Source organism: Petaurus breviceps, unplaced genomic scaffold (assembly GCF_028583685.1).
Source record: "Petaurus breviceps papuanus isolate PSGF00001 unplaced genomic scaffold, PetGlider_PUasm1.0 90407, whole genome shotgun sequence".
Taxonomy (NCBI): Eukaryota; Metazoa; Chordata; class Mammalia; order Diprotodontia; family Petauridae; genus Petaurus; species Petaurus breviceps.
In genome coordinates, this window is record NW_027187241.1 from 1,319,118 (window position 1) to 1,458,203 (window position 139,086).

General features: G+C 38.4%; 1 protein-coding gene and 1 long non-coding RNA gene across 6 annotated transcripts; both read right to left on the reverse strand.

Annotated features, from left to right (window-relative positions):
• Positions 1-19,346: 19,346 nt before the first annotated feature.
• Positions 19,347-110,772, reverse strand: ATL2 (atlastin GTPase 2). 5 transcript variants are annotated; one of them, XM_069108598.1, is made up of 14 exons: positions 110,482-110,772; positions 69,109-69,257; positions 53,527-53,771; positions 44,255-44,389; positions 43,182-43,286; positions 35,849-35,899; positions 35,461-35,517; positions 33,820-33,912; positions 28,980-29,118; positions 27,909-28,036; positions 26,347-26,403; positions 24,844-24,915; positions 23,562-23,993; positions 19,347-21,276 (listed from the first exon to the last, which is right to left on the reverse strand). In XM_069108598.1, exons 3-14 carry the CDS (start codon positions 53,725-53,727, stop codon positions 21,157-21,159), a joined length of 1,590 nt encoding a protein of 529 aa, XP_068964699.1. In that variant the 5' UTR covers positions 53,728-53,771; positions 69,109-69,257; positions 110,482-110,772; the 3' UTR covers positions 19,347-21,156. The 5 variants fall into 5 exon arrangements, with proteins under 5 accessions (XP_068964699.1, XP_068964697.1, XP_068964698.1 ...); XM_069108596.1 differs by lacking the exon at positions 69,109-69,257 and adding an exon at positions 108,219-108,243 and having other exon boundaries at positions 110,482-110,770; XM_069108599.1 differs by lacking the exons at positions 19,347-21,276; positions 69,109-69,257; positions 110,482-110,772 and adding exons at positions 21,290-21,789; positions 21,888-21,902; positions 96,235-96,412.
• Positions 102,077-102,388, reverse strand: LOC138177413 (uncharacterized). The gene is made up of 2 exons (XR_011172494.1): positions 102,297-102,388; positions 102,077-102,219 (listed from the first exon to the last, which is right to left on the reverse strand). It is a non-coding gene; the product is annotated as an uncharacterized lncRNA (long non-coding RNA).
• Positions 110,773-139,086: the final 28,314 nt, after the last annotated feature.

Sequence of the window (139,086 nt, forward strand, 5' to 3'; positions counted from 1 at the left end):
ATTGAGGGCATCCTCAATGAGATTTCATTAAAGAAAAAACAGACTTTTGTAAATGAAATTCAACAATGGACCACATTCTTCCTGTCTCAAAGTTGACTGAAAAATATAGAGAATAGAAGAACTCAATGTGTTTACTGACAATATAGGACTTAAATCAGAAGAGAATTAGCACTGAATGTATAGATCTGAGGGTCTCAAAATAAGCACTTAGCTCTAGAAAAAAATACAGTTTTTTGCAACAAAATGTCTATGATCTGCATATCAAGGTTATTTAAGATTCCTTGGAAGATTCAAAAACAGAAATAAACTTGTTCAATGACCCTCTGATAATAAACATGAGCCAAGTCATAAAACATTGGAAATGCCTGCTCAACAAAGGTATTCACCTCCATGATGGGGGAGATCTAGCACAGAGTCCAGAACAAGAAGGAATTCTTTGTGGATGGTTAGGTCTTCCCAATGCTTCTGTTTGCAGATGACATTATACTGATTGCATCTAACCCCAAGACTTTTCAGAACCTCCTGGAAAAGATCTGTAATCTCTCAGAGGAATATGACCTGTCTGTCTACACCAGAAAAACAAAATAGATGAAGGATATTACCCATATTTCAATATGCATTTGAATGGACACACTGTAGAATTTTCCAATAATGTGTGTATCTGGGACAGATGATACAGGATAGGCAATGTGTTGGGAGACATGAATTGCAAAGGAGGAGAGCAGACTTAAATACTTCTGAGGAAATGCAAAGCTCTTTGACTAACCCCAGTTTCCTATGCAAGTAAAAGTCCGTCTTTTTAATATCTAACATCTTGCCAGTTGTGTTGTATAGCATAGACTCTTGGAAAACCATTGTCTCTAAATAACTAAGAACAAGTGTCACACAGAGCATGTGCGCAGCTTGCAGTGTATAACCAATGAAGAAGTCCAAAAGAGAACAGGAATAAAAGATGTCATCCAAAAATTGAATAACAGTAAGAGTATGGGTTTGGTATATGTTGAGAAACAAGGGACAACAGGTGGCTGCTTCATTGGTCCTTGATGATGTAGAAAAAATCAAGGAAAGCCTCCATCACATTGGGTAGACTCCAGGAATGAACATATAGAGGATAAAAGTTGTGCAGAAAGGGTAGGGGTGAATGAAACTCTATCTGCTTCATTGGTGGCAGTTCCCAAATCAATGTGATCAGAGATCAATGATTACTTGAGTAGGATTGCATTGGCTTTATTTTGTTTTCTTTAGCCACCATGTCACAGCCTTGACTCCAACTTTGAACAAACTTCTATCTACTCATATGCCTATTTTACATTTATTAAATTAATTTTTAAAACCCAAGTAGAAGACTTAACATTTAGCCTTATCAGGCTGACATCCTAGACAATATGTGTTTTTTAATCTGTGCTATTATGTCAAAGTTGGAAGGGACTTTAATGGCCATCTAGTTCAACCCATACCCAAAAACACAATTTCCTCTCACACTTTGCTTGAAGACTTCCAATAAAAAGAGAAATCAAAACACCCTGAGGCAGTTCTATCAACTTTGGTTTATCTTTGAATGACTTAATCCCTCTAATTGCTCTCTCACTCTCTTCTTAAATTCTTGCAATCAGGCTTCCTAATTCTTCTCAAATATTCAATGGATCTATACTTTCAATTATTTTAGAGCTCCTTAAAATGATACAAATCAAAACCCACCATTGCCTGCCCATCCTGTGTGATCTACCACGTTCTCCCAATCATTCAACACAACGAATTTACCCAACATGCTGGAGGTCCTCTGTGATTCCTACCAACATTGTGAAAGTACCAGGGGAGCACACTGACTGTTCATCTATTACCCTTCACTTGCCACACAAGCAGTTCAGCTTTCTTTTCTGTCGTACAATGATAACATCCTTTATTCTTATTCTTTCAGAGTTCCTCTTTGGCTCCATTAAGGCAAATCCTCTATTCTCAAATTGATTCTATATTCCATTCATCATAGCAGTTGCTTTGAACATTCTTGTCTTCCCTCAAGACTCCCATGGTATCCCCTTCCCCCATCCTCTCTGCTTAAGAGCTCATCTCATATTTCACAGAAAAATAAATAAATAAATAAATGCACCATCTGGTGAGAGCTCCCTCTTGTCCTTCCTTCCCCTCATCTCACATCTCTGACATCATTCCCTCCACCTCCTCCACTCCAGTCACAGATGAAACAACCCTTCTTCTTACCAAAGCTAACATGCAACCTTGATCTCAAACTTTCGTATCTTCTCCAGCAGATAGACCCCACCATCACCCCACTCTCCCTATAGTATTTAATCTCTTCCTATCAAATGTTCAAACCCCTATCAAATATTTGCAATGTACTTAGCACAAAATTAAGCTCTCTTCCCCTCCCCCCATCCCCTATCTACTAGATCTTTCCCCTCTGCCTTCACATGCGCCCACATCTCTCCTGTCTTAACAAAGAAAGAAAAATATATCCTTACTCTATCCAGCCTTCTCTGATAGCTATTGTCCTATATGTTGAAAGGAAAGTTCTTCATTTGAGCTTCTTTCCTGATTAATGAGACAAAACTCTGGGTAGTGTTAAAAGGATTTTATTATAAGTACATTAAGGTAACAACACCTTGACAGGCTGCTCACTGAAGACCAGCAATGGCTTCAAAGTATGGACAGCATATATAGGTAACTTTAAGACAATTCAGATAGGTCCACCTCAGCAGAAAATGTTGGGTCCTTGCATCTCAGTTCATCCCCAAGGTAGCAAGAACATGACAACTTGCAGGTAGGGATATGTGACAAAGGACAGGTAATACAAAAAGCTGCAGACTTGGTGTCCCCTTTCCCACCAGAGCCTCTTCCGACACTGATTAAGAAGCAGGGCTTTGGGACGGTTAGGTGTGCAGTGAATAGAGTGCCCGCCCTGGAGTCAGGAGGACCCAGGATCAGTTCCGGCCTCAGACACTTAACACCCACACAAAAAACTGGCCTTGTCACCTTGAGCAAGTTACTTAACCCCAATTGCTTAATAAAAAAAAAAAAAGTAGGGTTTGGAACAATGTGTGACGGAGTCAACATAACCTTCAACATTTATCTCCCCTCCTCTTCTCAATTAAATTGCCTGGAAAAAAACAAAAGCAATGCTTGATGCCTCTACTCCTCCCCTCGCTCTTTTTCCTTGGGAGTTCATTGATGGCTTGTTCAATTTCTTTTTCTAAGATGGGGTTATTTAACTATTTTATTTCCTCTTCTGTTAATCTGAACAATTTATATTTTTTGTAAATATTCATCCATTTCACTGAGTGTCAAATTTATGGGCATACAGTTGAGTAAAATAGTTTCTAATTATTATTTTAATTTCTTCTTCATTGGTGGTAAATTCACCCTTTTCATTTTTGATACTGGTAATTTGGTTTTCTTCTTTCTTTTTTTAAATAAAATTAACCAAAAGTTTATCTATTTTATTGGTTGTTTTTCCCCCCATAAAACCAGCTCCTAGTTTTATGTATTAGTTCAATAGTTTTCTTAATTTCAATTTTATTAATCTCTCCTTTGGTTTTCAGCATTTCTAATTTGATATTTAATTGGGGATTTTTAATTTGTTCTTTTTCTAGCTTTTTTTAGTTGCATGCTCACTTTATTGATCTCCTTTATTTTATTCATGTAAGCATTTAGAGAGATATAACTTCCCATAAGAACTATCTTACTCTTTTTTTCTAAACCACTTGACTTCTGACTTCACCTGAAACTACTCTCTCCAAAGTTGTCAATGATATCTTTTATTACCCCAGGATGTTATTCACCTAAACCAGATGATATGGACTCATCCAGAGAGCCTAGGACCTTTTCTTACTATTTCCTTAGTTACCTTGGGTATGGACTCTCAGTTGGCCATTTTTGTTCTAAAGATTATTCTCTTAAGCAGAGAAAGCAAAAATATGAATTGCACAATTCTGCTTTATCCATGTCATAAGATGCCATAATGCCAAATGACAGTCCTTTCCCTTCTTTGATCCTCCAATTAATACATTTTGGGGGAAAAATGTATTCTCCTTAATTTTCCTCACTAGCCTCACCCAAATCTAGGATTTAGCACATCTAGCACTTATTGTTATAGGACTATGCCATATTTATAAATTCATACTTCATTGTTACCCCTCTAAGAAAAGAGACCAAATAGGTAACCAGGTATATTCATGGTTAATGACACAACAGGTTTTTGATGTAAGCTTTATTGACTATGTAAGGTAATTTAAGGCACCTAGGTGGCACAATGGATAGAGTGCCAGACCTGGAGTCAGGCAGACTCAGCTTCCTGAGTTCAAATCTGGCCTTGGACCCTTACTAGCTGTGTGACCCTGAACAAGTCACTTGACCTGTTTGCTTCAGTTTCCTCATCTGTAAAATGAGCTGGAAAAGGTAAAGGCAAACCGATCCAGTATCTTTGCCAAGAAAACCCCAAATGGGGTCAAGAGTCTGACACAATTGAAACGACTAGGCAACAACAACCGAAGGGTAATTTTATTGAGAAATAGCTAAATGGGAGCAATGGGTAAGGAACTTGCCAGAACTTGTGTTTTGTTGGCCTAGCCTTCAAGAGCCCAGGACCACATGTACATTATGAAGTGTCAGTACAAAACATGTACAACTTTTAAACTGCTAAATCTGATGGCATTTTCTAAATCTTTGTTCTTTTCAACCTCTCTAAAGATTTTAACACAAATTACCTCCCTCACCACACCTATTAAATTCCCAAGCACTTCTCTCAGTCTTCTATCTGTCTGAGCATGCCTTTTCACTCTCTTTTACTGGATCATCACACACCTGTCCATTAAATATGGATATCTCCCTGGGTCTTCTTTATAGAATCTAGCCTGGTGGTTATACTTAGGCAATTTTCTCTATACCTACATTCATTTTCACTTTAAAGTCTTTAAATTAGATTTGTAATGCTCCAAGCAAACATGTCTTACCAACACCTTATTAAGACTGCTGGCCAGGAATGGAATGTAACTATCATGTTTATACTTGGTATATTTAAGCAACTGTTGAGAAAGTTAAATCCTGTCCTCAGGCACCACCTTCTTAATTGGCTGCCCATTTTCCAAATCTGCCTCTTTCTGAACCCTTTGCTTTCAAAAGGTCAGGAGTGATGAAATCCCACAGGTGCTTCTAAGGTCTTTCTCTTCTTGCCCAAGACTTTGCAATCTTCACAGGGGCACTTCACTTCATACTTAAATCTAGAAGACCTGCCATCACCAAGAAAGAGGGGAGAGTAGACTGGAGAATTACAGAATTTCAGAGTTGGAGGGGATCTCAGACATTATCTATTGCCTCCATGCCTGGAGAAACAATTCCCCCTACAACATGCTTTACAAGTGGTCATAAAGCCTCAGCTAGATGATCCCTAAAGAGGAAAAATCCACTACTTGCTAAGGCAGTCCATTTCACTTAAGGATTGCTGTAACTTTCTTTTTGTTTTTCCTTTTTATTTATACTTAACATTCATCTTTAAAACTTTCAGTTCCAGATTCTCTTTTCCCTCCCATCCCTCCCCTACCCACTAAGACAAGCAATATGATGTCCATTTTATACATGTGAAGTCATGCAAAACAAACAACTATATTAGCCATGTTACCAAAAAAAAGCAAGAAAAATAAAGAAAGTGAACACAGTATGCTTAAATCTGCATTCAGAGTTCAGTTCTCTCCCTAGAGGTTGATAGCATTTTTTATCACACATCCTTTGGAATTATCTTGGTTCATTGTCTTGATTAGATTAGCTAAGTCTTTCACAGTTGAGCATCATTAACAATAGCTATTACTGTATATAATGTTCTCCTGGTTCTGCTCATTTCATTTTGCATCAGTTCATTTAAATCTTCCCAGGTTTTTCCGAAGCCATCCTGATTGCTATTTCTTGTACCACAAGAGTATTCCACCACTATCATATACCACAACTTATTCAGTAATTTCTTAATTAATGGGCATCCCTTCAATTTCCAATTTTTGCCACCACAGAAAGAGCTGCTATAAATGTTTTTCAGCTATTTAGTCATGTCTGACTCTTTGTGACCTCATGGACCATAGCATGCCAAGCCCTTCTATCTTCCACTCTCTCTCAAAGTCTGTCCAATTTCACATTCATTTTTTCCATAGCACTATCTACCTATCTCATCCTTTGCTATCCCCTCTTCTTTTTTGCTTTCAGTCTTTTCCAACATTAGGGTCTTTGCAATGAATCCTATCTTTTCATTATGTGGCCAAAATATTTAAGTTTAAACTTCAGTATTTGACCTTCCATTGAATAGCCTGAATTAATTCTTTAAGGAATTATTTTCTTCAGTGAGCTTTTGGACTTCCTTTTCCATTTAGCCAATTCTGCTTTTAAAGGCATTCTCCTCATTAGCTTTTTGGACGTCTTTCACCATTTGGCCTAGTCTATTTTTTAAGGTGTTATTTTCTTCATTATTTTTAGGGGGTTTCCTTTACCAAACTGTTGGCTCAGTTTTCATGATTTTCTTGCATCACTCATTTCTCTTCCCAATTTTTCCTCTACTTATTTTACTTGATTTTCAAAATTCTTTTTAAGCTCTTCCATGGCCTAAAATCAATTTACATTTTTCTTGGAGGCTTTGGGTATAGGAGCTTTGACTTTGTCATCTTCTTCTGAGTGTATGTTTTGATCTCCCTTGTCACCTTGTAAGTTTCTATAGTCTGAGATTTTTTTTCCCATTGTTTGCTCATTTCCCCAGCCTATTACTTGACTTTTTAACTCTTTATTAAGGCAGGGCTCTGCTTCCAGTGTGGAGGACATACTGTCCAAAGCTCCAGGGATTTTGTGCACCTGTTTTCAGAGATACTTTTAGACACTGATAAGTTCTCAGTTCTTTCAAGGTGGTATGACCTAAGGAGAAGTGTTTACTTCTCTCCTAGCCTGTGCTCTGGTCTGTGACTGATCACAAGCACTCTTTTCTGTCCTGGAACTATGAGGAGGGTTACCTCTCCACTGCTGCCACAAGCTTTGCTATGCCAGTATTCTTCCTTGACACAGGTCTACTCTACAGGACTGTGAACCAGATCCAAGAATGGGCAAAGTAACAGAGTCCTGCCTTGATGCCAGCAAAGAGACCCCTGTAATCTCCTTCTGACCAGTTGTTCAATCATGTTCTGCCTGCTCATATCCTTTGACCAATTATCTATTGGGAATGTCTTGTATTTTTACAAATTTGACTCAGGTCTCTATATATTTGAGAAATGAGGTCTTTGTCAGAGAAACTCGCTGTAAACATTTCCCCATTTTCCTGTTTGCCTTCTAATTTTGGCTGCAATTTTATTTATGCAAACCCTTTTTAATTTCTTGTGATCAAAATTACACATTTTTACTTCCCATGATCCTCTTTCTCTTGCTCAGTCATAAACTCTTCCCTTACTTATAGATCTGACAAGTAAAATTTTCCATACTACCCTCATTACCTTTTATATCTAAATCACCTTTTATTTATCACCTAAATCATTTGCCCATTTTGACCTTATCTTGATGTGAGATGTTGCTCCATGTCCAGTTTCTGCCAAGCTGTTTTCCAATTTTCCTAGCAATTTTTGTAAAGTGATGAATTCTTGACCCAAAACCTTGGATCTTTGGGTTTATCAAAAACTATGTTACTATGGTCATTTACAACTGTGTATTGTGTACCTAATCTATTTCACTGATCTACCACTCTATTTCTTCACTAATACCAGATTATTTTCATGATTACTGTTTTGTAATGTTTGATTAAATCTGGTTCTGCTAGATTGCCTTTGCTTTTTTTTTTTTTTGCCTCCCTTGATATTCTTGACCTTTGTTCTTCTAGATGAATTATGTTACTATTTTTCCTAGCTCAATAAAGTAATTCTTAGGTAGTTTGATTGGTATGGCACTGATTAAGTAAATTTATTTAGGTAGAATTGCCATTTTTATTGTATTGGCTCAATCCATCCATGAGTAATGAATATTTCTCCAGTTGTTTAAATGTTTTTATTTTTGTGAAAAATGTTTTGTAATTATATTCATGTAGTCCCTGGGTTTGTCTTGGCAGGTAGACCCCTCCCAAGTATTTTATACTGTCTGAAATCATTTTGAATAGAATTTCTCTATCTCTTCCTGCAGGGTTTTATTAGTAACATATAAAAATGATGGTGATTTGTATGTGTTTTTTTTCTATCCTGCAATTTTGCTAAAGTTGTTGGTTGTTTCAACTGGATGTTTAGTTGATTCTCTAGGGCTCTTTATGCCATCATATCATTTGCAAAGAGTGATAGTTTTGTTACCTAATTGCCTAATTTTATTCTTTCAATTACTTTTTCTTGTTTACTGCTATATTAGATATATTAGCTATAGCTAATATTTCTAATGAAAGATTGAATAAAAGGATTGATAATGCACATCCTTGCTTCTTCCTTGAGTTTATTGGGAAGGTTTCTAGTTTATCTCCATTACAGATAATGCTTGCTCTTATAAATTTGAGAAAGGCTCTATTTATATCTATGCTTTCTAGTGTTTTAAATAGGAATGGGTGTTATATTTTGTCAAAAGTTTTTTTTCTGCATCTATTGAGATAATCTTATGATTTTGAGTTTTGTTATTGATATCATTAATTATGATTATAATTTTCCTGATATTGAACCACCTGGTGTATGACCTTTATGACATATTACTATGATCTCTTTGGCAGTTTTTTATTTAAAAATTTTACATCAATATCCATTGGGGAAATTGTCCTGCAGTTTTATTTCTCTTGTTTTTTGCTCTCTCTGGTATAGGTATCAGCACCATATTTGGGCCATTAAAGGAATTTGGTAGGCTACTTCTTTACCAGTTTTTTCTTTCAGTTAATCTATACAGTATTGGAATTGTTACTTGAATTTTTGGTAGAATTCACTTGTAAATCCCTCTGGTCCTAGAGATTTTTTTTCTTAGGGAGCTAATTTATGGCTTGTTCAATTTTCTTTTCTAAGATAGGCCTAAATATTCTATTTTCTCTACTGTTAATCTGGGCAATTATGTTTTTGTAAATATTCATCCATTTCACTTAGATTGTCAGTTTTATTAACATAGGGCAAAATAACTCTTAACAGGGCAGCTAGGTGGCACAGTGAATAGAGTACTGGCCCTGAAGTCAGGAGGACCTGAGTTCAAATCTGGCCTCAGACACTTGACACTTAACGAGCTGTGTGACCTTGGGCAAGTCACTTAACCCCAGTTGCCTTGCCTTCTCCCCTCAAAAAAAAAAACTCAACAATTGTTTTAATTTTGTTTTCATTAGTGGTGCATTCAATCTTTTCATTTCTGGTACTAGTAATTTGGTTTTCTCTTTTCTTATTTAAAAAAAAATCAAAACAACCAATGGATTATCTATTTTTTAGAGATCCCCCCCATAAAAACCAGTTCCTAGTTTTATTTTTTAGTTCAATGCTCTTTTTTTTTATTTTAAATTTTACTAATATCTCCTTTGATTCTTTTAGGATTTCCATTTAATTAGATATTTTAAAATTTTTTTCCTAGGTTTTTCTTGGTTGTATGCCTCATTTTATTGATCTACTTTTTCTCTCTTTTTTTTGGAGGGCAATTGAGGTTAAGTGACTTGACCAAGTCACACAGCTAGTTTTTGTATTAAGTGTCTGAGGCCAAATTTGAACTCAGGTTCTCCTGACTCCAGGGCTAGTGCTCAATTATTCACTGCACCACCTAGCCGCCCCACTTTTTCTCTCTTTTATTAATGTACATATTTAGAGATACAAATTTTCCCCCAAGTACTGCTTTGGCTGCATCCCACAAATTTGGATATGTTGTCTCATTGTTGTCATTATCTTTAATGAAATTATTGTTTCCATGGTCTGTTCTTTGACCTACTCATTCTTTAGTATAAGATTATTTCCTTTCCAAATAATTTTTAATCTTTACTTCCACAGTCCTTTAATGGATGTAAATTTTATTACATTATGATTTGAAAAAAGGTGCATTTAATATTTCTGCATTTATTTATGAAGTTTTTATGTTCTAATACATGGTCAGTTTTTGGAAAAGTGTCATGTACACCTGAGGAAAAGGAATACTCTTTTTGATTTCCATTTAATTTTCTCCCATGGTGTACTGCATGTAACTTTTCTAAAATTCTATTGAGCTTCTTGACTTCCTTTGTTATTTTTTTATAGTTAGATTTATTTACCTCTGAGAGGGGAAAGTTGAGGCCCCTCATTCAAATAGTTCCACTGTATATTTCCTCCTGTAACTCATTTAACTTTTCCTTTAAAAATTTGCATGCTATGTCATTTGAGGCATATGTTTAGCATTGATATTACTTCATTTTCTATGGTACTTTTTTAGTAAAAAAGTACTTTCTCTCTTTTAATAGGGTCTATTTTTGCTTTTGCTTAGTCTGAGATGAATGCTAACCCTGCCTTTTTTACTCCAGTGGAAGCATAATAGATTTTGCTCTAGCTCCTCATTTGAACTCTGTGTGTATGTGTTTCGAGTATGTTTTTTGTAAACAATATTGCTGGATTCTGATTTCTAATTCATTCTGCTTTCTGCTTCTGTTTTATGGGTGAATTGATCTCATTCACAGATATTACTAGTTGTGCATTTCCTTCCATCCTATTTTCTTCTATTTATCCCCCTCTCTCTTTTGTCCCACTTCAAGTCTGTTTTGCTTCTGACCACAGATTCCCTTCATCTGTCCTCCATTTTATCATATTCCCACCCCCTTCTTTTATGCCCTTCCTCTTTTCTTTCCCTGTTGGGTAAAATAGATTTCTATACTCAATTAAATGTATACACACACCTATTCTTCCATATTTGAATGAATTCAGAAATAAATGAGCTTTAAGCATTGCCCATCCCCAACCCCATCATTTTTCCCTCCATAAAACCTCTTGCTTTCATGCCTCTTATATGTGAAACAATTTTCCTCATTCTTCCTCTCCCTTCCCCATTCTCAGTTCATCCTTCTCGTCCATTTTTTTTAGATCATCCCAACATTGCTGATTCACTTCTATGTCCTCTGTTCTTTAAACTGCCTAATAATGATAAAGTTCTTAGGAGTTACACGTATCATCTTCCCACACAGAAATGTAAAAGTTTAACTTTATTGAGTACCTTATGATTTCTCTTTCATGTTTACCTTTATATAACTCTCTTGAATATTCTATTTGAAAGTTTAGTTTTCTATTCAGCTCTGGGGGATGCTTGAAAGTCCTCTATTTTTCCTCTGAATGGATATTCATTCTTGCTGGGTAGGTTACTCTTGGTTGTCATCCCAGCTCCTTTGCCTTCCAAAATATCATATTCCAAGTACTCTGATTCTTTAACATAGTAGCTGCTAAGTCTTGTGTAATTCTGTGACTCCACAATATTTTATTTCTTTCTGGGTGTTTGAAGTATTTTCTCTTTGACCTAGGAATTCTGGAATTTGGCTATGATATTCCTGGAAGTTTTAATTTTGGGATCTCTTTCAGGAAGTGATCAGTGGATTCTTTCAACTTCCAGGTTATGATCTGGTCCTGGGATATCCTTTATAATTCTTTGAAATATGATGTATAGGTTCTTTCTCTGATCATGAGTCCAATAATTCTTAAATTATCTCTTTTTATCTATTTTCCAGGTCAATGGTTTTCCCAACAAGATAATTCACAATTTCTTCTATTTTCGTTATTCATTCTATATCTTTCGATTTTGTTTTGTTTTTGATGTCTTGTGGAGTCATTAACTTTTTTTTGCCCAATTCTAATTTTTAAGGCACTTCCATCAGTGAAGTTTTTTTACGTCTTTTTCCATTTGTCCAATTCTGTTTTTTTAAGGTATTATTTTCTCTAGTACTGTAGTATTTTTATGTACCAAGCTGTTAATTCTCTTTTCATAATTTTCTTGCATCACTCTCACTTCTTTTCCCAATTTTTGTTCTACTACTCTTATTTGATTTTTGAAGTCATTTTTTAGCTCTTTCAGGAATTCTTGTGGGGTTTGTATTCAGTTCACATTTTTCTTTAAGGCTTTGCTTGTGGATATTTTGGTATCATTGTCTCCTTCTGAATTTGTGTCTTGATTTTCCTCATCACCACAGTAATTCATGTTCAGGTTCTGTTTCCTTGTGTTTTGTTTTTTTTTTTAAGGCTATTTCTTGACTTTGAACTTTCTTAAAATTGGGCTCTTTCCAGCATCAGGGGTGGGGTGGGGGCACTGTCCCAAGCATCAGATTTTTTTTTTTGCACTGCTATTTTCAAGCTACTTCTCAAGTTTTAAAAGTTTTCAGTGCTTCTGGGGTGTAGTTATCTGGCTAAGAGGAGTAGTCACTGCTCTCCTGGTTTGTTCTCTGGTCTTAGTCAGGAAGGGCCCCTGCTCCTTTGTTCTCCTTCCAACCTCCTAAATTGTCTTGGGCTGAAAAAAGGTCTCATCCCAAACTTTTCTTGGCTCTACTGTTTCAAAATTCAACTTGAGGCATTATTTTAGAGTTTTTGGAGGAGAATGTTGAGAGAGCTTGGCTATAGTGCTTCTTCTATGTCACCATCTTGGTTCCTATCTCCACCCCACTGCTGCAACTATCAGTAAGTTTTCTAGAGAGATTAGTGTAGTAATTTAAAGGGTCTTCAACATTTCAGCAATTTGTTACCCAGAGGGGAAAAAAAAGTGACGCTGTTCTTTAGGGTCTCTGATCCCTTATGACCAAAAGCATTTCTCTCTGTTCTGAATTGTGACTCAGAAGTTGGTATAGACAATGGAGTTGCCAAACAGCATCCAGTCCCACACCCAGTTCTAGCACAAACATCCCCTATAATTTTTTTCTAGCCATATGACCAATCTCTTTGTTGTTTCCAGCTTGAAAGTTTTTGAAACTGCTGCTGCTGCCTCAAAGCCTATAGCTGGTGTTACTACCATGTGAGTTCCAGGTTAGTCCCCAACCCAGTGTCGCAGACCTCTTCTTCCAACTTCCTAAGTTGTCTTGGGCTGGAAAAAAGTCCTCACCCTAATCTTTTCTTGACACTGGCTGTTCCATAATTCAACTTGGTGTTACTTTAAAGATGTTTGGAGGGGAATGCTGGGAGTTTGGCAGTAGTGCTTCCCCTACTCCACCATCTTGGCTTCCACTCTTCCCCACCCCATTGCTACAACTTTCATCATTGTCTACAGAGATTCCTGTAGAAATTGAAATGGTCTTTAACATTGCAGTAGTTTATCCAAAGAAAGAATGCCTTGATCATACAATACAAAGGCATAAACAGTAAGAGAACAGGAGCCTCTCAGGCACTTTCTTAACCTGATAGATTTCAGAGAACAATTTATCATTTGATCGTTGAATGACAGATTTAGAGTGGAAAATTACCTTAGAAGTTATCTAACCATTATGAATGAGGAAACTGAGGTTCACAGAGGTTGAGTGTTCAAACTCCCACAGGTAAGTGACAGTTGACATTTGGACCTAGAGTGATTCTAAATCTAAATGTTCTTTCCACTGTTATGCAATTTATTGTGAATACTCATAGTAATATCATCAGGCAAATAGGAATATTAAAAAACTGAAAGTCAACATTCAAATTATGGCATAAATCAACTGACTTACCTTCCAAAAAGGCCTTCTTTCCCCCATTTTCCCTCTCCTGAATTCAAATTTCTACTTAAATTAGGTCTCTCCTTTTTTCATTTCCTTAGCTTTGAATTGGTTAATAATGTAACATTGATTATTTGAGGCAGGGTCAAAATAAGTAATTTGAAATAAGACATTGAAAAGTGATAGGTGCCAAACTGGCTGCTTTTTCTGTTGATTTGTCCCCGAAGCCAAGCTTATAGATGCAAATTTCTGGAAATAGCTGTATGGCTTTCTTTAGATCAATTCACTTAAACAACTTACATGTACTTCAGGCATTTGCCATTTCATTGTCATGGGTCATCAATGCAACATCAAGGTGTTCGGACTATTCCTATTGCATCATAACCAGCACTTTAAGAGGCATGCTTTCTAGAATATCATTTTTCTCATGAGCCACGTAAAACAGGTCATTTACCAGTCCTCCAAAGGAGGTTGCATATCTCTTAGACATCCTTGTGGCATTTCCCATCAGCAGCTCTGCTTGGCTTCAACTCCATGGAACATCCTTCCTCTCCCTCACCCCCCATCCCCATACACTGACCATCTGAAATTTCATCACCACAGAGACTGACTTGGGTTTTGATATTCTACACTTTCTCAACTCTCCCTGTTACCTCTCACCTTTGAGTGGAAGAGCACTAAAGTCTTCCTCTATTAGAGGGTTCAGAACCTTCCTAGTAATTCCATTGTCCATTAGCAGTGTGACTTCGTTTTAACTCAATGAACACCACACCCGTGCGCTAGGCACCCCCCTGATGGCACCCTACCTCCTGCTCCTCAGCTCCCCTTTGTACGTTATCTTCCCCCATTAGATTATAAACTCCTTGGGGCAGGGAACTTGTCTTTTCCTTATTTGTATCCCCAGCACTTAACACAATGCCCAGCACATAGCAGGAACTTTGTGGTTATAGAACAGGCAGACATTATAGGTGACACAATGTTGCAAACGGTAGACACTCGAGATAAATAAAATTTATTTTATTGGAGATTAGGCAAAGACAGGTTGCAGATCTGTTTGGAAGAAATAATTACTGAATTAGAAGTAGTACTGAATTAGTAGTAATTACTGAATTAGTAGTAGAAAACAACTCCACTCTTAAAAGCAGAGCACTTCCTAAAAGGATTGGGCCTTCCTAGTGGTTACAGAAGCAAAATTCTGAAACTCAAGTCTGAAGGGAACCTCAGAGGTCGCTTTGTCCAACCCGAACATGAACAATCTTTTACAACATACCCAACAAGGAAGACCTGAAGGAAAGAGAAATGTACTACCATTCGAAGCAGCCAATCCTGTTTACAAATACTACACATTGCTAGGATGGTTTTCCCCACATCAAATCTATATTTTCTCCTTTGTAACTTCTACCGTGTCTACTTTTGCCCTTCAGGGCCAAATCTGACCAAGGTAAGGCCTTGTCCATCTAATAGATGGAATGTCTTAAATACTTAAGACAATTATCATGCCACATGTTGACTCTTCTCGACTACACAGCCCCCGTTGCTCTGAGCAAATCTCATGTGACATGAACTCCGCCTTACCAGCTGTGCCCCTCTCAACACTCTCCATTTTATCAATGTTGCTTCTAAAATGCTCAAAAGTGAACACAATATTCCAGGTGTGTGGGGACCAGGGCAGAGCACAGTATTGTCACCTCCCTCAGCCCAGACATTGTGCTTGCTTTGATGTGGCCCAAGATCACCTTAATGCCTTTGATTGACATATTAAGCTGTTGACTGAGTTAGTCTATATCCTCAGTGCCTCTCCTCTCTTTTTTTTTTTTTTTAAGCAATTGGGATTAAGTAACTTGCTCAAGGTTACACGGCCAGTTATTTCTGGGTGTGGTGCTGAGTGTCTGAGCCCGGGATTCGATCTCCAGGTCTTCTCAACACTGGAGCCGGTGCTCTTACTTGCTGTGCTACCTGGCCGCCCCCTCTCCTCTCTTCTTAACCTTCTGCAATCTAGCTTCCAATCTCACCATTCAATAAAAACTGTTCCCTCCGAGGTCACCATCCTTCTAGACACTCTTTAATATGACACCACTGACCACACTTTTCTCCTTGGGTTTTCCTGACACCACTCTCTTCTGGTTCTCCTCCTGACAGATCTTCAGTGTTCATTACTGGCCACCACAAGGCTCACTCTGTCCTAGGCTGTTTTCTCTCTATACTTCCCATAGGTTTTCATGCAAAAGACCCCCAGATCTTTCTTGTGCTCCACCTCATATGAACTTCCCAGTAAGAAATTTTAACTGTTCTGTAGCCATCTCCAGTTCAACATATCTAAAACAAAGCTTGGTATCTTTACCCCAAAACCTGCTCCCCTTCGAAACTGAGAATACCACCATTTTTCTGGCTGTCCAAGTTCATAACCTTAGGGTCAACCTTATCTCACTCACACAACCCCACATATCTAATCATTTGCCAAAAAACCTCTCAAACGTTCCCCTCTCTACTCAGCACAGCCACCCCACCCCTCCCCCCAGCTCTACACCCATCACCTTTAGCCTATTATTTGGCCTCCCTATTCCGAGCTATACTCTACATAACTTCCAAACTGACTTTCCTAAAGCCTATGTCTAATCATGACACAACCCCAACTTAAAGCCTACACTCCCTATTACCTGTAGGATTCCCTATCCTTCCCAGTTTACTTGCATACCACCCCCCATCCATATGATGGTCCAGCTATGCTGTCCTACGGTTCTTCATACTCAACACTCCATCTCCTATCTCTGGTCTGTTGTCTTGGCAGTCCCCCACTTCCAGAATGGACTCCCTATATACCTACCTCCTAGAACACTTCAGTTTCCTTCAATCAGACCAAGCACTACCTACTGTGGGAGGCCTTTCCTGGCACACCCAGGACCAGGACCAATTACTACTAGTGCCTTCTCCTAACTTGAATTTAATTGGTGTATATATGTACGTTTGCCTTCCGCATCAGAATGTAAGCCTCTGAGAGGGCAGACTTTTCCTTTTGTCCAAGTATTGCCAGCGCTTAACACAATATTTGGCACTCAGTAAACACAATAAATGCTCATTGATTGAAGTCCATTAAGACATCAAGAATGACTCAAAGACACAACCTGTTGCAAGGGCAATGGTTTTCTACTTAAGGTCATGCCAAGCTGTTCCATTTTCCCTTAAAATTAAAAACTTAAATTTAAGTGGATAATTTCCTTTTGAAATGTGGGGGTGGGAGGGAGGGGAGACTCCCTTCTCATTATTCTTGCAGTTACCAACAGTGCTCAAAGACCACAATTTGAAAGAGGAGAAATCGTATACCTGACAGGCTTCAGAGACCCCAGCAAAGAGGGACCCATTTGCTGCTAGACCTTGTTGCAGAGAAATCCTCTTGAGCTAATGTGGTACAGCATCAAGACAGTGCAAATAAAAGCTATTCATACTTAATAAAAGTTAACCAAGGCAAGAATGAATTTCATGGCATGGTTCAATATTAGGGAAAATAATCATTAAAAAAACGTTTTCCTGGTGTGTGTGTCACACACATACACAAAATCAACCCCTATAATCTCTGAAAACATGCAAGAGAAAGCTCTCTAACAGGTGGCACCCAAGTCATAAAGTATCAACCTTTAGAATAGATTTGGATGTAAGCTAGAAAGAACTGTTTTTTCAAGTCTAACAAAATTTATCAGTGGAATAGAACTGGGAGGATATTCATGTATAAATATACAGGTCTCAGTACAATGTACCACTGCAAAAGCCACACTTGTCCCACGAGTCCTGTGAGCTGAGGGCAGCAGAGCAGCATTCATCTCCACCTCCAAAGAGCAGGATAATCAACTTGTTCCAGAGAGATGTTAAAGAGACAGACAGAGATGGGGGGCGGGGAAGAGGAGAAAAGATACAGAATGTTCATAGGATAAGTAAAAGAAATTCTAGGCAAACATTTTATTCTTGAAGTATTTCTGGATAATTTTATCAAAAATGAAACAAAAAACAGTAGTTGTGAATTCCTACATCTGAAAGATATTATAACAAAGTAAACACTGTCATCACACATTCAGGAGACAATCCAAGGTAAGGTTCTGGTCCACCTTCTTATAAAGTATCTCCAGTCCTGAATAATCTCACATCTGAATATTGAATCAAGTCTAAGGTCCAGTCAAGTGTTCTGTAAGGATTTGGGTTTCAACCTCTCAGAGGACTGTTAGTAAGCAGCGTATCAACTCTCTCATCTAATGTCCCACAGAAAATAAGAGTAAAATTATTCAAAAGATCTGATGACTCTACTTTGCTTTGCTCCAAACCTTTTAAGCTATGAGACACCGTCCCAAAGCAGATTTCTGACATGTGAAAGGATTGCACATTTGACTGGTGACGATCACTCATTATTTTTGAAATATTTAGTCATTACTACCCTTGGGAGGTTAGCCCACCCAGATTCACCCATTTTCTTCAGTTGAGAGGGACCTTTTGAGATTAGGTGCATGGTGGTACAGAAAGAATACTAAAAAAATTCAGGTTCTATTCCCTAGCTCTGCCACTTATAAGGTGTAGGAGTCAAATTCTGAGCCCATTTCCTCATCTACAAAATGGAGATTATATTACCTACCTCAAAGGGTTGTTTTAAAGCTCACAGCAAGTAAATGAGTGCAAAGCACATTGTAAACCTCAAAAGAGTTGATGATTGATACCTAACTACTTTAGTGGGAGACCTACAAATGTGACCTAGATTTCTTATTTCTCGGGCCAAGGCTCTTCTCCCCCGAGATGGAGGCCCACTGGTACTTACTATCTACCCGGTCCCCTCTCACTGCCTATTAATTTGCCCATGCACCCTACAGACTCCTGGCTATTCACTCTACAATGCAATCAGGCTCTTTTATCCATACAATAGTGGAAGCATCTTGTATGCGGTTTCCCTCAACTAGAGAAGTCTCTCCTTGAGACCAGGGAAAATCTTTTATATGCCCAGTACTTAGTACAGTGTTTGGCACATGTTTTCTCATCCATTTATTCCCAGTACCAGACTTCCTTCTCTGGGGGGAAAGGAAAAAAAAAAGTTACACTTCCTTTTGAGCCCCAGGACTAGAGACAAGTATCAGTTGCAAACAAGTTGGATTACCTGAAATCCTCCCATCTGCAACCTAATCTGGCCCACCTTAGGCCCAGATATATTCCTTTAAACTGCCTTAGTGACTCAGAAGTGAGTCTGATACTGATAGTGAAGAAAACTGCTTAATTCCTTAAACAAACCTCTGCAAATAAAGCCTTTAAAAAATTGATGGATACTAAACCAAGAATTTTGACAGTAAACTCATCTGATTCTATAGTTCTGTTACACTCTGTGTTCCTACCATTTACTTACTTAACAAGGGTCAGAGTTTTGCTGTTCAAAGGAAAAGATTTCTTTAGATGACTTTTATAGAATCAAATTACTCTCAATTCGGTAACAGATTCTAGCTAAGCAGTTTACATAATTTGATCCTCATAAGGCTTCTGAGGTAGGTTGGTGGTAGTTCTAATTTTACAGATGAGGAAATCAAAGCTCAGACGAGGTATATATCCCTGTCCAAGGTCACACAGCTATAAAGTATGGGAGGCAGGGCTTTGAACCAAGGTCTGACTCCAAATTAAACATTCTTTCTACAATACCACGTTTCCAGTCAGGAAATGCTAAAAGCATGAACTACTTTAATGAAGTGGTCTGGGTTTCATCACCCTCTTAGTTAGAAACATGTGAAATGCAATCTTCAATTTCAAAAGCTTTGCTATGACACAGCCAACTTTTTATTTTTCTATTCATAAACAATCCACAGCATTATTAAACAGGGTGATAAAAGAAAACATACAAACTTCAGGTGGATTCTTTTTGCTTAAAAATAGGTGAGCTGGTATCAATTTAATGTGGATAGAAATAAATACAACCCATAATAAAAACAAAATTCCAAGAAGGGAAAATAAAAGATACAAAATCAAAGTGTGTTTCCAAACTCTCAAAATGGAGTGAGACGTCTGACTTCTTTTTCACTTAGAGAACAAGGTGTGTGTTTTCACAAGTGCAGGTCACTGTAGATTATCAGCCCTAACTTATACCCCCAAATGAAAACAAACAAACATCAATAGAAACAAAACCCCACAATTACACCTAGACTCAGACAATTTTTTCTTCTTCTAACAGAGACAGACAAAAAAGAGTAACTATATTCTTTCACAAATTTAGCTTCATTACTAAGGCATAGTACCTCAGGAGCTGTCATTTGGGCATTTCCTGCTCATGCTCATTTTAGGATAAACAAACATGATTTGTGTTGTGGAATATATATTTGAAGAGTTCCTTAAAAAAGAATCAAAACTTTCATTTCATATACACATATATATGAAATATATATATATATATGAAATACATATATATATATATATATACACACACACAACCAATTTTTAATTATGTACTGAAAATAAATTACAGGAAATAACTTTTAAAATGCAACAGAAGACAAAGTTTCACAACAAACATTCCCACTGAATTCCCGGGGGAGGGGGAGGGGGAAGGGGTGAAAAATGCCGTGCTCAAGGCAGGTAAATATCACAAATATATCAAAAACTTCAAATTGTTTATGCATTCACACATTTACATGAGCCACAAACATTCCTTTACATAAATCGTACTTAGCCTACTACAGAACCAGATTTTGCCATAAACTACAAAACTTTTAATACAAAATCGTATTTATATATTTATAATTCATATACATGCCCTGTGATTTCAGAAAATAAAAGCTACACACTGTACAGACAATCCTAACTCATAGCTGTAGGCAACATTTTTGGCTGGAATTTCTCCCCCAGTAAAATTAATGGCATATTTTATGTACACAAAGGCTAAATTGCAGAAGACAGTTCCATTTCCCAGTTATGCATCTCCTTTTAGGGCAAGTCTATGGAAATTAAGAAGGCAAGACAAACGTACACTCCAAAATCACCTCTTTAGTGACAAAGGTGAGGTCCTGTCATTTCTGTGAAGATCTGATGATACATGCACTTTGTGTAACACTGGTACTGACGGCAGTAAAGCAATCTACATTTGTAATGTCATGGCTCAATAAAGACATCCCTGGTGCCAGTTGTCACTACCATCTCACAATGACTCTGATTCACAGCTACTCCAGAAATTAAAATCTCAATGGGACACTGTATGTTTACATTCTGTTAAAAGATTTCACTTTAATAGATTTCTCAAAATATTTCCCTGATACATCCTTTTCAGACGACGAATTTTTCTAACAAGCCAGAGACTGCAGATTAAATTAAGAATTAAACATGGCACAAATGTGCGTGATAAAAGAATGCTCCTCTCTCAGTCTCCATGGCACTAACTTGTGTCTTGGAAGCAAGTGAAGAAGAGAATGCTTAAAACCAACAACCAATTTTCACACTCTGTGGCAACAATCTGTGGAGCCAGTTATACTAAACTACTTCTATAGTGGATTGTAAACTTTGGTTTATTTTGAGTTCTCATTGTACAGCAAGCATGAAAAAGGACGGGAGAGCAGAGTTGAAGAGGAGATGAACTGTCAGTCTGTCTTTAATCGGGCATGATGAGACACCTGGTCAGTCAGGCCTGCTTTGATAGAGTTTGTTACAGACTGCCTTATGTTTTCCTCCATCAATTTATCACCCAGGGGCTTCAATACCTGTGGTATGAGAAATGTGCAAAACAAAACAAAAAGCCATAAGGTAAAAAAAAATTACATATAAAAATATTTTAAAATTCAATTCAAAGTAATGAGCAAAGTAACCAAGAATATGGAAAACTAAACTAAAAAGTTTCAAAAGAATAAGCAATACTGCTGGAAATAATGTATTTAGTCACTTTACAAAGAAAAATAGAAATTATTTTCTTCCTATATGGTATGCCACTGAATTCAAACCATTTTATAGTTCCTATGAGACTTATGTGCAATTCCATACCCTCTCTGCAGCATCAATCTGGTATGTTTACAGCATTTTATGCAGACCGACCGGCCCAGACGGTCCTGCTTAGTGTCCTACATGTGTAAGTGTGAACACTTCATATACAGAAAAGTTAAAAATACTGTCTAATTTTTCTTCTTGTTATTGTTGGATGACAGTCTCTGTCGCTGTGCTGATGAAAGAGCACGATGAACCATTCGGCGTCTAATAACTTCAAACAGTTTGGAAAACACCTAAAACATGGAGTGATTGGTTAGGAAAATGACGTCAGATTGACTTGAAGTTGACAGAGTATAAGACTAAGAAATTTGAGACTTGGTAGGTTTCTCACCTTCCTGGGACTCCTCTGAGGCAAAAGAAAAGAAAAAGGCAAAGAAATTTAGACAAACTTAATAACAACAGAGAGATTTTGTCCTCTGAATAGTAATCAATGGAATTCAAACTAACAGAAAATAATTTTATGTACTGTTTTCACCTGGCTGACTGTTTTAATGACACTCAAAATTCTAGAATTAATGCTGCACAGGAGATTATTTTAAAGCAAGAACCCGAATAATTAAAATATACTCTAAAATAATAAAAAGAAACTAGGATGGGGGGGTTATAAACTCATTACAAAAACAATCAAGTAACAAATTGAAGATTTTATCTTTAAATCAATCCTTTAGTAAGATACCAAAAATGCTATGAAATAATTAGAGAATTTTCAGGATAGGGAGGGATTTAAGTCCATACATACGTGATTTCTTGTCAACTATGAATAAATAATATTATTTCAAAAATTAAGTGTATAAGTCATCATTCTTATGGGTGGATTACAGTGTGTAGAAGAAGGAAAGAAGCATTTTTATGAGATAAACTGGAGAGGGAAAGAATTAAGATAATAATTTTCCCCAAAATTTTTTTACTTAAAAAAATATTTTTTAAAGCATAAGAACCATGAATTATAGCTTCCTGATCAATTATCTGACTAGGCTACAGGAATGCAAACTGAAAATAACTACTATACTGTTCACAAATGACAGCAGCTTTATTTTTGGTCTGAATAGTGTTCAAATATTCCAAGATGATAATTTTTCATATCTGTGTACTACATGCAAAATCAGCATATAAATGCCAGCTTCAGACATAGCCGCTCCAATTGAGTAACTGCTTAGTATTAGTGAAGTTTGACTTCGACCATACCATAAAGCAAAATCCATAAACAAGTCCTCCTGACTTCCAGTGTATTTGTCTTCCCATGTCATGAGTTAATAAGTTAAGAGCTTCTCGGGTCCAATACACAATGAATTCTAGGCTTTTTTCTTCACAGTGCTTCAGTCTGTCAACCTTATCTTCCTGGTAAGCAACTTTGTCACTTGGCTGTAGATATGTCCACTACTCAATATTTACTATGGAACACGGCCGTGCACTGCTTCTTCCTCATAATGGTGAGTAGCACTTTTCAAAAATATTAGTTCTGCTTGTGAAACTTATTTGTCTTCCCTCTTTAAGTCTTCACTGATTATATTACTATTGAGGACTTTTTCAAATTCCAAAGAAAACTCATCAAAAACTTCACAGTAAACACTCTCATTTGTTTAAACTGAACTCAACATTTTTTGTTGAACTGACTATATCTCTATGACAATCAAACTTAAGAAAAGGCATTAGGTGTCTATTCCAAAGATGTCGATTTTGGTATAGCCAAGCTTGTGTAATCATCGTGATTTTGAAAATAAATCTTTCAACCCATACAACACACTGACATCTTGATTATAAATCCACTCAACAGAGAGCACATAAATACAATCACCAGTTCGTGGGATTTAAAGATGGAAGAAACCCTAGACATCTAATTCTAATCATCTAATTCAACCCCCTTATTTTACAGACAGGGAAAACCAAGATCCAGAGAGGATAACATCTGGTACGAGAGAGAATAGTTATTCAAACAATGGAGAAGAAAACATCAAGATGGGGGGAGACAGAATAGTCAATAAAAAACTAAAAGATATATACCAACCTGTTCCCATAGTGTTTCAGCAATTTGATCAATCATTGTTCCAATTTCTCTGAACTCCCCAGAGTATTTAACATATGCCCAAGTACAAAGGGATGTCAGTGCTAAACCCATTATCAGGTTACACAAGACGGCTATTGAGGTCAGGCCAATGAAGCCAGTCAGTCCTGAGATTATATACATGGCAAACATGACCGCAAACAGTGTGGCAGGGGTACGAGCAGCATAGAAGATGTTTTTGCCATCATTGTGCTTTACAAAATTTGCATAGGTTTCTTCGATCTCAGCTTCAAGCTGGTCCTGATAACGACGGCAGAATTCATCTCCTCCCATTTTTTTCACAGAACAAAACTGTTTGACAGCCATCTCCTTGAAATCCAAATGTTTTTTTTCTAAATCCGAAGGTGCAATGTAAGGCTTATCTCCACCACATACCTATGTAAGTAAAATGGGAGTACAATGAGCTACCTTCTAGAAATAACATTCTTTTTAAAAAAAAAAAAACTGCCTAGTTTTAATTCTTACAATGACAGAACTACGCAAGGCCCAAGGTCTTAATAGCTCAGAGTAGAAATCAAGTAAATTGAATGATGTGCTTCATCAAAAAGGTTTAAGCCTCATAACACAGGCACACTAAATCATTTCCCTTCTAAACAGAAGTGTAAAGAGATCATTTAAAACAGACCCAAAACTTCCAAGTATTACAGTATCATCTTTACACAAACAACAGAACTAAAGTGTGGAAGATAAATTACTTCCATTATTCTGGGTCACCTTTATTCTGCCTGCGCCTACATTCATCCTCCCTGATGAAATGTCATTATCTTTGGGGGCAGTGACAGTTTCATTTTTATCTCTGAATTCCCAGTACCTGGAATGTAGTAGGCACTTAATAAAGATTGAGTGACATACCTGAATGGGATATAGTGAAAATTGCTAGGAAGGTACATGGTGAAAGTATAACAAATACACTACCCAATTTATCTTAAATTTAGAGTTGATTTTAGAAACTACTATGGGCCTTAAGCTTGATTATTATATCAGAGACTACTAACGGCATTATAAATTACTTAATAAAAAAATTTTTATCCATATGGCTTATGGTCTGCTCTGAGGCCTCTTTTCCTTCTTATACGGTACATAATCTTTGTAAAAAAATTTATTTCCAAGAAATGAGCCTGAGGAAGGCAACAAGGATGTGCCTGTGAGGATGACAATGAACTAGGATGCAAACGCAAGACTGTATTTTATATCACAAACAACTGCAAAATTATAAATCACCAACCTGCTCCATGTTTTTGCTATAGCTGTCCCTTGCTCCTGCTACCGCGGCAAGATTGTTAGCTTCAGCGGTTGCCTTTAAAGAAAAACAAACTTTCCATTAAATAAGAACACTTTTGATGTCTAATGTTAATCTTCAAACATAAGCTATGAAAAATCATATACAACCATTCTTTCAAGAAGAGGAGCAATAATAGTAAGAAGTCCAAAGATTCATCTGACTCAACGATAAGTTCTATTTGATTTATGAAAATATTATTTTGGGAGTGGAGGGGAATGGGAAGAGAGTGACTATGTTCTTTCCTAATTACATTTCCCTTATGTTAAGGTAAAAGCATGGAATAATGTAAAAGAAAGAACAGAAAATCTGTGCCCAAAGCCCACCTCTGCTACTTGCTACCTGTGAATTCTTGAAGAGTAACTTTATGGACCTCAAACTTCCTTGTAAAATGAGGGGGTTGGACTAGAAAACTGATGTTTTTTTAGATCTAAATCCGATGATATTAATATTTAAAATTACCTAGGTATACACCAAATAATTACAGCTACGAATCATCCAAAAATAAGTTAGGTGGTGGGGCAGCTAGGTGGCGCAGTGAATAGAGCACCGGCCCTGGAGTCAGGAGGACCTGAATTCAAATCCAGCCTCAGACACTTAACACAAAAAACTACCTGTGTGATCGTGGGCAAGTCACTTAACTCCAACTGTTCCACCTTCCCCTCTCCAAAAATGGGGAAAAAAAAAGTTAGGTGGTCAGAATAGGTTTAAAAATGAAACATCTCCTTTCAAAGAATAATTAATATTTCTTTCTCACATAGTCCATGCAAAAGTAAAAACATAGACACATAATCCATATAAAGGTAAGACATACTCCAATCCATAAAGATAAATTTTATATTTTGGGGGAAAATGTGCCTCCTATGCTGTAAAATTGATAGGCTGTCCAACGAAGCAAATCCTAAGAGCTCTTTAATCAAAATTTTCCTAAGAAAATAATACAATACATTCTTACTCCTACAAACCAAGTCCCAAATCATCACATTTTCAGAAAACAAATTTCATTCTAAAAGATAAATTACTGACAAATAAAAGTAACTAAAATGTAGTATTTTTTTTTCTGCCTCAAGAAAAGGGAAGTTTAGTTCAGGTATCTATATTAAGTCATCATCCTTAACAAACTTATGAAAAACCTTGATAATTCAAGTCCCTAAAAGGAAGGTCTTATAACACAAGATAGTTTCTAGTTTCTAGTACAGTGCTTTACCCATACACAACCAGTATATGATAAGGAATAAAATCAGCCTTTTAAACTAAATTATTCTATGCCAAGACAAACCAGCTGGTCAAAACACTTGTCAAATTCCCCAATCCAAGGTATGACTTTAGATTATCTTCAAAACTGCAGTCACATAGTTTGAAAATCATGTAAAATTTGTTCATAACCTCAGTATAACTTTCCATGTTAAGCCCATTTCTCCCTCAAGTATACAAAATAAGATAAAGTACCTGAAGCATAGATTTAGGATGTGGAAGCTCCTCTCCTTGATATATTTTAATATAAGCCTAAAAACAATTAAATCTTCATTAGTTGGTTACTCTTAAAATCTTGTTCAAAAATGCCAAGACAAAATTTAAAACAATAGGGAGAAAGTAAAGCATACTGATTAAGTGTCACAAAAAGAGATCATATATTGGTTTCACAAGGCTATCAACCTGCCCCCTTTTTAAAAAGCTATTAAATAAAAGGTAAATTAAACCTAAAAGACTATAGGATATATTTGAACTGAAACATTTCCACATGTCTTAAATTAGATCTGCTTTATAGAACCTGAAAAACAATATGTAGAATAACTACAAAACATAAATGGGGGGAAAAAAGTAGAAAGCCTTCAAAATGGAATGCACTGAAATTACAATGCTCAAGCTTAGCCCCAAAGAAGATATGCCTCTACAATGAAGAATACTACATGTGACAGCTTTTTCAATATGTTAGTTAATTTTACTAAACTTTCAAAAATTGTTTATCAAAAGAAATAGCTCTCAGAGACAAGGCAGGGGAAGAAAAAGAAATACAGATAATACAGAGAGAAAAAAAAGATCAATAAATTTTAAAAATTTTATCTGCTTTCAACTATAGGTAACTCAGACCCCCACAATTCTATGCAAAATACAGTCAATGCAAAAATTTTAAAATTCAAGGTTATATGATGGCCAGCATCTTTCATCATATTCCATTCTTAAGGGAAAGTTTTTGGCTAGAAAGAGAAAAGGATCAGGTTTGGAGCATTTCACCTTCCTTCCACCTACACACACATGCACACACACACAATTTTCCATATAAATGACTATCAAAATTATATTACTTCGCCATATATAATTATTCAGAAATACAAGTTTTAAAATTATATTACACATAAAGCAAAAGTTTTCAGAAAATGAGCTGGAGCTAGAAGAGAAAATATTAACTTTCATTTCCCCCAAGCCCTACTCCAAATTTTGAATAATTAATGCAGAACTGATTTTCCACTACATTATTTACTCTAACCCTTCTCAGCGGTAGTAACCCTAACACTCTGGATAGAAAACAACTGAAGAGGAGTGAAGTTTGCTTAACGTGCTGGCCATAAAGGTACTTTGCCATTGATTATACTTCACCTGCTCTTAACAGTCCCACCTCCAAAACAGACTTTTCCTGATCACCAGAGACAGGGAATCAATGATTCTCAATTCTAACAGGTTTCATAAATGCTAGTTACAATATCATGAATGTCACTGTTCTTGTTATCTCCCACACCCACCAACTCCATTTCAAACCTCAGAATAAAGGCAAAAAAATTATGAAAATAAGTAAAATCTTGCAGGAAATGAAGCCAATTCATCCCAATTACAAGTTCTATTCATCAAAAGCAAAGGAGAACAGACTTAAAATATTCCTTTGTCATTGCTTTAAGAACCAGTTCTCTCTTAACACATTTCCATGTAATAATGTCATACCCCATGAGCTAGCTATCACTTCTAATTTAGGAAATTATATTTTAGTGGTTTTAAATATAACAGAGTTTGCCTACCTTAAAGTATTCTACAAGATCTCTACAAGTCACTTTGGATCCACTTATCTCTTTTTCTACCAAATTTTCAGGGGCAAGCAGTAACGGAACCAGATTGCGAAGTTCTTTTTTAAAGTCTTCATCAATATCTAGTAGAGATGGAATTAGTCAATACTAAATTAGTCACAAAAGAAATAGAGATTCAGTCCCCAGTGGTATAAAATTACAATAGGTTTCTATTACGAAAAATCAGTACAGAAACCATGTTTCATTTACACAGCTTCATTGAGAAGCTATGATAATTATTTTTCTTTTTTAGGTCACATAATTCAAAAAATTTACATCACTTTTACTGAGCTAATTATACACAGTATATAAATTGATACAGCAAGTACCTGACCCAACATTATAAACAGTTTCCCTATACCCTTGTTGAAAATTATGTCTTATTTACAACATTAATTCATAGAAAACAGGAAATGTTTTATGTATGAAACTTTGTCTCTAGAATCATACTTGGCAAACAGAAGGGGTTTAATAAATGAGTACTGTATGAATAGAATGAGAATAACCCATGAGTCAAAAGTCTCATTCCAGTCAGTGGTTCATAGGTAAGAAATTGCTGGTGTTTTTTTTTTTTATTTAAATGTTTGTGTTTTGTTTTTCCTCAGTCCTGAATTTCTTCAATCCTCAACCCTTCTCCATTTATTTCCACAAACCTACATAAAAAGGTACTACACTATCTTCTCAAACAAAAAGAGAAGACCCAAATCTATATCTGTTAGTACATTAGAATTTCTTAGTATACTGCTATATGTCATAAAAATGAGTATACACAGTCTTCAAGCTCAACCTTTCAAAACTTTGCCACTAGCAATAAGCAGGGACAAAATTCTGCTTAGATAGAATTTGTGACAAAACTCAGCTTTAAAAACCTTGAAACAAGGAGCACAGTAACCACTTTTTTTTAATGCTTCAAAACAGAAAAGCAGAGCAGCAAAGCATTTATATCCCAACAAAATCCAACTAATACTCGCTTTAAAAAGTGGGAATAACCAGTATTTCACATAAACGAGAATGAGAAATTCCTACCAGTCAATCTCCCATCAAAACTTGGATTGGTTGCGACTTTAAGACCAGGATGTGGCAACAGGAAACAACCAAGGTTAGAGAAACAACTGTGAATATGCTTCCTTACATTCTGCAGCTCTTCATGTTGGTTTTGCTTTACCTGTAATGAGGTAAGAAGAAAACAAGATAAAGATATAAATGTAAGGGAATTATTTTTAAACAAACATGATTAAATGCCACCAGTAAACACTGGGGAAGTATAAGAAAATCAGCAAAGGCACTTTTCAGATTCCACTCAACACAGCCATTCACAGTGTTTCATAAGCCTGAGTACCAAAATTCAAAGGGTGAGAGAGAAGGAAGAAAAGAATACTAGATGTGAGGGTCAATTCTAGCTTGGCGACTTACCACCTGGGTGACCCAGGTCACATTAAAGTTTGTGCATAGGCAAAAGGAGAGGGTTGGACTCAACCTCTCAGGTTCCTTTTAAACCTAAGTCTATAATTCTATGACAAGTTCTATCCTGTCCCCCTCTGACTTGGGGTTCCCTGAAAGGCTCTCCAATTGGGGAAAGTCTCCCCCCACATTGGTCCCTTTTCTCCAACTACAAAAGTGATGGCTCCAGGTCTTTCCTGTTTCCAGGCTCTGCAACCCAGAGTTGATGCTCTGCAACCCCAGATCCCAACTAGCTGTGCTAGTAGAGACAAAACGGTCTGGATGAGTATCACCAAAGTGCCTCTGCCCCTCAGAGATGCCATCGGGCAGATGGACTGCCTCTTACGACGTCTTGCTCCCAGCTCTCAGATGCTACCCTCCCCCCCTCACCCCTGAAAAGGCTGCCACCTTCTCCTCCAGTCTTACTGTTTTATCATTCCCTACATCGCTCTCAGGTGGGAGTCTGTGGGTATCTGTGATAGTAATGGAATACAAAGATCCCCCTGTATTGGCTTGGTTTTCAAACTGATTGCGTTAAAACCCAGAGCTTGTTAATCCCACCTGTGGGATGGACTTATTGATGTGAAAAGAGAGTCCTGAACTGGGAGGAGCTGGTGACCTAGATTTGGAGAGACAAGAGAGAGGCAGAAGAACTTTTTGGAAGCAGCACCCTAGTGGAGGCGGAGAGAGACTGAATGGATTGCTGAGGGCCACTTTGAATTGCCCTGGACTTTTGAGACCTGCCCCCTGAGCTGCCAAGGACTGAGGAGACATGGCTGTTTTGCTGGTACTTTGGCTGTCTGTTTTGATGTTGTTTTGCCAGATTTGTCCACTGGTGAAAGACAGTCCTGTTGCTGAAGAAGTCCTGGAACCTGGCTTTTGGTTAAGAAGCCCTGAGACTGTCCTGCCAGACAGAGAGTGAATACTGTCCACTGGTGAAGGACAGTGCTGTTGTTGCAGGGGTCTGGGAACCTTTCTGTTGGTTCAGAAGCCTTGAAGAAGGATTTTCTTGTATGTTTACAGAAATCCTGGGAGAGGGTTTTGCTAATGTTTTCAGGGGTTCTAGGACTGTTCTACAGACAGAGGATGAATTAATGAAGAGACTGGCAATGTATCTTGTGGCCTTGCTGGGCCTTGTCTCCCCAGGAACTAAGATTGCTGAGAACTTGCCTCTGTGTCAAGATGAAGAAAAGACCTCCATTTGGGTATTAAGTGCTGTGCTTAAACTTGATGTTATCTGGGGTAGATTCAATTGTGATCCAGGGGTGGGGAACTTTTGACCTTTTTGTGTTCTATGGTTGAACAAACGAATATACTTTACTTAGATTGGAAACTAATCTCCATTTGAGAAGAGGGGCTTTGTGGTGGACTAAATGAAGGTACAGCCTAGGGGTGGAGTAGTATTTAGAACAGGGACTTTGTAATTGATTGAATGAATGGAAGGTCCTGGGGTGGGGTAATACTTGGAGATTATTTAATAGTAAATGCTGTGTTTTGAATGATGTCATGTTTTGATCTTCTCTGTTCTTGGTTTGTTACTGAGTAAAATGGAGAGCACCTATGCTGGTATTTTGAACCTTGGGAAGTTGCCTTTCCTTGGCATTACATTACAGTATCTTAGGGGTGTTTCAGGGTAGATTCTGGAAAAACTTGTACTGCAGAGACACTTATGTATTAAATTAATTTCATATTTTAATGGGATCTGGTGGAGGTCTATAAGTTGCGTAGTGAAAAAGAACATCACACCGGGAATCAAGAGACCTGAACTCTAGTTTAGAGAATCAAAGAATCTGAGAGTTGGAAGGGACCTCTCCAGCCACATAGTCAAACTCAGAGCTTCTGTTTGAAGACTTCAAAGAAGAAGAATCCACCCTTCAAATACTTGGAAGAAAGGTGTCACCTCCCCCTCACTTCCCCATTCCCAGCTAAACAAGTTTTGTTCTTTAATCAATTTTCATATAACACGGACTCAAGACTGAAATTCTGTTTCAGTGAACTAGAATTCTGGTCTCTTCACTTCTGGTACAACACTATTGTTAGTTCCAACTGAAAAACTACAGTGGACAAGTGGTCCTCAGTTTTTTCAAGTGTAAAATGAGGACTGATTAGATCATCACTGAGGCCCCCTTCTAGCTTTAAGAGTCAATGTGTGTAAAACAATGGTTTTCTTGATAAGATACCACTGCGTTCCTTTCTCTATTTTTAAAAATAAAATCCCATAGTTATTTTTTAAAATAGATTTTTATTGTTCTTTTTTGTTTTTCTTGAACTTGTTTTTACCCTGTATCCCTTCCCCTCCCCTAGCCACTGCAAGATAATCACCTAGAACAAAGACTGCTGAGATAGTCAGGACAGAGAGAGAGAGAAATGTAGTAAAACCAATCAAAAAAGATGAAATGAAACTTTACAAAGCAACAGACCCCAACCTCTGAAAGGGAGGATAAAAGAAGGGTATTTTCTACTATCTCTTCTTTGGGAGCAAATAGAGTCTATAATTTCACAACTTTCAGTTCTGACTCTTTTGTGGTAGTTGCTTTTCTATTTATATTGTAACATCATGGGTACTGTTTTCCTCTGGTCACTTCATCTTGGATCTATTCATGTAAGTCTTTCCAGGTTTTTCTGTATTTATCATAAAATTTCTATACTTATCATAATTTTTACACAGTAACAGTCCATTAGATTCATGTACCTAAATTTGTTTAGCCATTCCCTAAATGAATGGACATCTACTTTACTTTCCATTTTTGTTACCACAAAAGTGCTGCCATAAATATTTCAGTGTATATGAAACGTTTCTACACAGTGGTCAATTACCTCCCCGAGGGTATATTAGCATTTTAGTAGATTAGGAAATTAGTATATTAGTAAAATCTTTGGGTCAGAGGATAAGGACATTTGAATCATAATTCCAAACTTTTCCAGAATGGTTATATCAACCTACAACTAGGCCAACAACACCTTAGTGTGTGCTCATCTTTCTTGTCACCTTGGACAATTTTCTGGGGGTGAGAGGGGACACATCATGGTTGTTTTGATTGGCATCTCTCTTATTATCAGTGATGTAGCATATACTTTCATAAAATGGCTAATAGTTGGGGATGCTTCTTTTGAGAACTGTGTGCTTCAACCACCTATCTGTCAGAACATGGCTTTTTTTTTTTTTTTTTGATAAACAACATGTTCCAAAAGTCTTAATGATGTTTTAAGTTTTAGTAGCTTACACTGAAGCTTTTAAGAGCTCTGATAGCTTAAAACTGCACTAAGACTTCGGAAACATCCTGTGTTTCTATTAATTGTCTAAAATCAAAGATATCTGATAAAAAGATTTTCCCCAGTTAAATGCTTCCCTTCTTATCCTGTATATATTAATTTGCACTTTTCAATTTCATGCGATCTAAATTTATACTCATCCCTTGTTTGATTAAGAATTCATCTCTTACCCAAAGCAGTGAATGGTGTATGATCTGTTTCTCTTCCAATTATTTTGTGCTAAAAGCTATCCATTTTTAATTTATTATGGCATACAGTACAAGATGATTTCAGTCTTATTTCTGCCAGACTGTTATCCAGTTTTCCTGGCAGTTCTTATCAAATATGGAGTTCTTTCCGGGGTAATTTATATTTTTGAAGTATATAAAACACTGAGTTAATGAGTTCCATTATTTCTGCTTCTCCCTAATCTAGTCTATGGATATACTTTTCTGTTTTTTAACTAGTTCCAAATGGTTCTGATAGCTACCTCATAAAATACAGTTTGACAGGGCAGCTAGGTGGCACAGTGAGTAAGAGCACCAGCCCCAGAGTCAGGAGGACCCGCGATCAGTTCCGGCCTCTTAACACCCACACAAAAATAACTGGCCATGTAACCTCGGGCAAGTTACTTAACCCCAATTGCTTTAAAAATACATACATACATATATATATAGTTTGGGGTCTGGACATGCTATTTCTCCTTCATGCCTACTTTTTTCATTATTTTCCTTGATATTCTAAATCTCTGATTCATCTCAATGAATTTTATTGCTTTATTTTATTCTCTAGCAAGAATCTTTTGGGTAGTCTGATTGGTAAAGAATTAAATCCACAAATTAACTTTTGTAGTAATATTATTTTAATTTTATTGGTATAGCTCTACCACAAGCACTGAATATTTATTTATTCTCCCAGCTATTTAAGTTGTTCTTTATTTCTGTAAGAAGCATTATGTATTTTAATCTATATAATATTGAGTGTGTTTGGGCAGAATGACTCTCAAGTATTTTATGCATTTTGTAGTTATTTTCAATAGGACTACCCTTTTTCTAAGTACCTACTGCATTTTATTGCCATGGCTATTTTACTATTTCTGGTTAATACACACAAATACTACTTACTGGATTATTTGTACTACGTACATATTCATTCTTCATTCTCTTTGGCTCACCTGTAATCTTTTTTCAAGGAACTGTCTTCCTCCTTCCAAGCCATATGAATGCTCATATGGATAACTCCAATCTCGAATCAAGAACATTAAGGTCTACACAAAAAGAAAAAGTGATCACCTTACCAGCACACAAAGATGACTGCATTTACTGCTATCACCATCCAAGTTTCCCTTAATCCTCTAAACAATCTTTACCAGAAACAACAGTACAGGCTCTAGTTCTGACTCTATCATCTGTTCCCTCTCCTCTCCATATTATACACCCACAAACCACACATAAATACACACACACGTATGTGCATGTGTATACACATGTATATGATCCAGTAATACCTGCTTCACACTTCCATCACACAGAGCCATTATCTAATTGAAAGTTTAAATGTTATCAAAGAAAATAAATTGGGTCTTACTGCCATTTAAAAGTATATTGGCAACTTAATTTTTTAAAACCACAAAGGGATTAAACAAATAATTTGATCATAATAAAGTAAATTAGCTGAGTCTTCATTCCAGAATAACATAAACCAATTGTATTAAGTCTGTGGTGAGTAAAACTACTGACTTCTGGAGCTGAAAGCCATTTTGGAAGATTATTTAGTCCAACATATTCATTTTACAGGTGAGAAACTAGAGAGGCAAAGTGGTTTGTGCTCAAGGTTATCAATCAGTACATGGCATGGCTGGGGACACGACTTTAAAAAACTCAAGCCCAGTGCCCTTTTAACCTCACATGGTATAAATAGAGGCCAATATATTTGACATAAGTTCAATTCAATGATATTACCTCTACCCATACACACGGGAGACTTTAACCTTTACCCTAATCAGTTTCCAAAAGGTAGTCAGCAAAAATCCAGTAAAACAATACATCAATAGGATCATTGTCATTATCAAAAAAGTATAACATCAACGAACAAAATTTGGTGCAACATGAAGAACAATCTTATTGTCTACAAATGTCTCCAAGCAAAGAGTAAAATTAAACTGGCAAGTCAACTGAACGAATCTTTTTCCTTATCTAAAAAATAGGGGTGGACTAGATGATCTCCAGCAGTAGCAGATTTAATATTCTATGATTTCAAAATATTCAGTTACTATTACATACTGAACACATGAAAAAGAAAGCATAGCTGAAATTATAGCATTTGTATTCCCATCATTACTAAGGGCTCCTCCTGAGAAAGCAAAATATATTAAAAACCACTTAAATCTAATTTTCACCTCACAAATTCTGAATCCTGCTACAAGGATAAGTAGTAACCAAAGGAAAAAGTGATAAAATTGACTCAAAGCTACATAAGGTGTACACACAAAAAATTAGTTCAGAGTTGAAATAAGTGAGGGCTTTCTTCACATAAAGATCAAGTGGGGAAAGGAAGTGATAATAGAGGGCTGAAACAGAGCCAAAGCCCTACATTAAAATCAAGTCAATTATACTGAAAAGTAGAAGAACCTTCAGAAAATCTGAAAAAATTACTGATAACAAACAGCCCAGATTAACTCCTTCCTTACATACCTTCCTGGCAATCTTGTGACCAACCTAAGTGATATTTGCTAAAGATTCAACTGTTTCTCCAGAAGATAGAAGCTAACTTGAAAACTTTTCATGATAAAGCAAAATAACTTTTAAAAATTTACCTGAAACGGCTTCTGGTAGATTTCTTCCATTGCAAGTCTTCCATACTCTGTAAACAACTATTAAATCAGGCTATTAAAATTAATGACTCAGGAAGATATGAAGAGTGTGTGATGCGACACTGATTAAATGGTATTTTTTTAAATCAGGAATTAAATATGGCTCAAAGAAAACATTAAAAGAAATCAAACATTTTAAGTTTTTCTAATAGTGTTTAATATAACAAAGATTATCCTGATAAAGAACCAAACTAGTTTATAATGTCACAGCACACAATGTTGTTATAGTTAGATTGTACAAAGGGGGTGGAGAGTTAAGGTTTTCCAAGTAGATATGAAGATGAAATATTTTACCAAAAGTCACTGAACATGAATTTCCTAATATACATACTTGTAAATGCTGAAGATCATCTTCTTGAATATTCTGAGATAAATTATATACCTGTTAAGAAAAGCAATCAATCTTTATACAGCACTATAAGATATACCATTTTAACATTAACATTTTAAATGGTTATAATTTTTACACCACAGCATAAATGAAGCTTTCATCTACTGTTATAACCAACAAAATAAAGATATCAAGGTCTTTTCTATAATAATCCTCATTTTCTGATTTTAATTCAAATTTTTCTATGATACAAACTTAAAAAAAAAAAAAAAATTTGAAGCACAGCAATGCCCAGTCTTAGCAGGAGTTTTTACCCTTATCCCTCCTTTAAGCTGAGCTCTTCAATCTGGATTACTTATAACATACTCTGCTTCCCTAATAATCAAGAATCTTGGTTTCCTGACTCTTTAGCAGCCAGATGCAGTAGTTTGTATGCTTATATCCCTCTCCAATGCTTTGAAAAGTTTTCTGTTAGCAGAGCACCCAGAGGACATTACAATGTGGGAAGGGCCAAGCTCCCAGGTGGTCCTTTCTCCAGTTTCCTTAGATAGGTGAAGCAGCATGTTGTTACAACAGTATCTACACTAACTAGCATTCATTAACCAGTAAGAAGTAAAAGGTTTTAAGGTATTATTGATGGGAAGGACCTTAAAAGAAGCAACTAGGATTCCTCAGCCTAAGTGCCCCGGAGCCTTCCAACTGACTTCCAGTTGCAGTAATTATCTCCCGTCAGAAGGTGACCTCCTGGAGGGCAGAAGCTCTTTCCACTTTCTATTTGTATTCCCAGCATTTCACACATTTTAAGAGTTTAATAAATGCTTCTTCGGTTACTCAGAGGGAATCTAAACAATGGCAAGAAGATACTGGTACACAAAACCTAGTTTAACAGCAACTGGAAATTTAAACAGAGAATGCATCTCAGTAGTGGATGCAACAGGTGGCTACCTGGTGGGGTGGTTCCTCAGAGCTGGATGGAAAGACTTACGAAGTGCTTTCCCCAAACGACCATACTAGGCATGGACAGGCAAAACACTACAATGTAAAGTAGATAGCATCATTATGCCTACATGTAATAAACATTTGTAGAATTTAATTATGATTTGAGAGGGGGAAGTCAGTTGGGCAAGGAGCATTTATTTATTAAGAATTTACTATGTGCTAAGCCATTCTGAAATTAAGCACTGGGGATACAAATAAGGCAAAAAAAAAAATTTAGAGCAAAATGCTCTAGGGTGGAAGGAAATGTAGGGGGCAGAGTCAAGATGGCGGAGTAGAAGCAGGACCTCCGAGCGGCTCCGGCTTCCACCTTCCCCAATCCACGTAAAAGGGGTCTCTGAAAAACTTTGGAGCCACAAAACCCACAAAATGACACAGAGAAGCTAACCTTCTGCCGAGGACAGCCCAGTGCTCTGGGAGTGGAGCCCAGGCCCGAGTGAGCCGGAGGTTTTAGCCCCAGGGCGGGCCTGACCAGCTGGAGGGACTCCAGGTCACCAGCAGCTGTGGCCAGCTCCAGAATTATCAACACATGGATGAGAAGGTCAAAGTGAGAGGTCAGTGCAGTGTGGACTTTGGTACCTAGTAGTTGGGAGTGCATTGGCTTTTGCCCCCGGGGCGAGTAGCTGCTCAGGGCTGCAGCACAGCCCCTGCCCCTCAGCTCCTGGGCTGCAGAGTGTAGGGGGACCAAGCGACCAGTATGAGGGGTAATCGCTCTTGCTTTAACCTGCTTGGACCTGCATTGTGGTCTAGGGTGGAGGTCCTGGGGTGTGTGTCCAGCTTGCCAGAGCATGTGGAGACCTCAGAGAGGGCACCGAACTAATACCTCCAGCAGCTGAAAAAACCCCAGCATTTGGGATGGAAGCTCCCCTGTCTGGTGGCAGAGTCCTACTGTGGCAAAAAGCCCAGGGGTCAAGTGACTGAGAGGCAACATGACCAGGCAAAGGAAACAAAGCAGACAGAAGATTCCAACATTAGACTCCTATTTTGGGGGACAAAAAGGAGCAAAGCATGGAACAGGAGGAAGACAGTGAAGTCAGAACTCCTGCACCAAAAGCTTCAAAAGAAAATATGAGCTCATTACAGGCCATAGAGGACCTTAAGAAGCAGATAAGAAAAGTGGAGGAAAAATTGGGAAGAGAAATGAGAATGATGCAAGAAAATTAAGAAATGAGTCAACAGCCTGACTAAAGAAAATAACACCTTAAATAGACTAACTCAAATGGCAAAAGAGGCTCAAAAAGGCAATGAGGAGAGGAATGCCTTGAAAAGCCAAATTTGCCAGATGGAAAAAGAATCTCAAAAGCTCAATGAGGAGAATCATTGCTTCAGAATTAGACTGGAGAAAATGAAAGCTAATGACTTTATGAGAAATCAACATGCTGTTAAACAGATCCAAACAAATGAAAGAACAGAAGGCAATGTGAAATATCTCATGGGAAAAACCACTGACCTGGAAAATAGATCCACGAGAGACAATTTTAAAATTATTGGACTACCTGAAAGCCATGATCAAAGAAAGAAGCTAGAAATCATCCTCCAAGAAATTCTCAAGGAAAATTGCCCTGATGTTTTAGAACCAGAGGGCAAAACAGAGGTTGAAAGAATCCACCGATGACCTCCTGAAAAAGATCCCACAAAGAAAACTCCTAGGAATATTATAGCCAGATCGCGAAATTCCCAGTTCAAGGAGAGAATATTACAAGCAGCCAGGAAGAAACAATTTGAATACTGTGTTTCCACAATCAGGATAATCCAGGATCTGACAGCTTCTACACTGAGGGATCGAAGGGCTTGGAATGTGATATCCCGGAGGTCAAAGGAGCTGGGATTAAGACCAAGAAATCACCTACCCAGCAAAACTTAGCATATGTTTCAGGGGAAAATATGGTCATTCAGTGGAATAGAGGACTTTCAAGCATTCTTGATGAAAAAACCAGAGTTGAATAGAAAATCTGACATTCAGATATAAGAAGCAAGAGAAGCATGAGAAGGTAAACAGGGATAAGAAATCATAAGGAACTTATCAAAGTTGAACTATTAACATTCCTACATGGAAAAACAATAATTGTAACTGATGAAACTTTTCTCAGTATGAAAAGAGTTGAAAAGAATATATATATATGTATATATGAGGATATATGGGCATATGAATACATATGTGAATGTGTGTATATATGTTTACAGGTATACATAGATAGAGGGCACAGGACCAATTTAATAGGAAGGGATGATACTTAAAAGGTGAAATTAAAAGGTGAGAGAGGAATATAATGAGAAGAGATAGGGAGAGACAGAATGGGGTAAACTATCCCATATAGAAGAGGCAAAGGGAAATGGTTACAATGGAGGTAAAGAATAGGAAGGCAAAAGGGAATGGGTCAACCTTATTCTCATTGAATTTGGCTTGGGGAGGGAATGAAATACACACTAAATAGGGTATCTCACCCTACCGGAGAGTAGGGGGGAAGGGGATGAAAGGGGGGAATGATGGAAGGGAGAGCAGGAAGGGAGGAGGGAAGTTGGAAGCACTCATTTTTGAAAAGGGACGGGATCAAAGTAGAGAACAGTACAAGTGGGAGGTGGGATAGGAGGGAGGGAAATATAGTCAGTCTTTTACAATATATCTACTATGTTAATGTTTTGCATTAGCTACACATGTACAACCTATACTGAACTGCTTATCTTCCCAGTAAGGGTGGGTGACAAGGGAGGAAGGGAATGAAACTGGAATTCAAAGTTTTAAAATCAAATGTTTAAAAATAAAAAATAAAATGCTCTAGGGTAGGGAACTTGCAGCCTTAAGGCCACATGTGGCCTCCTAGGTCTTTGGGGGTGGCCTTTTGACTGAGTCCAAATTTTATAAAATAAATCCTTTTATTAAGGTGATCTGTTCTGTGAAGTTCAGATTCAGTCAAAGGGCCACACGCCACACCTGAGGACCTAGAGGGCCACATGTGGCCTCAAGGCTGAAGGTTCCCCACCTCTGCTCTAAGTAGTTGTAGGATGAGGAAAAGCTTCCTGTACAAGGTGTCTTTAAGCTAAGCCTTGAAAGAATCCAGGGATTCCATTCCAAGAGATGTAGCAAAAAGGGAGAGCACTCCAGGAGTGGGAAACAGGTACAGAGATAAGAAATGCCACATGAGATACAAAGAAGAGTGAATAGGCCAGAACAGCCGGATGGATCGTAGTGCTTAGAAAGGAATAAAGTGTAAAGAGTCTTAAAGGGTAAACAGAAGAATTTTTCTTTAATACTGGAAATAACAGGGAGATACTGGAGTTTACTGAGGTCTGTGTGAAGGAATTAGGTCTCAGCTTTAGGACGTTCCCTCTGGGAGTTGAGGAGAGCATGGAATGGAGTAGAAAGACCAAACTGGCAACTGCAGTGATCCAGAAAGAGGTGATGAGGGCCTACAGTAGGCTAGTGGCTCTAGGAATAGAGAAGAGGATAAATGCGAGAGACGGTGTGAAGAGGTTAGATGTGGGAAGTAAGTCCAAGCGAGGAGTCCAGGACAACAGCAAAGCTGTGAATCTGAGTGACAAGGATGATGTGCCCAGAACAGTACAGTGAGGACTGGACATGTTGAATCTGAGATGCTTGAGACAGATACACAAATTAACTAGAGAACAGATGAAAATATAATGAGTGTCATGATAGGCATGGACATGCAGAATGCTATAAAGAACAGAGAGAAGTTACTTCCAAGACTGCTACGTAAGTCAGAGAAACTTTAGTGGAAAGACTGGGGCCTAGGACAGTTATGATTTTAAAATCCCTTAATATCAAATTATATTTTAAATTCTACAAATATTTGTTACATGTAAGAATAATGATACTATCTATTTTACAAAGTTTTTTGGGGGAAAGCACTTTATAAATCTTAAACTGTTTTATAAATGTGACACTATTTATGGTAGAAATGCCAAGTACTTCCCCATCTGCTGACATATCTTGGTTAGAGTGCTAACTTCCATTTGGACCTCATTTCTGCTGTGCTCTTTCATTTCCAGAATTGTTGAGTAGTTTACTTTGTCAAGAGTGTAAACCACAGGTGACAGAACAGTTAATAAAACTGGAAAGGCATGGCGGCACCAGATACTAGAGGGCATAAAATGACAAGCTAAGGAAGTTGAACTCATTGTCTATACCATTCATGTGGTAAATATAGTAATGATCTCCAGCTTTATGACATGTCTTGGTAATTCAGTTCTTATATTCTTAGTTGATTTTGTCTAGGGGAAGGATGGAAGGGCAGACCAACCAGGCAACTTACCTACAGATTCAGACGAGGGAATCAATCAGTCAACAAACATTTTTTAGCATCTACTATGCAGCAGGCACCAAGACAACCTAGCAAATTCCTAGCTGGAGAGGGCACAACTTGTCCAATACTGAGTTTACTACACCATGCTGCCTCCACTGTTAGCTACAAGAACCATGTAAAGGCACGGTTACAGCCACTGGGAGACGGTGCCTTAGAAAATTCCAGATAAAAAGAAAAGAAATAATAGAACCAAAGGTAGCATCCTAGCAGTGGTGATGAAAGGTTCTATTTCAACACTTAGCTATAGTACAGATGGTCAAAGCCTCCTCTTCATCTTCTTACTCCGCACCCCCCCTCCACCTCCACTTTATTTTATTTATTTATTTTTTAAAGCAATTGGGGTTAAGTAACTTGCTCAAGGTTACATGGCCAGTTATTTTGTGTGGGTGCCAAGTATCTGAGGCCGGAACCAATCCCGGGTCTCCTGATGCCAGGGCCGGCGCTCTTACTCACTGTGCCACCTGGCCGCCCCTTCACCTCCACCTTAGATATGGAGCACAGGTTGCTCTGGGAAGAGGGAAAGAGGTTTATGTTTGTGTATGTCATGGACTCTACCCTTGGCAGTATGGTGAAGCCTATACACACATCCTCAGAATGTTTTTAAATACATAGGATTACTAATGAAATGTAGTTATCAGAATATTTTTTAAAAACAAATTCAATGACCCCAGGTCAAGAATTCCCAGTTGAAGGGAATGCTTCCTCACCCCATACTATGTACTTAACTTCACATTTAATCAGTAAATGTCTTAATACAGGCCACTGGAAAAGAGGAAATAGAGAGGGGAATGGAAAGGAAACCAATAAGACTGAGGCACAGGAAGGACCCCTTCCCAATTTGGTAAAATAGTTAGGGCTCTCCCCCACCAAGGGTGTACACATTCCTAACATATGAACTTTTCATACAACTTCCATAAAACCTCCAGAATACGAGTATTACCAACTGCAATAGCTGCCAAGGACAATTTTTATCCTTAGAGAGTCCTCTTTTCTTAAAAAGATGTCAGTATAATATCCTTCAAAAGTTTCAAGGAGTGAAGTGTCCTAGAGATTCCCTTTTCCCCAACATCCATCTTTCAACCATTTATCTGCTTGGATTAATACCTATTCCTCCATAAAGAAAATGAGAAGAATAAATGCAGGACATTTGATGGATGTGTGCTAAATGCAAAGCTGGGGAAAAGACAGATTGTCATGCTTAAGACCTTGTGATATAGAATTAACAATTATGTTTATTATTAACAAAACTGATAATAACAAGACTCTTCTTAATAAAGGAATCAAGGATTAAAGTTCTACAGTAAAAATAAAGGAGACGAAGGCAAAAATAACCTAAGCAAAATTTGGAATTTTCTAGGTTTTTATTTATCTATACTTTTACCATTAGCTCAGACAATAACCAAGCCCTAGCTTTACCAAAAAGACTGAAAAAGCTTCCCAATGTTAAAATGTCTTATCCCTGATACCTCAACACACACACACACATACACACACACACACACACTCTCTCTCTCTCTCTCTCTCTCTCTCTCTCTCTCTCTCTCTCTCCATTGTATGCCTTATAACACAATCTCTATTTTCTTTTTATAAAAACTGGTACCATGGGGGCAGCTAGGTGGCACAGTGAATAGAGCATCAGCCCTAGAGTCAGGAGGACCTGAGTTCAAATCCAGCCTCAGACACTTTACACTTACTAGCAGTGTGACCTTGGGCAAATCACTTAACCCCAACTGCCCTACCCTCCAAAAATCAAAAAGAAAACCCAAAAAACAAAACAAAGAAAAAACAGGTACCATGGGAAAAGGATGAGAATTTAGGATGAATAGCTTCCTCTGTGAAGGTAATGAAAATATGGTATGACTTTAGAACAACAGAAAACAGAATAGAAGAAGAGAGGTAGAAACATAAGCTTTAAGATTTCTCTAATATCACTCAGTTTTTAAAATATGTAGAAAATAATTAAAATGCGTTAGGGTTTTCTAGTTTGAGCATACTACATAATTTCCATGTCTCACCTGAACAGAACTTGTCATAGTGCTCAAAGCAAATACAGTTGCACAGTCTTTGATAGTTGATTGGCTATCAAAGGCACCCTGGGTGTCCATTAACAGTACAGCAACCTAGAAATTACAACAACAAATAGCATGTTAAGGAAATGAACTGGCCATCAACCATATATTCCACAAGACTTACATAACTAACTATATGCCAGTAGAGTTACATTCAGGGTTCTTCTCAACTATTTTGTTTGTCAATTCATTAGCCCAATACTTTTTTGCACTTAAACAACAAAGCAATTACAAAGCAGCAAACAGCCTGAGCCAAGAAGCAGAGTTTCTGAAGTTATTGTGTAACAGTTAACAGACTCTTGTGGGCACTGTGAAATTTGTGGGCTACCTGCCATAATTCAGAATACCCAGCATTCAGCGTAACCATTCCCAAATGTATGCCTCAGCCAATAATTCTGCTGCTTGTCTGGCAAAGGGAAATAACAGTATGACCCAGGTTACTAGGGAAAAGGAGAGGCATGCCAGTGTCAGAGTTCCCTGCAGATTTCATTACTAACAAAAAAGAAAGTCTTCCTGTCTTAACATGGGTAGTCCCAACTTCCCCTCTCCTTTCCACAACCTGTGACTGCTTATAGGACTCTACACAATCTCTTTCCCTCCTGACTGCCAAGAATTTCTCATTTTATCTTTACTATAAGGGTTTGGTAGGTGCTCTTCAAGGGATAAGAGAATCAGAAGTAAGGAAAAAAACAGACAGAAAAAAAAAGAAAAATGACTAAGAAAATGCCTCCTGTTTTAGGATAAAATGTCCTCCAGTTACAATCTTGTTTGAAAAAGCAGGGAGATTACAAAGGACAGCAAGATAGTCTAGACTAGTCAATCTCACACACCTGAACTTTACGCTTCAGACAAGGTATCAGAAATATTAAAACAGATTAGATGTCACAAAGAAAACTTCATTTATAGTTTAACCTCAAATAAAAGATATTTAAAAAAAAAAAAATTGGGGAAGGGAATGGGGGGGGAAGGGGAGCAGAAGGAGAGAAAAGAGAAAGGGAACATTTGTTGTAAAAATTTACCTTTGTTCCATCTGGCCTATCAATTACAAACACTTCATTCCAGACCTGTATGCCTGTTGTTTCTCTCTCACATCCACCTCTCCATGTAAAGCCAGTCAATGGTTCATTATTTCCACCAATCCAACTAGAGGAATTCTGTTGAAGTCAAGCATAAGTTTATATATTAAAACAAACATTCTAAAGACCACTGTTTTTCAGGAAAATCCTATTCTAGAACAGCTTCACAAACTTAACTTTCTTTAAAATAGGGTCCATTTAACAAAACAATTGCTGGGCTATCCAAAATGCTAGAAATCAAACAAGAAAACAAAAATAATGCTTCACTTATCCAGATCCTCAGCTAAAATGAAACCAAAAATGGGGGGGGTGGGGGGTAGGGGCAGGGAGGTGTTAGAACCAACCCTGTGATGTTATTCTCCCTCCTGCTGGCCCTTAGATGTCCAAATTCATGCATGGAGATAATCATACAAAAATGTCTTAGGTACTCATCCAAAGCTTATTTATTTTCACTTCAGAAAAAATTCTAATGAGTTATCTGGTCTCCTAATCCATAGAGGTCTTTAGGAAAAAGGGAGGGGGAAGGGTTGCTAGAGACAAGCATACACATCAATAAATGACAGCCAAAATAAATGACAGAAAAACTAGAAAAAAAGCTGACAAATTCAAAGCACAGAAGACCAGGACTACACACAGTAGGTCAGCCACCAATCACACAAGGTCATCCTTGCCCTATTATAGAATGAATACAAGTGATATTCATAATGAAAAATAAATGATCAAGAAGGCTCAAAAAAAGAACCTAAACATGTTTTTAAAGGATTTACATGTTTTCCAATTGTCATTTGAATGCATGAGCACCAGTTATCTGGACGTTTCACCTCCTCTGACTTCCCCAAGCAAACAAATGCTGTCTCTCCTACTGGCCTTTAAAGTCACTAAGGACAGGGGCAACTTTAGTCAGTCATTTTTGTATCTGTCTGTTTAACTCACTGACTTCCAGACACAATTTCAAAAGTTTTTGTTGAATAAACAGCAAAACGAGGGCAAGAATTTTAAAGACCAAACATACAGATGGAGAGATGAAATGAAAAGCACACTGGCTTTACACTCAGAGGACCCAGGCTTCAATGCCACCACCTGACATATGCTATCTGTGTGATCTTGCCAAGATACTTCATCTCTCATCCTCAGATCTTCTGTAAAATGAGGGTGTCAGACTAGCTGGCCTCTGAGGTCCCTTCTAGCTCTGATTGAGTCTATGACATACCCATTTGTTACAAAATGTCCACTGCATAAGGTTATATTCTTGATTAATAAGGTTATTAAGTATTCTTCCTTTAAAAGTGGGAGTGGGATGGGAAGAGAGAAAGTCATCTTTGTTGTTTTGAGACACAACCAACTTAATTTCAAAGACCAGACTGTTTTAAAAATGATTAGAAAATAAGAATCAGAGGCGTAAGAGACCCTTAAACAGGATCAGATCCAACTCCCTTATATTATAGAGAAGGAAACTGAGACCTAGAACAGTCACATAATCTGCCGGTTTTCAGCTTTCCGCACCAGAAAGAGTTCCAATATGAAAAAATGTAACGAACAGTATTTCATCTCTGATATTCAATGTGAGGCTTTGGTGGAGATCCTAAAAAGTCGTCAAAGGAAACTAACAAGATAGTCATACAAAATTATCAAGAGTAAAAGGTAGCTCCAAGAATAGTTTCTTATTCCCTCCTCTAACATGTATAAATATCACTGTCAAACCTCCCACATAATCTAATTTTGTTTAAATTAACATGTTTTTGGCTGCAATTATAATCTTAGAAATCACAAAATTGTCTAATAACACTTTTTTTAATTCAGCCAAATCACCTTGAAACTAATCTCCACTGAAAAAAACATAGAACATCTATGAAAACAAAATACAGGCCCTACATAGGCCCACAAAACAAATATAGGTGCCAAAGATCAGTATAAAACCAAAGATACTTATGTCAAGCAAAAAATATTACTGATCTTCAAGAAAGGATAAAATACCCTGGCTGCCTCAAAAAACAGCTGAATTCTCCTTAATACCAAGAAGGGGGTCTCAAGTTGGCTAAGGACCATCAGTATAGGCCTAGAACTAACAGTACATGCCAGATGAGTAGTATTCACTAATACCAGTCTTTTGTGACTTTTAAAACTATAAATAGCCTTGGTGCTGCAGGTAGAGAGAAAAAGGAACTGCTAAAAGGATGGTGGAAATAATTATGGAAATGGCTCTTCATATATTTTTCCGTCTCCTCATACTCCACTCTGGACTGAAAGATCAGAAACTATAACCTCTCATCATGGTTTATTGATCTAAATTAATCAGCAGATAATTCAATACTCTTCCCCCTACTCCTCTTTCAGTTGCTGGGGATTCCTGCTCAAAAGCTATTTGGGTTTAGTCGTGTGTGACTCTTCATGATTCTGTGGACCATATTATGCATGGGGTCTTCTTGGCAAAAATACTGGAATGGTTTGCCATTTCCCTCTCCAGTGGATTAAGGCAAACAGAGGTTAAGTGATTTAACCAGGGTCACACAGCTAGTAAATGTCTGAGGCCAGATTTCACTTCAGATCTTCCTGATTCCAGGTCCAGTGCTCTATCCACTGTGCTATCCAGCTACCTCCTAGACAAACAGAAGTTAAGTGATTTAACCAGGGTCACACAGCTAGTAAATGTCTGAGGCCAGATTTCACTTCAGATCTTCCTGATTCCAGGTCCAGTGCTCTATCCACTGTGCTATCCAGCTACCTCCTAGACAAACAGAGGTTAAGTGATTTGCCCAAGGTCATACAGCTAGTAAGTGTCTGAGGCTGGATTTGAACTCACTCAGGTCTTCCTGACTACAGGCCCATCCATCTACCCACTGGAGCTACCTACCTGACCCACATAGCTCAAAAGCTACAGACAGTTTTAAATGAAAACAGATGTGAATTCAATTTTTCAATGCGTATTCTTCCGAGTTGGCATTAGATGATTTGTCTCTCAAACAGTCACAGAAATGTTGTAGCAGCAGTGGCAAACACAAAATTCAAATGAATATAATCCAAAGACTTTTGAATGTATTTTAATGTTTCTTACTTGAGTGTGGGTAATAGTTTGGATAGTCTGAAGACCTGAGTGGGGAGGAGCTGGTGGCCTGCCTAGTATATTATCTCCAATGCCACAATGCAATCAAAGGCATCTTCATTTACACTGCTGCTGATAATAGCAAATAACTTTTATTATTGTATTCATTCCAGCCTATTTAAAAACACCAAACTAAAAGAGGCCTTGCTAAGTAACAAGTATACTAAAGGTATCCTTTAAGCTGAAATTGCTCAAGCATGTCTCCTTCCCTTCTAGTCCTTTCCCACAAATACAGTTAACATTTCCTTCTAATCAGAGAAAGAAAGCAGTCAAACAATACAATTTATATAATAGTCCCCTGGATGATAAAGGGTCAATTATCATTTCAATTAACCATTAGCCAAGCCATTTATAAGAATTTAAGTTTCTATAACCCAAGTTTAGATATGCACTGAAATTCAGAGATAAATGATATGGAATTTTCTAAGAGGATATAACTACATTTATTCTAGTCCAGCTCTCACCTTCATTTAATTCAAAGTAATAATACTGTTCACATATTTGCTTCTGCAAATTGGAAGACATTTTACATGAGATATCAGATCCTAAATAATAAGAATTTTGGAGTTTTGTCCAGGCTCCCTCATAGATTAGCTCCATTTAGTGTGGAATACCACATATCACACAGAAACAGCCATGTAGCACTTCAGCAATATGAACCCCAACTTTAAGCTTGCCATTTTAACTTAAAAGCAAGATAGAGAAAAATCATGCATTTTCATGGCAGGAGTCCCCCTAGCTAGCACAAGCCCAACCCCAAATCACTGAACCTGTGAAAACATTCTAGTATTTCTTCTCTATCAGACTTGCCTCCCACTTGATCAAAGTCAGTACTGGCACATCTGAAATGGGGAGGGAAGAGAAGGAGAGCCCCCGAGGAACCAAGGTTAATCAGAACTTAAATATTCAAGAGTTGAAGAGGAGAGAGGGTTGTTCAGGATTTGTGATTTCTTTTTTATAGAGAACTCCTCTACCAATACAGATGGACTAATCTTCTGCAATTTATAGTCTTGAGTTGCCTGGGGCACTGAAAAGTTGGTTAAGTGACTCCCAGAGTCAGAGCAGAAAATATCTTATATAGATACAGATATATGCACATACAATACACATAGGTATGCACATATACCTATTCTATTATCCATATAGTATTCTATATGTCATATGTTGTAACTCATGTTATGTATATGTACATATATTTATAGGCATTATTTTACTTATGCATACCTCCCCAGTAGTATAGTGGATATAGGGTGGGCCTCAGAAAACCTGGGTTCAAGTTCAGTTCATCTATAAAGACATGTAAAATTTTGGTGGGTGGAGATGCAGACCCATGATTTCATAGTTTGAGAACACTTCCAATGGAGCTGATGGCCTGTTATGTAACCTAAATCTTAAGAGAGCTGCCTGGGGGCACTGGGAGATCGCGAGATTTGCTTGCAGCAATGCCACATAGCTTACCTATATGTCAGAAACAGGCCTTGAAACTGGGTCTTTCTAAGACAAGACTTTACTCATCCCACCACACTTCCCCTCAGATACTGTAACACTTACATTATGACTTAACAGGCAGCAACCCTGTCGGAGAGTCAACATAACATTGCTATGTTACTTTTTATAAACTTGGGCACCTTATAGAAAAGTATGGACAGAAGCAATGTGGCAATGTGGCATAAATAACTGGCCTGGGAATTAGTAAGGCCTGGGTTCAAGTTCTGTCTGTGATCTCTGATGGCCATGACGGCACCTGGGCAAATCGCTTAAACCACTCAACTGCCATGGGAGGTCTAGGTTGCAGAACAGTTCCGTGTGCATCAGGAGGAGTTTCTTCACCTTCAGGCACTAATGGTGAAACATGTCAGACCCAAATAAACCATCAAGCCATTTCCCTGCTCCAGTACTAGTTCATGTTTACAGATTCCAGTATTCAAAGATGTCAGTCCCAGACCCCTTGTAAATGGTTCGACTTGCCACAGCACATCCTTTCAAGGTTCAGGTACAATTTCCAGTGCGAATAAAAAGCTACTTGGTCACCCTATAAAGGGAGGTATTTTGCTGCCCTTCTACCAAAAAATTAAGTTAACCAATCTCTGCAGACACTGGGAAGAGAACTCCTTGGGGCACAGCAGGTCAGCCCTGTGTCTAACACAACCTTAAGGATAAAGACCCTACACTGATGTTACGCGCTGAAGAAAAAGTCTCCAAGAACTGACAGCTTGGAAAGCAAAAGACCTCCTGAACTGCTCGTCTATCAAGAACTAAATGATGCAACAGGAAGAGCACCAGACTTGGAAGACATGAATTCAAATCCCTGCCTCAGACACTTCCTAGCTGTGACATCATCTCTCTGCCTCAGTTTCCTCATCTGTAAAGCAGTGCTAAAGACAGCCCTTCAGAGCTGTGGTGAGAAACAAAAGAGAGGACATGTAAAGCACACAGAAAATTTTAAAGTACTACATAAATGCTAGATATTAGGAATTAGGGTAACTGCTAAATCAACAGAGGAAATAAAGTACTTCAGTGAAATAACTCATCCCCATTTCAGTAAGACTCCTCCCTGAAAATACTCAAAACTGGATTTTTCAACTTTAATAATTAAAAAGGGTGCGATATCAGAGATTTTGTGTAAGAAATTTTTTAAGCTAAGAAGTCAAAATAGATCTCCCTAAGGCCATATGGCAACTTGACACTGGAAATAAATCAGTAAAATATCATCCTCATCCCCAAAACTGGACAGGGGCTCATTCTTCTACCTGAATTCTACTTATGGCTTACATCTCAGGTGATTGCAAGCAAGAGAATTTTGTCTGATTTTAACATATGTACTATGCTTGAAAAAAGTTTTTAAGGTCATATCTTGTTCTCTGAATTCTTATTCCCTTTTCAAGGAAAATGCCTATGTTACTAGTTCTAAAGAAAAAAAGAAAAGCAACTCTGTCCATTACTGATGTCTTTCCGTTGCCTTTTTTTTTTTTTTTGGGGGGGGGGGGGTAGACCTTGAAAAGGTTTACTTGTATTCATTTCCTTCATATTGTCTTGAGAAACTGAATTCAAATGCCAATAAAATTGTGTCATAACTACATTTTTTTCTGCACATATCTGAAGCTATCCTTCTGGATTTCATGTTCTCAAGAGCCATTGTAGCTTCCTCCCACAGCACTTACATAAAACATTGAGAAGGGTAGATCCCAAATGTGGTGTTTTTTCTTATAACATGAATAGCTGTTCACATAATTTTTCAAAAATTCTAGATGTACAACAAAACCTATCCTTACCTACTGCTTTTTTCTTCACTCCAAGTAAAGCCTGTAAACAGTTCTTTTATTTAACTGTTTTCAATAGTTAGGTACTACTAACTGGTAACTTGTGCCTTTCAATTCCATTCATAGTGAGAATATGGGTATGTATATAGTTCAGTGTTTCCAGTGGTATATCAACAGGTGGTAGAACAAGATTACACATTAAGTTGTTGTTGCTGATGTTTGTCCTTCATTCTCCAAGAGGACCATGACATCTGGGAGGTGATGCCATGACATCCAAGTGAATTGGCTTTAAGTGAGGGAGGGCTGTAAAAAGTCACCAGCCTCACTTTTCCTCCAAAGTCATATGGGTCCAGTGGTGAGATATAAATCAAGACAACTGGAGATGGCTTTCACTCATTACTGTAGAAGCTAAGGGTTACTCAGGACTGAGAAATTTTCTACTTATCTATCAGCCAAGGTCAAAAGACGTATCCAGTATTAGCTATCCTAGTGAGAAACTTACAAGGCCTGGGGTCGGGAAGACCTGAGTTCAAATCTAGTCCCAGACATTTACAAGCTGTGTGACCCTGAGTAACTCAGTTCGCTCACCTGCAAAATGGGAGTAATAACAACCCCTGCCTTCCAGGGCTGTTGTTAGAATAAAATGAGATATTTTTAAAGTACTTTTCAAACCTTAAAGTACTATATAAATGTTAGATATTATTATTATTGAAATGCTTACCTTTACACCTAAGGGTTTCCAAGGGTTTTTTTTTTTTAACACCCTTATGTAATCTCTATGCTTAAAAGTCAGGGAATCTAATTCAACTCACTACAGGAGTTAAAAAGTCAAAATGATCTTATTTCTTTCAGATTCCCTAAACTGCCACCCTAATTAGCATCACATTTTCTTGACCAACAAATTCTACCATGAACATCTACAATTACGTATTAACTTTCACCTACATAAAACATATAGTGATATATACCATAAAACTAGTTCCATATAACCTCTTTAATTCCATTTCTGATTAATAAACAAAGTTATTGATATGCATCAAGGACTCTTATTCATAATTATCAAATATGATAATGAAGAGATCAGATCAAAAAAGCACTGTGCAGGAGTCAGGAAAACTCTTTTTAATCTTAGTATTCTCCAAGCTACTTAAAGAGCTACCTCTTGAAAAGGTCCAAAAAAATTTATTGACTTTTTTATTAGGCAAAAAGCAGCTTTTTATAATAAAGACTATTTTAAATGGAAAGCACAAATCCATCCTATGATTTTATTCAGAGAGAAGGGGAAGAAAGGAAGCATTTATTAAGCTTACTTAAAGCAAATATTTATTAAGACTGCCTACCATATGTCAGGCCCTATTCTAAATGATCTCATTTGATCCTAACAACCCTGCTTATCATCCTTTTTTACAGATGAGCAAACAGAGAGAAGGATAAATGACCTGCGCAGGGTGACAGAGCTTGTGGTAGTCTTAGGCCACATCTGGACTCAGGTCTTCCCAGTTGCTGACCCAGAGTTCTCTCCACCAAACCACCTAGCTGCCTGTTCAGTAGAAATGACTTTTTTTAAGTCAGCATCTTGTCAGTACAATTACAATTACCTCAAATTACTATTACAGTTACATTAGATAATACATTCTGACTTGTAGTACTCTTCAAAAGAGTACCAATTTTGATGACTATACACTTTCCCTATACAAGTGACAGATTCTACATCAAACGTCCTCAATCATTCAGAAGGATGGGGAGAGCAGGGGAGTGGGAGCCTATTAATCTGTGTAAATGCATAGCCACACATGGCAGAATAACCTTAAAGCCAGCTAAATCACTGCTGGTAGATTTGGTCCAACTCTTCTGGAAAACCATTTGAAGTCAGGCAAGAAATATGAAATTGTTCTGCTCCTCTGACCTAGTGATTCCACCACTAAGTACAATTTCTACCCCAAAACAGTTAATGACAGCAAGAAAAGACCAATGCACAAAAATATTCATAGTAGTACTATTTGTAATAAATTTCAGATTTACTTTAGTTCCCTCAGCTTCCAGCATCAACCACAAAAATATTTAGTTTAGGGGTGGCTAGGTGGTGCAGTGAATAGAGCACAGGCCATGGAGTCAGGAGGACCTCAGTTCAAATCCGGCCTCAGACACTTAACACAAAAACTAGCTGTGTGACTTTGGGCAAGTCACTTAATCCCAATTGCCCTCCAAAAAGAAAAAAAAATACTTAGTTTAGCTATAAGCGGCATTAATTATAATCTATTACTTCAACTGCTTACCAGTTAGCCTTTAATATAAAATAATGATCAAGCTCAAAATTTAGAAACATAAAATTTTAGAGGTGAGAAATAAATCTTAAGAGATTCAGTCCAGTTTGACCCAAGCCAAAGCTATATTACAGACCAATAAAATATTTATGTTACTCTTCTACCATAGATTATCTACTGTAAAACTGCAGTGGTCTAGAAGAAACTGGACTTATAGGGAAAGGAGCTGTTTAAATTTAAAAAACTTTTATTTAAAAGTAAAAATTTTAGTTAATAAACTATCTAGTTTAGTAAAAAATTTTCTACCAACTGAAGGTTTAGAAACATTGTCTCTGATATTACAAACAAAAAACCTAGGACTCCCACTCCTAATTTGAAAGTTTCCAGTTCCAGTAAACAATAATGTCCTATATTTTCAGGCCATAAAGATACTGTGTGCTTAAGAAAAAAAGTAGCTGATAAAATTAAGGAAAGGGAGAAGAAAAGGAGAAATAAGCAGAGCTAGTTACAGCCTACAAAAATCATTATTTCTATATCCTATTTTATAAAGTTTGGGGAAATTTTTTTAAAAAGCAAAAAGACACTATTCACCCTGTTATACATGTATCTCAGCATGAAGTCCAATAAGAATGATTTCCCTTTACGGAAAGCTCCTGCCACAGACACCACTACGATATTAAGATCACGTATATGCTCTTGTAACAAAATTTGCTCCAATGCCTCTTCATCAAGCTCAAAGTTGTGATCATCTTCATGGGCAAGAACAATCTGCACTGGACAGGGTTTCTTCATAGCCTCATCTGAGTTCACCAGCTCATCATCTTCGTAATCTTCACCTAAGAGAAAGAGAAAGATGACACTTTTTACACTCCTACCTTAATAAATAAATCATCCACAGTCTCATTATTAAAGTACAGACACAATGTAGGCTATAATTCCTTGAAACAAGTTTTGAGGTGTAAATAACTTAGCATCTTGCACTGTTCTATGGAAGGCATCAAGGTAGGAGCTGGAGTTCAAGGAACAAAAATGAAATAATCCCTGTCCTCAAAGAGCTTACATTCTACTGGGGGCATACAACACACACAAATGAGGAAATATGTACAAAGTTAACACAAAGTAGAATGGTCAAAAGAGAACCAGGAAAGAAAAGACCCTGTGAGCATTAAAGAAAAGCTGGGGATTCCAAACTAAGGTGGGATGAAGGTGGAATGATTCCTGGAATAGCAATCTCTCTGCAGACAGGCAGAGATCAAGAGATGAAATGTCATTAACAAAGAAAAACAAATAAAGCAATCTGGCTAAAATTTACCATCTGACTGAAATACAGAATGCATAAGGGAGAGTAATAGTAATCTGAAATTTGTCCAAAAGACAGCTTATAGCCAGAAGACTTTGATATTCTATAACAGAGGTTCTTAACCCAAGATCCCCTGCCATGGCAGGAATTCACAGACAGACTTCAGTGCATGTGTGAATTTAGATGGGAAAATTTTACTTCTTTATCTTCATTAACCTCAAATGGGAAAATTTTACTTTTTTATTTTCATTAACCTCTAAATGAAATTTAGCATTTCCTTCAATAATTTACAAATATTCTGCAAAATGTTCCATAGTCTTCATAAAATAGCCAAAGAGGGTTTGTGACAAAGGTGAAGAACTCCTAAGCTAGAAGAATATGTATTTTTATTCTAGGGACAAGAGAGAATTCTTAAAGCTTCTTTCTTAAGCAAGAGTGACAAGGTCAAACCATGCTTTAGAAATAGTTCTTTGGCAGCTCTGTGGAATATGGGTTGGAAAGAAGAACGACTTACTTAGGGGAGAGAGACAAACTAGGAGACTATTTAAATGGTCCAGACAACAGGTAGTCAAGGCCTGGAAGAAAGTGGTCACTATGCTGGTGTGGAGAAGCCTACAGATGTGAGAAATGCTATGGTGGTAGAACCAACACCACAAGGCAACTGACAGATTAAATGGGGGGGGGGGAGGGAATGGAAGTAGGTTTCAAGGGCATGATAGAGCTTATGAGTATAGTATTACCTGAGATCAACTAAGTTATTCATCATCATGGTTGCCTAATTCAGAAGACAGAGTAAATAAATAATTTCATTTATTGAAAAAATTAGTAAGTACTTGAATTAAGAGAATAATGTACAGAATTCACAAAAACTCATTTAAATATTTCATTAATATTTAATAATCAGATCTCTACATATGGAAACACTGAAGTATACTTACAACAAAGTGTTTCATAATCTAATAACATTACATTATCCTAAACCACTACTACAAGTATACCCATATGTACAAATATATTTATAGCCATACTTTTTGTTATAAGAAAAGATCTAAACACAAAGTGAGTACACAAAGTAGGGTTCAACAATCAACCAATAAACATTTGTTAAGTGCGTATTATGTGCCAGACACTGTGCTAAGCTCACAGACTGCCTTTTCTGTGCTAGGAAACAAACATGAAGAATCCCTGCTCACAATAAGCTTATATTTTACTGAGAAACAAATACAGTGCTAAGTATAAATTTAATAAGCACAAAGAGATACAAATAGTGTGGGAGAGAGAATGCTAATAATGTTTGGGAAAATTGGAAAAGGCTTTATCACGTGGTCCTTGAGTTTCATATTAAAGGAAAAAGACTCTGAGATGAAAATAAGGAAGGCACGCATTCAAGACATGTGAGGTGAACCTAAGAGAGTAACAATACACTGTGCAAGGTGAAAAACTGTGAGGGGGATAGAAATTTAGACAAGGCAGGGATGGCTTGTAGGAATGAAAGCAGAGGAAAGGTAATAGGACCAGGGGAACAATTTCCATGATGATCTCAGTCATGTAAAAGAAAACAATAGGAAAGATTTCAACATTACAACAACAGTAACCAATAATAACCTCAAAATTTTACAAAAGAGGAAAGTAAGGTCCAATTTTGTTTCAGCATAAGTATAGTAAGATAATAAATAATTATTGTTGATATTTTAAAAGCATCATCTGAATATATTCAAAAAATTCAATATATTCAGTATATAATATTCTTACAAAAATAATGTTATGTTTTCATGACCCTGTGGCTTTCTACAATAAGTCAAACACCAGCACAAAAGGAGCAGGAGACAGGACCATTCAGAGAGGTGCACAGTTAAGGTATAAAGGTACCATGAAAACTTGTAGCTAGAGAGTTATGTGATTAAACAAATAAGGTTTGCTGTTTTCTTTTTCTGCTATATCTTTTATAAATTCAAAGTGCATGAATCTGCTAAGCCAGTTCTAACCATTAAACTATGATCAAGGAAACTTAAGGTTAGTATTAGCACAATGATGATAATTAAAAATCATATTCCACTAAAGAAAGGAGTCAACCTTTGAAAGTACTACAAAGCACTTGACAATTTCTAAACTAAATTTTTAAAATCAGATTTTTTTATAAATGTATGAATGAATGCATGAATAAATAAATATATAAATAACTGTCAGAGAACTGTTACCTGAACCATGTCCATATTTCATCAGAATGGTAACTACTGATTCATCAAAATCAAATACTCAATATTGAGTAAACTTGGAGTTCTATTTCTTAACCTGACAGATTAAGTCATACACTATTTTTTTATAACACATCTTTACACAATTAGCCCTTTTACTTTATTTGAGCTTCTAAATCAGTATGCCAGAAACACCTGGGAGACAGAATACTCCATACAGGTTAAAAAGAAACTTACTCCATAAAAACTACCCAGGCAAACATGGTAAAGTAAGTAACTTAAATAAACCATGGGAAAGTAGACAAAAAGTAATTTTACATGTGTAAATATATGAATATATAAAATATTCCCAAAGCATATTTTACATGCAGAAATCAAGATTTGTACACCATGCTTTTTTGTACCTATTTCTCAAAAAGAACAAGCTCAGACCCAGAAAAGAAAAAGAGTTGGAATCTTTGCAGAGGAAGAAACAAGGAGGAATCAAGTACTGTATATACACTGTAGGACAGACACAGCTGGATGTTCTGGTTGGTTTTTTTTAGCATGCTGAAAGGAAGGATAGTAACAGTAGCATCATAAAAATAAGATTAAAAAAAAATTAAGCATCCTTCAAATCTAGATCTCTTCACTACTACTGAATCAATGATAATCCTACAGAGGAGGGAGACATTGATAAGCTGGGGACCCACTATAGCAATGCGGCTTCAAATCTTTTTAATGCATACCCTTTTTGAAAGCATACGTGAAAAATCTGAGCACACTTTAAATAAAGGTGTATTTATAAAATAGGAAGATATTCTAATGTATTATGAACATTATAAAATACACAAAAATAAATATTAAAAGGGCATGAAAAGATGAAAAATATTTTAGAATTATGCTTTATTTTATTTTATAGCACAAAAGACCTTTTTACTATTACTAAAATGAAGTATTAATATTTTTAGAAAAAAATACAACTATATATGCCTCTTTTAAAATCATGGTTTAGCAGTGTGTGATACAGTGACTTGAAGGTCTAGTTCTACATTCATTTTATTTCAATACTTGATTTCAATGGCTGTCTTAACTGGAAAAATCTCATAAAAACTAAGTAGACCAAAATGGAACAACTACATCACTCGCTACAACTTAGTAAACCACATCTGCTTTTGAAATTTAGCTAGTAAATTTCTGCCTTCACTGATATCCCATCAGTTGTTCTTGCAATTTAATCAGAAGTTTCTGCATTTTTATATTTTTAACAAATAGGTTCAAATCCACTGAAACTCTCCATTTCAAATATTGTCATAGAAACCTGGAAAAACATGAATCTGATGCTGAGTGAAATGATCCAGGAGTAAAATTTATATGACAACCACACTGTTAAAATAAACAACTTAAGAATCCTGTCCTCCCTAAGGACATGATGTTTGGAGATGACAGCTGGCTGCAGATCCAGGATTTGGCAGATACTGTACAACAAAGACTGTTGTGCTGGAGACAAGTCCCACCAATGACTACTCAGGGAGGGTTGACTACAACCAGTCTCTCCACCTTCTGCTTTGTTAGCTCTTCCTCAGAGCAAATGCCCTTGCCCACTGTATATCTTCAGCGCCGTCTTTTGATACCACTACTCCAGAGGAGGGCAGCCAGATTGATAAAGGGCTTAATATTAATAAGTCATAGGAGAATTGTTGAAGGAACTTTAATGTTTAGCTCGGAAAACAGAATAGTGGTCTTTAAGTACATCTTTAGAGCAAGGATTAGATTTATTCTCCTTTTTCCAGAAAGGAAGGGATAAGGAATAATGGGTAGAAATAACAAAAGGAAAATATGGCTTCATATTTAGGCTGAAGCAGAGGAAAGGGGTGGGCGAGGAGGGAAGGGGGCCCTGGAGAGGAAGGGGAGAGGAGAAAAGCTATATTCATAAGAAAAAGAATGGTCGACTACTTTAGTTCCACAACATCTATAGAAGATCTTTCAATAATTTAAAGTAAAAGTTAAGACCTACTGGATCTTTACAATGTTTTAGAACTTCCCCTCTGAAAGGTCTTGAAAAGCAATCCCTAGGGGCCTTTAAAATTTGTCAAATACAGCATAGATTTTATCTCTATCGATTTGGTCATGTTCAGCCACTTGTAATCAGCTTTACTTTCCTGAATGCTGTTCCTACTTCATAAATATAGCACATCAGGTACTAAGATTGCAAAAGTCCAAATGGCGTGTGGTTCTCCAGTGCAAAGAGCAATAAACTTGATAATCAGGAGATTCAGCTCCAAATCTCTGCTATTTCCTAATGAGATTGTTGAGAAGTCACGTCCTCACTCCAAGCCTAATTTTATCACCTATAAAATGGATATAAAACTTGCATTACCTAACTCCCAAGAAGAGTGTTTTACAAACTTTAAAGCACTATAGCATGTGCTATAAGAAACGAGCAGCAGATGGACTTCATATTTACCTGGAGAGGCTTATAGGATCTGATACTGAGTGAGAAGAGTAGAGCCAGGAGGAAGTTGTACACAATTACAGACACAATGCATGTGTGATGACCAGCTTTGATAGACTGGACTCTTCTCAGCAATCCAGCATCATAAGTCAACCCCAAAAGACTCATGATGGAGAGAGATGTTTACATCCAGAGAAAGAACTGAGTTTGAACCCAAACTGAAGCAAACTACCTGCTCTTTTTCTTGTTTGGTTTTGTTTCCTCTTTCCCATTGTTCATTCCATCTGATACAATTCTTTATAACCTGACTAATGCCTAATGTGAAAGTATTTGCAGATATTATACTTGATTGTATGCCGCCATGGGGGGGGGGGGGGAAAAATTTAAAAACTAAGGAATTGGGGCAAAGAATTTTTTAAACAAAAAAAAAAATATTTAAAAAAACCCAAAAAAAAAAAAAAAGCACTATAGCAAAGCTAGACCTAGTGCCAGGAAGACTCCATCTGCCCAAGTTCAAATTCGGCCTCAGAAACTTACTAGCTCTGTGACTGTTTGCCTCAGTTTCCTCACCTGTAAAATGAGCTAGGAAAGGAAAAGGCAGTTAATTTTTGCCAAGAAAACTCGACATGGGGTCAAAAAGAGCAGGACATGACTAAAAATGACTGAAAACAACAACAAAAAAGAACTGATAGAAACTGATTGTTCCATTTCGGATTATAAGCTAATATTTTAAATTTCGATTTGATGGGCTTATATTGCTTATAGTTATCTTCTTTGATATGTCTTTACAAATTAGTTTGTTACTCTTAGGCCATTTCTCTCTTATTGGCAAGGAGATAAAGACATTTGCTGACATGGTAGTTTCTTGACCTTCTGGTCTCCTTGTTGTAATGACTACTTTAAATTGGCTTAAATTTCCATAGGAATAATAGGTCTGTTCTTTTATACACTTCCCATTTTTCTGCATCACTTTTGCAGCAGACTGGCACACTGGTTGCAATGCTTTCCATGGAAGTCTTTTTACTTATACTCATGGATATCACAAAATAAGATAACCAGGGGTGGGGGTGGCTAGGTGGCGCAGCCCTGGAGTCAGGAGGACCTGAGTTCAAATATGACCTCAGACACTTAACACAAAAAGTAGCTATGTGACGTTGGGTAATTCACTTAACCCCAACTGCCCTCCAAAAAGCAAAAAAATGAAAATAATAATAATAAGATAACTAAGTACTTCCATGAAATGTTTCATTATCATCTTTTACTGAAAAGATAAAATTTAACTCTTCCTATTTCCGTCTCCAAGGAGGATCCATAATGAGCCACCCTTCCATTCAATTACAATTTCTTTGTCTTCTGATTTTACTTCTGAAGAGGATTGATTTGATTCTGTTCCTCAAGTGCTATGCCCATGTGGTTACTGGATTAGAATTTCATATTAAAGTACCAACCATTAAATTAATGTCAAACTAAATACATTAATTCCTAGCACCGTCTGCCTTCTGTTCACTGTAGCCCAGCAAATTTCTGTACAGGATTGGGGACAAATTTTCTTTTTTCTTTTGTTTTCATGGCTTGACACAGCCCAAGATTTCCTCACTTAGTGTTCACCTTACTGGAGATGAACCTCTCTGTACTTAGCTAGGTGGTCTATCAATGTAAATATACTTTAAGCTTTTTTTCTATAGTAAAATTTAGTACAGCTTGTATCCGTTGGCAAAGACATTAAGAATTAAGGGTCACTTCCATGCCATAATCAGACAGTAGAGGAGTGACTGGGAATTAAGTATGTGAGATCAGAATAACCTAAAAACTCAAGGAGGTATGGAACACTTCTACTTAAGGGAGATTGGGAAAAGTATTCTGGTAAAAGACAGCACCTGAGTTAAGTCTTAAACGAAAGGGCTTCAGCAAGCAGAAATGGAATGATATTAAGAAAAAATGAGGGGCGGCCACAGTGAGTAAGAGCACCGGCCCCAGAGTCAGGATGACCTGGGATAGAATCCAGGCCCAGATACTTAGCACCACACCCAGAAATAACTGGTCATGTAACCTTAAGCAAGTTACTTAACCCCAATTGCTTTAAAAAAAAAAATGACTGAGTATAGAACAAAACTTGGGAACAATCAGTAATCCAGTTTGGCTAGAATGCAGAATTCACAAAGAAAAATACCATATAAAACAGGGCTAGAATGTTATTCATGGACCAGACCATGGAGGTTTTTGTATGCCTGGCTAGTAAGTAAGAGGATACTATTTCATAAGTAATGGGGACCTATGGAAAGGTTTTGAACTGAGTCAGGTGATCAGATATATACATTAGGAAGATTCCTTTGGAAGGTGCATGACAATATATGAGACATGGTGGTCTGGAAGGAAAATAGATTATTATTCATAGACAAATGGTAAGTAAAAATCATCATCATTACAATTATTAATATTACTAGAAGTTCCCATTTATATCACCCTTTAATATTTACAAAGTACTCATAAAGAAGAGGCAAGGGTAAAGGGCTACAATGGAGGAGAAGAATAGGAAGGCAAAAGGGAATGGGTCAGCCTTATTCTCACTGAATTTGGCTTGGGGAGGGAATGAAATACACACTAAATAGGAGAGTAGGGGGAAGGGGATGGGGGGGGATGATGGAAGGGAGGGCAGGCTGGGGGGGAAGGGAAGTTGGAAGCACTCAGTTTTGAAAAGGGACAGGATCAAAGTAGAGAATAGAACAAGTGGGTGGTGGGATAGGAGGGAGGGAAATGTAGTCAGTCTTTTACCATATATCTACTATGTTAATGTTTTGCATTAGCTACACATGTACAATCTATACTGAACTGCTTATCTTCCCAGTAAGGGTGGGTGACAAGGGAGGAAGGGAATGAATCTGGAATTCAAAGTTTTAAAATCAAATGTTTAAAATTATATGTACATATATACTATTATTAATACTATCTTCCATGTAATTGGGAAAGAAGATATACAGGCACTGGGGCATAGAATTCCACCATGCCCTACTGGGAAAGTCTAAGGGGGTATGGGAGAAGATATGGGAGAGAGCAGATTGGAGGAGGGGATATCCTGTGGGACTGCTATTCTGGGGTGGTGGGTTGGGGAAAAACGGGGAGAAAATTTGTAACACAAAATCTGGTGAAAATTAATGATGTAAATCAGAAGTTAATAAAGCATTTGAAAAATGAAAAATTGTTTTCCAGAATAGTTGGACCTATGGGTTCATTCACCAATAATAGTACATTAATATGCTTGTTTTCCAACAGCCATTACAGCAGCTATCATCTTTCTTTTTTGTCTTTTTGACCAATAGGATAGGTTTAAAGCAGAACCTCAGTTATTTAAATTTGCATTTCTTTTTTGTGATGTGGATCTTTTTTTTTTTTTCATATAGTTGCTAATAGTCTGGGTTTCTTCCACTGAGAACTGCTTGTTCATAGTCTTTGACCATGATTCTATTAAAAAATTGCTTGTTCTAAGATAAAAAAAAAATTTACAAAGCACTTTACACGTATTCTCTTATTTGATCCTCAGAACAATCCTGAGAGGTAGGTGCTATTATCTCCATTTTACAAGTGGGAAAACTCAGCCTGTGAAAGGTTACAGGACTTGTCCAGTGTCACTCAGTTACTAAGCATCTGAGTAGGTTTTTGAAACCCAGGATCTTCCTGAATCCAGATCTAGTATTCTCTCCACTACACCAAGAGTGTCAAACTCAGGGCCACTTCACCAGCAATAAAGATCCCTGCAGGCCATATATCAATTTAGAAAGAACATATTAACATTATCTATATTTTATCCACTTTTTAGTTATTTTGTTAAATCTTTTAAATATTAAGTATTTTATTTATTTTTAAATATTTTAAATACTAAATTTTGCTAAATATTTTTTTTTTGCAGGTAGGTTATTTGTGATAACAAACACCTCTGCATTATCAATCAATAAATATTTATTAAGTGCCTTCTATGTGGCAGGTACTGTGCTAAGCTCTGGAGATACAATATGGGGAAAAAAAAAAAAGGTAGTCCTTGCCCTAAAGGCACTCACGAAAAGGAAGGAAAAGGAGGAGGGGGAAAAGAGAAGAAAAAGGTACCCAAAGGCATGTTTCGTGAAGAAGTCAGTCACAAAGTAGTGAAGTCAGGTAAGAAATAAGGAGCACCACACCATACCCCACTAATTAAGCCAAGGTTGGTGGAATGAAAAAAAAGGAGATGGATGTGAGCAACATGATATGAAGAGAATCAACGAGAAATGACAACTGATTAAACATGGGGGGTGAGGTGAAGGAGTCAAAACTGAAGTTTTGAGCCAAATAAACAACTACAAGAAATAAGAGGTTGCCATTCTAAAATTAACAAATATCTTTGCAAATGAGTATCAGAGATTTTTTGAGCCTAGGAATCCAACCCTCTCATGTTAAAGATAAAAGATAAGGCACAAAAATGTTCAGCAGCTGGCTCAAGAGCAGAGGACTGACAAGTAATGAAGCTAGAGCTAGAATCCAATTCTACTACTTTTTTTCTTTACACCATGCTCCCCACAGACCTTAGCTTTTCCCTAGGTATACCTCAAAAAACTAGCACAGTTGGTTACATGGTCCCTTGCATATTTCTACTACAGAAAGTCAAGAATGGATTGGCTAAGAATCCAAAACTTCTTTTTTTTCCTAGAGTGGAAAGGGTGTATGACGAGTAGAAAAAGAATAGGATTTATAATCAGAGAATTTGGGCTAAAATTTCAACTCTGGTAGCCAGCTGTGGTCTACTTTGGCAAGCCATAGAAGCTCTTTTATCCTAAGTTTCCTCAGTTACAAAATGAGAGACGCTGGACTAAATGTCCCTAGGATCATAGCTCTAGGACTATGGAATAAAAGTGAAAACTTCTCAGGTAACATTCCAGAAATCTGAACAGAATTGTAATAAAGTACCAGAGAGTTAGTAACCTGGGCTGGGAGCCTGGGACCCTTGCCTTACTTCCTTGGTCATAAATTGAAGTTTTTGCTAAGCTTAGCTAAGCATAGGAGGAGAAAGCACAGACCCTGAAAATTTAACCACAGGCCTAAATGTCCCAGACTTGTTTCCACTGACCACCACCTGTACAAATATAAAACTAGAAATCCTGTTGTGGAACTCTGGGCAGGTCACCATGTCCTAAAATCCCTATGAATCATAAAATATTGTCTACTTTCATATCTATTTTGATATTGTTAGAACATTTATCTTCTGCTTTTATATCTAAGTTGATGATGATAACATATTTTGTCTGTTTTCATGTCCGCTAGACATGTACCTTCTGCTTTTTGATTATTATTGACATTTCATCTGCAAATGTTGTACCTGGCCCCATTCTGGGTCCCCAGTTCCTTTCCCCTCCCCCAACCAGCTCTCCTTCATGGAAGTAAGAAAACTGCCAGGTTTAGCCCAGCCTAGGGAAACTCCCTGACCTCTAAAATCAAAATGCGTATGGACCAATCACTGATTTTAGCCTCTGCAAGTTCCTACTTATGTAATTCCTAACCACTGGCCAGGTGGCTTGCCTTTAAAAGCTGGGGCTTTGCCCTGGCTCAGTACTATTCGATTTGGGGTAAAGCCCCGAGCAGTCACCTGGCGCCAATAGCCAATAAAGAGTCCACTTCTTCAGGTACAACACAAGAGCCAGCAGATTTTTGCGGTTAAGACTGTGAGCCTCAGTTCCCTAATTAACGGGAACAAGACAGGACAAAGGGAGGGGGAAAGGAAGGGGTGGTCTTTTGGGTACATAACCAGGCTTTGCATTTTGTATTTTGCCTCTCCTACTAGACTGCCTCTAGTATTGAGACTGCCCCTCTTACAAGAATAATTAAATAAATCCTTCCTGTTTCTACTTGAAGATATCTCTGCTTATTTTATTTTGGGCAAGGGTCATCTTGTCCCACACAGGCTGGACTAAATGACCTAGGATCACAGCTCTGGAACTAGGATTTGAAAGGTCATCCAGTCATGGAATAACACAATGGTCAAGTAAGAAGGGAACTCAATGGCCACAAGGAGCTCAACCCACATCCAAAATGGAAACAAGGAAACAGAATTTTAGGGTGGTAAGGTGATTATCATCTCAAGGTTCAAACCAATAGTTAGCAGAATCAGTACTTGGGTCTATGTTCTCTTACTCCTGAGTTAGTGATCTTTCAACTATCACCATATATTCTCCTCTAAGATCCCTTAGGAGCTCTAAGGAAAATGATTCTAATAGAATAGCTAGCATAACTTATTCATTATTCAAGCTGGATGGTTAACTGTTTTTCAATCTCTTTATATACTTTCCAGGCATGGGGTTATAGCCTATGTGCATGCACTTTGATGGGAACATACTCTGTACTTTATTACTTCAAAAAATCCATAGGGACTTTTTGTATCCTTCTTCCCTTCAAGACCCAGTTCAGGTACTATCTCTTCCAAGAAGTCTTCTATAATAACCCCAAGTAAAAGAAATTTTCTTATCTAGCTTTGTTTAAATTTATTTTTCCCTTTTTTACATTGTATTTTATATTACACTTATGTTTGTGTTCTTATTTCTTAATTCTCTGAAAGCAAGGAGTACAATATTTTCACTTTTTTATCTCCAATACCAAGCATGGTACCTCACACAGGCACTTAAATATTGACTGAATTACGTTCTCTCAGCAGTTGGTAGAAATCTTGCTCTTTTAATGGAGATGATGCTTTGGAAGCAGTTAAAAGTCAAAAACAAGTTCATGGAATTATTATCATGATCAGGGAGTAATGGTAAAAGAATGGAGAGTGAGGTAGCAAAATGGGTTCTCTTAAAGGCTTTTAAAGAAGCCTAAAGACAATTGTAAACAAAAACACTCCAAATCTGTTTTGAGAATCAATATATACATTCTCAAGGTGATCACAGTGAAAGACAATACTCATTTGTAAGTTCTGGCATTTTAAGAGGTCTCTTTAGGGACAAGGCAGTTTAAGAGGCCTCCACAGCCTACAGGAAGCAAAAATAAGATAATACTAAACACAAAAGTGGTTAGACTTTAACAATAACAATCACCATCATCTTTGTAATAAGCTTCAATCATTTAAAACAGCACTAAGTCTTTTGGGACAATCAGTATTATGAAGAGATTCAACCACTGAAATTCCATCTTTCTACTCAAGATAGTGCCATCTCACCTTATTTTCTGGAAAAAGTATCAGGTAGTTCTTTATATACCCTACCTTTTTACTTCCCCACAAGTAGAAGGGAACCTTGAGAAAAAGATATCTCTGGGATAGATCCCACAGGTTAAAATTCTAGAAGAAAGTCAGGTATGGGGCAGGGAGATTCTAAAGACACAATGAGAAACAAATATAATGAAGAGGAAAAAAAGGCACCAATGTGGATGGCACAAAGAATCCTCCAATCAGCTTTGGTTTATAAAAGGTATATATACTAAGGACTGTTGTTTTTCCTTCATTCTCGGGAAAGACCATGACATCAGGAAGATGATGCCATGACTTGCAAGTGAAGTGGATTTAAATGAGGGAGGGCTGTGCAAAGTCACCAGCCACTCTCCCCCTGATCCATCTGGGTCAAGTAGCAAGATATCCATCAGGATGATTGGAGAAGGCACTGGATGAAGCAGGAGAACTCAAGCACAAGTAACAGAGGACAATCAGAAAACCTTCCCAATTTCTCTACATAGTGATGTCAAAATTCACAATAAGTAGGTGAGTGGGAGATAAGCTCAGTATAACATGAGGCTATTCTAAAGGCATATTAAAGAAAAGAGTAGACTCAAGGGGCAGGCCTGCTGCTCAGGGTGGTTAGACAATGATAATGTATGACAGACAGAAAGCAGAGCTACTTCCTCATTGTTTATTTAGCCTGTTTTATCTGTCAAGAAGCAGTGACCTTTGGAAAGAAAAGGACAGAATTAAAAAAAAAAACTAACAGAGAGTTGAAATTCAAGATTCCAGAGATAAGAAGAACATATAGCTGTCTTCATTGAGTTCAAGGAGTTCAATTCACGGGGGTCTGATGAACTACACCCTAGAGTACAATAAGAGATGATGAATGTGATTAGTGGGCTCTAGTCAGTGATCTATGAAAGACTATGAAGAAGCAGACTGGAGAAGGAAAAACATTGTCCTGATTTTCACAAACAGGAAGAAAACGGAGCTACCAAAGCACAGGCAGGTGAGCTTAACCTTGATTGCTGGCAAAATCCTAGAATCTGAGAGCAAATTTCTAGAAAAAAAAAAGAGCAATGACAAAACCAACATGGCTTTATCAAGAACAGAGGGAAAACCAATGTCCTTTACCGTTCTGACAGGCTTACTAGACTGGAAGATCAGGGGAATGCTTGTAAGATACAATTTACCCTAGCCGTGTGACCTTGGGCAAGTTACTTAACCCCAATTGCCCTCCAAAAAGCAAAAAAGAGTGTCTCTGGGGAGGCTAGGTGGCACAGTGAGTAGAGCGCCGGCCCTGGGTCAGGAGGACCTGAGTTCGGATCTGGCCTCAGACACCACACACGCACGCACGCCGTAACCTTGGGCTAGTTACTTAACCCCAACTGCCCTCCAGAAAGCAAAAACAAAAAAAAAAAAAAACATACAATTTACCTAGATTTCTGCAAAGCATATGGTAAAGTCCCACCTTACTTTTGGGAGAAACACCGAAACCATATAGGTGAATTTGGAAATACTCAAATGGCCAGGTCAAAAGGAGTGGTCAATTACAGGTTGATATCTAATGGTACATTCCAAAGATCACTGTTTGGTTCTGTGATATTTAACTTTTTTTTTTAATTATCTGACCAAAGGCATTATCTGCCCGTGCTCATCACATCTGTGGCTAACACAAAGTGGTTGGCAACAGCTACACGCTGGATCAATGACTCAAAAGCCAAAAAGACTAAGAGACTGAAACACTTGACTGCAATCTAATAAGATGAAATAGAATGATAAGAATAAATGTGAAGTACTATATTTGGGTGTGGCTAAATGGCAGTTCATCTGGAAAAAAATCTGAGAGTTTGGATAAAATGCAAATGCAATCCTGAGCTACACTGAGAAAAGGCAGAACATCCAGAAAGGCAGGTGCTAGTCCAGCCTCACTCTGCCCTAATCACATCTCAAAGGGGAGTACTGTGTTCAGTTCTGAAGAACACATTTTAGAAAAAATGTTGATAAGATAGTGTGCAGAAATACCAATTTAGGATCTATGTAAGGAAAAGCTTCCCAAATCACTGGGTATATTCATAAGTAAAATTGGTCATCTTAGAAAGTCAGTTTTCTACCTACTTGAACTCCTCAAACAAAGGCTAGATAGATGACTCCTCTACAAATGCCCAACAAGCAGATTCCTGGATTCCAAACACCCCTACAAGTATTTGAACTTAAATCACAATGCTATTAATTATCATTTCCTTGATGTAAAAAATTCAGTGGTTCCCACTGACTATACCTCAGGACCTTCCTCCTCCCCAACCCACTTTGCAACATTCTCTCACACTACTTTCCTTCAACTATATTCAAATTGGCCCATTTACCTATCTCCAAACAGACATATATGCCCACACACAGACCTTCCCCTCCTTCAAACATTTCTTCATACTCCTCCCCCCTCCCTATAAGGAAATCCATGTTCTCCTCTAACAAAATCCTATCTGTAAAAGGCCAGCCCTAGACTCTCCCTATTCCTTTATGAAATCCTCCTAGACTATTCTAGCTGACAATGGTTATTCCTTTATCTGACCTTCTATCAGTATCTATACTAGTCTTGAGCAATCAGTGATGTAGTACCTTGTGACATCCCTATTTTTGTGTGTAGCAAAGGGAAAGGAAGAAAATAAGCATGTACACAACATCCACTAGGTGCCAGGCACCGTTCTAAGTGCTTTACAAATATCTTATTTCAGTGCTATTATTATCTCCTTTTTTACAACTGAAGATACTACGGCAGAGAGGCTAAGTGACTTGCCCGGGGTCCCACCATTATTAAGTGTCTAAGGCCACATCTGAACTCAGCTCTTCTTGATTCCAAGCCCAACACTCTTACCCACTACGCCACCTAGCTGTCTCTATTGATTATCTTACCATTGCAGGGTACTACAGAATCCCTGGAAGAAAAAGAAGATATGAGCTTGGGAAAGAAATCACAAGCCTGGCACAGAGGTATGAAATAGTACTAAAGAGGATTTCTACTCCTGAAACACTTGTTCTGCCAAAAACAAGAATGGAAAATAATTCCTTGACTTACCTAGAGGCAGCTAGGGGGCCCAGTGGATGTTGTACTGAGCCTGGAGCCAGGAAGATCCAAGTTCAAATCCAACCTCAAATCCAACCTCAGACCCTTACTAGCTGTGTGAAACTGGGCAAGTTTCTTACTCTCTGTCACAGTTTCCTCATCTGAAAAATGAGGGTAATGATAGCATCAGGCCTTGCAGGGTTCTTGTGAGGATCAAATGAGATAATAACTGTTAAGCACTTAACACAATGCCTAGCAAACTGTAAGTGCTGTTTAATTGTTAGCTATGAGTATTATTATTACCAATACTACAACTACTATCATCATTATTGCTATTGTTACTTACCTTAATGATAATTTCATCCTTTAAAAGATGGAGAAAAAAATAAGGGGGAATTCTAAAGTGGATCTGATTCTTACTAATAAGATCTGGCAACTGAGGTAGATATGATAAAAACCTTTGGATGAATTGATCATTCTAACCTACAACTTAAAATAAAAACTAACATCTTCCTAATACTTTAAAGTTGGCAAAGCACATTGCATTTATTGCCTCATTTGATCCTCATGGTAACCTTGTGAGATGGGTGCTATTATTATCCCAATTTGACAGATGAGAAAACTGAGACTGGGAGAAATTAAGTGATTTGCCCAAGGTTTACACAGCTAGTAAATCCTATCTGAGGCAGAATTTTAAATTAGGTCTCCTAATTCCCAGTACAAGCCTCTATCTACTAGTAGGAAAATTAGGCATAATCTAACATTCACCTTAAATTTTGGGAAAGCAAATTTCAAAGAGTTCAGAGTTAGTTTGGACCCTATGAACTAAAAATGGTTCAGCACTAGTCAGCGCAAAAGGAATATGAGATGCTGGAGAATGAAATTCTGAGAATGCAAAAGGAAACAATTCTGAGACAAGAAAAAAAAAATTATTTTTCTGAAGAAACCAATGTATATTAACAGAGAACTCATAGATCACCTTAAATTTTTTTCAAATATATGTACAGAAAGCAGAAGCAAGGCCTGGTAACAGAAGATGAATATAAGAACAAGCTCAGTTCTATAAAAAAAAAAAAAGTGTCAGAAATGTTGAAGGTCAGAAAGAGCTGAGGCTGGGGAGAAAAGCTAAAGACAACAAAAAAGACTTTTTTTTTTTTTTAAGTTATGCTAGGGGGGAAAAGGGAGAACCCAAAATGGGACAGGGCCTTTGTTAAGGGGGTGAATGGGACAATGATAACTGGCAAAATAAAGAAAGTAGAGCTCTTCAATTTTTATTTTGTTTCTTTTTTCTCTGCAAAGAAGAACAATCATTACCCTGAAAATGATAACACTGAAATGACTAACAGAGACTAGACAATAATATAACCAGATCAACTCAAAATCAACTGGACAGTCAGACTAAAAAAAGTAGCTGTTAATGATTCAATGGCAGTATGGCAGGGGGTCTCCAGTAGAGGAACCTATATTTGGCTATCAATGACCTGGATATCCAAAAGGCACAGATGGTATGCTCATCAAATCTGCAGATGACACACTGCTGGGTAAGACAGCTAACACAGTGGATGGCACTGGGCTGAATCTAGTAAGATGAAATTCAATAGAGATAAACAGAAAGTCTTGCACTTAGGTATAAAAGAATAGCTTCAAAACCGTAAGATGGAGGAAGCACAGATAACAAGCAGTTCTGAAACAGATCTGGAGGTTTTAGTGAACCACAAGCACACTCAAAATGAGTCTACAATGTGATGTGACATTTAAGGAGCTAATGCAGTCTTGGACTACATTAAGAAGGGCATGACTTCCAGGAATGGAGAGGTGACAGAGCCACTATATTCTGCCCTTGTTAGATCTCATGTGCAAAATTGTGTTCAGTTCTAGTATACCAAGTTCTGGTCTACCAAGCAGGACAGTGTAAGTTGGAGGGTATCCAGAAGAGAGTAACCAGAATAGTGAAGGGCCTTCATCATTAACTCATAACACAGAAGGACCAACTGAAGGAAATGACCATGGATAGGTAGTCTTGAGAAAAGAAGACTCAGGGGGGACAGGTTAGCTGTGTCCAACTATTTAAAGGGCTGTCAAAGGAATGAGCAAGACTTGCTCGCTTGACGCCAAAAGGAAGAACCAGCAGTGGTGAAGGGAAGTTACAAGGAGGCAAATTTAACTTTAATGCAAGGAAAAGCTTGCAACAATTAAGCTGGCCAAAACCTGCTTGTCTTAGGAAGTAGAGGGCTCCCCTTTCTTAGGGTCTTCAAATAAAGTCTGAATAAATAAAGGCCTGTCAAATATATTATTACAGGTAAGGCAGCTACTTGGCTCAGTGGATAGAGTTCAAATCTGACCTCAGACACTTACTAGCTGTGTGATCCTAGGCAAATCATTTAACCCTATTTATCTCAGTTTCCTAATCTGGAAAATGAGCTGGAAAAGGAAATGGCAAATTACTCCAGTATCTCTGCCAAGAAAACTTTAAATGGGATCATAAAGAGTCAAACATGACTGAAAATGACAGAACAGCTATGTCATTAGATAGCTACTGACGTCCATTCTAAATCTAAATTCTATGATTTAGTTACTTGCCCAGTGTGATACACCTAATGAAGTGAATGGCATGACTAAACAAGTTTTTAAGCAATTTCCACAAGTTAAAGAATTTAAAACTACAGAAATGGTAAATAAATGACAAATAAAGACCCTAAGATACCCCCAGAATAATAATTGAAAGGAATTTCAACATTGGATATGCAGAAATATGTGCAACAGCTTATGAACTCTCAACACTTGGTAATTCCTAACTCAAATTTCCTATTCTTAATTTACTCCAAAATGTGATCCTAGAACTAAAAGTTTACAGAAAATACTGTTGTTCAATCATGTCCAACCCTTCATGACCCCGTGGACCACAGCATCCTAATACTGTCCATGTGGCTTTCTTGACAAGGATACTGGAGTGGTTTGGCATTTCCTTACCCAGTGGATTAAGGCAAAAAGATGTTAAGAGATTTGCCTAGGGTCACATAGCTAGTTAGGTGTCTGAGGCCACATACGATTTGGGGGCTTCTTGACTCCAAGACCAGTGCTCGATCCACAAAGCCACCTAGTTATCTCCTTACAGACAATAGCATTTCAAAATGTTCAGGGCCATTTTTCTAATTTTCCCCATGGCAAAGTGCTGGACTGGGGTTTTTCTAGATATTTCTGGTTAAATGCTAAGAGAAAATAAAAAGAAAGAAGGGAGAAAGGATTCTAGACCTGCATCAAGTTAAATTTGGAAGGTAGGCTGCTTTTTCCAATACCTAGCTCAGAGCACTATGTAATATACAATCAATAAAGGCTACCAATTTTTTTACCTTGGTGGCAACACACCAACAAGCTTGACAAAAAAAGTAGCGAGATTAGTGAGCAGTCGATATCTGACTTCAGTATAGAAACATTGTATGAATTTTTAAGGCTTTTTGTTTCAAACAGAACCTAGCATGGGGCAGGAGAATAGTAGTAAATGAAGTGTAAAATGCTGATGTTCGTTACTATCTTGCCCCATGCACAGAAGCGTAACAAGTGCCATTAAGGAATCTGAAAGTGTCTTATTAAAAACTGCATTAACTTGAATATTCTCCTTCCTTTCTAAGCATGGAGTCATGAAATTTTTCACCAAAAGTCTTTTTTGAGGGAGAGAGGGAGGGGGAAGATTTATACTATTCTGCTTCTTCCCACTGGAAGTCAATTTTGTTACCATAGTAACCAGCTTTGATGTCACAGAACTGAATTCGGCTGTTCTCCCTTACAAAATAATGAGGCACAAAAATTATGTGTTTATAAATTTTAGGGAATTAAAAACCCAAACATCTTTGGCTTGTCATCAAAAGCAAATAAGTCTTTAAAAGTAGTGCTCATATTTTTCTCACCTGGGAGGGAAAAGGTCTAAAAACCATAAACTGTGAATATAAAAGAATCCTAAGAAATGAAAGGAGATAACCCAAAGAGCAATACAGACAGGTATAGTACAGGTGGAAAGGCTAGAATATGATACCAACATACAATTATAGAGAGAAACCTAAGAGTCGTCTGTAAGATAAACACGTAGAAAAGGAGGTAGGTTAATCAGGAAGCAAGAAGTAATGAAAACAGTTCATCAAAACACGTCTAATGTTCTACATGAAGGCCCTCAATACCAGAAAAGAGTGACAAAGGAGGGTAATAATCACAAGTTTTTAGACATTCTCAGAACAGACTACTGATACTTTAAATATTTGATATTTTAGATCCTTGTATTGTAAGTAACAAATACTACTGAAGAAATTCAACAAGATCAAAATCAATGTTGATATTTTTACTTTAAGTTAAACCAGAAGACAAAAAGAAGGTGCAAATCAATAAAAGAAATGGCTCACAAGCCTCTCAAGTAAGGCATTTTAAAGGAGTTGGCTTAATTGGTTTTATCACAAAATAGAGTGATACAATGGAAGGGCCATTGGGCTTGGAGTCAAAGGAGCTTTTTTCAAATGCAGATCAAGTCACTGTGTGACCTTGGGAAAGTTATCATTTCTTTGGGCCTATTTCTTCATCTGTAAAATAAAGAGTATTGGACTAGATGACTCCTAAGATTCTTTCCAGACTTAGATCTACTGCCATCCTGTAATTCTGCATTAAAAATCAATGACAAGTAACCAAGATTAAGAGGGAGGTGGGAAATTTGGAAAGAATCTTTACAACCTATGTTTACAGCTTATGTCTATGACAAAGGACTCATTTCTAAAATATACAGAGAATTGAGTCAAATTTATAAGAATACAAATCATTCCCCAATTGATAAATGGTCAAAGGATATGAACAGGCAGTTTTTAGAGAAAAAAATTAAAGCTATCTATAAGCACATGAGGAAATGCTCAAATTCACTATTGATTAGAGAAATGCAAATCAAAACAACTCTGAGGTACCACATCTCACCAGTCAGATTGGCTAAGATGACAAAACAGGAAAATGACAAATGCTGGAGAGGATGTGGGCAAATTGGAACACTAATGCATTGCTGGTGGAGTTGTGAACTGATCCAGCCTTTCTGGAGAGCAATCTGGAATTATGCCCAAGGGGCTATAAATACTTTCATACTCTTTGATCCAGCAATACCACTCCCAGGATTATATCCCAAAGAGATCATAGAAATGGGAGAAAGACCCATATGTACAAAAATGTTTATAGCAGCTCTTTTTGTGGTAGCAAAGAATTGGAAATTAAAAGGGTGCCCATCAATTGGGGAATGGCTGAACAAGTTATGGTATATGCATGTTATGGAATACTATTGTGCTATAAGAAACAAGGAGCAGACGGTCTTCATATTCACCTGGAGAGGCTTATACAAACTGATGTTGAGTGAGAAGAGCAGAACCAGGAGAAATTTGTGCACAATTACAGACACAACGTATGTGTGATGACCAACTTTGATAGACTGGACTCTTCTCAGCAATGCAGTGATATAAGTCAATCCCAAAAGATTCATGATGGAGAAAAATATGTGCATCCAGAGAAAGAACTAGAAAGAACTAGGTTTATATCCAGGTGGAAGCAAAATACCTGATCTTTTTCCTTCTCTTATTTGGTTTTATGTCTTCTTTACCATTTTTCATTCCATCTAATACAATCCGTCTTTATAACCTGACTAATGTATAATGTGAAAGTATTTACAGATCCTATACTTGACTATATGCCGCCATGGGGGGGGGGGGGGGGGCCCAGGGGGACAAAATGTGAAACTCAAGGAATTGTGGAATTGAATCCTGTAAACTAAAAGGAAACAAACAAATTAATTTAAAAAATAAATAAATGACAAGCATTTCATAAGATGCTCATCTTATACCACAGTGCTCAAGATAAGCATTTATTTTTAAAAAATAATTAACAAAATTTCAATTTATGCGACATCAGCTGTAGAAAAGGTGAGGGTAAAAACAATCTACAAACTTAGTAAGAACCTCTCCCCAATCAAATAAACAGATAGATACATTTTAAATTCAACATGTCTAAAACTGAACCCATTATCTTTTCTCAAACCCTCCCCACTTCTTTCCTAACTTCTCTATTATTTGGATCAAGGATACTACTATACCATGCTCCCAGTCACCCAGGCTTACAACCTTATATGTCATCAACTCCTCACTCTCTCACCCTAGTATCCAAACAGCTGCCAAGTCCTGTCATTTCAGCCTTGGTAATATATCCCTCATATAAGCCCCCTCCTCTCCTCTGACACCTCCACCACATTGTTGTGGCCCCTCAACACCTCATTCCTGTACAGAAGTAGTCTTCTAGCTGGTCTTTTGTGCCCCAAGGCCTCTGAAATCTATTCTCCCCTCAGTTGTCAAACAGATCCTCCCCACCCTCCAATTCAATAACCTCCAGTGGCTCCTTACTTCCTCCAGAATCAAGTAGAAACCTCTGTTTTGCCTTTAAAATCCTTCATAACCTGGCTCCTTCCTTCCCAGTCTTCTGACACCTCACTCCCTTCCACATACTCTACCACCCCCTGACCCAGGGCTTCTCACCCTTCCTGGAACACACTACTCCATCTCCTGAATGAGTATTTTCACTGGATGTCCATACCCGGAATGTTCTCCCTCCTCATCTCTATTTCCTGACTTCCTTGGCTGCCTTCAGGTCCCAGCTCAAATCCAACCTTCTAAAAGAAACTTTTCCATATACCCATTAATGGTAATACCTTTCCTCTGTCGATTAGTTCCAATGTATCCTGTATATTTCTTGTTTAAAATGTAGTTGCCTGCATGATATCTCCTCTATTACACTGTGCACTCCTTAAGAACAGGGGCTATTTTTTTTGCCTATCACCAGTACTTATAAGGCACAGTGATTGGCATATAGTAAGGACTTAATCTGATCCTTGGTGATTTCAATGCAAAAGTAAGCAAAGAAGACAGAAGTAAGTGACTGTTGGAAAATTGGATTCAGGAGTACAAAATGAGATGCTGATAGTTTGTAGACTCCATAAACATTTTTCATAATTCATAAGTATTTCAAGAAAAAATCTGGAAAGCACTGGACATTGTGAGGACTCGACATCATCACCAAAAATAAATAATAAAGGAAAAGAAAAGAAAAAAAGAACCACTCCATATTGACAACAAATTATTGATTAATAACACAAGTCATTCTATGAATTAGATGAGTACAAACATCACTTAACATAGAATCAATGCCAAAATTGAGTAAAGAGAAAAAAGAAAAAGATCATCATGCAAGTGCCCCAATCTCACTTAAATCATTAACAATGAAAAACGGTAAATGGATGAGAAAGGATGAGAAAAACAACTATAATTGTTCCTAGAGAAATCTAACCCATGTACATCAATGGCCATAAGAGAGACCAAAAAGGCTACAAACCAGTATAGTCAGCAAACATCTGATCTCTCTGCCAATTGCTAAGATATAGAAGCCAAGAGCAACACCTACACAGAACACAAAATAAATTGTAAAATCTCATATATTAGGATGGAAGATTATGAACTCTACAGTATCATAAAAGTGAGTAGAAGTAGAAGGAAAAATAAATGTAAAGAAAGCTTGGCAAGTGTCAAGATACTAGGAGACAGCCTATATTCCAGAGCTAAGCCCAGTAAGCAAGCTGTGCCTAGAGCTTGGCGTAACAACAATACTTTGCGCTCACCCTCTGGATGATCTCACGCTCTGGCAAAATCAAATAACTGTAGTATGGTTTTGACCTGCACCAGCCGTTCTCTGAGCTCTGACAAGTTCTAGTCATGAATACCCCCTATGAATCAAACTTGTCTCACTGTTGCTGTTACCCCTCACTGTCAGGGCAACAGCTCTGCTCCACCAATGGTGTTAAGTACTGAGATTTACTATTTCCAGTCCCGCTCCCTAACCCTAGCATTTGTCCCTAGATTTCCTCCCTGACTCTCCTGTCGTGGCCTGCTCTGCTCAACTCCAGCCATCCACAGTAAGAGGCCAGGTCAGCCTGATTGACACAAGAAACCCAATTTAAGCAAAATCATCCCATTATTGTTCCAAATACTCAGGATTGCAACCTTGAAATCACCCCCAATTCTTCACCCTCTTCTCATCTCCATAACCCTAACTGTCAAATCACATTGATTCTATGTCCACATCTCTAACATCAGCCACCATCCTAACTCTGGTTCCCACCACAGGTCACCAGGATTTACTTTAATAGCCTCTTCAGTGATGTCCTTACTTGCAGACCCTCCCATCTCCAATCCTCCCCAACACAGTTGCCAAAGTGATATTCCTAAAGCGCAGGTCTGTCATCTCTCAGCTAAAAAACCTGCAGTGGCTCCCTGTTGTACCTAGCATAGAATACAAACTCATTTGGCATTCAAAGTCCTTCAAAAGGAGAGCTCTAATGTGGCCATCCAGACTCCTTTCACAATACTCCCTTTTGTATGGTCTAGATTCCAGGCAAAATGGCTCAACTTACTATTCTCTAACACAACTCCCCTACCACTGCCTCACTCACTGTGACTCTGCATGGAATGCTCACCCTTGTCCTCTTCAAATTCCTAAGGCTCATCAAAGCTCAACTCAAGCACCACTTCCAAGAGGATGACCCTAATTCCAACCCCCGCCTCAATGTATTGCATATAACCATCTGTATACATGCTGCTTCTACCAAGTAAAATGCAAGCTCCTTCAGGGCTTGATTTGTTAGGGTTTTGCTCTATTGAGTAGGCACCTAATAAATGCTTGTTGTACTGAACTGAAAGCAATTACAATCTATTTTGCCTCCTTCTAATATGCCCATGTCTTCCCCATCCTAAAAAAATAAAAAACAAACCACTTACTAGATCCAACCATCTCTGCTAGCTATGGTCTTATATCTCCCCCTTTGTGTGGCTAACCTCCTTAAGAAGACACTTAAAATCAGTGCCTCCCTTTCCTTTCCTCCCTTTTAAATACTCTGCAACCTGGTTTCTGACTTTATGAATCAACTGAAATTGTTGTCTCCAAAGTTAGCAATAATCTTTTAATTTAAGGCCAAATCTAATGGCTTTTTCTCAACCCTAATCCTTCTTGATTTTTCTACAGCTTTTAACACACACCCTCTTTTCCCTGATATTCTCTTCTCTCTAGGTTTCCATGACACTCTTCTCTCTTGGTTTTCTTACCTTTCTCAATTTCTTTTGCTGGATAGATCAAGCCCTATTAACCATGGCTGCTAGGGCTCTGTCTTGGGCTCTCTTCTATTCTGTCTTATTTTGCCTGGTGATCTCATCAGCTTCCGTGGATTCAATTGTCACTTCCATCCAAACGACTTAGAGATCTATTTATCCAAGCCCTCTCCAAGTCTCTAATCACACATCACCAACTGCCTATTGAGCATCTCAAACTGGTGTAACAAACATCAACATTTCCAAAGCAGAGCTCATGATCCTTCTCCCAAAACTTGCCCTCTGTCAAAAGCCTCTGCATCTACTGATATAATCGTATAATTTATAGTTTTTGTTATTGTCTTGTGTTTATAGTTATCCTGATATCAGACCATCCCTACATTTGTTTGTAATTCCTACCTGATCAAAGTGAATACTCTTTTGAATATATTGGTGAGGCTGTTTTGTTAACATTTTATTCAATATTTTTGCATCTTTATTCATTTGTGATATTGGCCTATAGTTTCCACAACCTCTACTTCCAGAGTTGTCACATCTATTTCAGACAAACCTTTTGTCAAAAAGGTCCTTGTACCTTTATGCTACTGTGCTTCCCACTCCCTGGAACTAGTATATTTCTACCCATATATATGTGTGTGTGTATATATATATATATATATATATATATATATATTCTACCCACTCTTAGGGATCCCAGTTCAAATGCCAAATTTACCCCAAAATCTTCCTTCATTCTAAGGTCATCTCACTTTCCCCAATATGAAACAATCTTCCTCCCCTTTACTCCTAAACCACTTTCAATACTTAGGACTTACATGTGAATAACCACTATATACAAGTCAATGTGCCATCTCTACTAGTAGATCATTATGGCTGTGATTAGTAGGTTTATCCCCCTCAATGGCTAGTACAGTATTCTTTAAGGAAATAAATGTCTGCTGAATAACAACACTTTCAAATTTATGTACCTGCTCTACAGACATCATATTAACAAACAGACATAAATCAAATGAATAGAAATGAAAGTAAAGACCGAAGGTCAAATTAGATTAGGGTTTCCAGAGCAAATCTCAAAAAAAGCATCTACCAAGACTCTGGAAAAAGATGCCAATTTCCATTTTGCCACATCTTCCCACCCCCAGATAACTTGATATAGCAGCAGTTAAAGAAATCATATGCTCATCCCCCAAGCTTGGCTTGAAACGTCAGACAAAATTCCTACTAGGACAGTAAAGAGCTTTAAAAAGAAAGGAGCAATGCCAAAGATGAAGACAAATATGTATCCTTTTAAGCATCAAGCTAAAAAAAAAAAAAGTAATTCCAGTTTTAAAAAGCAGCAGAAGAAAGCAACAGCTAGCTTCTCCACATGGCCTGCCTGCCCTTCTTTCTTCCCTATACTGATTTGGAGATTTGGGAGTATACATCTAATTTTCAAGTGTTAAAAACATGCCAAGGAAGCAATACAAAGGTCAGATCTCCAATCACAGTAAAGCTGAAAATTGAGGCAGAAATCTAGATTATTCAGATGAGAATTTTCCCTAAATTATCCAGAAACATATCCTGAACTCATTATAAAAAATATCACTCTATTATAATAATTTCTCAATTATCTGGGTAGAGAATTACATCACTATACTGTATCAAAAATACCTACTCAACAAACATTCATTTTGTACAAAGTCCCTTGCAATTCCTTTAAGAAAACAAAAAGTTTAAGTAAAAAGAGTACACCTTCAATGCATGATTTATTCCATCTGTGTGAGGCCAGGCTGAAACCTTTCTAGCCATCTCTCAGAGAGTTGCTACAGATAAAACATTCATTACACAGAAAGCTCGCTGGGGTGGAGTCTCTCCAACTTAGCTAAGTTTCTCCTAAGGGGAAGACGATCTCTTTTCATTTTGGTCATACTTTCCAGCTTTGTAAGTCAGAGTTTACATTATGCCAATATAGACTTCAAAAAGCCATGTCTATATCTCCACACCACAATAAGTTATCAAAGTAGAATTTCTATAGAGAAAAGCATAGCATACATCTTTAAAGATTCCTTTTAAATTATCATAAATCCTTAGAAAGAAGAGATCACTATTTGTCTCTTATAAAAGCCTAGCATGGTACTATATGTGTAATAAGGGTACATATACTGTATGGTTCCCCATTTAAGGTTGCTGCATCCCCTCTCCAAATCTCAGACTTTGGTACCTTCCTCTGGCTTCCTCATTGCACCTAGTTACTGCCTGACACTCATTTGGCATATAATACAAAGCAATATGTTATCCTCATGTATACATAGCTTATCTCAAATATAAAGTTCAAGATCGTCGAGGATGACAACCTATCTTATACCTTTCACAGTCAACTAACACAGGTCTGTACATTGCAAGTATTCCTAAGAAAAAGGAGAAGGCAATTTCTAGTAACAGGTCTTAGGAAAGAAGTGGGGTTCCAAGGAATATTAAAAGTATTCCCATCAGATATGAAACAGATATGAACAGTTTGCAGCATGATTGCAAGCTATTAAGAAACATGAAGAAAAAAAGTTCCTGCAAGTTAAAATAACTCTGAAGTTTTCACCTCATAGCCATCAAACTGGCAAAGATGGGAAAAAAAAAAGGAAAAAGGTTGTAGGGAAAACACAAGCACAATGAAATACTACTGGATGGATTACAAATTAGTCTAACCATTCTAGGAATCAATTTGCAATTATGTGACAAAAGTCAATAAGGTGTTTTATACTGGGTCAGCAATTCCACCATTGGGCTTATTCCCCAAAGCAATCAAAGAAAGAAAATGGGCCCCTATGTACACCAAAATACTTTTAAAGGATTATTTTTTTGTGGTAGCAAAAAACTAAAAACCAAGTGGGTGTCCATCTATTGGGGAATGGTTGGACAAAGTACGGTATATGAATGTAATGAGTTCAAAGAAACATGAGGAGACTTGCATGTTGCATGAACTAATTCTTAATTAAGGTTAAGTAGGACCAAGAGAATATACCCAAACACATAAAATGTCAAGACTACAAGCACTAAAAGAAGGCTGAACTCTTTGAGACCATATAAAATGATCTAGAAAATATAATCGTCCTAAAAAATATAAGGAAACACATATCCCTCCTTCCAATAAAGAAGTGGAAGACCATGCATACAAAATGCATATTGTCAGACCCAATCATGTTTTCACTTAACTGTTTCTCTTTGTTAAAAGGAAGGTTGGGGGGGGGGGGGAGTGTTAAAATACAGTGAAATGACTGACATAAAAACAAAAGGCAACAATAAAACTTTTTTTCAAAATAAACACTTTGGAATGGAAAAAACTGCATTCTAACTCAATGATCCTCTGACTCTTCCCTTAAAGCACACCAGTTTATGAAGTCTAGATATAAGCCACAGCCCCAACAAGTTCAGCTATGATGTAATAGAAAGAGCACAGAACATGGAATGAAGAGATTTGGATTCCTGTCACGGTTCTGTAACTTACAGGTCATATGCCTTTAAATAAATCTAAACTTCTCTGAATCTACATCTCTGTTTAAAATGAGGATTCTACTTCACAGGGTTGTTGGGAGGCTCAAGTGACAATTTAATATTTTATAAACCATCAAATGTGTACACTTAGTTATTAGTTAGAGTAATAAATAACAACATGACAGGAAGCTATACTAAGCCTTCAAAGACCATAGACATCAATACAAATAATGAATATATGAACAAGGATTGTAGGATGAAATGAACTGTAAACATAAAAAGTATGTGACATTTCCTGGTTGTACGGTATATTTTTCTACTGAACAACCTGCCATTTTATGAGATGTGGCTGCAGTTTTTTTTTGTGCTAACAGTCTCTCAGTTCTCAATAAAAATTTTTCTACAGTATGGTTCATATTGTCACATCTATTTAAAAATGAAAGAAGTGCTAATAAAAGGCAACAATTTTTTTGAAAACCTCTGACTAACAACTGTTTTCAAAAGACTATTTCCTTTAGAAGGGTGTTATAATTTCTCTTCATGGCTCAAGACTACATATTTCACTCAGAGGAAAAAAAACAAAACAAACATCAGTTGTATAGACCTCTCATAAACCTGGTCATGCAAAATACTATGTTAGTAATTTCTCTTCCACAATTTTCTCTGCAGGAGGGAGAGTAAAAGTAAAGGAGATTCAGCTCTAAAAAGACATGGAAAGTCAACTCTTCCAAGTTTAAAAGCTGATTTTAGTTGCCTTGAGCAATTTAGAATTCCAGCCATCACACAGCAGTGAACACTTCAGATGATTAAACGACCAAGGCCGTATATTCCCTTCCCTAAAAGTACATTTCCAGTCAGTTTTAAGGGTGTGTGAAGTGTTCAAGGAAGACTGGCACCTCTGGCATGAGGGCTTGCTGAGCCCTTTTCAGGGTTATTCATCTACCTGTAGTGGCCATCTAGAACTCAACTCTTTAACTACGGCTCTGAAAAGCTATGGTATGCTCAGCAGTCACATTGCAGTCACCTGTCTCAACAGACAGGTTGACCCAGGTTGAGGGTAACCAACAGGACACAAATCCCTAAGTAAGTAGGGGGTGTCTACTCAAGTGTATGAAGATTCCCCCACCGTGGAATGGGCAGACGAGAACAATTTGTTCCAGCAGCCACGTAGGCAGCTGCAGCAGGTGTTAAGGAGCTCTAAGAGCGTAGTCAGACACTGAAGACGCCAAGGTCATTCACTGTATCCCAGGGCCATCCCCGATAATCTTGACTTTTGTCTTACCACCACCGGACTTCAATGACTGAAAAAGTGAGGCTGACATTGCACAACTGTTTTACTTAAATACGATTCATTCACCAGGCAAGACATCATCTCAAGATGTCATCGATCCTCTTCAAAAATGAAGGACACAACAATTACAACATTTCCAGTCAATATTGAGTACATATGTACAGCTCCTAAAAGGTATTTTTGAAAAGCCAATTTAGAATTAAATGAGCAATTATTCCTGTAAACTGCTATAATCTCAAATCAACTATTATCAAATCAAGTAGACATTTTAGAATGCTGTATCCCTTACATTACAATCAAATGACCAATTACTTAAACTAAGCACTTGGTTCAAATATTTTATTATTGTCCCTATTAGTGTATTTTAAAGTCTTTCAAATCACTGCTTTTATAATATTTACTTCTTAAATTATTACATAGGTTTGTATTCATAGCAGCAGTAGCATATTCTTAAAATGATATTTTTTTGTCTTATAAGTATGACATTAAATTTTTTAAGTGGAAAGAGCCTACTTCTTCCCTGGTCATATTATGTAGAGAACCTTAGTTAATTCTAGGCATCACATTTTAGGAAGGGTATTATAATGGCTCCTTGTCATGTCTCCTCATTAGTGAGGTACAGAACAAAATTCCATAGCTTGTACCACTACCATCCAGAAACTAAGACAAAGGAAAACCCTAAAAGTTATTGTGTAAACACACTCCTATATGCCTTTTGCATGAAATTACTTCAAATATCAAAAATGCCTATATTAGAATAGCATATTTTGTTTTAATACCCTTCTTGTTAAATGCTTTAAGAGAGCTTCTGTCTTTCCTGAGCTGAGGTCTCCAATCCAAATTTTTAAATAATGGCTACATGTGGAAAAGCCTACTTCCCCCTCCCAAGAATAATAACTCTATAGATAACCACCATCTGGCCTAGGAGAGCCTCTCAACTCCAGACCACTGAGCAACATTTCTAAACCTGAGACCAGATGCTCTTTTAGTCAATTATGTTAAGAGTCTAATACTATGACTCAGATTGAGTAGCAAAGAAGCAGATAACCGCAAAATACAAGCTAGGCCAGCTCATGTGCATGCCTACATGAGCATCAGTGTTCACCCATATGAAGACCTATCTCAGGCCTAAGTGTAATATCAAAGATGTTGTATTCCAGCACCCTTCTCTATCATCATGGAACCTGGTTGGTGGTGCTATGTTTCTCATTAACCTCCTAGATATCTAAGCTTTGCTCATTGGCTTTCTTTTTGCTTTTCTGGCAGGCTGTCCAACTCACAGCTAACTATTTAGAAAGCATTTTCTACAAATCAGTGAGGAAAGGACAGGGGAAAATTAGCACCTTAAGTCCAAAACAGTCATTAATAACCTGGAAGCATCCTGAAGAAAGAAATTAAGATAGTGAAAGACCTCAAGATCATTCCATAAAAGCCAGCTCTAAACCAATGATCCCATGTTTAGCCTAGAAAAGAGAAGGCTTAAGGACAAGAAAGCTGTCAACCAACAAATATTTGTTAGGCCTATGTAGCAGGAAACATGATGCAATGAAAAATGAAAGCATTCTTGCCCTCAAAGACCTTAAGGGGGGTGGGGGTGGGAGAGAAGAGACACATACATATCTAAGTATATACAATAGCTAAAATTTTTTATGGAGAAGGTAATAGCAACTGAGGAGATCAAAAAAGGTTTCATGTAAAAGACGGGACTTTGCCTGACCCTTAAAAGAGACTTGGGACTCTAAGATTAGAAGATGGGCCTTAGACTGTGGGGTGTGTGAAAGGAAGTGATGGACACAGCTGGAAAGATAGGTTGGAGCCAAATGTTTGTTCCCAGAAGTCATCACTCTCTGTGATTTCTAGGAGTGCCATGGTCAGACCTGTGCTTTGGGAAAATCACTTGGGCAGCTGGGGGGTGGATGGGGGGGAGGCTGGAATTCTTTGGAAAAGGAAGAGATCTGAGGCCACATTCAAGTATTTTAACGACTGTCACGTGAAAGAGATTACCCCTGTTCTGCTGGTCTCAGAGAGCTTAACTAGGAGCAGTGAGAAGAGGCAGACAATTTTCTTCTTTTTTTTTTTTTAATTTAATTAATTTATTTTTAGTTTTCAACATTCACTTCCATATGCTTTTGAGTTGTAAATTTTCTCCCCCTCCTTCTCCTTCCTCCTCCCCAAGACGATGAGCAATATAATACAGGCTCTACTTATACATTCATATTAAACATATTTTCACATGAGTCCATGATGTAAAGAAGCAGAACTAATGGGAGGAACCACAAGAAAGAAGAAACAAAGTAACAAGAGAAAAAGAAGGCAAATAGTATGCTTCCATCTGTATTCAGACTCCAAAGTTCTTTCTCTGGATGTGGACAGCATTTTCCATTATGAGTTTTTTGGAGTTGTTTTAGATCCTTGCATTGCTGAGAAGAGCTAAGTCTATCAAAGTCAGTCTTTGAACCATGTGGCTGTTACTGTGTACAATGTTCTCCTGGTTCTGCTCATTTCACTCAGAGTCAGTTCATATAATTATTTCCAGGTTTTTCTGAAGTCCGCCTGCTCATCATCTCTTACAGTACCATAGTATTCCATTTCTTTCATATACCATAACTTGTTCAGGCACTCCCCAATTGATGGGCATTCCCCTCAATTTCCAATTCTTGGTCACTACAAAAAGAGTTACTGTATTTTTGTACATGTGGGTCCTTTTCCAATTTTTATGATCTTTGGGATATAGACCTAGAAGCTGTATTGCTGGCTCAAAGGGTATACACAGCTTTATATCCCTTTGGGCATAGTTCCAAATTGCTCTCCACAATGGTTGGATCAGTTCACCGCCAACAATGCATTAGGTGTTCCTGTTTTCCCACATCTCCAACATTTATTATTTTCCTTTTCTGTCATATTAGCCAATCTGACAGGTGTGATGTGGTACCTCAGAGTTGTTTTAATTTGCATTTCTCTAAGCAATAGTGATTTAGAGAGTTTTTTTCATATGACTAAAGATAGCTTTAATTTTTTCATCAGGAAACTGCCTGTTCATATCCTTTGACCATTATCAATTGGGGAATGACTTATATTCTTATAAATTTGACTCAATTCCCTAATATATTTTAGAAATGAGGCCTTTTATCAGAAAAACTGGCTGCAAAAGTTGTTTCCTAGCTTTCTGTTTCCCTTCTAATTTTGCTTGCGCTGGCTTTATGCAAAAACTTTTCAATTTAATGTAATCAAAATCACCCACTTTGCATTTCATAATGTTCTCTATCTCTTGTTCGGTCATAAATTCTTCCCTTCTCCGTCAATCTGACAGGTAAACGATTCCTTGCTCTCCTAGTTTGCTTAGCAGCACTCTTTATATCTAAATCATGTACCCATTTTGACTTTATCTTGGTATACAGTGTCTTAGTCTACACCTAGTTTCTGCCCTACTATTTTCCAGTTTTCCCAGCAGTTTTTGTTAAATAGTGAGGTCTTATCCCAGATGCTGGGAGTCACTGGATTTATCAAACAGGAGATTACTATAGTCATTGACTACTGTGTCTTACATATCTAACCTATTTCACTGATCCACCACTTTATCTCTTAGCTAACATCAAGTATTTTTGACGACTGCTGCTTTATAATACAATTTAGGATCTGTTACAGCTAGGTCATGTTCACTTGCATTTCTTTTCATTAATTCCCTTGGCATTCTGGATATTTTGTTTTTCCAGATGAATTTTGTTACTGTTTTTACTAGCTCTATAAAATAAGTTTTTGGTAGTTTCATTGGTATGGCACTGAATTAAGTAAATTAAGTTACGTAGAATTGTCTTTTTTATTCTATTAGCTCAGCATACCCATGAGCAACTGATACTTTCCCAATTATTTAGATCCAACTTTGTGTGAAAAGTGTTTTGTAATTGTGTTTACATAGTTTCTGTGTTTTGGCAGGTAGACTCCCAAATATTTTATAATGTCTACGGTAACTTTAAATGGAATTGCTCTTTCTATCTCTTGCTGTTGGGCTTTTTAATGTCAATGATTTATGTGGGTTTATTTTATATCCCAACTTACTTCTTAAAATAGCTGTCTCCCAAATAAAATTAGTTACAAAAAGAGGCAGAAAACTACCACTTCACTAGAGATGATCAAGCAAAAGCTTGATCCTAGGTGAAAAAACTCCAGCTACCAGAGTTTTCTGGTATTACAGGTTCTTTGGGACCCAAGAGGTGAAGCCCAGGATTACAAAGCATATGTGCCTGAAGTAGGACCTGTGTGCAGCCTTCCTAGCTTTGAGGATGACTTTCTATCCACCATGCCACACTACCTCAATCCTTATGTAACATAAGTTGGACAAAATAGTTTCTGTGGTTTCTTCTCTCAGGTTTTATCTCTTCAAGGTGGACAAGTCTAACCAAAGCCATCACTAAGAACAAAAAAAATTTTTGGTTAAGATTTTAGAGTCTTTTAGTCCAATCCCCTAATAAGGAACTAAGGCCCAGAATCAGTAAGTCAAAAAGTATTTAAGTGTTTACTATGTGCTAGGCACTGAATATAAGAAAAGGCAAAAATGATCTCTGTGGTGAGCTTCTCAAGGAGCTCACAACTCTAATGGGAGAGATAACATGCACATAATAGGTAATTCAATAGAAATACATAGTAAATGAAGATAATATGGGGGGCGGGGGCAGCTAGGTGATGAAGTGAATAGAGCACTGGCCCTGGAGTCAGGGAGACCTGAGTTCAAATCTGGCCTCAGACGCTTGATACACTTACTAGCTGTGACTTGGGGCAAGTCACTTAACTCCAACTGCCCTCCAAAAAGCAAGAAAAAAAAAAGATAATATGAGAGGGGAAAGGACTAGCACTTGGGAGATGAAGAAAGGGAGGGAGGGAAAGAGGGAAGAAAAAAGTAGAACTGAGCCAAGTCTTGAAAGAAGTCAAGAAGTAAATGGTGGTGAAGGGGTACCAAAGTATTCCAGTCTAGGGGACAGTCAATGTAAAGGCACAGATAGAAGGGGGGGGAGGGGGCAAAATCAAGTACACAAGTGTAAATATATCATAAAGTGAATGGAAGGCAGAAAGGTCTAAGAAGTCTGGAAAAGTAGGAAGGGACCAAGTTTTGAAGACCTTTAAATAGCAAACCAAGAAGTTCTAGAGCTCACATGGTCACAGCTAACCATTAGAAAAATCACTCTGGGGGTGGCCAGGTAGCACAGCAAGTAAGAGCACCGGCTCCGATCGAATCCCAAGCTCAGACACTTAGCACCCACCCAGAAACACCTGGCCGTGTAACCTTGAGAGCAAGTTAATTGCTTAGGGGCGGCCAGGTGGCTCAGCGAGTAAGAGTACCGGCTCCAGTGTTGGGACGACCTGGAGATTGAATCCTGGGCTCAGACACTCAGCACCACACCCAGAAATAACTGGCCGTGTAACCTTGAGCAAGTTACTTAACCCTGATTGCTTAAAAATAAAAAAAGAAAAAAAAGATTAAAAAAAAAAAAGAAAAATCACTCTGGCAGCTTATGTGGAAAATGGATTGGAGTGGGAAAACCTGAAGCAGGGAGACCAGTTAGGAGGCTGCTGAAACAACCCAAGCCAGCGATAATAAGGGTGTGCACTAGGGCAATGGCTATGTGAACAGACGATATGGTACACAAGAGGGATACTGTGAAAATAGAAATAAAATTTGACAATATATTGAATATGTGGGTTAAGTCAGAGTAAGGAGTTGAAGATGGAACTGAGGCTACTGGCCTGTGACTTCAAGGATGGTAGTACTTTTGATTCTAATATGTTAATAAAGAATATGGGAAGAGAAATAGATTGAGCTCCATTTTGGACACAGTGAGTTTGAGACACTTTTTCACTATCCAGTTCAAAATATCCAAGAAAGACTTCGAATGTGAGAATCATCTGCATGAAAAGATAACTGAATCCAGGGGAGCCTAGATGGCAAAGTAAGATAGTATAAAGTGAAGAGAAGAGGGCCCAGGGCAGAGGCTTGGAGGACCCTCAGGGTAAGAGTGATATGGATGGAGAGGCAGTGAAAGAAGACTAAGGAGAGGTCAGAGTGGTAGGAGGAAAACCAGGAGAAAGCAGTGTCATGAAAACCTAAAGAACAAGTATTCAGGAGAATATAATAAACAATGCTGCATGATATAGAGAGGTCAAGAAGAACTGGTAAAAGACTTTTAGATTTTACAATTAAAATATCACCATTAATTTTGAAGGAGGACAGTTCCAATTGAATATGGTACACAGCTAGACTACAGAGGAACTGGAAAAGGATAACTGAATCCATGGAAACTGTTAGGAGCAAAGGATTTCAGAGACTTGAGTGAGTTCACTAAGAGGTCAAGATAGGGAAGGGAGAAGAGTGTAGCCAGTATAGGCATGACAGTTTGGGAAAGAATTAAAATATGAAAGGACTGGAGGTCAGGATGAGGATGAAGAAGGCTAAAGGCTATTAAGGTTTAAGATTAAGGATTAATGAATAAGAATTTATTAAGCACTTACTATGTGAAAAGAACTGTGCAAAACACTGGAGACACAAATAGTAAAGCCAGTCCTTAATCTCAAAGAGTTCACATTCAAATTTCAGCACCAAGTCAGACAGAAAGAACTCACAGTCTTTAGTTTACAGCTAAAAAACTGGTAATACACCTTCTTTAATGTCAGTTCCACGGATCAAATACACCCATCTCTGCTCTGGTCATGGGAACTTTCTTTTCCTGTCTGCAGTAACTGTGACTGTTCAACAGCCAGGGGCTTCAGTCCCTTCAGAAGTGGTTGCCAGGCTACATCTCCCATTGTTTGCTTCCAGGATAAAAGTTGGTGAGGCTGGGCTAGAAGCAGGTCTGGTGGTTTGTGGGGGAAGAGGAGGGAAAGAGTGCTCTGCCTCAGGTTCTTGAGCTCAGCATCTAGAGCTATCTCCACCGTCCAAAGTAAGCTGCTTCTTCTACATGTACATGCATCACAGTCTACTTACTACAGCACACTCTACCCATCCCAAACTAACTATCCATGTCAGAAACATAAGACGACACTTTTTGGTAGCAGAGCTGTATTATACACACAAGAAATCACTAATTCAGAATACTGACAACATTCTCATTTCTTCCACTAATGAGAATATTCTGAGAACTAGAGCGTAAACTGTCCTTGAGAGGTACTAGGTACAGTGGATGGAATGCCAGACTTACATGCCATTAGACCTGGGATTCAAATCCTTCTTCTGCCATTTAGCATCTATGTGAGCATAAAAGTATCACTTATTATCTCTGAATCTGTTTCTTCATTTGTAAAGTGGGAATATTATTACTTGCAGTATCTACTTCACAGGGTTGCTGTAAAACTCAGGTGAGAATAGTATTTATACAGTATTTGCCAAGTACTGTACTTGAAGTTAAGTGAGACATTCAAGTTTTATGTAATTTGCATTATGATAAAAGAAAGTTTGGCCCAAATAAACCTAAGCCCATACAATTAAAGATGAGGTGGCTAGATTTCTAAATGGATACTAACATCAATCCCAGGTCAGCTAATTAGATTGACAGGCAAAATTCTGAATTCAGAACTGTTAGAAAATTTTACTATCTAGATTCAAGTGCAACAGTTTACATAATTTTTGCTTCTGAAAGAATGCTATCATAAAGAGTCATATGCTACTAAGAAGGAAAAGAGGCTTCAGAAATTAGGAATTCATTAGCACAACCCCTGGTCCTATTTGTTGACAGTATTTAGTCAACCTATAGAGAAAGGATGCAACTAAACATGAGAGATGAAACCAGTACAGAAGGCTGACTGAGTCTGGGAGGGAAGGCTGGTCAAGAATTCTAGGTTCTTGTACTTTTTTAATCCCAGTTGAATCTATCTCAGCTTGACTGAAAGGAGGATATACTCATACCCACTCCAAAGTCTGATACAACATGGCAGGGAATAAAGATTTAAGTAACTTTCGAGACTAAGCAAACCTTTGGAAGATGATTCGGGTTCAGATGCAAAAGATATTGTCTGCCTCTTCAAATTTTGCTATTTTCCCACCAAAAATGGTGGCCTTTTAGACCCAGACCTCCAGAGACCAAGATCCCTTACCCACCCTGAGAGAGTTAATCCACTAAAACTTTGGATCTCTGCTTTGGGAGAGTGCTATCTTGATTGGTGGGTCAATGAATGAAAACTCTAACCCACTAGTTGGTCCCAGAGCATCTACCAAGAGCCATCCTGCCATCTGTTTGGTCTCTAATGGACCTGTTCCAACACTTCGCTCCTCTTACCCCTCCACCACCACCACCCCACTTACTCTGTAAACAGTAATCAGGGCAGCTACCACTGCTACTAGAAAAGGTGAGATAATCAATTGCCAGGCAGCGGTACTCAGAATCATGGACTCCCCAAACCAAAACTCTCATTCCTGGTCCCCATTTCCCTATGGGTTTCATTCCCAACCTCAACCCCCAATTAGAATGCAAGCTTGCAGAGGGCCAGTACTGTCACTACAGTATTGGTATTTCCAAGACCTACCACAGTGGCTGCCATGTAGCAGGTGTTTATTAACTGCCTTTTCATTCACACTGCTTAGTCTAATGTTTTTAAAAGAAATAAGACCTTGAATTCCAAGAACATTCAACTAGTCAGCTGTTTTCTAGTTACTTTTAAATGCTATCTTAGCCCAAGAGGTATGAGACACATGGACATACTTTGAAAAATATTTTAAACCATGTAAAAAAGAAAAGAAGAAACATAACAGAGCCTCTTAAAAAAAAACACCTCAATTAAGTTCCTTGGGTTTGAGTCCCCTAGTTCCAACACTTACTGACATACAGCTGTGTAAACCTCAACACATCAATTCCTCTCTACATCTGAGCTTCCCCATGTGTGAAACTGGAATTTGTAACACTATTCCCTATTGCTATGACCTCAGGGCCACTGTGAAGAAAATCACCCACCCATTAGAAAGCAACATACATGTCACCTTTTTTTTCGGCCTAGGACTATGATTGCATTGGCGTAGGAAATTGGCTTGTGAAAACTCCCTCTCCCTCCATCAATGCAGCTGCATATTTATGCCTCTGTCATTTGCATTCTCACACAAAGTCCACTTTCCCAGTCCTCCATAATCTTGGTGCACTCCGGGGACGGTTCCCAATGTATCCTGCGTGTAGCTTGTCCCTACATAGCTGTTTGCAGGTTGTCTCCAACATCAGACTGAGTTCCCTTGAAAGCTGTAGCGATATTTACCTTTCTTTGTATCCCCATCTCAAGTGGCACACAGTAGGCACTTAATGCTTGTTGACTTAGAAAATTCATTGCCTGAGGCATGAAGAGGTTAACTGATATGCCCAGGGTCATACAACTATTAAGTCTCAGAAGCAGGGCTAAACACAGGCATTTCCAACTCCAAAGTATTCTACCAATGAATTCAACTAAGTAGAATTCCAAAAATAGATTTAAGTGTTCTAACCTCAGAACCAGAGTTGTTTTCACCACTAATTTATTTTCATCGAAAAGGGCAGTGACTCTTTACTAGGCAGTACTCCCCCCACCCCCAAACACTTCGTTCCACAGAAAGCCAAAAATATACTCGGCAATAAATTTATTTTTAAATATTACATATTGTTTTGGTCATATTCTGAAACTTAAGTTTAAAAGTACAAAAGTATATTTAATAAAATATATTTCTAGGGTGATTGAGGCTCTCCTTTGACACTTATCAAAAAGACTTCTAATGATAACTTCCATATTAATACCTCACCTATGGAGGAACACTGCCAAGAAATCATAGTTTCTTTTTAAAAAGGTTCTAAGCAGTCAAAATACCTACCTAAGTTTATGCACTCTTTTCATTCAATAAGCTTAATGAGAGTTAACAGGTGTGCAAAAAACTCTACTAAGCTTTAGAGGTTAAGGAAAAAAAATTTAGACAAGGCACAGCTACAACTCAATCTTATAGATAGGAGGTCCTCTTGGGTCCCTTCACTAAAGTCAACAACCAATGTCCTAGGTGCTGAGGATATAAAAACTATTAATTTACTATTCCAGAAGGCAAATACAGATGGATATATAGAAAACAGACAATGGAGGAAGTCACTTGTGGGGAGAAACAAGAAAGGTTTGGTTTAGAAGTGGTGTCTAAGCTAAGTCTTGAAGGAAACTAGGAATTATAACAGGAGACAGGTAAAGAGGACAGGAACAGGTATGAAGCAAGTTAATTGTGGTCAAGAGATTACCAATAGAAAGGCACAAGTGGTATGTGAGGAATAGTTATTTAGTCTTGCTCTGGGGCAGCTAGGTGGCTCAGTGGACAGAGTACCAGCCCAGGAAACAGAATGGACCTGAGTTCAAATGTGGCCTGAGAAATTTATTAGCTATGTAAACCTGATCAAGTCACTTAACCCTGTTTACCTTATCTGTAAAATGAGCTGGAGCAGGAAATGGCAAGCCACTCCAGTGACACTGACAAGAAAATCCCAAATGGGGATCAGAGAGTTGGGCATGACTGAAATAATTCAAGAAGTCTGGCTTTATATACTATTTTATAAAGACTCCAACAACTATGATTAAGTGGTTTCAAGTCCACAGCTAAGCAAAGCCTAAAAAATGACAGACATTGCTCTATGCACATGGAAAACAACTGATAAGCAGACCTAAACAACACTTCCAGCTAGGTGTTGTTATTATTTCCATTTTAAAGTTGAGGAAACTGAAGCAGGTCGAAGTTAGTGATTTGCCTTCAGTCCCACAGCTAATAATCTGCCCAGTCTATGGGCAGATTTGAACTCAGGTCTTCCTGATGTCAAGACCAGAGCTCTTATCTATTGCAACACCAAAAATGTCTCTAAAAAATACCCATAAACCCTAGTTCAAGATGCTCCATTGGCTCCCTTTTACTTCTAGGATAAATTTTTTTTAAACCTTCTAAGGCATTTAAAATCCTTCAGAATAGCTCTGGTCTATCTTTCCAGGCTATTGCTCATTTATGCACTACCTTCCTGGGGGCTTACTCTACAGTTACCTTCATGCACCCCTCCTCCCTACCACCTCATGCCTCCTGGAATCCAAACTTCCTTCAAGGCTCAGCTCCGATCATCACCTCCAGCAAGAAGCCTATCCTGATAACCCCACTTGCTAGTACCCTTCTAGATCCCCAAAATAACTTTGCATATATTTTTAACTACTTAACTGAGTTCAGGATGCATCATTCTAATATAAATTGTGTAACTCAGATTCACTTTTGTCTCCTTAAGACTTCACATAGCGCCTAGCACAGGTAAGCCTGACAAATACTGAATGAATGCAGACAGAATTTTAAAGGCATAGCAATAGGAGGTTACTTACTATAAAGTCACCATCAAATAGTTACTTTTTGTAACTGTAACAATGAATTAACAACATACAATTTTTAAACCACAGAGATCTATGACTTCATCTCTGAGTGCTCCCTCCAATGTAGATCACACCCCTTCTAGGAATTAGCCAACTCTTCATGAGCTGCTACAGCTTGGGGAAAAAAAAAAAAGTTTTACCTAGGAGCCAACTTTCTAGCTACTCAGCCATGAAATGGAAACCTTTCAGGTTTGGTAGGTCTGCTGGCACACCCTCCAAAAATCTACTTCCATGCCAAAGTGAGGTCTCAAAGCAGGAATTCAGGGAAAGCCAATTTAACTTCAGGAGGTAGTTAAAAAGTCAAATTATCCTAAGTATACTGTAAGGTAGGAAGATTTCTAGCATCCTGAGATTTACATAAAGAAATTCTTTGAAATGACCAGTTTTAAACATAAAAGCTCAGTACTTTTAATATTTAAGACCACTCATTTTCTGAGGGTTTTAAATAATCTTGGTAAAAGATATTACTCCTAAAGATTCTTACACTCTAGTATACCTTTGCAAATACTGTATAAGTTTCCCTAATGCCAGGAATAACACTAATAATAGCTAATTGCTCAAAATAATAGCTAACAGCTAAAAATTCTTAACATTCTAGTATACCTTAGCAAAGACAAGTTTTCTTAATACTGGGAATAACACTAACAATAGCTAGTAGCTAAAAATAGCCAATAGCTAAAAATTCTTACATTCTAGTATACTTTAGTTTAAAAAAAGTTTTCCTAACGCAGGGAATAACACTGGAAGCATCAGTTAAAATCTTTCCCGGGTATTTTTGTTGGCAGGCATTTTAATTAAGTATTCTCATTTTTTTTTACCGGGGGGGGGGGGGGGGGGGGGGGAGTTTATTTAACAACATGTTGTTGCATGGGCTAAATGGGGTCATCTTTTACAATGCCAGCAAAAAGAATCTAAATGTCTACGATAACACGTACAGGGCTAACCAGGCTCATTTTTTCATAATAAGGGGGAAAAGAATTTAATCTTGGTAACAAGTCCAGGGCTACTTGGGATTCTATGAAATGATTTCCACCCACGTCTAATACAGATCGAAGCCAAACAACTACGTGAAGTGAGAGCAAGTTTCGAACAGAAATAACAGGAGAAAGTTAGCTGTCAACGCGTTAGGCTTGTGTGATTTTCGGCTCCCGTCCGGTCCAGCCCCAGTGAGGGAGCGGGGCTTCGCGGCTGCCAAGGACGTTGCTAACTTTGGGTGACAGCAGGAGTTTTCGGTGTCTGCCCTGGACGCCACCGGACAGGCCAAATGCTATTCTCCTAAAAATAGGGGTGTTCTGAGCCGAAGGGACACCTAACACTCGGAGGCCCCCGCCAGCGGCTCGGGAGAAGCCGGGCTTTGGGCATGCACCAGACGCGCTTACGTCCGTGCAGCGGAGCCGGGGGGCTCGTCGCTTCCCATCCCGAAGGCGCCCCCTCCCCCCCCCCCCCCCCCCCCCCTCTGCTCCACCCTCCCCCCCACCCCGGCCAGGGGCACGCGCGGGCCGCGTAGCCTTGAACTCGCACCCCGCGGGAAGCCCCCCGAGAGGAGATCCTGGAGGAGGGGCCTCCGAGTCCGGCCCGGGCTCCTGGGGGGGGTCGGGGGGATGTCCGGGCATGCAGGGCGGCCCCCCCACCCCGCCCCCCGCGGCGCCCCGCTCCGGGGTTGGGACGGTCAAGGACAGCCCCCCTACCCCCCCGCCCCGGCCTCCCGCCCCACTCTGGGGCAGGCCAGGCCGGACCCACGCGCGCGCGCGCTTGCTCCCACTCGCTCTGGCAGCGGCCTAGGCGCGAGCGGGCGGGAGGGCACGGCCGCGGGGAGCCCCAGAGGACGAGGGCCCGGCACGGCCCGGCCCCTACCTAGCGAGGACGGGGACGAGACGTGGTTGTCCTGGACCGCCGGGTCTCCGCTCCGAGGCCGCCCCCGCCGCCGCCGCCGCAGCTCCTGGGGCGGGCGCTGCTGCTGCTGCCTCCGCGCTGCCGCGTCCCCCTCCGCCATCTTGTACCGATTTAAAATTAACTCCCCGCTGACGTCAAACGCCGCTGCCGCTTTATCAACCTCCCGGGAGCCGGAGGGGGCGGGCGGTGGGTCCTAGCGCCGCCCGCGCCTCGCCCCGCCCCTCGCGTCCCCCGCCCCCCGCCCGCAGCGGGCTCGCACCCGCACCCACCTCCCGCCGCCCCGCCTCGCGGTCATCCCTAGGCGGGGTGGGCGGCTGAGATGCGGCTCGGCGACCTGCGCCTTCCCTCCCGGGGGGGGGGGGGGGGGGGGCTCGGGCGCCGGCCAATGGCGGCCGGGTCCCCCGGACACGTGAGCTCAAGGACGCGAGCGCACTTTGTAAACAAATGTCGGGCTGCTGCCGCTGCAGCTGCTGCTGCTTCCCAGAAGCCACCCCGACCCCAGAGATGCAAGCGCGAGCTTGTGCCGAGCCGGTCGTTAAATACCCAGCCAGAGCCTAACCCTGGGCAATCCCGCGAGCGTGACAAGTCTGGGCTCGGATTGTTATTTGTCGATTGTCTAGGCTCTTTTAAAAAAGGTGGCCGAGAAAACGTTAATAATGCATGTTAAACTTAAAAGTGTGTCTGCATACGTTTTTCACCCGGAAAGCAGGTGGTTAAACGTATAATACGCACACTCACAGATAAAATCCTCTTTCCTTGTCCAGTGCCAACCCATCCACACCTGAGTCTCAATGGAGACATTCGAGGACTTGGGAACGGGATCCCCGGGCTGGGAAACCATGACAAGTCACTTCCGTTTCAGCATCTGTAAAATGGGGGTGATAATGCTTATACCACCTGCCCCCAACTGGAGAAAGGGCAGTTTGTGAGCCTGAGAGGCAGCACCGCTAAGTGCAGGACCTGGCCAGTGACAGCTCAACAAAGGCATCCCTGACTTAGCTTTTGGACATGATACTGTAACGTTCATGTAACACTTTGTAACCATTTCCTCTGATCCTCACGACAGCCCTGGGAAGGGAAGTGCTGTTATCACATTCCCATTTTACAGATGGAGAAATTGAGGTGAACAGAGATGAAGTCACCTGCCAAGGCTCACACAGCTAGTCTCTGCCTGAGGCCAGATGTGACTGGGCTTCCTGACTCCAGGCCCCGAGCTCTATCCACTGTGCCACCGAGCTCTTCTTCAATCTGGTTTATTCATTTTATCTTCCCTCAAGTCTGCTAAAATTCCACCTTCCACAAGAAGTATGCATGTTGACCTTAATGTGAAGGCTTTCTGTGTCCTTTTCTCATTTTCTGAAATTAAATCACAATGCTTCTAGCTTTTGCCACATCAATAATTAAACTGGAATTCTCATTCCAGGGACAGGGTTCCCCACCTTCTATTAAAAAAAACACCACAGGGGCGGCCAGGTAGCACAGCGAGTAAGAGTACCGGCTCCAGTGTCGGGATGACCTGGGGATCGAATCCGGGCTCAGACACTTAGCACCCACCCAGAAACACCTGGCAGTGTAACCTGGAGCAAGTTACTTAACCCTGATTGCTTACAAAAAAAAAAAAAAAATACACCACCAATGTTTCCATATAGTGCTTTTTTTTTTTTTTTAAAGCAATTGGGGTTAAGTAACTTGCTCAAGGTTACACGGCCAGTTATTATTTCTGGGTGTGGTGCTGAGTATCTGAGCCCCGATTTGATGCAGGTCATCCTGACACTGGAGCCAGTGCTCTTACTTGCTGAGCCACCTGGCCACCCCTAAGTAATTGGGGTTAAGTAACTTGCTCAAGGTTACACGGCCAAGTGTTTCTGGGTGGGTGCTAAGTGTCTGAGATTCGATCTCCAGGTGTTCTCAACACTGGAGCCAGTGCTCTTACTCGCTGTGCTACCTGGCCGCCCCATAGTGCTTTCTTTCATATGACTTCAAATTCAAATGGTTATAAGGACAGCCTCCACTAGATGCAGAGACCCTATGCTTGTCTTAGAAGGACCAACCTAGTTAAATTCAAAAAGACTGATTCATTCATGGTAGGTTGGCCTCAGGGAGGTAAATTTCTTAGGTATATTAACTGTTGTTGATATATACCTTAGGTATGTCAGTTCTCTTCTTTCTTTCTTTCTTTCTTTCTTTCTTTCTTTCTTTCTTCCTTCCTTCCTTCCTTCCTTCCTTCCTTCCTTCCTTTCTTTCTTTCTTTCCATCCCTCTCTCCCTTAATTTTTTTTTTTAATTTTTGGAAGGGGGGAGGCAGGACAATTAGGGTTAAGCGACTTGCCCAAGGTCACACAGATAGTAAGTGTTAAGTGTCTGAGGCTGGATTTGAACTCAGGTCCTCCTGACTCCAGGGCCGGTACTCTATTCACTGTGCCACTAGCCACCCTTCTCCTTCATTTTTAACTGAGTTAAGGTTCTGGTTGGGTCCCCCCAACCCCACCATGCCTAGAAAGCTTTCTTTCTTCAACTCTGCCTTACTGACTTCCTCAGATCCCATCAGTACCAACTAAAATCCCATCTTCTACAGAAGACTTCCCCAATCCCTCCTAATTCTAGTACCTTCCCTCTATTAATTACTTCCTGTATATAGCTTCCTTTGTATAGATTTGTATCTATTAATTTTTATACATGTATATAAATATAGCTATATTAAATATTGTATTAATATAATATATATGACATCCCTTTCTATATATTTGTATATATGTTCATTTTTCCTGCATATAGATTCCTTTGTATATATTTATTTACATGTTGCCTCCCATATTAGATTGTAGGCTTCTTGAGGACAGGTGCTATCTTTTGCCTGTTTTTGTATCCCCAGTACTTAGCACAGTTCCAGGCACAGTAGATATTTAATAAATATTAATTGATTGATTATAGGAGTGGTGGTCTGTCTCTATAGAAAAAAATTATCCATGCTTTAAGTTAAAGAATAGGAAGCATTACAATAGTCTTTCAGTTAAAGAATCTGGGAGCATTGGTTTTATTTTGGTTTTCATTCTGGGTTTTGGTTGTTGTGGTGGGGTTTGGTTTTTTTTTTTTTCATTTCCACCTTCCTCTCTGTGAAATCATATCTCCAGAGGTCCTGTATATGTTTTCATAGAATCACAGAATTTCAGAGTTGGAAGGGACCTTGTGGTCATAAAATCGAACACAAAGCTGCACAAGGATCCCTTCTACAAAATATCTGAAAAGCAGATACCCAGCCTTTGCTTCAAGAACTCCAGTGAAAGGGAGCCCACTCCCATAGGCCACTCCTCTCTTAAACAATTCTTATTGCTATTAGGTATTTCTATACATCAAGCTTCAGTTGACCTCTTTGTAATTTCCATCAAGGGCCAAGTGGAACAAGTCTAATTCCTCTCCCTTGGTCAAGATTTGAAGATAGTTATCCTACTAGGGGTGGGGAACCTGTATTCTCAAGGTGTGGCCCTATAGGTCCTCAAGTACAACCCTTTGAATCCAAATGATTCAGTCAAAGGGCTATAGTTGAGGACCTAGAGGACCACCTGTGGCCTTGTTGCCACAGGTTACTGTAATGGTAATGGGAATTTGAAGATCTTCCTGCCCTTTAATAAGCCTAAAGGAATTTGAAGACCTCCCCTGCTTTGAAGATATACCCTTCCCCCTAATAGGCTGAATGTAATCACATTGAGCATGTGGTGGGAGGAGTTTGCTGAAGGGTGGAGGAAGCTGAGAGTCAGAGCAGGTAGACTGGAGGGAGGAGAGAAGGCATTGGAGGGAGGCGGGCTTGTGAGTAAATGTTGGTTTGTGGAAAGACTAAAGGATGTTGTGACTGTGCTATTATGGATTATTAACTTCTGTGCTACCATGATGGAATCAGCTTACTGGTTTTGAGATTCGGTTTTCTGGTGCCTGGGTAAATGTTTTGTTTCTGTCTTCTATGTAGAGAGTCTGTTATATTTTGCAATTGAGCACCTTGCAGATATATTTATAGTGACCGTTGGCACTGTGAATATTGCATTGGCACTACAGTTCCCCACCCCTGTTAGGCTATCCAAACCACAAGATGCTTTTGACTAGATCTCTTTTTGATGTGTCTCCTGTGTCTCCCTCTCTACTTTCCTTCTTCACTTTCCTTTGTTCCCTCCTCTTCCTTTTCCCTTCCCTTCTTCCCTCATTCTCTTCATCCTCACCTCCTTCAGTCCCCTTTCCTTTCCCTTCTTCCCACTCTGTTCTTTACTTCTTTCACTCCCTCTTTTTCTTTCCCTTATTCTTTCTCTCCCTTCTTCCTTTCCCTTTTTTTCTCCTTCCTTCCACAGGCTTGAGGAGATAACAGTATCAAGAAAGAAAACTTTCACAAGATAGTAACTCATTTATATTTGAGCTCTCCACCTTCATTGTTGATAAGCCAAGAACAGTGTGAGAGCACGATGTATTTAGTCAATTAGACTATAAACTTCTTGAGGTCAAGAACTACGTCTTTTATGTCTATGTATCTCCCCCAGGGCTTAGAATGTAGTAAGTACTCAATATTCTCCTTTACAGCAGATGTGTAATGACTTCTTACTATGCAGGAGACATGCAGTACTCCATTGGGGCTGCCAGAGAGGTTAAATCTTCCCTTAACCTTGTTTGCTCTCTTGGTCTCTCTCAGTCTCTGTCTCTTTGTCTCTGTATCTGTCTCTCTCTTTCTCTCTCTTCTTTCTCTCTTCCTCTCATCCTCTCTCTCCTTTTAACCTTATACAATTAATTATTTAACCTTAGTTTATACTCCTAAATTGCATTCTTCTATTTACTCATCAACCTTTCCATATGACTTTGGTCAGTGTAATGCGAATGTAAATTTTAAAGATCTTCCCTGCCCCTAGGCTAAAGTGCACCAGAAGCCTGGGGAGGGAGGCTTGTTTTTCAGTAGATACTTTTTGATTGGCCAGTGGGTCAATAAGGTTGTTACATTCTCTGAGCCAGGAGAAGGCTATATAAGCCCTGATGTGTAGCTGTGTTTTGGGATTCACTTTGAGAAGTGTTCTGTGATTTGATCTGAATTCTGGGAAGCCGTTGTTGAGAGTCCCCCGGCTTTGAAAAACCCAGAATGTGGAAACCCAGATGTTGACTGGGTATGGATGTAATGGTTGGACAGTTCGGAAATCTGTCTACTTGATGTCTCTGTCTTGATAATTATGCTTTGAGGTTCAGGGTGCTGACCTTTTCTCCTGAACAAGGTAAACGATATATGTCTGACTGATTAAAGTAAGCTTGTTAACCCATTTTGAGTTGCTTTCCTTTAACAAAGCAGATCCAAGAACCTGTGGTAGCTGCAAACCCTGAGGACGCTTGGGGTGCTTGCTGCTACAAAATGGCGCTGTGAGCAGGATCTGCAGAGTAAAAGGAAAGTATGGGGGCTGGGATAATTGTTTATTTCCCAGTTGTGGTAGCTGTGATTCTGTGGAGCTGTGGAGCAGGAGAGAAGAATGGCCTGCATGCGGACTTCGCTGAGCTGAGAGCGGGAATGGTGAGCTGCCTGCATCGGGACCTGGGCAGAAGCCAGGAGCGGCTGCTGCCTGCGGGAGGAGAAGGAGCCCAGGAGTTCGGAATTCAGCCACAGGAAAAGATAAGAACTGAGCAGCAAAGCAGGGGCACTGAATGTGTTTCCTGGCTGCATCCCACAGTTTGGGACCCAGGGGGAGGATGGACTTGTGACTATGGTGGGTGGGATGAAGTGCCTTGGATCCCCAGGGACCCCACCTTGTTGGTTTTGTTGCCCAGCCCCCTCTCTGTGCTTGGAAGCTGGGGCTGGAGCTGTGTGAGGGGAAGGACACTCCCCTCCCCCCAGAACTTTATTTGAACTCTTGTTCTGAATTGAAGTGATAATGCTATGTACTTTGTGTTTGTTTAAGGCCCAGTGGCCACTTTGGTAACTTTAGTTCTGTACCTTGAAAATGTAACCTAAGAATGTACTTTGTGTTTGTTTAAGGGCCAGTGGCCACTTTGGTAACTTTAGTTCTGTACCTTGAAAATGTGACCTAAGAAATGTTCAGTGCTAATTCAAAAGTAAATTGTCTATGCTATGGGCATGAAAGATCTTGGGGCCGAATGTAATGCGAATGTAATGCGAATGTAAATTTTAAAGATCTTCCCTGCCCCTAGGCTAAAGTGCACCAGAAGCCTGGGGAGGGAGGCTTGTTTTTCAGTAGATACTTTTTGATTGGCCAGTGGGTCAATAAGGTTGTTACATTCTCTGAGCCAGGAGAAGGCTATATAAGCCCTGATGTGTAGCTTTGTTTTGGGATTCACTTTGAGAAGTGTTCTGTGATTTGATCTGAATTCTGGGAAGCCGTTGTTGAGAGTCCCCCGGCTTTGAAAAACCCAGAATGTGGAAACCCAGATGTTGACTGGGTATGGATGTAATGGTTGGACAATTCGGAAATCTGTCTACTTGATGTCTCTGTCTTGATAATTATGCCTGTATACTTTGAGGTTCAGGGTGCTGACCTTTTCTCCTGAACAAGGTAAACAATATATGTCTGACTGATTAAAGTAAGCTTGTTAACCCATTTTGAGTTGCTTTCCTTTAACAAAGCAGATCCAAGAACCTGTGGTAGCTGCAAACCCTGAGGACGCTTGGGGTGCTTGCTGCTACAGTCAGCATCAGTAAACAGAATTGTTTTCTTAAAGGTCACCAACAATTTTTAAAATAGATTTATTATTTATGATCTCCCAATTTTTCTTACTTTTCATCCATTCATATAGGTCTTCTCAGATTTTTTTTAATGAAACCACCCCTCTCATCATTTCTTCTAGCCCAATAGTATTAGATCACAACCACATACCACAACTTGTTTACTCTTTCATTTGGGGATGGGGGGAGGAAAGAAGGGGGATTGTCCCAAATAATCAACTTACTCCCATGTTCTCTATCTATGTGTACTCCTTCAAACTGCCCAAATAATGAGAAAGTTCTTAGGAGTTACAAGTATCATTTTCCCATATAGGAATGTAAACAATTTAACTTTTTCGAGTCCCTTTTGATTACTCTTGCATGTTTCCCTTTTTATACTTCTCTTGAGTCTTGTGTTTGAATGTCAGCTTCTCTATTCAGCTCTATTCTTTTCCTCAGGGATGCTTGAAAGTCCTCTATTTCATTATATATATATATCCATTTTCCCGCTGAAGGATTACATTCAGTTTTGATGGGTAGGTTTTTCATGGCTGTAATCCCAGCTCCTTTGCCTTCCGGAGTATCATATTCTGAAGCCTCTGTTCCTTTAATGTGGAAGCTGCTAAATCTTGTGTGATCCTAACTGTGACTCCATAATATCTGAATGATTTCATTCTGGCTGCTTGCAATATTTTCTCCTTGACCTGGGAGCTCTGGAATTTGGCTATAATATTCTTGGGAGTTTTTATTTTAGAATCTCTTTCAAAAGATGATTAGTGGATTCTTTCAATTTCTTTTTTACCCTCTGGATCTGAGATATCAGGGCAATTTTCCTTTACAATTTCTTAAATTGTAATATGTAGGCTTTTTTTTATCATCGCTTTCAGGTAGCACAGTAATTCTTAAATTTTTTCCTCCTAAATCTGTTTTCCAGGTCAATTGTTTTCCTGATGAGATTTTTCACATTTTCTTCAATTTCTTTTGACTTTGGGCTTTTCTTTTTTTTTTTTTTTAAACAATTGGGGTTAAGTAACTTGCTCAAGGTTACACGGCCAGGTGTTTCTGGGTGGGTGCTAAGTGTCTGAGCCTGGATTCGATCCCAGGTCATCTCGACACTGGGGCCGGTGATTTTACTCACTGTGCTACCTGGCCACCCCCTGCTTTTGGCTTTTCTTGATATCTATCTCACGGAATCAGTTGCCCTTTTCTAATTTTCAAGGAATTATTTTCTTCAGTGAGCTTTTGTACCTCTTTTTCCATTTGGCCAGTTTTGCTTTTTAAGGAGTTCTCTTCAGTGAATTTTTGCTCCTCTTCATAAAGTCAATTTTGTTTTAAAGGTGTAATTTTGTTTAGTATTTTTTGTGCTTCTTTTACCAGACTGTTAAATACTTTTTCACAATTTTCTTTCATTACTCTCATTTCTTTTCCCAGTTTTTCCTTCACCACTTTTATTTGATTTTTAAAATCATTTTTAGCTCTTCCAGAAATTTTTTGTTGGGCTTGAATCCAATTAGCATTTTTCTTTGAGGCTTTGTTGTAGCTATTTTCACATTGTTCTCTTCTTAGTTTGTGCCTTGGTCTTTCCTACCATTATAGTAGCTATTTATAGTTAAACATTTGGTTTGTTTGTTTTTGCTCTTTGCTTATTTTTTTCCAGCTTATTCCTTGTCTTTGAGCTTTATATTAACCTGGGAGTGGGGAGGCACTATCCCAAGCTTCAGGCTTTTTCATGCTGCTGCTTTTAGAGCTAGTTCTGGGGGTCTAGTGCTTCCAAGGTGGTATAATCCAGGGAGATACATGGTCACTGCCCTCCTGGTCTGTGCTCTGGTCTTTACCCTGCTCTACTGTGGCCACAAGTGTTAGCAATCCTCTCTGCCTTGGACTTGCACCCTGGGCCCCTGCTTCTTTATGACTGACCACAAGCACACTTCACCCTGTAACTGTGACCCAGAACTGCTTCCAGGCAATGGAGTTGCCAATCAGTGCCCACTGCACCCATTGACATCAAAGGGTCCTCTGTAATTCTTTTAACCAGTTGTATGACTGTCTTACTGTCTCTGGGCTGAGAGCTCCTGAAGCTGCTGCTGCCACAGCCTCCAATGTCTACTGCTTTTGTAAGCTCTGCCACTCCAAAATTTGACTTGAGGCTTTATTTTAAAGTTGTTTGGAGGGGAATTGTGGTAGAGTTCATCTAGATTGCTGCCTGTACTCAGTCACTTTGGCTCCCTAAGGTCACCAACGATTATCTGATAACTAAATTCAATGGTCTTTTCACAGACCTTAGTTACCTTCACTTCTCTGTAGCATTTACAACATCCTCTTGAAAACTCTGAACTTTCATGAAATTTCAATATCCTGGTACTTCTCCTACCTCTCTGCCCATTCTAATCAATCTTCCTTGAGGATTCTTCTTCCTTACCCCTAAACATAGGTATTCACCAAAGTCTGACTTGGCTTTCTTTTCTTGTCTCTCACATGTACACTTTTCTTTTATTATCGTATCTACTTCTGTGTCTCTACATGATCTTTATGCATATCTCTCCCCAACCCATTTCCGAAACCCCTCCTTCTCTCCCAAGTTCCAGTTCCATATTTTCAACTCTGCAGAATTTTTCATTATGATGTCCCTTTGGCATTTCATGTTCAATGTCGATAACCAGACTCATCTCTAGCACCAAATCTCTCAAAATGAGTTCCACTTTCTGAATTTATTATTTCTGTTAATAGCACTGCCATATTCTCAGTCACTTAGGCTCTCAGTCTTTGACTCTTCTCTTGCCTTTGCTCTTCAAAAAAAAAAATCAATAGTCAAGTCCTATCACTTCTGACCCTTCCTTTTCACTTTTACTATCACCCTAGTATAGTCCCTCATTACCCTCTGTCAGCTGTACCAAACCAGCCTCTAACCTGTGGATGGCTGAAGCAAGACAAAGCAGGCTAGAGAAAGGAGAGTCAGGAATCAAACAGAAGTTTAATTTCAAAGTGAGGAAAATGGCTTGCAAGCAAGGAGGGAATCTAGACACATGTGCCAGGGCCCCACCCCTAGTGGGGAGGACCCAAGGCAGTGTGAGGAGATCTCAACACATACCAGTGGATACTCAGTGAGTTATAGCCATGACAATGAGGGATAACAGCAACAATGAGACAGGTTTGATTCACAGCATGATTCATAGGGCTTCATGACTAGAACATGGGTACAGAAGGTGCTTGTCCAAGCTCAGAGAACACCTGGTGCTGGTCAAAGCAATACAATGATTATATGATTTTGCCAGAGGTGAGATCATCCAGAGGGGAAGCACAAAGGATTGTTGTCATGCCAAGCTCAGGGCGCAGCTTGCTTGCTGGGTCTTAGCTCTGGAAAACAGGGTGTCTCCTAATATCCTGACATTTCCTCCTTTTCACCAAAGAGAGAGGGGTCTGAAAGAACCCCTACCTTTGTGACCAATAAAGAGGCAGCTATAAGCCAAGATGCCATTGAGAGGCCAGTTGGGCCAGGACAAGATGTTGTCCAGGAGGTTAGTTCCTCCAGTGGACCTATCAGGGAAGTATGTCCCAGGTATCATTGCTAGTCATTGTCTGTTTGCAAGCAGAAAAGAGAGGGGACAAGAATATAGAAGGAGTGGGGCAGCCAGGTAGCACAGCGAGTAAGAGCACCAGCCCCAGTGTCGGGATGACCTGGGGATTGAACCCTGGGCTCAGATACTTAGCACCACACCAGAAATAACTGGCCATGTAACATTGAGCAAGTAGCTGTGAGAGTAGTCAGAAGGACCTGGCAGGGGCCCTTAGAAACAATGATTGATTTTGATGCCAGTTTTTAGATAATACATATATGGGTTGCTTGAGATGAACAGTTGTGAGAAAACTTGCATCAATCTTTGGATCTGAGTATCTGGTCAGCATAACATAGGTCTTTGGTTAAGGCTCTCTAAACAATACATGGAGAGGTTCAGTTCCCCAGACATACAGTGCTAAGTTTAAGCCATCCAATAAAGTTTTTCATAAATTCATTATGGTAATTACATTAAGTCAGGTCACATCAAACTACTTGGAGGGCTCACAATGAACTAGGTCAGTGAAGGGAGATTTACATGTCACTAAAGTAAACAAGAAAACATGAACCATTCAAAGCAATATAATAAATATCACCAATGTTAACTAACATCAAGTCTTCTTGTATCCTAGCAACCCATTCTCAATGTCCATTCAATCAGTACTTCATTTGTTTTTTTTGGAGGGCAATTGGGGTTAAGTGACTTGCCCAAGGTCACATGGCTAGTTTTTGTGTTAACTGAGGCCAGATTTGAACTCGAGTGCTCCTGACTCCAAGGCCAGTGCTCTATTCACTGCACCACCTAGCTGCCCCTAATCAGTACTTTTTGAGTTCCAGATGCTCATGCAGTCATCTGGTCTCTAGATATCTTTTCTTGGACAATAGACTTTATTCTCAGGACAAGCTCAAAAAGGGGCTCTGCTTCTCTTGTTTCAAATCCAGAGTTTCCTAGATAATTATGACAGTATAATTTAATATAGTCACTTAAATTTAGTTCTCCAATTTTCAAACTTAGAGAATTTCAGTTTATATACCATTTGCTGTTTCCATCATTACCTAAATCCTGTATCTGATATAAGGATCTTTTAAAAAAAATTTATAGGGGGGGGGGAATGGTGGCTAGGTGGCGAAGTGAATAGAGCACCGGCCCTGGAGTGAGGAGGACCTGAGTTCAAATCCAGTCTCAGACTCTTAACACAAAAACTAGCCATGTGACCTTGGGCAAGTCATTTAACCACAATTGCCCTTCAAAAAAATTTTATAAGGGTCCAACCGCAAAATGAACCCTTCTGCCCTTTAAGATTATCAGACAGATGGGAAAATACTTTCATTTTCTTTACCATTATCAACACAGTTTATGTGAAAAACCTTAATCCAATTTTGGGAACTTATTACTAACATGTTCTCAAAGCCTGAATTTCCATGATAGATAAATTTGGAAACTAATCATGTAGATATGTATATAGTTCATAGAGAAATCAGTCTAATCCTGTTGCTTTCTCAAATTTTACTATTCCATTTATTTATAAAACTTCTTACATTACATCTTTGTCTTATTACTTTGTCTAATCATTTCCTCCTTAGGGGGATATCATCCCTATATTAAAATTTAACCCAAATACAAAGTAAAGCTAAAATGTTCATACTTGCATCTTATTATAGTAACTTAGAAATGTTCTAGGATCAATATATTATGTAAAAGATTTAGTACTGTACTTACAAAACTTCTTCATTACAGAAATTTGCTACAAAAGGAAAAAGAGGAACATAGTTATTACAATGTCATGTATCATAACAGAGAGGAAAGCTCCCTTAATTCTGATTGATTCCAGGCATGAGTCATATCTAACAGCCAATCATGTAGTCACAGAGTGTTAAAAGCAAGGCCCATGATTAACCAGGTGGAGAAATTTCCTTTTCAGAAAGGAAATAGAACAATGGGAAAATAGAGTCAGAAGGATCCTACCTAGGCCATGCCACAGTTGTCTCAAAACTTTTCCCAGGCACAGAATCCACTGTTAGCAGTTCTCAGGCTGTAGCACATGCCATTTTCTACTATTGGTTTCATCAGAATTCAGATAACTATCCCAGTGATCAAAGCTCAAAACAATAGTAAATTACAATCCCAGGAATTTTTATCTTAAAAAGCAAAATCTGACTAACCACCACTTAGGGCTTGAATATCTTTTATGATATTTTCCTAACAGCTAACATTTCATTCATCCTTTACTTGTAAATTAAAACTGCCCATATTCTAGGGCTTCAGACATACAGCAAATATTTGATAGTTGACTTGTCATTAATATGGTGAAGCTACATCTTTAAACCACCCTACAAGCTTTCATAATTGCCAAGAATTTCAAATGAAAATTCACTATCATAGAAAACATTATTATTTTTTGCTTTATAACAAAATATACATCATTAAATATTTAACAGTTTTCAAATATCTGTTTTTATAACATCCTTTTAAAAGCCCAATTCATGTGTAATGGTGTCCAGATTAAAAAGTTATTTTGTCAACAGCATTTCTGTTACAATAGTCTCAAATTTCACAATATAAGAGAATTTAGAAATACAATAATAACACAAACAATAAACTTCAAATGATATCAATTTCATTTCCAAATTATCACATATAAAAATAATTTCTTTTATTAGCTTTGACATTTTCAAAACCACTTTAGAGTCATCATGTGTGGAACAATTACATTCAATTAAAGGAATAATAATAATGTAGTGCTAGCATATGCTAGTACTGGGTTAAGCACTTTACAATGACTATATTATTTTCGTGCTCACAACAACCCTGAGAGGTAGGTACCATTATTATTTCTCTCTTTACATATCAGGAAATGGGGGCAAACAGAGATAAGATAACTTGCCTAAGATTAAACAGCTAATAAATTTCTGCAACTGGAACAAAATTCAAGTTTCACTATATTTTTCCAGCATTTTTTTTCAGCACTTGTATTTGGAAATCTGATCTGAGATGAGAGGGGTTAACAGGGAGAGGCTTTCTGATCTGAGGGAATTACAGAACTCTCTTTGGTTTAAACAATCTTTTCTCTTTTCATGGTCAGAAATAGCAAGGAATAGTTAACAAGAAGTTGCTATAAAGGGTAAACTGTTACCTATTTCTTTTTCTTTCTTCACTCTGGGATTACTTCCAAACTAGATGCCTTCCTTCATCACCCTAGAACAATGAAACTATTGATCTTGTCATTTACTTTTAAAACCTTTATAAAATGTAATCCTTATTTTTCCTTAAAACAAATTCTACAGAGTGCTAACGCAAAACTTACTAAGATGTTTCAGAAGGGAATGCATTCCTAGAATTGCTTAAAGTCTCATGAGTTCTCCCATGAAATCTTAAAAATTATAAATCTTCAAATTCCTTAATGATTAATCTTCAAACCTCCAGAATCTGCTAAGATGTTTTTAGTGGTTCTACAAACTTTGATTATCTGGATTTATTTCTGTAATTCCAACATAACCAAAGCTGAAATGACAGGGGGGGAAATGTCTTGTAAGTGGGTTTTTTTTCTTTTCTTATAACCTAATCTTCCTTGGAAAGCCTAAAGTGGGGGTTAGTCCAGCTTACTTGGACAATTGCTTCAACTATGAAAGTTCATTACTCTTTCCCAGTGTTCTAAGCTCTCCAGCTACAGCCCTTAGAAGTTTTTCTGGCTGGCTACATTTTAAATCTTTCAAGGTAATAGAATCTAGCTCATAACACAAACATGACACAGACATTTTACATTTTACCAAGACAGAAACACAGACAAAACAACAAGATGGATATAAACAGATACAGATAGTCTTAACAAAGCACTCAATTAAAATTCTAATTTTAACTGGTTCAACTGAAACACAGTTACTCAGGCATGCATGCACTTGCAAATTTTCCAGAAACATGCAGTTTGGAGGCACACAGAGAAGCCAATTAACAGAGGTGTCCAGTTAAGAAAGGCTATCCTTACCAGAGTACTTGGAGATAAACCAGGTCACCAGAGAGGCCCTGGAATTTTCCTCACAAGGAATGGCAAGCTCAACCAAGGTGGGAGCTCAGAGGATTGGAGCTGGGATGAGGGCAGAGGACTCAACAGATAAGGAGGAGGTCAGATTCTGGAGAAATAAATCTCCAGTGACACTTGGTCTGTTTCCACTAGTACCAAGGTCCAATGGTCCAGCTCTGTGGCCAGTCCCACTTCTGACACCAATTAATGTCAACTGAACTGAACCAGCCTCTAACCTGTGGGTGGCTGAAACCAAACAGAGCAGGGCTAGAGACAGGAAAGTCAGGAATCAAACAAGTTTAACTTCAAAGTGATGAAACTGGCTTGCAAGCAAGGAGGATATCTAGATGCATGTGCCAGGGCCCCACCCCTAGTTGGGGAGGGAGGGAGACACAGACACAAGGCAGTATTGAGGAGATCTCAATAATAATACCAATGGCTACTCACTGAGCTGTAGCCCTGACAATGAGGAATAACAGCAACACTGAGATGTTTCATTCATAGCAGGTCTTCATGACCAGAACATGGATACAGAAGGTGCTTGTCCAAGCTCAGAGAACAGTTAGTGCTGGTCAAAGCAAAACAATAATTATGTGATTTTGCCAGAGGGCAAGATCATTCAGAGGGTGAGTGGAAAGGATTATTGTTATACCAAGCTCAGAGCACAGTTTGCTTGCTGAGCATTTAGCTGTAGAAAACAGGGTTCCTCCTAATATCTTGACACCTCTGACCTAGAATTTTGTAATAGCCTCAATCTATCAGTCGGCCTCCATTCTCTCCTCACTCTACTCCATCCACAACAGCCACATTGACCTAACTGAATCACTCCCTGGCACATAAACCTTTGGTTTTTTTCTTCATTGACTTCAAAGCCAGTTTAAAGTTCACATCTGTCCTTTGGCATTCAGGATCCTCCACAATCTGCCCCCAAACTCTCTCTTCATCCTTATCTTCTGCTACTGCCTTATACATACCTTACAATCCAAACAAATAGGATTGCTCCTCAAACAAGTCCTGTGTGTTCCCAGGTCTGCCTTTGTTTGTGTTATTTTTTCCACCAGAGTCTCTCCCCCTCCTCCAATCCCAGTCTCTCCTTGTTGAAATACTACTTATTCATCATTCACTCTCTAGTTCCAGTGTTACCTTGACACTCTGAGCAAAGTCATAGAGGCAAGAGAATTGAATGTGCTTTGAGAATAGAGAGAATTATCCTGTTTGGTTGTTTTTTACATTTTTTTGTAGGGGAGTAAGAGGAGATGATATTGGAAGGCTAAGGCAGTGCTAAGTTGAAGAGGTCATTAAGTGACAGATCTTTAAAGAAGTCTGAACTTTATTCAGGAGGCAGTAGAGAGCCATTGAAAAGGAAATGGCAAACCAACACAGTATCTTTGCCAAGAAACCCCAAATGGGATCCTGAAGAGTCAGACGTGACTAATCAACTAAACAACAACAACAACAACAGAGAATCACTGAAGATTTTTGAGCAAAATGGTTATATGTCCAGATCTATATTTAAGGAAGATTATCCTAGCAGTGGTATGAAGAATGGGTTGGAGTGGGGAGACATTGAAGGTATGAAGGATATGTCGAGGGTTCCTGCGTGATAAAAAGGGTCCAAACTAGGGGGTTGGCAATGGGAATAAAAAAGTGGGACAGAGTGAATAGAAGTCAGAGTGTCATAATTGACAAGACCTAGTAACTGGTTAAAGTTAAGGAAAAGGGAAGATTCAAAGTTAGGAGGTAGACCTGGAGGTCACAGACATAAAAGATGAAGGCAGAAGGACTTCAGGTTTAGGAGGGTTGGGGGATAAAGTGTTCAGTGTTGAACAGATTACATTTGAGATGTCCATGAGAAATCAGGGTATGCTATGGCAGCTGAAAATGTAGGCCTAGGGCTCAGAAGAAAGAGCTCAGGATTAGAAACAGAGATTTGGCCATCTTCTGCAAAAATGTAATTGTTGAAGTGGTAGAAGTAAATGAAATTATCAAGGGAACATTCTGGAAAGTAGTTCAGAATTATACCTAAAAAAGTCACTAAATTGCACATACCCTTTAATCCAGAGATACCTCTAATAGGCTTACCACTCCCCCCCCACACACACACACAAAAAAAAAGATCAAAGAAAGAGGAAAAGGATCCATATATACAAAAGTATTTGTAGGAGTTCCTTTTGTAATGTTAAAAAAAAACTAAAGGGGGTACCTATCAACTGGGAAATAGCAAACAAATCTCAGTATATGAATGTAATGGAATACTTTATTGTGCCATAAGAAATGAAGGGGAAAACTTTAGAGAAACCTGGGAAGTCTTATATGACACTTGAATTTATGAGTAAAGTGAACTGACTGAGAAAAAAAACTTTATGCAATAACAAGGTTGTAAAGATAAATGACTTTGAAAGACTTAAGCCTTCAAATCAATGCAATAAGGAACCATGATTGCAGAGGACCAATTATGAAACCTGCCACCTACCTCCTGACAGAGAGATCATAGACTCAAGATGCAGAATGAGATACATATTTTTAGATATGGCCAATGTGAGAATTTGTTTTGCTTGATTATTCATGTTTGTTAGAAAGGTTTTCATTTTCTTTTTCTTTTCAGTGGTGAGGGTGGTGGTGGTGAATAAATGCTTGTTAATTGAAAATTTTAAAATAAAAGTTATCTTTTAGAAGTTAGAAAAGAAGATTGTCAAAGGAAATCATAGAGAGATAAGAATGCAACCAAGGGCAGATACTTTGGAGGGGGCACAGGGTTGTAAAGAAGATGAGATGAGTCAGCAAGAGAATCAGGAAAATATGGTGCCTGAAGCTGAGCAAGGAGAAAGTATCTATTAGTAAATGGGCAACAGCATCAAAAGCTACAGAGATCAAGTGGGGTCAGGGATAGAGAAAAAAAGTCATTAAATGTGACCTTAGAGAAGTTTCAAGGGTAGAATGGGAAACCCAACTTTTAAGGGTATAGACAAGGTTCATAGCTAACATTTATAGCGTATGTCTTTCCATACCATGAATATAGTATATTAATGTTCTATTTATGTTCATATACCATACACATATACATATATGTGTAAATGTATTATCTGATTTGCTCTTAACAACCCCATGAAGTAAAAGGCTGGAGTTTGCTAGAGCCAGCTTGACCTGGTTCTCAAGAACCAATTGCTAAATTTTTAGTGTTGAGAACTTACATCTCAGAAATCAGCAAACATTACAAATCAGAACTCGATTTCTTATTTTATTCATTGTCTTGAGTTAAGAAAGTAAGGGAGAAAATGTTAATTAAATTAAATTAAACCAAAAAATTTGCCATGTGTGCACTAACTATCCTCAGCCCCTTCCAGGGCCAATTGTTAAGCCTTTAGCAGCACACCACTGACTACTGGTATTATTATATTAATTTCATAGATAAAGAAATTGAGACTTAGAGAGGTTTTGACTCTGTCTATATCCACATATCTAGGAAATGCTAAAGATAGGATTTGAAGATTGAAAGACTGGCTTCTCTGAGTTCCAGATTCAGAACAAAATTAGAAAAGAAGAATAGAAAAAGATGGGATGACAGTCAACTTAGAAGGGTAAAGGGAAGGCTGATTTTAGAACTGGGGAGTCCTAAGTGCATTTATAGGCAGATGGGAAGGAACCAGTGGTGAGAAAGACATTGAAGATCACATGAGAGAGGAGATAACAGTTGGAGTCAGGTCCCGGAGGGGGCAGGAGGAAATAGGATGAAGGTTCCTAATAGTGGGATTAGCTTTGATGAATAAATGGCATATGTCTTCTATAACCAGAGGAGAAGAAAAGGATCAATGTTACTTAGAAGCTTTGAGGAAAAAAGGGGGCACGGTTAAGGAAGCTCACCTCAAGTGGCCTCCCCAATTTTGTCAGTGAAGCAGGAAGCTAAGCCATCTCCTATAAGCATATGTTGGGCAGCTGGAGAGAAATAAGTGGAGGATTTATTAATTTCTTTTTAATTCTACTTAACGCCTAATACAGATTTCACAGAGAATAGAATATAGCATCTCAAATATAACATATATGCAATAAATATTTACTGAATGAACATATGAAATAAAACATCTACAAGGCCCTTGGAGGAAGCAAATTTGACCTAGTCTTTACCATCGGGAAGTTTTAGTATTAATACAGGGTTCTGACCCTCTACTCTAGGTCTCCCTGGAGACAACATTGCATACAGTAACAGCAATATTGTTGTAAGGACTACTTTGAGCAACTAACTCATTTTGACTATTTTACTCAAATTAAGTACAAAGGAATGTCAAACAGACTGAATTGGCCTTTAACCTGTGGATGACCAGAGATGAACAGAGAAGGCCAGAGACAAGAGAGTCAGGAATCAAACAGAAATGTAATTTCAAAATGAGGGAAATGGCTTACAAGCAAGGAGGCAGATTAGATACATGTACCAAGGGCCCACCCTTAGTGGGGGGACTTGCTTTAGTGTGGCTGAACCTTGACTTATATACTTGTGGCTAGACAAAGAGTCAGTGTGGTGTAGCAACTGTAGGGAGACGCAACAGCCACAGTGAGGCCAGGTTGTCTAGTCTAGAACAAAAAGTCTGTTCATAGTAGGGCTTCATTTCTGGGTCTATTGATGCTTGCCTGAGCTCAGGGAGTGTCAGTTCATCCAGAGGGTGAGCACAAAGGATTGTTGCTATGCCAAGCTTAGGGCACAACCTTCTTGCTGGGTCTTAGCTCTGGAAAATAGGGTGTCTCCTAATATCTTGACAGGACCTATGAAGGAAAATGCTATCTGCAGTCAGAGAAAAAACTGAATAGTATGTATAGAATGATTTTATACACACACACATACATACACATATTTGTGTCTAATGGTAGCCATCTCTACGTGGGAGGGGGGAGAAAAAAGGAGAAAAAAAGAAAGTTACATGTTTAGTTACATATTTAAAAGGAATAGGAGATTGTACATAATAGATTTGCAGTTTCATTACGCAACCATCTTTTTTTTCTATTCTGTTATAGAAGCATTTGTTTTATTTCTTAAAATCAGAATAAAATAAATAAAATTGCTAGGAGGACAAGTTTTTATTTTAGAGGTTGTTGTTAAGTCCTTTCAAAAGACCAAGCCTAGGAAATCACTAAGCATCCAAATTTTACAGTGAAAGAGAACTAATTAGGACTTCCCAAGATTTTAAGCAAACTATTGAGATAAGCAAGTTTAAGTTGGTGAAGGAAAGCAATAAGAAGTAAAAAAAAAGACTGCTAAGTAGGGAGTTAGAGGTTCTGACTTTGCCACTTACTACCTGTGTGACCATGGGCAAGTCATGTGACTGGTCTCAGTTTCCTCATCTGTAAATGATGACTTCTGAGGACCCTTCTAGCACTAAATCTAGTCTCTTAAGACCTTCCTGGTTAAAGGGTAGCTGGTGGAAGATAGCAATGAAGGTTAAAATTCTAGAGGTTGTGACCCTAGTCTGAGCTTTTATGAACCACTCCAAAATAATGACTCTATGGTTTGCTTTTTCAATATAACATATCTAAAAAATATTATCCGAATGATAATTATTATAATCTTTGCCAACTTATATTTTTATTCACCTGGTTCTCTAGGGCAAGAGAAAAGCTACTTAGCAGCCCTTAGGGGGAAAAAGGTCTAAAAGTTCTAGAATTTATCTCTCCCTTTGCCTATCACAGAGGCTTAGAATCCAGAATTGGAAGGGACCTCAGAGACCATTTAGTCCTAAACAGAAATGTCCTCTGCAATATCACAAATTGTCATTTAGGCTTTAGTTGAAGGCCTTAAGGAAGAAGGACCTTCCAGAGGTAGCTCATTCCACTTTTCAATAAATATGGCCTCCATTTGCTAGGTGGGGGGAATGGAAAAAGCAGGGTGAGACTTCTCTGAGTAAAAATGCCAAGTTTATATCTGAGTAGAACTTTATCTAGGGCTTCAAGTCAATAAGAACTCACACCAAGAAGCCCACAGTGTGCCTGTAGCCAGCAAGGGCTAATTCCTAGGAGCAAACCCACCATCTCAAGTGAGGTTAATTAATGAGCCACTTAAAGTCACTTGGCAAAAGGGATTTTTTTGGTCACTCCAAAGTTTATTAGTTAATTAGAATAAGCCCACCTCTCATTATAATTTCATTATTCTCATTGTTAACCAATCAGGATTGATTGATACCCTCAGGAACACCCACTTCCAAGGGCATATAAGCATTGAGTGGGTCCCATAAGAGGTCAGGCACTCTCAGATACCAAAGACACCTCATGTCTTTGGCATTTGAGAGTTCCATTGACCCCCTTTATTATTTATCTGCTAGTATGATTAATAGAACGATTAATTACCCAGAACTGTCTCTCAAAATTTTTATATGCCACAAAGTTTTTCCTTAAATAAAATCTAAATTTGTCTCTCTTCAACTTCTGCCATTGCTTCTAATCCTGTCCTCTAGAACTAAGCAAAACAAGCCTATTTTTTTTCCCTTAATAGCTCTTCAAATACTTAGGTCTTCTCTTCATGCTAAATTCCCCTAGGTCCTTCAATCCTTTTTCTCTCCAGTTAGGAGGTCTTTGAGGGTAGAGAAAGCTTTTCATTTTATTTTTGTATCCCTCATATCTAGCACTGTTCCTTGTACATAGTAGGTGCTTAATAAGAAATTGCTAAAATTGAATTGGACAGAACCAAAATGAAATGAGTATGGCCCAATTTTAAGGCTACGTCATCGTGGTTTTCCTTAATGACCTCCAATTTCCTTCCTCAAAGGTGGTTTTCAGAATACAACCTCATGGAAGTGGTCTGACAAGTACAGAGTACGGGATGACCCAGGCATTGCACCACTCTTAATACAACCTAATTATGTTTTTTGCTGCTCTCTCACAGTCCTCCATGGAGGCCTACAGTGGTGCTTCATTGGGGCAAAGGGACCTTAAGAGCTCAAATGCTACATAGAATGCAACCTCTAAAAGGGTTGGCCATGTTGGAAAGTCTCTGGATGGTCCTGACAATAGACAGTGGCTGTTTTCTAAGGATCAGCCTAGTTAAGTATGGGAAGGCTCTTGACCAAAAGTCTGATGACTCTTTGACCATGGCCAAAAACCTAAAACCAAGAAAAATACAAAATATCCCTCAATCATTGCAACAGCCTTCTCTGTCTGCAATGAGTGATAGGAAAGAGGATAAAATATACTAAGAATCATAGTTTTAGATAATCTACAAACACTAATTAAGCTATCAATACTCTAAATGGCTTAACTTTGTCTACTGTCTATTTGTGGGATTTGAACTTAGTCTTCCTGACTTCAGGTCCAGCACTCTATCCACCATGCTACCTAGCTACCTATCATACCATAAGATCACATACTTAGAGTTGAAAGGGATTTCAGAGGTCAACTTGTCCAACCCAATCATTTTACAGATAAGGCAAGTGAAGCCCAAACAGGGAAATAGACTTGTGCAGGATCACACAACTAATAGCTGGCAGAATCAGATTTTGAGTTGGTCCTCAGACCCCCCCAATCCAGTACTCTTTCCTCTGCACCTAGCAGATAATTTTTGCCAAGGAAAAAGAGATGGCAGCCAAGGGCAATACCTTTACAGAATAAAAATGTTTTTGTAAAATATTAGAAGAAAAGATGGTGAAAGATTATGAGCTGTGTCGCCTCATGAGACAGCAAGAAGCAGTGGAGGGGAAAACAAGCCTGAGGAAAGCTTAGTAAGAGGCCCAGCTAAGGAAAGTCATCACCAGGGCATTTAAGGATACAATCAAAAAGAGGAGAGCAAGTAAATAAAAAAATAAGCTTTCTAAAGAGATTTTTATAACAAATTCCTTTCACCATCAAAGACAGTGGAGCCCTAAATTCAGACACTAACAAGAAGAGATAGAAACAGCCTTGAAGATGGAAACAAGGGAAAAGCAGCTAGACTAGACCAAGGGAACAGAGAAGGTTCATTCTGGAAACAACACAGTTTTGAGGGTATTGAAAAGAAAGGGAGTGGGGCAGCCAGGTAGTACAATGAGTGAGAGCACTGGCCCCAGTGTCGGGATGACCTGGGGGATCAAATCCGGGCTCAGACACTTAACACCCACCCAGAAACACCTGGCCATGTAACCTTGAGCAAGTTAACCCCAATTGCTTAAAAAAAGAAAAAGAAAAAGAAAGGGAGAGAATTGGCCAATGGGGGGGGGGGGGTGTCAGTCCTTAGAGCAGATCCAATAGGAGCTCTCAGCTATTAGCTTGTGACTGTATGTATGTGTGTTTTGGGGGTGATGGGGTTGAGTCAGTCTGTTTCTAAAAGTGTGACATGACATGTAATAGAGGTGCCATGTTTCTGATTCAGAACATGATCAGGTATTCTGTAAATTTCTCCTGTCTGCTTACTGCATAATGAAGAAAAGACTTTTAACTGGCTGCTGAGCTGGAACTGAGCACATAGAAGAAGAGGCCAAATTTCCCACCCAGACATATCTTGGTCAATCAGGAGAGGAACAGGGATATAACACATTACAAATAAGGAGTTAAGAGGAGAAGCAAAGTAATGATGCCATCAAAAAAGTAAGGTCCTGTGGTGATATTCAGGAATAACCAATGGCAGGCTACATACTCCTTGTCACCCCTACTACCAATACTATTATCAATTATATCATTAAGAAAATATAAGGAAGATCTCCAGCACATTAAGTTGATCTCTGTGTGAACTCAGGGGAGGACAGGAATGAGATTCACATGGGTTGGTCAAGCATGGATAAATTGCTATCTCATCATGGGGGGTTTATCCAAATTCATGAAATCATAACTCTATTGAGGCATATCATCCTGTTGATTCATTACTGTACTTGTCTAGTCAAACTCCTAGATCTTTTCAGTAAGAACTGCTATCTAGCCATGTCTCTTCCATCTCATGCTTGTGACACTGATTTTTTTTTAGACCCTACTGTAATACTTTACATTTATCCCCTATTAAATTTCATCTTATTTGATTCAATCCAATGGTCTGGTCTGTCAAGATCTGTTTGAATGCTGACTGTCAACTTGTCTGTTAAGTATCCCTCACAGCTTTGTGTCATCAGACACTTTGATAAATAGGTTATCTTTGCCTTTTTCTCAATCAGTGATAAAAATGTTAACTAGCATAAGACTAAATGCTGATCCCTGGGAAATTCTACTTGAGAGCTCTTGTAAAGCATCAGTTACTATTTTGGGGGTGGGGGAGGTCCTCTCATTCAGCCAGTTCCAAACCCAACTTACTATTCCATTGTTTAATCTTTAGCTTTTCATCTTTCCTATAAGATTAGCATAAGAGATGTCAAATGCTTTATAAAGATTTAGGTAGAGGCGGCCAGGTGGTGCACTGAGTAAGAGCACTGGCCCCAGCGTCGGGAGACCCGGGATCAGTTCCAGCCTCTGATACTCGGCACCCACACAAAAATAATAATAACTGTCCATGTAACCTTGAGCAAGTTACTTAACCCCAATTGCTTTAAAAAAAAAAAGATTTAGGTAAACTACATCAGCATTTCCTTTATTCTCTGTGATCAGTGTGCTAGGGAAGAACAGACAAAAATGAAATTGTCCCTTCCCTCAAAGAGCTTACATTCTACTGGATGTGGAGGTAAGGGCATACCATATATACACAAATAAGAAAACATAAAATATATGTAGTCGGTACTACTCCCTCAACTTGCACTTGAAATCAGAAGCCAGGATCCCAGAAGATGGCTTACTACTTCTTTCCTTAAGGTTTTGTATTTGTAGTACTGTTCTTTATAAGTCCCCATCTATGTGCTTCCCATTATCAATTAGTTGAATTCCCTTAGCTTTTAAAAAAAAAGAGATTTACTGAGAAGGTATAGTAAGAAAGAACGGCAATTATAAAAACAAATCAAGGGCACACCATATGCCATACACACAGGGGAAAGTGAGTTTAAGTTACAAAGGGAGTGATGCATAAGAACAAGGAACGTATGTTGTAAAGGGGTACTTCACAAGTCCTAGCATTGGTAGTCCTTTTTCCTTTTATGGAGTCTTCACAAAATTTGCTGTGGAGGATGACAAGGATAAGTTTCTTCTCTGAGATTATTTCTTTCATCTTCCTCTTTTCCCCAATATATATTAAAAAAAAAAGCTTAATGCCTTTTTTAAATTATCCTCAGGTTTCTCTACCAACCTCAACTCATTCTGAGTTTTAGCATATTTGACATATGCTTTGCTTTTGAATTCATCCTCCATTATCAGCCATTTCCATCTTCTGTATATATCTTTTTAAAAAAAATCTAAATATGTTCTTAAATTCTCTATGCTAGCACACAAAAAAAGAAGAAAATAAAAGAAAGAATCAGTCCCATCCCTCAAGTAATTTATATTCTAATAGAGGAGATGGGCATACACATAAATTGGCATATACAAGATACCTATAGAAACACTGAAAGGTTACCTCAGAGGGTGTAGCAACTGGGAGGGAATAAAGAAAGGCCTCCTGCAGAAAGTTATCTTTGAACTGAGTCTTGAAAGAAGTCAAGATTTCTAAGAAGTAGAGGTTGGAGAGAGAGAGACAGAGACAGAGACAGAGAGACAGAGAGAGACAGAGAGACAGAGAAACAGAGAGAGACAGAGAGATGGAGGGAGGGAGGGAGAGAGGGAGAAAGAGAAAGGAATTCTAGATAAGTGAAAACAACCAGTGCAAAGTCACAAAGACAGGAAATAGGGCATTACATACAAGGAACAGAAGCAGGATAGCTTGACTGACTTGTAGAAGAAGTGCTGTGTAAGGAGACTAGAAAGATAGAAAGGGGATAGGTTGTAAAGAGTGTTAAATGCCAAACAAAGGAGTGTATATTTAATGATAGAAGTAATAGGGAGCCACTATAGTTTATTGAGTAGGGGGTTAACATGATCACACCTGTGCTTTAGGAAACTCATTTTGGCTGTTAAGAAGAGTCTCTGAAGGAGAGAGACTAATTGAGAGTCTACTGTGATAGCCCAGGTCAGAGATGATGGGTGACTGAACTGGAATGGTAGCTATGTGAATGGAGAGAAAGGCATGTATCCAAGAGATATGCAGAGATGTTGTGGGAACTTAATGAATAACTGCATCACAATATTCTTTAGGAACTTCAGATACAGTTCTGTGACCTTTGCCCTTACAACACACCATACAGGCTCACCCCCACTGAATTAGCCAACACTGCTAAAGGCTATACCCGGATAAAGTCCAACACTAGTTTCTGTGACTTTAAAGTGCCCATATCAGCTTGTTGAATAGCACTCCCTTTATCTCCTTATGACAAACTGTTTGGAGAGTCCACTTTGTCAGGACATTTTTTATTCTATTATTAGCCCAAAGAACAAAAGTTGATGAAGTGCATGACTAAGAGAAGATACTAAGGACAGTAAAACCCATGAAGTCTTATAAAGTCTCATGAACTCATGGTTAGGTGCATGTGAAAAGACATAAGAACGGGAAGTTATTTAAGAATAAGTTATGTGACTTGCTAAATTGAATTTGCCATATTGACTAAAACAGATACATAAGAACATACACTTAATAGTAATGTCACCCACCTCCTATTCAGAGACAGTCGTTTTGGATAACCCTTTCACTTAGAACTCAACAAGATAACATGTTTCCACAGTAGACCTTCATTACTGAAGAAAGCTAATTTTGTTTCTTTACCTGGCTACTACCCCTGTGTTTTATTTTAATTTTGCAGTTCTTTTCTCCTTTGCTGACAAGATACTATAGGATGCTTGTTTTATACCTGAGAAGGGAGCCCAACCTGGGGTTATAAAAAAATTAGCCTCTGGCTAATTAAATCTTCATGGATCCTGGATATGTTTGCATTCTCTTTTGTAGACCTTTGCATACCTCGCAGAGGTATTGGGCTACTTACAGTAAGTTCAACAAAATTAAGTATCTACTATGTGTCAGGCACTGTGAAAGATGCTGGGATACAAAGATAAAAATAATAGTCTCTAGCCTCAGAGAGTTTACATTTTATGTAAGGAAACAACATGTACAAACATAGGTAAATACAAAATATTTAAGTAGTAATTGTTGCAGAAGGACACTAGCCACCAGGGGAAATCAGAATAGTAATTTTGGTAAGCAGTTATCTAAAACTCTAGATCAGTGGTATCAAACTCAAATAGAAATGATAGGGGTGGGAGGACTGTTGACTTAGAAAACCACAAATGAACATTATGTTGCATTGTATTTTAATTTATTTCATTAAATATTTCCCAGTTACATCTTCACCTGGCTCAGGTCTGTCAGGAGTTTTACAGTGGCTTGCCTCCTTTTGGACACCTAGGCCTAGACAACTGGATCATGTCCTACTTCTACCCCAGGCTTGCTACACCATAACAAGTCAGGATCATCAGAGATTTAGTCAAGACAGGCCAACAAGCATTTACTAATATGTCAGGCATTGTACTAAATGTAATGGATATAAAGAAAGGCAGAAAACAGTCACTACTCACAAGAACTTCACGGTCTAATGGAGAAGATAACGCAATAGATAGATAGATCCAATAAAAAATATTAAGTTCCTACTATGTGCCCAGTACTGTGCTAAGTTCTAGAGATACAATTAGTGAAAAGAAAAAGTCTCTGTCTTCAAGCTGCTTGCAACTTAAAAATAGAGATAACATTCAAGAGACAGGAAAGCAAGGGAGGGGAGAAAGAGGAAGGAGGGAAAGGACAGATAAGGGATACCAGCACAGGATGGGGGAATAAGAGGAATCTTGTTCTGTAGAGTTGAAACCAGCCAGGGCATCAGAAGCAAAGAGGTGTGAGCTGAGTGCAATTTCTGCTCTCTGTAAAAAAGGTATTGGGAGGAGTTTGGTAACCATCCTTCAGCCCTCCAATCAGAGGGGAGAAGAAGCGAAGGAGGTACTGTCAATCAAGGCTTGAGTTAGCAGCATGGTGGTAAGTTTAACATTAATGAGCTTATCCTGGGAAGGGCATCTTGATGAAACTAGGCATGGCAGAAGATGCAAGGTAAAAGATAGATTAGATAGATGAGAGAGAGAGAGAGAGAGAGAGAGAGAGAGAGAGAGAGAGAGAGAGAGAGAGAGATGGATGGATAGAATGATAAATTAGTACAGGAAGGGACTTCAGAGGTCATCTATTCCAAGACCTTATTTCACAGATGAAAAAACAGAGGCCCAGAGAGGATAAGTGACTTACCTTAGTCACACAGGTAGTATGTGGCAGAACTGTGATTCAAACTAAGGTCCTCTGACACTTTCCCCCTGCATTGGGCTGCCCCTCCTCTTTGGATGTCCCTTTTCTTCTTCAATTTGTAGAAGAAAGATGATGACCCCAAGACTCTTCCTTCTTTGTCAGAAATGGATGTATCTTATAAATACAGAAGGGAAAAACTACCCTCAAGCACAGGACCAATGGCAAGGGCAATTTCCTTGAGGTTGATATTCAGTGGGAGCCCAGCCCCTACATCCCTAGGATAGGTAGGAGGGGAATCTATTAAAATGATTTTCATCTTCCTAGTGCACAAAAGCCCTTGTAGGAACTGAAATATTTCAGTAGTGAGTCCCCCAATTTCAGTAGTGAGTGCATCAATAAATTTAGTCTGATTGAACAGTTTGTTTGTATTTTTGAAGATAGTGCTAAGATATGCAATAAAATGCTTCTCCAAGGAATAATAACACAATCTTGCAATGAAATATAGCAAAAGGTACCAAAAGAGTATCAAGAAAGGGGGAAAGGGGGGATGCTAGGTGGTGCAGTGAATAAAGCACCTGCCCTGAAGTCCAGAGAACCTGAGTTCAAATCTAGCCTCAGATACTTGACATCTAACTAGATTGTGACCTTGGACAAGTCATTTAACCCCAATTACCTTGCCTTCTCCCCTCCAAAAAAAATAATGAAATAAAAAATAAAGGGGTAAAGGGGAGAAGGGGCTATAGCCACCAGGATAAGGATAACATGCCAACTGACTGAAGCATATATCAAATGGAAAAGAAATTATTACTAATGGGATTTGACCTCCACTGTAAGCTAGGTCATGAATGGTGTCTGGCAATATCCAGATTGCTCAGAATCTCCCTCCCATAACTTCTATGTTCTCAGGAATGCCTTTGAAGTTAGTGGGAGATTCTACTCACCAGAAAAAGAACAAAGCAGCTTGGCCCCTTTCATATTAGTATAACACATTGACCTTATTACAGTGAGCTTCTGTAGATGTAACTGGAAAATGGCCAAAGCTTTTCTCTAACTGTAACACAGAAGAATATCCAAGTTAGGACCTCCTAAAACTGCCTGGTGAGCAGAAAGCACTCCCCTGGATGGTCATCATGGACCAAGGATGAATCAAGTTTTCTATTCTTTATTCAAAAATACCTGTTCCCTTTCCTCACTGTCAGGGATTATCTCTAGATTACCTCTTGGTCTTTAAATCAATAAGTCAACAAGCATTTATTGAGAGGGTACTATATGCCAGGCATCATGCTAAGCAATGAGAATGCAAATACAAGCAGAAACAGTCTCTGCCCTCAAGGAGTTTACATCCTAATGTGGAGCTGGAAAGGGTGTGGATGGGAAGAAGAGATGAAGGTATGGGCTGAGGAATGGGGGCCAATGTGAAGAAAGGCAAAGAAGGAGAGAGGGAGTACAGCCTTGAGAGGAAGGAAGACAAAACTTTGGACTCCTCCTTAAAATGGAAATTTTGGGAGGAACCAGCTAGTGAGGAGAGAGAGGGGGAGATTTTTCCAAAGTGTGAAGTCCAGGAGTGAAGTGAGCTTCAAGGGTGTAGAGATTTCTGGGACATTGTAATGAAAGATCAGGAGAATTAGAAGGGCATCCTGTAGAGGAATGTCTTTCACATAAATCTGTGTTTCAAAGCTATATAAATGTGAACTATTTTAAGGTGTCAGGAAGGATACTGGGAAGAGGTCTAGATCTATTACTTTATTAATGTGCTGAATGCTCAGGAGTTCCTTCCATCAAGACCATTCTACAGCACTCTACCTCCTGAGCCATCATCATCATTATTATTATTCCTAAAGTACAATCCCCTGAATGTATTTGTTGTTGAGTTTTCTGTTTATTTATGCCTAGATCTTCAGTCCCTTCTCTTGAAAGTGCCTTCTTCTTTCTGGATACAATCTCCTCCTTAGGCATAAGAAGGAGGAGGAGAGAACAGCTGGTAGCAGCCTTTCTGTCCATCCTCCCTCCCTCAACTCTAATTTAAAGCTTGTGGGGGGTGGGGTGGGTATGCACATGCCCACCTCTGCTCCCAATCCACTTCTAGTAAAGGACCTCCCTCTCAAACTTATAGGGAGAATCAAATGAGATTTCCCTCCTCCTACTCCCCTTCCTCAACCAAACCATCCTTCCAAGTTGATGAAATCCCAGAAAGTAAGGAATAGGCAACACTGAAATGGGAGTTAAGGTTTTGAACAAAGTAGAAAGAAAGTCCTATCCTGTGTTATCCTTTAGTAAGTGTGAAGAAGTCCTCTGATCAAAATAGATGAAATGAGAGAACCGCTAGCAACTGGCTAGCCAAACACTATCTGTATATCTGGTCATGCTTTAAAAATTGAGGTACACTGTCCAGGGAGTGAATTGAAGGAGGAAATTGTTATGAAGAGTGTAACTTCTGTGAGTTGGGAAAAAAGCTAGCTCTGACTATTGGGAATGTGTTGTAGAGAGGAATAAGCCCTTGCATCCACAGGTTAAGTCATTAGTGGGGTAACTACCACCACATCTAAGGTATTCCATAAATCCATACTCCTAAAAATATAGCTCATGAGCCCCTACCAGTGCAATTGACTTTAATAGTCAGCTAGTAGGGGTGGCTAGGTGGCATAGTGAGTAAAGTACCGGCCTCGGAGTCAGGAGGGCCCAAGTTCAGTTCCGACCTCAGACACTTAAAACCCACACAAAAAAACTAGCTGTGTAACCTTGGGCAAGTTACTTAACCCCAATTGCCCTCCAAAAAGAAGAAAAAAAAATAGTCAGCTAGTAGACACAATTAGCTCAAAGCAAATATATTGTAACAAAATATTCCTCCCTACCCTCCATAAATCTGGAGTACAGTCTTCTGCAGTGTCAATGAGAAGAGTGGGCACATATTTGGAGTGCACTAATAAGGAGTCACACTATTAGGGAATTCATACCTCCATTACTTCAGTATCCTAATCTCTCTTCCCTTCTCTGGTGTCCTAGAACTTTCTTGACTGGGTGCTGGGAAATCAGTAATTAAAGATGTCCTGATTCACTTCCTCTCCCACTATATATACAAAACTTTATAAGCTGTAGAGGATTTTATAAATACTTGAAATTCTTACTCCTTCTATTAATACAACCCTCCCCTCAGTAGAAGGGACTTTACCATTTATAACCTCCTGCCTTCTTCCTTCCAAGGCTCACAAGGTACTTTGTTATTACGATAAGTGCTATGAGAGAATACTAAACAGAAGGTGGGTTGAAGGTGTCGATTGTCACTAAAACTAAGTCTATATTAAGTCAGAAATTCTCTCCTGTGCTTCTGTGACTGGTTAGAGTCAGAGTGTAAGCATGAAAATGATTATAAAATTTTGTTTACCTGACCCATTTAAGTGTCCTGTTCAGCAACATTTTAAAGAAAAAACACTAAATAATATCATCTATTAGGGTTTCTGAGACTGGGTGCCTAATGCTACTAGAAAAAATAACCCAACTATTAAAACAGCATATTATATTGGGATCATAGAAAGAACATTGAACTTGGATTCAAAAGATTAGGGACACAAGTCCCTAATCTGCCACATGCTAACTTTGGTCTTAGGTAAGTTTCTTGATTCTCAGCCTGTGTTTCCTCATATATAAGATAGGGATAATAATGCCTGCCCTGCATAACTCATAGAGGAGTTGTGAGAATTAAATGACATAATGTATATAGAGTGTTTTATAATCATCAAACATTATGTAAATTAAGCCTCTTATTATCTAGCACAAAGTAGAGACAGTGGGATCAAGTCACCAGGTATCCAACTGCTGTTTGCTCTTCATGGGACTCCAACTGTTAAAGATATTACTTTAGGGTCTCAAAAATGAACATAGACCTACCCTTGCTCACTCCTGAGATAACTCCCTCCTTTGAACTGAGTTTAAAGCATTGGAGACTGCACAATGGGGGTTCTTCCAACTGTCCCTCATATCTTCCATATGAATAGGCTAAAAAGTATCAAAAATTTCATAAAATCCAAGAATGTGGTAACCATGACTTTACCACAACAATGCATAGGATCCTTTTTTTTTTTTTAAGACTAACTGGGTCCATAGACAAAGGGAAAGTAGAATGCAGAAACTAAAAAGAATGATTATTGCCACTTATGGGGTAATTCAGTCTGTCCCATCTCTCATTTTCAGAAGGGGAACTGGAGTGGTGGGGAGGAAATTGGACACTACAATTAAGGTAGAACACTATGAATATGACATTACTACTTGACAAAGAAAGCTGACCCTTGACACTAGAATGAGGGATAATGGTATCACCACTTTTATATATCATTTACCATCAACTTCTTTTCCCCTTTACTCCGGAAGCATCTGGAGCAACTAAAGAACATCTTTAATATGGAAAGGCCCAGGAACAGATGAAAGCAATCCAAATAATAACATTCATATAGTCTTATCAAGGTTTAGAAAGCACTTTATAAAAATTATCTCTTTTGATTCTCACAATGATCCTGTAAGGTAAATACTATCATGTTTCCCATTTTACAAATCAGGAAACAAACACTTGGTGTGACTGAGTGATTTGCCTGGGGTTGCAAAACTAGTAAATAGAAATGTAGGAGGCAGGATGCAAGCCCACATCTGTCTTTTCTTCAAGTCCAACACACTTCCCATGCTGCCTCTTTATATCTTGAAAGGTTACCTATACATTAGATAATTAAAGGACCATGTTTTGTGAGGTCAGGCTCCCTTGGGCCTGAACCACTCACTGTATTTGTGGATCCAGGGCTGAATGGGGCCCTTTAGTAGAGAAGAAGGCATAAGATCTGAGTCCTATGGACCTTGTAGTGGTCCTGAATGTAACCAAGGCTTCAAATTGGGACATTTGTATAAGACTCTTTCATTTGGTGGAAAGAATGATTACTTACCTACATGAAGAGAAGGTTGGTAAGCTTGGCTTTCTTCCCAAAGCCACTCCCTAGGTCTTTCCATAAACAGAGCCTGGAATTGCATGAGTCCTCTCTTGAAGATGGAAGCCAAAAGAATTCTTTCTTAAGATTTCACCAATCACTTCTCATACAAAGTATAAATCCTTGAAGAACCATTCACTCCACCAAAGAGAAGTCTTGTGCAAATGTCTAGGCTCAAAATTTGGGTCATATTCTTATTAGATTATGGGGCACGATTTGGAAGATAATCCTCCAAGAAAGGATTTTTAAAGAAATGACTGCTTTTCTCGATGTTAAGAAAAAAGATTGCAACTTCAGGGCTTCTAGATTCAAATTCTGGCTGCTATAGACTCCACTTTGTGCCTTTGGAAAGGTCTTTAATTTTCCATTTCCCCAGATATAAGATGGCACTCATTATACTGCTATCTTTTGCTACTTGTGGTTATTTTTTTTAAAAGATGTTATGTTTTAGCTAATATAGAAATATGCTTGCATGGCTTCACATGTAAAATGGGTATCATATTGTTTGCCTTTTCAGTGGATGGGGGAGGAGCAGGAGGGAGAGGATTTAGAATTCAAAAAATTTTTAATAAATTTTTAAAATTTCAAAAGAAAAAAAGAAAGATGCTATGTTTGTGTTACATGTAATTTCTACATAGTGCATAATGTGGTGCAGTAGAATTAGTGTTAGCTTTAGAGTCAAAAGACTTGATTTAAAATCTTTACTTTATCACTCACTACCATTGTGACCTTGGTAAGTCACCATGCCCCTCTGAGTGTCAATTTCTTCATTTTTAAAATGAGACTGTTGGAATCAATGGCCTCTAAGTCCCCTCCCAGTTTTAAATCTATCATCCTATGATTATGTACTCATTAAAAAAAAATTATCAATTCATTAGATTGTCTCATGCAGTACCTAAAAAGGTGATGGGCACTGGGACTGGGCTGCTCAAATATAAGTAATAAATAATAAAATGTGTTTTATTTCATAAAGCATGCTGCTGAAATTGTACACTATTAAAGATGTAAAAGATAGCTAAATAAATTTTGGTACATGCAGGTCATGGAATATTACTCTGTTGTAAGAAATGACAAATGTGACAAACACAGAGAAGGATCAAAAAGTCTACATGAACTGGTGAAGAGCTAAGAGAAAATATAGAAAATGACTACAACAATCTAAACAGAAAGGACTACAACAATAACAAAAAGGGAATGTTGTAAAATTATAAAGAATAGACATGGCTTGAAAGAAGAAATAAGAGAAAATATTCCCTTTGCAGAGGTGGGAAGTCCATAAATGTTATATATTGCACATATTTTCAGATTTTTTTCAATGTATTGATCAGTTTTGATTGATTTTTTCCTCTTTTCCTTGTCTTAAAAATATTATATGGGATGGTTGGGGGGAGGGGGGGAGTAGGAAAAGGGATAATGGGAAACTAAGATGATATGAAGAAACAAAATACTTTCATTAAAAACTATGTAAAAAAAAGAAAGTTTAAAAATCTGTAAAAGATCTTAGAGATCATCTAGTCTAACTCCATTATACAGATTAGGAAACTGAGTCTTAGAAAGGTTCCTTGATTTGCCCAAGATCCCATAGCCAGCAAGCAAAGGAAAAAATACAGGTCTTTTGATTCCAAGTCCAGCTCACTTTCCACTACACCAAGCTGCCTCTCATCAGGAGAGCAATGCTTTCTCCTTTAGCTTGACTATTCTGTTCTGAAAATTACCATGTACATTTGGGAAAACAGAATTTTTAGATTTTAGTTCATAGGAATATCAAAATATGAAGGTGAAGGTGAGGTCTTAGATTTTGTATTTAAGTAATCTTCATTATGTAGTTATTTGTTCTTTCTTACTAAAAAAAAAATCCTCAGATTGAATTGACTATGACTCTGGATTTTATAAAATTCAGGTTAATTAGATAAATATGGAGATTGCATTTATAACTATCAGCAGTATAATTTGACCTAAAAAAAAAGCAACATATGACCATATAGGCTGCCTATTTCTCCTCATAAAAATTTAGTGTTTACCTTTCCCATTTTTATTTCCCCTAAATAAATTTCATTTCCTACTAACTAAATAGTTAGTACTATACTATTAGGTAAAATAAATAAATTACTTGTTTTGATTAACAAGAGAATTTAACTTAGCTTTCGTGTCTTAAATGAGAGTTATTGGGTAAAGGGAGGTATAGCACCAATGCAATATTCACAGCACCAATGACGACTGTAAAGATGCTAGCAAAATATAACACTCTCCATATAGAAAACAAAAGTAAAACATTTCTTCAGACATCAGAAAACCAAATCCCAACACCAAGAAATGGAATCCATCATAGCAACATAGAAATTCATACACCACAATGCAGCAGAGAGTCGCACCATCCTTTAGTCTTCCCACAAACTAATACTCACAAGCCTACCTGTTTCTCTGGGTATATCCTCTTTCTCCCACCATCTAGCTGTTCTAGCTCCCAGCTTCCTGTGGGCTCTGCACCACCCTTCAGCAAACTCCTCCTACCACAGGCTCCATGTGATTACATTTGACCTATTAGGGGGCAGGGAAGATCTTCACATTTCCTTAGGTTTATAAAAGGGACAGAGAAGATCTTCAAATTACCATTACCATTACAAAAGGGTAGCTCTTTTTTTTTCTAGGAGTTGTTAATAATGGTACTTAAGTAATAGAGAAAAGGGCTGAATAAATCATTGCTTCCCAAAGTTGGACCAAAGACTTTCCAAGGACCAACTGAAGACCATACAGTGGTACCTGGTGCCTAAAGACAGTCTGGAGAGAAACATAGAAAAAAACAGGAATTGAGGGAAATAGACTAAAGTAAAGAGTAAGCACTCCATGGGATGTCATGAAAAGGTGAGAACAGGATGGCTGTCAAAAAGAAGTCAGAGAGAAGATCCTCACCTTTTCACATTTTCCTTTGACACTCACTACGCAAGTGGGCTTAACCTATCAACCTTAAAGTTATATTCTCAAGAGGAAAAAAGAGAAGAGAAGAAAAGAGAGATAAAAGAAAGGAATAAAGGAAGAAAGAAGTCAGTAGAGGAAAAGAGAGAAACAAGTTAGTGTAATAGAAAGAAAAAACCCAACACATTGGAATTGAGAATCAGAAAGTGTTTATGTGCTGACTCCATCATCCTTGGTACCTAGGTGATCTTGATGAAGTCTCTTAAGTCTCCTCATCTGTAAAATGGTGATGATTGGGGTAATAATCAGAGTTATTCCTCATAAAGCACTATACAAATGGGGAGCTGTTATTCAGGAGGAAAGGAAACAGGAAGATGGATGTGAAATGGATTGACTCAAGCTACTTCCACCATCAACAGTAAAATAGGAGAGGACTGATTAACTCAGTGCATATTAAAGGATATTTTTTCCACTTTCTTTATTTTCCTTCCCCCCTCTCCCACAACATGGGTAATGTGGAAATATGTATTGCATGATTTCACATGTGTAACGGTTATCATATTTCTTGCTTTCTCAATGGCTAGCAGAGGAGGGGAAAGAGGGAAATATTTGGTAACTGAAATAAAAAACCAAAACAAAATGGTAAAATGGGGATAATAATAGCACCTACCTCCCAGAGTTGTTGAGATCAAATGAGAGAATAATTGTAAAGTACCTAGCACAGTGCCTAATACATAGGAGGTCCTTAATAAATGTTTGTTTTCTTCCTTCCCACTCCACCCCTTTGCATGTTGTACATTGCATATGTTTTCAGATTTTTTGCCATATTGATCAGTTATGCTAACTTTTTTCTCTTCCTCTTCTTTTTTTCAATCTTTATTAAATCTAATCTTAAAAAATGCCATTTGTTACATGGGATGGCTCTCTACGAAGAGGAGGGAGGAATACTGAGGGAAACTATGGTGATGTAAAAAACCAAAACATAGCAATACCTATTTTAAAAATAGTTGCTTCAGAGAAAAAAAGAAATGGCTTGATTAAGGCTAGGAGACAAAGACTTAATTAGCAGTAGCCCTTTTATATCCACTGCAATCAGGGCCATCACCAGTCATCTTGACTTCTATCCTGCCAGTGAATTTCAATGACTCAAAGACAGATTAAGACTGATGACTTTGTGCTACTCTGCCTCACTTAAATTCAATTCACAAACAAATCACACCCTGATGTCATTAATCCTTGTTGAAAATGAAGGACAAAGCACTAGTCAAAGGGCAGGCTTTCTATGGACAGTGTGGAAAGGACTATAGGTCATATACAGTTAAATATTAGGTGTTCTTTGACCCTTTCAGGATAAGCCTGAATCTGGTTGTGCCCATGTCCTGATATGAGCTCTATCAGGCAATTATTAATCAGGAAATGTTCTGATAAGAGGGTGATGCAACAAACTATATTCCCATTCAACTTCTATGCTCAAGAGAGCTGGCCTCTTTCTCCAACTTAACCATCTCATCACACATCTCTCTGTCACATTTTTCTCTATTAGGCTCACACATAGAGATGGAGTAGGTTAGTTCATTGAATCATAGTTTTATAAGTAAAAGGGGCCTTGGAAGTCTAATTAATGATCATAATAATGGCTAATATTTATAATAATTTATAATGTATAATATGTTATAACATATTATGCCATAATATTGTATTACAATTATTATGAATCATAGATTTTTTTGTCATTTTGGAGGGGGGGAGGCAGGGAAATTGGGGTTAAGTGGCTTGCCCAAAGTCACACAGCTTGGAAGTATTAAGTGTCTGAGGCTGGATTGAAACTCAGGTCCTGGGGGATGCTGGGTGGTGCAGTGAGTAAAGTGCCAGCCCCGGAGTCGGGAGGACCTGAGTTCGGTTCCAGCCTCAGACACTTAACACACATACACACACACAAAACTAGCCGTGTAACCTTGGGCAAGTTACTTAACCCCAATTGCCTTCCAAAAGGTAAAAAAAAAAAAAAAAAAAAAAAGAAACTCAGGTCCTCCTGACTCCAGGGCCAGTGCTCTATTCACTGTGCCACCTAGCTGCCTATATTACAATTATTATGAGTGAGAGAGAGAGAGAGAGACACCCCTCCCATGATTGTCATAGAGGAATCTATTTCCTTTACCTTTATAGAGATGGACAGTGGAAGCATCCGTGAACTCCTTGGGGATAACCTCTTGCCATATAACCTGGAAAATTTCAGTCATTTTTTGTATGAGCAATGTATCCCCTACCTTGTAAAATCTCAGCTGAAATAGAATCAGCACCCTGTGCTTTGCCACATGAAAGGAGCCTAATGGGGGCGGCCAGGTAGCAGAGCACCAGCTCCAGTGTCGGGATGAGCTGGGTCGTGTAACCTTGAGCAAGTTACTTAACCCGGATTGCTTTAAAAAAAATTAAAAAAAAAAGAAAGAAAATTGCCTAATGGCATTCAAAACCTCTTCTTCTGTTGGAACTTCAGTTAGGAAGAGAATGACTTCAACCTGAGGTAAATGTCAATGGCCTCAGCACTGACTGATGAGGGTCTGTTGAGAACACTATGGAACCAACCAACCATTATAATTATTATATTATAATAATATACTATAATTTATAATAACTAATATTTATATAGCACCTAAAGGTTTACAAAGCACTTTACAGGTAATATGTCATTTAATCCTCCTACCTGTGAGGTAGTAGATGCTGTTATTATTGCCATTTAACACATGGGGAAACAGCCTAAAGGTCACAAGTTGGTAAGTGTTAAAGACAGGATTCAAACTCAGGTTTTCCTGCCTACAATTTCTGAACTCCAATCAACATACCACTTAGATGCCTCTAGTCCACCCCTTCACCTCATTTTATTCATTTTACAGATGAGAAAATTAAGGGTAAGAAATACTAAATGACTTGGACCAAGATCACACCAAGGATGTGTGGTTGACTTGACTCAAGTCTCCCTTGACTGGGAGAGTCAAGATTCAAACTCAGGTCCTCTGCTCTTAAATCCATCCTCCTTTCTGTAGCTGCTCTCAGCAGCTTCAATGCCTTGACTGATATACTACATTTATTACTCCTTCTAACAGGCATTTCATTAGCATAGCTTTGTGATTCTTTAGCAGAAAAATTAAGTTACCTCAAAGTTCTATCTTAATGAACTCATTGGTGATTAATTTTTTTTTAAAAGGAGAGATACATTTGCTTACTAATTACTATCCTTCTATGAGTCAGTCCCCAGGCAAATAATGAAAAGGGATAGCATCTATTTGCACACTAAAAGTCATTTTTAAAAGTCCAAATTCAAGTTCAACAGATGTTAATTAAATGCTTATTGTGTACAGAGTGCTGGGGAAAGACAGAAAGTTGAAACAAAACACCACCCTCCCAGAACTTTAACTTGTCAATCTAAGTCAAATCAGTTTGTTCATGTTTAAAGTTAAGTTCATAATATTTTAAGACTGTGTGCATCATGATCTCTCTTGAGTATGGGTACCCCTTCCAGTGGTAAAGCACACAACCCATGCATGCCTTTTCATCCTATTGAATGCTCATCCATGTCTTTTCCTATATCTTTCACAGTGTGACAAATGAAAAGTTCAGAGGACATAATTTCTGGGTAATTAATCATTTTATTAATTATGACTAACAAATAATTAATAAAATGAATGTCCATTTGTCCATCTTTCATGAACCAAAGACAAATTATGGTGACCCATTGACACTTATATTCCCTTGGAAGAATGGGTATTCCTAACAGATGGGCAATCAACTCTGACTGGTTAACAATTTAATGAGAAGACTGAATATTATAATGAGAGGTTGACTGTAATCATTCAGATCACCCCCCAGTGAGGGCAATCTAGGTAAAAGGGGGTCTACCTCTACTCAGATCTATCTTGATGGTAACACAATGGCCTGGATTTAACCTACACTAAAATCTCTTTACTTTTTTGTCAGATCTAAGCTTTCCCAGTTGGGTGTGGTCTGAACAATATTGAAGAGAATGTTAAATACCATCTCATTTTCAACCCTGTTCTTCAGAGGCTAATTTGACTTAGTAGAGAAATAGGGAAAAATAGGAAGGGAAAATTCCTGATATTCTCCCCAATATTAATAATTAGTTAAAAATAGGAGAGAAATAATCATTTCTCTCTTCTCTCAACAGAGGATATACCCAATATAACACTTGTTCTTATTCTTTTTGTGTTTTATAAGTACCAGTGAAGCAAGAGGGCTATTTCTTTCTTATTCTTCACTCATACTACGTGGTTAGTTTACCTTCTTTTCCCATCATACACACCTTTGATGAAGTCAATGAAATCTATAACCACTCAAAAAGTGGTCAGCCTAACAATCTACACAGGAAAAAACCAAGTGAATGAAGATTACACATTTCTCAGTTTATTAAGTGCAGTTAGATGAGCATATTATTGAGTTAGTCCATCATTATACATTACTTGGATCTGTACTGTAGGTAGACAAGGAGTTAGACCCAGAGCAGAATTAAGAAGAAAATACTGAATTGCATTTAGGACATTTAACAGTTCATTCAGTTAATCAACTATTATTGAATGCCTACTATGAGTCAGGCATTCTGCTAGGGATACAAATACAATAAGTGAAGCAATCTCTACTCTCAAGGAGCTTACATTCTAATGCAGAGAAAACAGATATTTGTATGTATATATGTCACATATAGCTCATATGGGAAATGTGCTATATACATATATTTATATATTATATACATGAGAATACATAAATGTAGTTTAAGAGGAAGGGCACTAACAATTTTGGAGATCAGTAGTTATAAGGTTAGCTCCCTGCTACAAAAAAAAATCTTTTTAAAATCATGGTTTTCTAACTCTTGGTATATTAATTTGGCTTAATATTATTACAACTAGTAACAATGAAAATAAAGGATTCAGGGAAACTTGGGAAGATTTGTATGAACTGATGCAGACCAAAGTAAGTAAAATGAGAGCACAGGGTTTGGTCCACATGTCTGTAATTCCTGTTTGCAGGGGAGATTGAGTGAATCCCTTGAATTCAGGAGTTCTGGGCTACAGTAGAATTAAACTCCACTGGGCAGCCTCACTAAGTCTTCCACAATGAAGTGAGCCCATAACTGAGCAGGGCAAGGTTTCTGGGGAGATCATTAGTGGGGTCAGGTCTTTGAGTGACAAGTGTCCGAGTAAAACCGGAAGACCCAGACTCGAAAACAAAAACAAAACAAATTATCCTCTTGGACAATTTACCTGGTGACCACAATAACATAAAAGAAAAACAATTTAGAAAGACATCAGGAGTATGATCCATATAATTACCCTTCTTGACAGACAGTAAAGTGGTCCTCATTAGAGAGGCTGTGGAATATGGAGGTGAAATGAGGCATTCATTGTCAGCCCCAATAAATGGACTGATTTATTTTGCTTAATCATTTCTTTGTTACAAAAGATGCCTCCATCCTTTTTTTTTTTTCAATGACACCAAGCAGGGCTCCAGGTCATTTATTAGGTACATTGTAGAGGGAACTGTTATTCGAGTAGGGGTTAGAGTAGATGCCTTTGAGGTCCCTGCTAAGTTGGAAAGTCTTTTTAGCAATACCCTTCTTGTTTTTTCTGCTTTGTTCACATTTTCTGTTCTTTTATTATTATTATTCTTAGAATTTATTTATTTATTTTTAGTTTTCAACATTCATTTCCACAAGATTTTGAGTTGGCTCCATCGTTTTTTATTTTTCTTTCCTTTCTTTTTTCTTTTTGGCAAGAGAGGGAAACTCATTGGGAAGTAATAGCAATGTTAGAGAAAATAAAAGAGCAATGGATAACCTTTTAAAAAATATATCAATCAAAGCCCCGGAGTGATGCTATACAAATGTAAATCTTGGAACAGTTGTCCCAGGAGAATTGCAACTGCCAGTGACACAAAGGTAGGTGAAAGGAGGTTGTAGCATACTATGGCCAACGATGCCTTACATGCAAGAAGGAAGATAAGATACATGTCAGGTTCATAATGACTTTTTTTAAAAGGGATGCCACCTTGGTGTTCTGGATAATAGTGTTGTATGCTGACATAGCACTTTATGTTTATTAAATCATTTAAACTTCACAATTTAGTTTATCCTATGGTATATAGCATAAGGATTATGGAACACCATTTTCTAGATTTGGCAAATGAGGCCTACTAATCCTGCCTAGTAAGCAAGTAGCAGAAGCAAGATTCAAACGACCAAATGGTCTTTAGATCTGTTGACTCAAAGACCTATAGCTCAATATACTAGTCAAGTCAATAAGTCCAAAAACCTTTATTCCCCTTAATAATTGCCAGGCACTTAGTGCTAAATGCTGAGAATGCAAATAAAAGCAGAAAGATAGAATGCCCTTAAGGAATGGTGTAAGAAAACACAGCAAATAGTAGGAGAGGGGTGGGAGCAGAAGAGGATGAAGAAGGTAGGTAGTAGTGGGATCATGGTAGAAAAAAAAATCCAGAGAGTCAGGAGTAGAGTCTAGAAAGTAACAAAGACATGGCTGGCCAGGGCACCCTCCCTAAAATGGAGGATCTGGGAGGAACTGACCAGTCAGAGAAAAGGACTGCAGGAGTAGAGGTCACTTCCAGGATAAAAGGGCCAGGAGCAGACTGACTTTCTAGGGTAAGAAGACTGCTGCAGGGTGGCAGAGACAGTCTAGAGAGTCCGATGGGGAGCCTAGAGAACAACATTGTACTTGAATGCCTCTCTAATCACCCCACACCTGGTCAGAAGTCATAATGCAGAGCCCCAGGACAAAAGTATGTGTCTCCTAGGCCTTGGGAAAATGTCCATTTGTGGTAGGTCTCTCGAGCTAGTCTACAGCAATCATTTCATAGCTGCAGGCCACAGAGCACAGGATCTGATTACCAGAAGATCATTATTTCAGCTTGCAGAGCAATGCTGTTGTTATAAGTAGCTATAAAATTACTGCCTGATAAACTTTCCAAATCTAACCACAATATTATTTTCAATGATGACTCCATTCCCTCCAGCCCCCCTTTACTGAGTGTGCACAGAGACTTCTCGAGTAGAGACTATGCTTTGCTGACAGCTGGTAGACAAAACCAGTGGACTTCAGAGAGTATTTAATTCCACTACTAATGAGGACCATTATATTGTCCTAACTTTTCACCATTGGCTGTCACTCCTGAAATACCCAGTTAGATTGCACTAAGCTAATGTGATACAAGACAGAATGTTGAAATATAAAAATAGACCCAGATAGTTTAGATAAAGGATATGACAAGAGGAGTCTTTCTACATTAGGATCTCAGTAATCAGAATGGTGTCAGCACACACACATGCTCTGAATTCTTTGCAATCATCATTTCTTATTGTGTAATAATATTCTACTGCATTCATGCATGGTGATTTAGAGAGCATAGGTGTGGAAAAGATGGATTTTTTTTGAAGTAGTGAAACCCTTACACGCACACACACACACACACACACACACACACACACACACACACACACAC

Excerpts from the sequence above, each read along its gene's own strand:
- ATL2 (XM_069108599.1), bottom strand. The coding sequence starts at position 96,373 with ATGGCGGAGGGGGACGCGGCAGCGCGGAGGCAGCAGCAGCAGCGCCCG. Across the intron at positions 43,287-44,254 it reads ATAGGCCAGATGGAACAAAG|GTTGCTGTACTGTTAATGGA; the intron begins GTAAATTTTTAC and ends TGTAATTTCTAG. Across the intron at positions 28,037-28,979 it reads TTTTGATGGGAGATTGACTG|ATATTGATGAAGACTTTAAA; the intron begins GTAGGAATTTCT and ends CATCTCTACTAG.